General features: G+C 39.5%; 1 protein-coding gene across 2 annotated transcripts; it reads left to right on the top strand.

Moving 5' to 3' along the window:
- Nucleotides 1-3,772: 3,772 nt before the first annotated feature.
- MIB1 (MIB E3 ubiquitin protein ligase 1) lies at nucleotides 3,773-91,864 on the top strand. Of its 2 annotated transcripts, none has more exons than XM_050915733.1 (21): nucleotides 3,773-4,001; nucleotides 14,338-14,509; nucleotides 17,297-17,426; nucleotides 19,234-19,338; nucleotides 27,122-27,188; nucleotides 31,040-31,244; nucleotides 32,849-33,032; nucleotides 33,351-33,495; nucleotides 34,675-34,808; nucleotides 35,874-35,981; nucleotides 39,897-40,094; nucleotides 44,042-44,193; nucleotides 62,485-62,617; nucleotides 63,001-63,087; nucleotides 65,927-66,088; nucleotides 71,592-71,773; nucleotides 73,079-73,271; nucleotides 75,392-75,470; nucleotides 79,664-79,777; nucleotides 80,937-81,037; nucleotides 86,250-91,864. In XM_050915733.1, exons 1-21 carry the CDS (start codon nucleotides 3,773-3,775, stop codon nucleotides 86,388-86,390), a joined length of 3,021 nt encoding a protein of 1,006 aa, XP_050771690.1. In that variant the 3' UTR covers nucleotides 86,391-91,864. The 2 variants fall into 2 exon arrangements, with proteins under 2 accessions (XP_050771690.1, XP_050771691.1); XM_050915734.1 differs by having other exon boundaries at nucleotides 3,786-4,001; nucleotides 65,927-66,055.
- Nucleotides 91,865-122,402: the final 30,538 nt, after the last annotated feature.

Raw genomic sequence — 122,402 nt, 5'->3', positions numbered from 1 at the left:
CCAGATCCTACATTGCAAGTTCAGCTTTAATCAAACAAGACAGTCCAGAAAAACTTCTATCAAAGTCTCTATTCAATCCATGCAAATACTTACATCAGGATTCTCTGCTGGAGCGTGACATTTTGCAGAACCAAAAGACAACCAGGCAGAGTTTAGGCAAGCAGGTCTCTGGAATGGCTTAGATGAAGAGGGGCATAGGCTGGATGACCTCCAAAGTCCTATTTCCTGCGACTCTATGAGGGTTGTCTTGGGGGTTGTCTTTCTTACCCTCTTGGAGGGTAGCAGCTGCTCTTACAAAAAGCCAATATTCTCTCCGACAATAACAAGGATTTTAAAGGGATGTCATTAGGTTATGCATAGCGCTGAATTCTGCATAAACCAGAGGTCTTCTCTCATGGCCCCTCGCTGGATTGCTCTAATATGGCAGGAAGTAGTGAGGAAGACCATAATCACCAGCTGGAGGATGGCGTGACTCAGCAATATACGTAATTTTGGGTAGCCAGAAGGGAACTCGTTCTGTAGTTCTTTTTGTGCATCCAGATTCCTGCACTGCACGCATGTTAATGAGTCTTTGCAATTACAGACGAGTATGCCTAAAGCACTGTGGATTCCCTTCCTCCAGCCTGTGATTTAACTGCTCTGTCATGACTACCTGAGGTTTTCAAAGCCAGCGCTGCCTCACAAGGCAGGCAGCAGTGGTTAATTACAGCAGCACTGTTCAGGTAAATAAGGCCTTTGGCAGATAAGCTTTGGTTGGTTCTGCTGCAGCAGTTTAAGGCATTACTGCTCTGCCAGTCTGCCCTGGTGATCTCCTCCCGCAAGAGGGATGGCAGAGAAGAATACAGGTCCCATGCCTCTGCTGGTGCTAGGTTTGAGGAGGCTTACGAGTGAGTGTGATTTCTAGATTGTAGACCCAAAAAGCAAAGAAATAAACCTTCTACTAACTCCAGTAGTGAGGTTTTAGATAGCATTTTTCTCCACAATTTGAGGCGTGATAGATTAAATTACCTGGAGTGTGAGCAACATGTTGGCTCTAAGGCTGTAAAATAGCCATTCTATGCGATAAAGTCAGAGGGGCAAATGCAAGTTTAGGAGATGTGATAAACTCTGAGCATTCATCAGGAGAAGAGAACAGTCCCGTTGAGGGACCAAAGACTTGTTAGAGACAACTGAAAATGCTGCTTGCATTTATTCTGTGCAAAACCAACCAGCCAACGAACTAACCCCTTCTACCTGCAAAAAGCCCTAGGCCAATGAGTTTTTTCAGTTGGAAAGCGAATACGAGTTCTTTATTTAAGGTATTACTGTGTCCAGTTTCCCACTGCAAACAAAATGCTGATACAGACCTGGTTTTTGGCAAGTAAATTGTCTGATAGAAAAAGCAAGTGAGTAGGAGAGGTAGGAGCCATTGGGATAGATGGAGCAGGAGTGGTCAGGAGAAGGATTATGAGGAGATAAGCAGCTCCAGGATAGTATCTGCCCATGTGCATTGCTGCTGAACTGCAGCAGCAGACTCTCTGAATGTCTATAATTTAGAATTTATTGGAAAAGTAAATGTAAGGGATGAACTCCTCTGATTCTTTCCAGGAGAACTAATTCTGATCTCAGGCTTTGTTGGTTTTCCTAGCACACATTTCCTGGTTGCAAAAAGCCTTTTTTATCCAATCCTATCAAGGAGAAATAGAAAAATGTGCTCTGGGTTATCCTTAGACATGCATGAACCTTATACTTGGCCATAACTATGAAAGCACGAAAAAGTAGAATGAGGCAGATGGGAACATTATGACCATAGATAAAGCCTAGCTAGATCCTTCGACAGAAGGGAAATTCTGCCATGTGTTATACATTTAATTTCAATTACATGTACCAAATATAATAAGCTAGTACAAGCTGCGGGTAGCTTTTGTATGGGGAGAAGCATCTGCAAGAAAACCCAAACTGCCTGGCAATTGCATGGTTTCTTAGGGTGGTATCTGTTAGAGTTTTGAGGTTTCCACTGCAGAAGTAGAAATCAGACACTACTTTGGAGTGCCTATTGTCAGGACACAATTTCATGTTTAACATGACATTCTTCAGCCTTAGCATGGGTTAGGAAGGAGCGAATTATGTGAGGAATGTGGTGGTAGTCTAGTGGTTACATGTTCATATTATTCTGCTCTGCTATACATATTGTGAGAAAACAACACAAAAGAAGTCAGGAAATGATCTCATAGACTCTTCTAGCCAGATTAATAACCATAAAGGTGGAAGGAAGCACAGAAACAGTAAAAATACCCAGGACACAAGGGTAGCTGGGCTGCCTTCTATCAGCCATTTCCCTGTTGACTAAGAAATGGTATTCTTTTGTCTGGTTCAGACTTGTCTGTCCTTTAAGACAGATGCTTTTAAAAAGTCGACACAGAGAGACAAAAACAGAGGACCATTTTTAAAACAAAGAATTGTATTCTATGTAAGATTACCGAGGATGCATGGAGTTAAAGGAAATCCTTGAATATTGTGAGGGTGAATATCCTTCATTCTTGCTTACGGAGAGGGTAGTTTATGAAGAATTGTATTTAGGTATGTCCTCCATGAGGGATACCCCGAAGTGGGAAGGGTGGGTGGAGGTACAGATTCCCCCACTTTGTTGACTGGAGCACCTGAATACCAGCTAAAAAAGCTCCTGGGCTTATTTTGCATCTTACATATAGACTTGCTTTCCAGGCAAGTACAGCCTCACTAGCCTCACCTCAATAGCGTGCATGACTCATGTCCCTGGTTTGGGAAGAAAAAAAAAAAAAAGGATTTCAGGGCACAGAAGTAACTAAAAATTGGGGAAAACCCATTACAGGTTTACCTAAGCTATATCGCGCAAGACTTTACTGCCACAATTTAATTTGGGAACGCTGGCTCCGCGGAGGGCGGCCGCAGGAGCGCCCTCCCTCCTTCTGCCGCCAAAATCACCTCAGCCCCGGGCGGGGCGGGGCCGCTGCCGCCGGGGGACTCAACGGCGCCCACGCCCCCAGAGGGAACCTCCAGGCTGCTGGCCTGCGGAAGCCCCGGGCAGCTCTGCCGGCAGGGGTCAATAAATCCCTGTTCCTCCTCTGCTTCCTCCCATTTCCACCGGCACAGGCCCGCGACCGGTTTGGGGAAGCGGGGGCACCGGCACCGGCGCCGGAGCTCCGGCGGCACCGGTCAGTGCCTACCCCAGCTCCGCAGGTGGCGCTCGAGCGCCGCACCGCCTTGTCCCGGCCCCGCCGCGCTGCGGCTGCGCAGAGGCGCCGGCCCCGGGCGCATGCGCAGCGAGGCGGGCGCTGACGGCCGCTGCCGGTTTCCCTGGTCCTGCCGCCGTCGCGGCCGCAGTTCCCGGATGTAGCGGCGGGCGCGCGGGGCCGGCGGTGGCTTGCCGCTGTGGGGTGCGGGCGGGCGCCGCGGGCCGGGAGGGGACCGCTGCGGCCCTGGGGATGGGTGCGTAGGTAGGTAGGAAGGAAGGAAGGAAGGAAGGAAGGAAGCGAGAAGAGTCGGCCGGAGACTCTCGCCGCCCCGGTCGCGTTCCCCGGCCCGTCGGAAGGGTCCCTCCTCCCCCCCCCTTTCCTCCCCCGCTCACCATCGCGTCAGGATTGCCCCCCTTCCCCCCGTCCCCCTCCCTCCCTCGCCGCACCGGCACCCGCGGCCCGTGTCCTCCCTCCCCGCGCCCGAGGCAGCCGTCCCCATCGAGGTCCCCCTTCGCCGCCTGCGGGCTGCGCGCCCCCTCCAGCCGCCCCGGGGCCCGGGCCCGCGGGGCGTCGCCGGGATGAGCAGCTCGCGGAACAACCGGGTGATGGTGGAGGGAGTCGGGGCCCGGGTGGTCCGGGGCCCGGACTGGAAGTGGGGGAAGCAGGATGGCGGCGAGGGCCATGTGGGCACCGTCCGCAGCTTCGAGAGCCCCGAGGAGGTGGTCGTGGTGTGGGACAACGGCACCGCCGCCAACTACCGCTGCTCCGGGGCCTACGACCTCCGCATCCTCGACAGCGCGCCCACCGGTGAGCGGCGGCCGGGGGCGGGGTGGGAGGGAAGGGGCGAGCCCGCACGACCCCCTCGCGGCTGTGGGGGGTGCAGGGGGCAGCACCCGAGGGCCCCCGTAATGGGGTGAGGGTCGCGGGCCTGTCCCTGGGGGCGGATTGCTCCCCTCCTTTCCCTTTTCGGGGTGCGCCTTTCCCTCTCGGTTTTGTGGGGGGAAAGGCAGCTACCCTCCCCCCTCCCTTCGCATGGCTGCGCGTGGGTGTCTATATGTGTGCGTGCATATGTATATATACAAGCTAACTTAGAATAAATACATAGTGTGTGGCCGTGGGGAGAGGAGAAGTTGTCCTGGGACTTCTAAATTGGGGTAGACAAAGCAAAAGCGATCTGCCATAGAGAGCAGGCTCCCGGTATGCTGGGGGGTGGGGGGGCAGTGAAGGGAGGGAACCGAGAGGATGGTACCTCAAGGTTCTGTTTTGTTTTTGTTGCCCCCCCCCCCCCCCCGCCCCCTTCTTGCATTTATGTTCCAGAGCTGTTTTGTAAAATGGGGACAGTCATTCTGAGTCAAGTATAGGGAGGATTGCAGAAAAGAGGTGTAGCACCTTTTTGCTAAAAATTACATCAAGTGGTTGAAATAGTGTTTTGTCTTGTAATCTGCATGTTGCCTTTTATGTGTATTGCCAGACCTGCTGTAAAATAGTGAAGGTACTGGGAAAAAAAATGCATTTGTTCATTCTTTTAATTACTTGGCTGCTTGATATTTATACTTTAAATTCAGTCAGTTTGGACAATGGATTTAGATCTGCACTGACATTATGCGGCAGTGTTAGTGTTGCAAACACTGCAGGGAAATGTTCATTTTAGCACCTGTTTTTACAGTGAAAACTCACAAAGAAAAATATATTGTTTAGTTTCATCAGAAATATAGTGAGGTAGTTTTGGGCCAGGCAGGATTCCCTTAATAATGAGGCGATTGGACCGATTTGTTGGGATACTTAGATGTACTGGTTTTGTAACGTGTCTTTCATTTAGAATACGATGGAGAGGAGAGACCATCTTTGAGCCAGCTACGTGTAGTGTTACAGAAAGGAAAATTATAGCAGTGGGTTGAAACTAACAGGCTTTTGAAGAGACAGCATCATGGAAGTCATTCTAATTAATTACAAAAATGTTGCTAAGAAAAAAAAAAAAAACCCACACATTGCATGGTGAGCCTTTGAGATGGATTTAATTTTTCTGTGTCTGGGTACCTTCGTCTCCCCTGGCTTCATGATTGGTTTTTTGTTGTTGTTTTGGAGGGTAGACGCTATTAAAATGAGCTGAAAATCTTTTTGAAATGGACCTTGGAACAAGAAGTTAAGAGTAGTCTTTCAAGTTGTCGATCCTTGTCTTGCAGATGTTTATGCTTTGAAACTTTACCTGCATTTGATGTCCTGTAGAAACCAGTGGGACTACTTCTGCTTAAAACTGAAGTGTATGCATAAATGTTGAATATGAGCCTTGAATGCTCATTATTCTAGCTCTGCTTGACGTATTTGCAAGCTGACAGTATCCTGTTAACTGCATCTGGAAGCCTACACTTAATACTCAGTTTTAAGTCCTTGGTTTTTGTTTTGCTTGTTTTTTTGCTGCTTTATTCTTTCTGATTTTCAGTTATGTTTATACTTTTGTATTAGAATTTTAATTTCTGCTTCAGGTAGGACTATACATATTGCTGTAGGAAAAATTCATAAACATTGCTGTTTGCAAGCTTTGCAAAATGGTATTTCTCTTCCTGAGGTTTTTGGCCAACGTGTGCATCATGCTCATGGAATTGCTGCATGGAGCTACCCAGGGCTGCTTTTTGCTAGAGGGAGTTACTTTTGAGGTCATGATTCCCTGGAGATAGAGTAAAAATCTGTAAAGTAGTAGCAGCAAAAGAGCAAACTTAGTGGAATTAGGATGCTGTCAATTTGGACTGAAATCCTGATTTTACTAGTGATTCACTTTGTATTCTTGGACAAATCACTTCCCTTCTTCGTTTTTCCACCTTTTTGTAATTACTTATTTTTCTCCATGGTAGTGACTATCCATTGTTTAGAATAAAAGAGACTGACTTTGGATCATAGTTTGATACTATCTCTAGGGGCATTTAGATAATTCTGATATAAATAGTTACAGGAAAAGTAGGATTAGGTGACAGGAATTTCTAATGGTAGTATTAATAATGATGCTGTTGAGCAAGGAAATGTTATATGTAGTGGTTTTTGGTTTGATGATACTTAGCACAGTGTTAAAACATGGCTCAGTTTAAAATGAAAAATATTTTCTCTGGTTCATAAACTTACAGTCACAACATGACTGTAAGTGTATAGTGAGAATAAATAGAAAAATACAGCAGTAAAAAGCAAAATTAAATTATTTATTGCTGGAAGTTCTTTTTATTAGGTATTCAAAACCAGACTTGATTATAAGTTCTTAAAAGTGATGCTTGCAGCCAGAGTTGCTGCTTTGATGAGTTTGAGGCCTGTGCAGCCAGAAACAGTAGTGATGCATCAGGAACCCATTATGTTATAGAAATAATGTTTGAAGCTCATTCTATTAAAAAAAAAAAAAAACAACAAACCTGAGTTTGATACATGTGTGTGCATATATATGTATATGCCTTTCCTTTGATGCCAGAACAATGCTTCATAGACTTAATGATGTACTGTTTTTGTATTTTAATGGTTGTAGGCTATTACTAGCATTGCGAGACTGTTAACTTTTTATAAAACTTAAATAGCCTTAGTACTAAGATTTTAGGACAGTCTTTTTTAAAATAAAAACTCATCGATGATTTACATTAAGTATCTTTTGTAAACTGTTTGCTCCAGATGTAGTCATCTGGGTAATGAATGACTTGTGATACGAAGTTTTGTTTTGTGTTTCAGTTATATCTACCAAGCTAGCTGTATTAGCTGCCCATTGGTGATAATATTTACGTTGGCCAATGTTTCTTTAAGCAAGACAGAGTGATAGAGAGGGACTGGTAAACTAAGAATCTGAAAAGAAATGAAATTTCAGTTAGAAGAAAGGAAACTTCAGTTCGGTCCTGTGTAGTGGGCTCGTAAATGGAGTAAGTGGTGGGATGCGATATGTTAGCAGTGCCGTGTGGTTGCCCAATTACTTGCGAATAAATCCTGGTCTTTCTGTAAAGTAGCCTTTTTCCAAGACCTAGGAGTCTTGAGAGTCCTCTTTTTCTGGTAGTGTTGTGGAAAAGAAACAGAAGGGAGTAGTCTTCTGAGTTGCTGAACAGAAGCTAAAAGTATATAAACCCAAGCTTTATATTTAGAAGGGAAGGCAGCCTTTTGCCAAAGGTAAAGGCTATACAGTAGCATGTTTGTAGAGAGCACTCCTGACTATGTTCACATAATACTCATGATCATTACAGAACCTTTCTGTGTTTATTCTCTTTCTGAAGATTTGCTTTCTACACAGCTTAGGCGAAAATTTGTTTGTCATCCATTTCCGCTTTTGTATGGTTGGTTCAAAGTAACAATGTTATTTTCCTGCTTAAAATATTTACTCAATTGTGTTTGAATAAGGGGAGGTGGTGGAGGGACTGGGGTCAGGAAACAGAATCTTGATGCGGAATTATTCCGCAGCTAGAGTGAGCATCTGTGCAGTGTGGAAAGCTCTATGTGCTGTATTCTGCTAATACTGAAAATTTAGGTGTTACCTGTTGAAGATCTGAGTGGCTTTCTGTAGTGGTATTAATAGTTTTCTGTAACCTGAAGAGTTGCATGAATCATCATTAAGTCATACATGTTGGAACATTTTAAAAGGTAGACCACCTTGGATGATTTATCCTACTATTTGTTTATTTGTTCTTGCTTTTAGCACATGAAGTGTAATTTAAGGCAAATTGTTTTAGTCAAGATTTTTTTTAGTGGCTATTACTTACAGAACCCCTCACAAGTAAAAAAAAATCTAATAGCTTCATGAGCAGTGGTACTTGGGAAGCCTGTTGTTTGTTTGTTTGTTTGTTTATTTGTTTTTATAAACACATCCTTTGTTCTTCCTGCCCTTCCCCTATGTCTCCTACACAATAATCCCCTCCCTCCTCATGTATCTTGTGATACCCTTACCAGATAGGACACATGCTTTGGCAAGTCTGGCATCTCTTGTATATAGTAATTGGTCAGCTGGCTGCTGCCAAACAGAGTTATTTAATAGGTGAGTTATGTTTGTGGGGACACTGATTTGAGTTTTCAGACAATTTGTCGGAATCTGGTTAATCTCTAAGAATTTTTTGTTTTCAGTTTGCCTGGAGTCTGGCCATAGCGTAAAAATTATCTGGAGTGGAAGAATGGGAAGAATAAAACATTACTATTGCTTTTTAAATTGGGGTGTAAATGAATCAGTTTTCTAAGTAGCCTATGGTATCCCTTGGCTGATGGTAGTATTGTCATTATGATATTAAAGGATTTTGGCTTATTAGAGTTCTGTAGAGAATGACGAGTCCGTTGGAAACCAGATTTTGTTGATTCTGAGAAGTAATTGAAATCACTGTTGACTTCTGCTGTGCGTAACAGTGAGTAGTATGAATACCCCTTGTACTTCTTATTTTACTGTTAAAACGTTCTTTTATTGGACAGCTGTATATTGCCTCCTAATTGTCTTTAGTACAAAAGAGAGTTTCGTAACAAATTCAAATAGCAATTTGAGCAACACCGCTTCTATTTCCTTTCACAGCTTTAAGAGTGAGCATGGGTTTTAAAAACTTGTAGGCAAAGGCTGTAAAATTGATGTATAAATGAGTGGTGACAGAGGAATGGTGGTCTAGGTAATCCAGGGAAGATCTGAGAATAGATGACAAAAGTGAAAATAACCGTGGCAGGGACATAAAGGTAGGAGACTAATGTTTTTACTATTTGCATTTCATATTAATGACAAGTGGAGATCTGGATTTTATGGTGTACTAAGGTTGGAGGGACATTAGGAAATGGCAGCTATTTAAAAGTAATTAGGCATGGTGAAAGTACCCTTCTCGTTACATGGTTTCTTTTGTTTTTTCAGTGCAGTATGGAGGATGATACAAAACCTGTTTCGTTTTGAAATTACCTGCTCCTAGGAAATTTTGAAGAATATTTAGAGGTTTAGTTTTTGCATTATCGCATTTTAGAGAGCTGAAGTGCTCTTCTGGTTCACAGCTGGCTGGCTGCAGGGCTGATGTTTGAATCCTGAAGTTTTTACGGCACTTTAATGTATTCCAGTAGTTTAATTAAGGCATTCTTTCCTAATATAAACTTTGTCAAGTTTGTGTTTCTCAGCCTTTCTTAAACAGCCTTCCTTTTGAAGAGTGGAAGCAGTTTATGTGACAGATACAGGTTGCATTTGGGTCAGGATTTCAGTTTGGCTCCAGAGCCTATACACTTGACCCAGTCTCCTGGTTGTTCCTGTGTACTGTGCTTTGATTTACATCATGGGGTGGTTTTGGAGCACACAAACTGGTTTACTTTTTGGTGAAAGTAAATTGAAAGATACGATCTCAATGCCGATGAGCATTCAGTCCACTGGGCTAGAGCAGAGATAGTCTGAAATATTAGAAATAATGTCTCCTTCCCTCCCCCCAAATGTGTGTAGTGCCAACATCAGGTCCTCAGTACTGAATTTTGGTGAGTACATGATGATGAGTAGATGGAGACCACGGCGATGCAGGTTGTCCCCTTGCAGCCCATGGAGGGCCACAGTGGAGCAGGTATCCACACTGCAGCCTGTGGGGGACCCCATGCTGGAGCAGGTGGACATGCCTGAAGGAAGCTGCAGCCCACGGGGAGCCCATGCTTGAGCAGTGTTTTCCTGAAGGACTGCAGCCCGTGGAGAGGACCCATGCTGGGGCAGGGGAAAAGTGTGAGGAGCTATTATGGACTGACCATAAGTCCCAATTCCCCATCTTCACTGAAATTTCTTCACCAAAAGGGTTGTCAGGCATTGGAACAGGCTGCTCAGGGAAGTGGTTGAGTCACCGTCCCTGCAGGTATTTAGAAGACATGTAGACGTGGCGCTTAGGGACATGGTTTAGTGGTGGACTTGGTAGTGTTAGGTTTACAGTTGGACTCAATGATCTTAAGGGTCTTTTCCAACCAAAATGATTCTATAATTCTATCTCCTGTGGGGAGAAGCGGGGAGATAGAGGAGTTGGGAGTGAAGGAGTAAAGTTGTGGCTGGGAAGAAGGGGGAGTGTAGGGAGAAGGTGTTTTAGTTTTTGTCTTTCTCACCATCCTCCTTTTTTTTTTTTTTTTTTAACTGGCTATATATTTAATTTTCCTCAAGTCAGGTCTGCTTTGCCTGTGACGGTAATTGGTATGTGATCTCACTTTTATCTCGACTTACAAGCTTTTTCATTTTATTTTCACTCCCTGTCCTGTTGAGGAGGGAGAATGAGGGAGTGGGTGGGCATCTGGCAGTCCCACCACACTTCTGTACCTATAATATCTAGTTCAACTTAAAAAAAAAAATTCTTTCAACCTTCTTTAAAACATACTATTGATTTAAATAGTTCATTTTGTTTGTATTATGAACATGAATAAGAGTTTAGCTATCACATTTTGTGATCCAATAGTAGCACCTTGGTTTACCATCTTTTTTTAGCAGATGAAGTTAAAACTGCCTGTGAGTCCACTGTCACCAGAGGCATACAAATCTACTTCTCCCTCCAGATCTCTAGTGCAGTGGTTAAACATTCTGTAACAGGATTACTTGCCTGCTCCTGCCCTGCAATGCTTTGTTTGTCGTGCCAGCAGTGTTGTGCAGCACCACAAAGAACGGGATTGGGAAACCAATCCAGCTGAATATTTTTCCTCCTGGCTGTTTTCCAGCTGAGTATGTTTCTTGATCCAGTTTATAGCTCAGCTTTGCAAAAACCTTTTGCTGGCATGATGGAAAGAATGGAGCAGCATGGTCAGGTGAGGCATGCACTGAAGTGGGTGTTGCTGCTAGAATCATGTGTCAGGGAATGGATGAAGAAAGGCTGTATCTATCAGGGTGGTGTTTAGGGATCTGTGGGACAGAGATGAGACTCTCGATCAGAGACTCCAAATACAGACATGCACTGTTCTCTTTTAAGTCCCAGACACTGTAGTCAGTAATATGACTTTTGAGTCAAATATCTTTCTATATTTTTTTCTTGATCTTTCCTAAGGAAGTTTTTCTGAGTTTTTCCACAGCACCTTTTGCCTCACTGGCTAGAAATGTTTAGTTTTTATTTAAGTTTACTGTGAGATGACCTAGTTCTGTATTACATGATTCCTGATTATACCTCTTTTTTGCCCTCTTTCCTGCTGCTTGGACAAATTGAAGAATCCTGCAGCACCCAATTCCTTGGTCCTTTTACATCCGGAATAAATGTGATCCTTGGCTAACTATCTTCTCTGAAGTTCAGCAACTGTTAAAAAAAATCCAAAGATGTGTAACTTCTCTTTTTCTATGTAAAATACCAATTTAGCAATCATTTTTTAAAAAAAAACCAAATACCACCCCTCAACCCCAAGCACCATAACTAGTTAGACTTATTAAGCAAGGCAACAAAACACTAACAGGTTATCTGAGTCCTTTTAATGCACCTGCTCTTGGAGACTACCAAAAAAATAGTAAAATGGTTCAGTACATTTCATAGCAGTGAGGCAGCCACTGCGAGATCATAGCTAATACTATCTTTTTGAGTGTTACAGATAATCAACAGATACCAGACATCAAAGTCTCAGTGTACATAACAAGAAAGATAGATTTCTGCTTGATATTAATCCTCCACGTTGGGAACAAGGTCATTAATGGAGTTGTGTGGGCGGAGAAAATGTATGGGTGATTTCCACGTTCTTGTTTTGTAGAAAAATAGCATTTTTAGTTGTTGTTACCAGGCAGCAAATACTTTTTAAATGTAGAAGGTTAGTTAAAAAGAACGATTATGGTATACGAGATGCGTTGTCTGGCAGTTGGAGTTGGCAAATAACATAACAGGTTATAGGACTTGTCTGTGCCAGACCTTCAAAATTTCAGCACAGACTTTGTGGTCAACATATGGATGCCGCCTTAATCATGAACCGCTCCGGGAATTACAGTGATCTTTTAGTGTAATGTCAGCAGTTTCAGGGGTTTTGTTGCCACTGAAGGCTATCTTTGACTGCCCTGAAGAGCTGCTCAGATCTCTGCAGTGCTATGTGCGGTCTTTACTCCAAATGTGTTGCCTTTTCCAGCCTTAACTAAATATTTATTCCAATGTTCAGGCAGTTTTTAAAAACTTTTAATCATGAGGCCAGAAATATTCCTAAATACGTTTATAATCAAGGCTGGAAGAGGGTGGAGTGAGAAGCCTTCTTGGTTAGGAGAAATGAACGTGGGATGATTTTGCTGGCATTCAGAGGGACCTTGACAGGCTGGACAAATGGTCCAACAGGAATCTCATGTAATTCAACAAAGGGAAAGGCAGAGTCCTGCACCTGAGGAGGAGTAACCCCTGCACCAGTACAAGCTGGGGACAACTGGCTGGAAAGCAGCTTTGCAGGAAAGGACCTCGGGGTCCCAGTGGACAACCAAGTGATCATGAGCCAGCAGTGTGCCCTTGTGGCAATGAAGGCCAGTGGTATCCTGGGCTGCATTAGGAGGAGTGTTGCCAGCAGGTCGAGGGAGGTGATCCTTCCTCTCTACTCGGTACTGGTGAGGCCACACCTGGAGTACTGGGTCCAGTTCTGGGCTCCCCAGTGCGAGAGAAACATGGACATACTGTGTCGAGCAAAGGGCTGCAAATGTGTTTTAAGGGATCTTAAGGCATCTCGTATGAGGAGAGGCTGAGGGATCTCGTGGTGTTTAGCCTGGAGAAGAGAAGGCTCAGGGGGATCTTAAGAGTGTATATAAATACCTGATGGAGGTTGTAAAGAGGATGGAGCCAGGCTCTTTTCAGTGGTGTCAAGTGACAGGACAAGAGGCAACGGGCACAAATTGAAATACAGGAATTTCCACTTCAACATAAGAAGAAACATTTTTGCTATAGGGATGATTGAACATTGGAACAGGCTGCGTTGTGGAGTCTGCGTTTTTGGAGGTGCTCAAAACCTGACTGGATATGGTCCTGGGCAGCCGTCTCTAGTTTACCCTGGTTTGAGCAGTGGTGGTTGGAGTAGACAATCTCCAGAGGTTATTTCCAACCTCAGCTGTTACATGATTCTGTGAAATGATCAGCCAAGAAGGCATTTCTGTCAGTTTTGCCTTTCCAACTGTTGATTTTTCTTCACTGCAGGTGGCTCAGCTGTTGGACACAAGTGACTAATAGGTTTATAGTGAATTTGGCAGTTGTTTCCAAAAGCATCCCTTCTGGAGGGGACAAAAATCTTTCTTTTTCCTCACTAATTTGAGTGATCTGGTTTTTTGGCTGGGTTTTTTTTTTTTTTAAGAGTGAGTGACTGGGAAAACTCTGTGTTACTCCAGCCTTATAGCGCTCATTTTTATCTTGTGCTACAGACTGAATGCCAGTGCTTCTCTCTTCCATTACACAATTTTTTCCAAACAGCAGCAGAATTTGATTTTTTTTTTCTCTAAATAAACTTGCGGCTGTTCGCTCTATTCACAATGCATAGATGGAAACTGTCTGTGACTGATCACTTTCACTCTGCTGTAGCTTGGCAAAGCTGTAGGAGTAAGTAGTCTTGAGAACTCAGTTTTTGTGGAAGGCTGGGCAGAGCACATGCTGGTGGGTTACAACTGGTCTTTGGCACATTCTTTTCGAAAAAACCCAACATATAAAGCAGTAGAACACTTCAAAAATGGTAACAGATTTTCATGAAGCTAATGGCATCTATCCAAGAGAGCTTAATTTTTTCCTATATAAAAAAGAATAGAGATAAGCACTTATCTTTTCCACTGTAGAAAATGTGTAAGTCAAACCAATGATTTTCAAACTGTCACACACAGTTGAACACAGTAGCCTTTGTGCTATAAGGTGTGTTGATAGTCTTAATCCAGAGATAAAATTCCAGATTGTCTGTATATTTTGATAAATGCCTTTCTGACCCTTTAACTTGTAGTTAAAGGATTTCTCATTTTCTTTCTCTGATTTGTATAGATGGAAAAAAACAACTATAGCTTTCTCAGCTTTTTGAGCTGAGAAAAGATAGAACACTTCAGCAACAGACTGACAACAGGAGATATGAGGCAAAGTCCATTATCTCTTCCCCTCAGTTGTATAGGCTGATAGGATATCACTAGCAGCCTTTCTTTATTGTTAACTTTTCAGTATATGGTTTCAAATTAATTATTAAAACCATCAGTTATGGTTTTCACAGAAATCTGTGTAGTGATGTAGCAAAGTTGTTAGTCTTTTTATTCTTTTTCTTCCCACAGGTATCAAGCATGATGGGACTATGTGTGATACTTGTCGACAGCAACCCATTATTGGCATCCGATGGAAATGTGCTGAATGCACAAATTATGACTTGTGCACAGTTTGCTATCACGGGGACAAACATCACTTGAGGCATCGTTTTTACAGAATTACCACACCAGGAAGTGAAAGGTAAAAAGTAATTTTTTCCCCATGAAATTAAATAGGAACAATTAATTGTGGTTAACTTTTAAACTGCAGATTTGGTTACTGAAACTTGGATTAGGTAAGATAGTGGCTTGAGGTGTAGGTTCTGTTACTGGTTCTGCCTCTTTGTGAGGGAGGGTAGCTAGGACAGATCTTTGGAGCTTGGAAAACATGGAAATTTTAGAAAGAATGGAGTAGAGAAAAAAGTTAGGATATGATTATTCAGTTTCTTTTAACCTCATTGCAGTCTTCCTAGTTCTTGTGTTATCATATAGCACCTTTAAAACAATTGTCTTTACACAATGTACAATCACAAAATGATTTGTCAATGAATTCCTGAATGTGAAAGTTTAATTAGGTTCAAAAATGGTGTAGACAGATTGAGGGAATATACCCTCCTTGTAGGCTATGAAAAACAGAATGATCTGGAGACAAAACCTTTGACTTGAACTGCTTAAAATGCTCACTACAGAAAGCAGAGGAAATATGCTGTGAAGGTTTGTCCTACCCTTGCCTTGGTTTTCATGTTCTTTTCTTAAGCATCTCTTATTGTCTCCTAGTGAAGAACTCTGAACAAAATTGGCATTTAGTGTGTTCTTGCATAGCTGTTCTTGTGTTCTTGACTTCAAATAACTTGTCTAAATCCAAAGCCCCTCTCCATCATGATTTATCTACTGGTTAAGTGAGAACAGTGGTATTTGCCTATTACTAAATATTTGGAGAGCTACGGTAAAGCATTGTGTAAAGGCTACATGCCGTGGTATCAACTCTGTGATAACTCTCCAGAATGTTCTTTCATTAAATCATTGGAAGCTTTTTTTGTTAGATATGATACTCAGTTAAATGTCATGTGTGTAAGACAACATTTATTTCCTCCTCTTGGAGAAGTAAGGTTTACAAATATGTTGTAATTCAGTGATGTGCTTTTATCAGTGCTTTTACAGTTAAGGGAAGTGGTTGGAGCACACAAACTGAGTTCTCATATTGTGTCTTGGAAGGACTGTGTTTATTTTCTCAAATGTTTGCCTTGAAGTTTAACTGTGGCTCAAATGCCCAGGTCAGTGGCTTAATCAAAAAGTAACTTCTGTGTTTTTGAGATTCATGCCAGCAGATCTAGGTACCAAATAGATATCATAACCTTAGTGTCTCAATTATAATGGTTAATGCAGAACAAGACTTGGAAGTTGGGCCCAAGAGTAGAAAGTGCTGGCTTAGTGTGATTAATAGAGAATAGGTAACAAAATACAAATCTATTTTTCTATTTATTTCTTTTTAAAAAAATCTCATTGCTTTTGAGAATGCTTGCCAGACTTTTTTTTTTCTTCTGTATTTTTTTTTTTAGCTGAAGTTTCCTTTGTAGTTTTAAGTGGTCTGTTATGGTGTGTAAAGTGTAAGTTTTAGTTTTGGAGATAGATTGTACACAATATATAGAACTGCAGGAAATCTTTTGCATCTTGTCACTTTCTCCCTACCTTTGTTTACCCCCATTGAGCTCTGTTTTGCAACTCTTATCTAGAAGGCAGCTTCATCTGCCAAGGAGCTGTTTCTGTTGGATCAAGCTTAGCTGAGAAAAAAATGAAGTTAACTGTTTGAGGGAGGAGAAAAGGGCAAAGCAGTGCTATTGAATTTGAGGGATATCTCATAGGGAGAACTGCAAGAGGCATCTAAGGACGTTTGGATGAAGGAAAGCACAAGCTCTACCGATTTTGTTCTTGAATCTGGGATATTATATGGGCAGCATACCAAAGTAATGTATGCTGGTTTTTGTCTCAGTTTTATAGATGTTGAGAACTTTCTAAAATGCCGCTATAAACAACATATCTTTGTGTTTTCTATCACACTCTTATATTATTTAGATAAAAATGGCTAATATTTTCATGTGTTCTTTGCATTGATTCTAACAGTTTAACTTTTTCCTTGTCTGCCATCTGCTGGATGTTAAAAGTTTAGCAGGAGGGTGATACCCTTCCTGAAGAGGTCAGGGAACATTCAGAATTTCAGCTGAAAAATGCTTTTGTCTGGCAACATTTTCCTGGCATGAAGTAAGAAATCTGGTTGCATGCAAACTGGTGGCTTTTGAGATGACTGAAAAGGCAGGAAAATGTTTGTCTCTTTGTTTCTATTGGTAAGTTAAATACTTATGAACTGTTCTGTTTGGGCTTATCTACTTCAGTTCTGTTGAAGTCAGAGGGAAAGAAGAGGTTTGCTTTAGAAAAATAACATAACTGAAAAAATGGATGCTGATATATTGAATTAAATTTGCCAAGATATGCTATAAGAAGTATGTAGAAAATAAACTGAGGCATGGAGGGGAAAGAGATGTAGCTCTTACTTAATAGCATCATTCTTAGTAAAAATGGCAGGGCAATTGCAGGATAGTAATATTGGCCTAGGGTGCATCTAAGAGAAACAGAAGTGTGTTGTTTATATGACTCTGTATGTTTCTTTAATGATTTTAATAATATGAGTACAGATGTATATGTAAGTGGTTACAAGATTATTGCTGGTAGTAGGAAGTTTGGAGAAGAAATCATTAGAATTAAAAACTAATTATAAACGTACAATAAATCGGATTTAGGAAAATGATGGTTTTTTATCTTGTGGGCTGCTGTTCGAGTTGAGAATCGAATGGATGTGATTAATGCACTGAAATCTGTGTTTGTGGGGTTATTTTTGTTTCAAGATGCTCTCCTTCCTTCCCATCCCCAAAGATTCATTTTGGACTTTCTTTTTTATCTTGACATTTGTGGGTTCTTCTTTTAATAACTTCAGGGTATTGTTGGAGTCTCGCCGTAAATCAAAGAAAATTACAGCAAGAGGAATCTTTGCAGGTGCCAGGGTGGTGCGAGGAGTTGATTGGCAATGGGAAGATCAAGATGGTGGCAATGGGCGTAGAGGAAAGGTAAAAATAATACTGGTTTAAATAAGAAGATGCATTTCTGCATGCTCATGTAATGGCCTCAGTGGCCTTTCTAATTGTAGAGTAAAAATATCATCATAAAAGTTACTATTTTAATTTGCTGGACATTTTTTAATCTTATTCGGTAATGCTCAACCATTTAGAAAGAGGAGGGGTTGTATACTATGACCAGTTCTTTTAAATTTAAATTTACATTTTTACAATACCAGCACAAAATTTTTAAAACTACTAAATTTTTGTCTTAGTTGTTTTGTTTAAGACTGGCTTGTAACAGCATTAAGATCTTGGGCATATTTCAGCATTACTGGAGAGCTGGTATAAAAACAGAGCTCTCAAGAATAGCCTTTTCTGGTCATCACTGCATGCTGTAGTCTTATTGCTTGTGGCTCAGCACATTTGTCTGTCTCTTGCTCTTGGTTTTTAGTGCTTGCACCCTGGATTTTTTAATTTTATCTAATAATTACAGGGACTTTTCCAGTTTAAAATTAAAAATTTTTCAAGTGTTGGATGTGGATATATTACTGGCTTCGGACATTATATGAGTGTTTTTGATATAGTTGTATTAAAAATATTTGGATTTATTGAAAATTGCACGGACTGATATGCTGCTAATCATAACCTTTGCAAATTTTCCGCTGACAACTTACATGTACCTTCAGAACTAATGAAGGTTTGTTATAGGTGTGAACATACAGCAGGGAGTGTAAAATATACTATGACTTTTATCACCAAAAATGAATTGTTCTGGAATGAGAATTGGATGCCCTTCTGTCTTGGTGAACTGGTGTTTTTTGTTGCATTTATTTTTAGTACACTTAAGCAGCATTTAAAAGAAAGTGAAAAGTTCCTGAATAAGATATTTAGCCTATTTTATATCCTAGACATTTACGGAAGCTTTAGGACTTTTGGGGATTTCATTTTGGATTTTATTGAGAGGAAATAATAAATTTAAATCTCTTAAAGCAAGGAATATTCAGATGCAGCTTTTTCAGTCTTAATTATTTACCCCTTGCTGTGAATTTGGCAAGATATTTTGAAATCTCTGAAACTTTGCAAAATAAGAGTCTTACCCTGCATTGTCTGCTTTATGTACTAAACTTGAATTAGTGGGATTATTTGCAAGCTGAAAATATGTATAAATGCATATATATGTTTTCAACGAAAAGCAGATGGTAGATAGCAGAAATAACTTTTAAATAAATATAAATAAGAATGAAGACAAATTCTGGAAGTTGATTTTTTTTGAATAATGGAAGTGTTTTTAGAATTTGGTGCATGGCCTCATGATTTCAGAAATGTCAGGGGAAGTCCTTTTCTCTCTCCTTTTGTACTGTTGTTAAACAGATTGGCTCTGGAAATAAAACTTTGTCTCCTAACATAGTGCACTGCCACCAGGCTAATGCAGGTTAAACCAGACAAATTGAAGCAATTAAAATAGTTTTTATCCTGTTTTTCTTAATTAAATGCTGCTTGTAGTAAGAACGTGTCAAAGCATCATAAAATAAATTTTTACAGTTCAGATTTTGTTCGCTACTTATGTAGTTAGATTACCTACCAAATATACAAAAGAAAAATAGGCCTACAAAGTATGTATTCAGGCTGCCATCTTATTAAGACACCTAGGGAACACTTGTATCAAACAGAAAACAGCTTCAGAATAAATTTTATTAAATTCAGTAAAACTGCTGTATCCTGAATTATTCTGAAGAGATGAATAAGGTTTTAAGTTCAAATTGTGCTTCTAAGTCTTTGTTCTAGAAACAATTTTCTTATTTTTAAAACTGAATAGGTAACTGAAATCCAAGATTGGAGTGCATCGAGTCCACATAGTGCAGCATATGTTCTTTGGGACAATGGTGCTAAAAACCTTTACAGAGTTGGCTTTGAGGGCATGGTAAGTATAAAAGAACACAAAGTGTAAAATGCATGGTGGGGGAAGGGTAGTAAGAATAACTTGTGCTTTATTATCCTGCTTTTGTAATAGCCTTTGTCAGTTTGCATGCTATTAGTCAGGTCACTGTGAATACAGCTGTATGGATCATGCATATGTATTAGTAAGAAAGTCTGATCTGGGAATTTATAAAACATGTAAATAACTTAAAGTTAAGGGCTGGTTTCTGCCAGAGTATAGTAAATGTTTACATTGCATATGTGATTATCTTACTGTGCTACTATTGTGCTTAAATTAAAATTCAGAAAAGAATAAGAAGCTTAGTTATGAACTTTTTAAAGACCCTATTTCTTTAACTCCTGAACTCTTCGGTTCACTTCAAATTTTGCTGTGATTACTGCAAGATTTGCAGTTTTTAAATTACTGACAACACACAGAGTCCTCTTGAGAGCAGTTTTTTTGTCAACTGAAAGGTGTTGAATTAAGTTACAACCTTAATTTGCTTTAGCACTAAATTTTTCTTTTTCACTTCCTAGCTTCTACAGCTACTTCTACAGCTTTAGAGAGAAAATGGGTCAGACTCTAGCCTAAGTGCTTGCTGTTGCTGGGTTTTCTTATCCTAATGTGGGTCAGGGAAAGGTTACTTTGATTATCAACTGCTTATAACATTTTCATTAGCATTTTCTTTGCATGATTTTTGTTCGGTACTGCAGAGGAAAATCATGTTAACTTAACATTGAAATGTCTTCTTGTCAGATGTGTATCAGTAATAAAATGTTAAACAAAGACTAGTCTACTTTTTTTGAAAGTAAAATATTTGCCTTATAGCCTCACTTGAAATAAAGTTTATTTTTGTAACAAAAAAAATACTAAATACCACTTTTGCAGTAAATGCATATTTTAGTGTCAGGTTTAAAAAGAGTAAACATCTTTAGTGTCGGTCAGCTTTTCTGATGCATGAAGATGCTAAAGATAAAATATAAGTCAGTATTGAATTATGTGCTTCATGGTCCCCCTCAGTTCTAAGAAAATTCCTTATATACTGGCAAAAGGGAAAGAAAGTTATATGTAGTATTTTGCAGTATAATATTATTAAACCAATGGTTGGTATCTTCCCCCTTATATTTGATTGTGATGCGTGGAAAAGGAACACAATTACAAAATCTAGATAGACTGAAATACAGATCAACTTTTTTTGTTTGTTTGTTGTGATTTCAATTACTATGTTAAAATTTGTGGACTGCATAGTAGGAGTACTGTGGAATCGTTAAAGATTCCTTCTGGCCTCAGGAAAAATACATTTAAGATAAGTTATATTTTGTTCTGAAATAGTTATTCCCTTAATAATAAAAATATATTTATTATTCATAAATCAGCTATATTCTGTTGCCAAACTATTGCCACATAAGAAAGTGTTAAATATTTCTAGAATACTTGATTAACTACTGCAACTGTAAATTTGAATGGATACGGGTGACCCTTCCCACACGATTTATACAAATAGAAATATTTGGTCAGTCATTTACTTAACAACAAAAAACTGTTAAAATGTGTGTGAAACTACATATATGTATATATTATATATAGGATAATATATAAATAATAAATGTACATATATATGTATAAAAAGGGTAATTTGAGGCTTTATATGTAGTGCTTACCTGATTGTAATCCATTCCTACAATAATTTTATCTTTGTTGGATACTTTTATCAAATGCAATTTTCACTTCAGACAGAATGGATTCTTGGATATCTGTGACAAATAGTCATTTGAATGTAATGCTGAATTTTATAACTGATTAATTGCTTGCTAAGTGTACAATTCATTATGATCATTTACTACTATTTATGTGCTGTTATGTAAAGCTGACTAATAGACTGTCAGGAAGTTCATATAAAGTTGGGGCAAACTTGTCTTGGGACTTAGAAATTGGTTAAGAATGTCCAAAGTGTGTGGAATCAACAATACTCAGAGTGTGTACGTAAATACAGCTGGGAAGAGACCCCCTGCTTGCAAATGAGTAACACTTGACTCAGATGCAAATGGAGCTGCTTAAAGAAACACAGCTTATTATTGTAAGTCAGGGTTGCTTGTTTGATAGCTGACAGGCTGCATCTAGTCCTCAAAATTAATCTGTCTGGCCTGCCAGCTTTTCCTTGGGAGAGAAGAGGATTGGCTGGTGGGGCAGCAGGTGCTGGCTGAAAACTTGCATTTGTTTGTGGTCAGATCCTTAGAGGTTTTATTTGAGTTTGCTGTTGCTGTGTTTACATATGAAGTGGTTGAGAGAGGTGCATCTTGCCTTTCTTTGTGAAGCCTGGCATTTGAATCTGGGAGTTTCTGCTTCCACAGGCCACAAATTCCCAAATTGAAATCTGTTTTTATGATGCTGTTAGGTTGAATAACATTTGCTACATCTGTAGCAGGAATAAAGTCCTGTTGGCTAATATGGTTATTGACAGTGCTTGCATTTCCTATCTCTTTGTATTCAGATTCTAGACCCAGCCCAAGCTGTTAACCACATTACCTGCTTTAGAAATGCGTGAACATAGCCTTTTGCAATAAAAAGATACCCTACGTGGAATTAGAGAGTTAATGAGAAGATTGTGATTCAGCTTTTTGGACTTGTTTCTAGTTTTTATTTCTCCATATCACACAGCTGAGGATGTAAAGCTGGTAACTTCCATTGGTTTTCAATAAGCATTCTATTCTACTACTTATTAATAGAATTATTTTGCTATAAAAACTTAAGAAAATAGTTCCATCAGCAGGAGCGCCCTAAATCAATTTCATTATTGAGGAATCGGTTTTGTGCTACCAAATTTCTTTGCTCTGTACCACTTGCCTTTTTTGCTGTGATTAACCTCTTCTTGTTTTTCATTATGGAGGATCTTGCTTTCATCTGTGTAGCCTCTGAAAGAAGTAACTGTAGTTGTCATCCATCATTGTCACAGTAATCTGTAAGCCATCTGTGTTTGTGTACTTTATTTCCATGAATTCTGAATAGTTGAATGCATAAGGGAAATTGAGAAGATTCCTTGCCCTTGTGTTTTTGATGTTACTTTAAACTTTCTTATCCTGAGTGATACCTAATGTCTGTTCATCAACATTTATTTGGGTTACCCTTAAAGATAATCCTTGAAATTACTCTAGAGGATTTTAAGAATGACTTATTAACACTTTTTTTAAATAAAACAAGGTAAATGTCTTAGCATACTAGGTGTTGCAGGTGTTATAAAATATGTAGAAATATGCTTTCTGCTGCAGTTACAACTGTCAGATCTGTAATGTAAGTGAAATCTTCAGCTCTGTAGTCCTTTATCTTGTCCCCAGTATGTTCAAAATGAGGGGTTTAGGAAGGAGCAACAAGAATTTTCATTATTTTGTTAGTTTAGTGTCCTTCTGTTGCTTCTAGGTGCTGATCAAGACTGATTTAAAACACAAAACGTGCATTTTGGCCACCTTTACACATGCAGCAGGTGTTTTTTATTACATTACTCAGTGTAGTCCAAGTTAGGTGGTTAGTTGTTTTGGAATCTAGAGAGGAAGGAGATATTTATGTATACCTTGTGCATTTATTTGCATTTGTCAGCAGACTTTGTTTTGCTTCTTGTTTACGTAGTCTTATTTCTCTACATTTCTCCTGTAGTCTCAACCAAGCCAAGTTTTTCATCTCTCTGTAACTGAGTTGCTTATAAACGTATTTCCGTTATGCGGAAATGCACTTACTGATCCTTTTCCAATTTTGTTATTTACAGTATTAACCCACAAGGAAGACTTCAAAATGATCCTCCTTAAAAAAAAAAAGTTACAAGTGGAAAGTTTTTATAAATGCCTATAATCAATAGACAGTAAGGTTGTAAACCATTCACTCAGGATTTGCCTGAGGTCTGATTTCTTCTGTAAGAAGCTGTTGCTATTGTTTTTATACCTCACACCTCTGTCATTTCAGCCACTTTCTCTACCATCTTCTACTTTCTCCTTTTATTGCTTTCACTTTTCTCAGCTTCTTGAAACTGAAAATGATTTGAGTTCATTAAATTTGAAATGCAGCATTTCTTATAAACCTTTATCTAAAACTTATGGATTTATCCAGTCCCTTGTTGTCTTAATCAGGTGACAAAGCAGCACACACTGGGCTTTCTCCATTTGCCCTGTAAGGGCTTATTTCCTTGCCAAAAGCTGTTGTGAGTTTAAAGACTTAAAATGACCTTTAAGGGGTGTATTCATTGCTACCTCAAACACCTGCAGCTGTGGCACCATTCCTGCTGGTATAGCTGTAAGATCAGTATTAATTTCTCTCCTGGTATTTGCTGCTGGTGCTAGATGCTATTTCAGTGCACCTGGATCAAACATTCTTCTTTTGCTTAGCGGCACACCTAGTTTTCTTACCAAGTCTGTAGACTCCCCTCCCTGGTTTTGGTGGATGACGTTCCACATTGATTGGAATAACTCAATAGTTACTCCAGTAGGCAGCTGCTCCTTCAGCATTGTTTTCCTCTTCAAGGTCAGGGATGATGGCACTTTTACAGCATCTGCCAACACTGCTGACATTGCTGTAATGTACCTTTTTTCATTCTCTGAAGTTTTTATGATGATGAAATTGCTGCTGTTTTTTCAATGGTATAATTGGATGGTAAGTCAAAGTAAACTTACATTTCCTGTATTTCCCATTTGGCTGAGCAGATCATGATCTTTATGTAATCCAGTCACATAGAGCTGGAATGCAGAGAGTTTTTCAGCAAGTCAGAAGGTAGATGCTAGAAGACCAAAGTTCTCCATTGTAGGCGAAAACAATTATTACCCACTGCTCGTGTGCATTAGCTGTTACTACTGATCTGAAAGTCCTGCTGTGCAATGTTTTGTGCTCATGCTGTTCCTTGAGTTTTAATTATAATGATTTCCTGCTTAACTGGAGCTTCCATCTCTTCTCTAACTATACACAAATTCCACAAAACCTATAGCTTGTTTTTTTGTTTCTTGGAAGAATCCTATTCAGTGTTCATTGAATGATTTCTCCATCAAGTTAGTGTATAAAAGCTTATGTTTTGTTTTCATCTTTGCATGTTTGTCTCCACCATGTATTTACACCCAGCCTCATGCCTGTTACTTCTTTTTCTGTGCACGGTGTCACTGTGAGTCTAAAACTTGCGTTTTAACATCCCTTGTGTTTTGGTATGGTCCCTTTTGCACTTGTATGTCTCATCTCCAAACGGTCCACTATTTCAGTCCATTTACAAGACTCGGGGAGACCCATAAAACTTGTAAAAATCCTGGTGGGTTTCTCCGAAGTGCAGTACAGCAGAGCTGGCAGCAGCCATGCGCTGGCAGCCTGGTGTGACCGGGCTTCGGGTGTGTTTGTGCTCCGTCCTCACTAGGGGGGCCTCTTGCCACACAGTCCCCAAGGGAGGATGACCAGGAGCTTAACACCACCCCTGATTTTTTACTTAAACTGCTTGGGCAGAAGAAAGCTTGTTTTCCTTTTCTGATAAATATAGTAGCTGAGTGCTAGAAGTAGAATTACAGTTGCTTACCCAGCGTTCGTGGTACTGAAGTACAACAAAGTACAACTGTCTTAAGTACAGTTGTTAAGTACAACTTAACAACTAAGTTCCTGTCTTAAAACTCCAGGATCTTTTTTGGGTTTGGTTATGCTTTTTAAGACATTTGCAGGCCTTCGTCATGTTGATGTTACTTTCCTTAGTAGTGCTGTCTGCAAAGTTGCTGAAGGAACTCTTTGCTGTATATATGAGTTAGTTTCATACTGCCTTAATCTCTGTCAGTGCCTCATCTTTCTGTGCGTTTTGAGTCCTCAATTTTTTGGTGAAGGCTCATGTAAAAAAAAAAGTTACCTTGCTTTTCTGTGATACTTAGACTCTTGTTTTACTCCTTAGTGATCTAACATTGACTTCAACATGTAAATGAAAGGAAGACAGATATGAAGCTGAGGTTCAACATCAAAGAACTATTTAGTTTTACAACCAAGTGTATCATTATACTCCAGAAATAAACTATGCGTAGGGCATGGTACAGGCAGGGTAAAAAAGAGAGCAGATTTGTAGATTTCTGGTGGGGTTTTTTTTCCCCTGTAAAATTTAAGGTATCTTAACCTGCTTCCTAATAATTTCTGCTGCGAGATCGTAATTCGCCTTTTACTGAATATTTTATTTCTTTGCTAGCTTTTAGCCAAGAGTTTGCTCTGTATGTTAACACTTGCTGTAACACAAGAGATCTTTCATCCAGATTTTGCCTGGCTGGGAGGAGAGCCGTTTAGGACCCTCCCGCGCTCTATTCTTAACGCCCTGAAGAATGTGAAAACAGCTCTTGCACGTATACCCCTTCTTGACTCCTGTGCAGACAGCTGGTTGTGGCATGGCACCAAGAGTTTGTATTCAGTGGGTGAGACCAAGTGCTGCCGGGCACATTAAATCTCTCTTGGTCTGGGGGAATGAATGAGCTTGCCATCTGGGGTGGTCAGCGCAGCCCCTTTGTCTTCGACTGAGCTAAACCCAGCACCTGCCCGCCGGGTGGCAGCATTTTGTCGCAGGCCTGCTGCTGCTGGGCTGAGCAAACTCTCTGATTTCTGATAGGATTTGAAGAGCGGCTAAATCTCATTATTTTCATCTGGCTGTTTTCATCACTTTTTCAAAAAGTGGCGGGACATTCTTCATAGATCAGGATATATGCTGAATTTTGTATTGTTTCTGGCTGCTTAGCAGTTACAGGTCACTGAGGGTAGTATTGTGTTCATCAGTGCCTTGAAGATTTGGAAGACTTGAGAGTTTTCATTGTAATCCTTTTGCAGGAGCACAGTCTGTCAATAAATCTTGGGTGTGGGAAAAATAATTGTTGAAGTATTTGTTTAGTTCTGGTTGATTATATCATAACCACCACCTGTCCTCTGTTTCGTCCCCTATCCCATAGAATATTCTGACACGTTTTGCAAACAGTTTCCTATCTCCTTCCCAACTCATCATGCACACAAAATGCCCTTTGTTTAGTGAGAATTGTTCCATAAGGAGCAATGGCAGATGGTAGCCATTTGGCTTTAAGGGTTACACAGGGAAAAAACTAGAGGAAAGGAGAATTATAGGAACTCTGCTGGCTTTATGAATAGGAGTTGGTTGTCACACTTGAAACTTCTGTTTCTCAGATAATATGAAACAGAGTCTTTCTGGAGCTTTAGAACTTTTCTCTTTAAAAAGATCATGTTTAGCTCAGCATAGTGTTGTTTTAAAAAAAAGTAATATCCTTGTGTTCTGTATATTCTTAATTGGAAATTCTTCATTTTGTAGAATTTAGGTGCCAGGTTTTCTTTTCTAAGTTAAACATGTATCTGTCAAAAAGGGTTGGGAAGAGGGGGCAGCAGTGGCAGGCATTAAGTGATCAGTACAGGAAAGGCTGTGGCCTCAAGCACTGTCTGCAGATTTTTTTTTTCTGTTTCCTTGCTTGTGTTCACAGACTTTTTTTTAAAAGGAAAGTTAACTTTATAGAACAATGCAAAGGAGCTTTGTGTTATTTTAATACCTTTCTTCGAGTTAAAAATGTCTCATCCTTTATAGCCTTTTATATTGGTAAAGGTTATTAAAATCTTGAGAATGTCAAGGCTGATAGATTGGAAAGTATTTGAGATTATATGCATCAGTAACAAATTCATGGGGCATGTTTTTTGTACACATAATTTTCAGCATTTCTTAATTGAGTGTGTTTCATTTCTAGTTTCACTGACTTATGTTAACCTGGAGACTGTCAGTGAGGACTAAAGTTTTCTCAATCTCTCTCCGTAGTCTGACCTGAAATGTGTCCAAGATGCAAAAGGAGGCTCTTTCTACAGGGACCATTGTCCTGTGTTAGGTGAGTTGAAGATAAAGTAAGTTTATCTTGATATGTGTTAATTATACTTAGTCTGGATTTCTCTTTGCTTTTTAAATGTCATCTGAAATGACTGTCCTTACTAGTGAAATGTAAATGGTAGCATTTCTATGCATTAATGGTAAATTGTAACACTTTTCTAAATGTATTTGGTATCAGTGTGCCAAGTGGATGGCAAGGGAGCTGTTAAGTGTTGACCAAGTAATAATTTGAGTCACGTCTTGTGCACTATATTTCTAAAGAGCCAAACATAGCTGTGCATTCTTATAAGACTGTCTTAAATATTCAGAATGTTCAGTGAAGTAGCATGTACATGGCCATAAACAGGAGTCATTCAAACATATAACTTAACCTTTTATGTTATGCTAATACTCGTACATGTTGTGAAATCTTGGTTGAGGTTTTCCATATTAGCTATTGCACTGACTTATTCCTCTAGTGTCTTAGCGGGGCTGTAGACATGTGCAGAGTACAAAAAATAATTGCCAGGTGTTTTGGTTTTTGAAATATGGGCAAGTTGGGATAAAGTTTATAGATTATTGGGCACAAATTTCTTAATTAGTAATGTGTATTTTCTTGGCAAAACACCTGGTCATAAAACTGGACACTACAGAAAATTTTGCTTTTCTTCTCGAGTTTCTTCTCATACTTCAATGCATAAAAAAACTTAACCGATAATACCAGCCTTTCTGAAGTGATAAGAATTCTCTGTTTACTAGTCTTAATCTAATTCCTTGCACAAGTACTTGAAGTATGACCTGCAAGCACTATTCTTCTCTTGACAGCATTGGTGAAAAGGTGAAAACAGTAAAGGTCTGTTTTGTTTAGAAAAAAACCAGTTGTCCAAGAAGTCACTTAGCTATTTACTATCCAGTAGGTGAATTGTTTGAAAGTAAAAAGCCAAGGCACTCTGATCTTTGTATCTTGCTTCTCTAATTAAAAACAATTTTGTCATTTTAGTCTGACATGAATAAAAATAGAAAAGTAGGAATAGAGTCTTACTGGTTCTTTATTACAGAGGTGAACTTAGGTTCTTATGCATGCCCTTTATTCATTTTGGTTCTTGCTTTAAAATACAGGTCTGTTTCCTGCATGTAGCTTGCTTTTAGGTAGGCTACCATATTTGATATGCATGAATATTAATCACTAAGGATAGTTGGAGACTATTCTTTGTTAAATTCTTCCCCTTCCACTATATTAAGTTGCTCTTAATGGATGTCGATGAACTCAGTTCATCATTCTTGCCACATTATGCTCCATCTTCTCAGTCTTACTCTTTGTTAGAACATCTGTCCCTTTTATTTGTCTTCTGAACGTAGTTCACAGATATGTTCATGCTGTGAATTTAAATGTATGCTTGCATTAAAAACTAGAAAGTTATTTTTGAAGCGTTGCGATATTTGAAGTTGAGTGCAAATAATACTCCAGCAGGGGCTTGCTTAATAGAGTAGTATGTAGTTGGGGCAAAATACTGGGACTGATTTTGTTCAATACTACATCAGTGACTTTGATGGTGAGACACAATACAATCCCAGACATTTTGCAGGTGACAGCAAGTTGGCAGAGGGGTGTGGTTGAAAATAGAGTTTTATTCAGAAGTGCCTTGAGGAAGTGAAGAATTTGGTGAATGGAGACCTCATGGAGTTCAGTCAGAAGTGCAGTTTTGCACTCTGGTTGAAATAAGCCTATGTACCAGGAATTCCCAGACTGCGAATTGTGAATGTCTGAGTGAGGAGCCTTACTGAGGAAGACCTGTGTGTTGCACTGAATACCAAATTGAATGAGACAGCAGTGTGCTCTCATTGCAAATAAGGCAAATTTCATAGTGGGCTATATTAGGAGGATGATGGGCAACAGAATAGGAAAAGTTATTATCCCCCGCTTCTCAGTGGTGATGAAGCTGTGTCTAGAATTCTATGTCCTGTTTGTGTCACTGTCCGTCCATCTCCTCTTCCCTCCCCTCCCAGTTTTGAGAAAATGTAGAGGGTCTGATGGTGGACTGCTGAAGTGGTTAAGAGACTGAGAGGACGTGATTTGCAAGGAGGAAGAGCTGGACTTTTTTAGTCTGGTAAGAAGGAGGTTAAGAGGTAATCAACTAGCCACCTACAACCACTTGAAGGGTGATTGAAAATGATGGCACCAAAATTTCAGTAGTGGCAAATGGCATAAAAACAAATAGTAGCGGCCTTAAGGCCACCTTAAGTGACTTGAGAGGTTCAGATCAGATATTGAAGAAATTTTCTGTTACACCTACAGCTCTATATTGCAGCACTGGAAGAACTTACGTGGAGAGGTTGTGGAACCTCAGTCCTTGAGGGCTTTCAGGACTCAGTTAAGCAAAGCCACAGCTGACCTCAGCTGGTTGTTAGTTCAGGTGTGTGGGGGGGATATCAGACCAGATGACCTCTAGAGATCCTTTCCTCCAACTAATGCTTCTGTAATTCTTTGCTGTTTTATATCTGCCTTTCTTAGACTTCCCTGTCTCATCAGGGCTGTCTCTGGGATGATTGCTGTCTAAGTTTTCTATCTAGTGAGTTCCCTATCAGTAGCTTTTCTGAAGAATAAATCTTTGACTTTGTCCTCTGCAGAAGCAGCTGTTTTCTATGTCATGTGTGTTTTGCTGTGAAGGTGAAGGGCGCAGACTGAAAATACCATTCCATCTATAGGTCCTTTAAGCTAAGACCAGGACAGAAAGAAGTCACCGGGTGGTCATAGAAGTCAAAAGTCCATTGAACATGAGCATTTATTAATGGCATGTTTTCTTTCTCAGCAGTTTCTTCTTCAGTAGTATCAGATTCTCTTCTTTGTCATTCTGTTCTCTGGAGACTTTTAGTGCTGCAACTCGTGCTGCCAACATCTGGTGTGGATTTCAGGCTCTGGAATCAGTCTCCCTCCAAATAATGTTTTTGTCTCTATGTGTCAGGCTATTTGTTTGTACTTCCTTATTGTTACAGTGGAAGGACCCTTTCTCCATTATTACCTCTTGCTTGGAAGAGGAAAAACAAACACATCCCCCCGGCCCTGAGACAGCAGTATTACTAAAGGAACTCTGCTCACCCTGTCCTTTGCCACTGGTGTTGCCATTGAACTCAATCTACATGACTTCTGCAGTTGTCGTACTCTTCACTGTTCTGTGGATGGCACCAGATACCATCCTCTGGTTCTGGCAGTGAGGAGGTCCACAAGTGTGTTCTCTCATCAGTTAACACAGCTTGACGTGTGTGAATGTATGCCATTTCCCTCCAGCTAATGATTTTTTGCTATGACACGTCTTTTGAAAGCAGGCACTGTCCAGGGAGAACGTTTTAATTTTAAACTTGCAGCGGTTTTTTTGTTTGTAGTCATCTCCCCGCTTACAAGGTTAAAGATTTTCATCTTTGGTCGTTTTGGAGGTATTCTTTTGCCAGTGCTTTCTCCACGTTCAAGGACTGACTCAATTCAAAACCACTTTCTATGGGCCTTCTGCTTATCTTTCAGCCTCTGATTGGATAGATGGTGCTTTGTGTATGACTTCCAAAATTATCAGAGCTTTTATGTATGTAGATGTCTACCACCATATGATAGCTGTTACCATCCCAGTTAGAGCTCATAGTGGAGCCTGTAACAAGGATTTAGCATTTGCCAATGTCATTGCTATTTGCCTTGAAAAATCAACAAGAAACACAAAATTCCATAGCCAGAGGTTCAGAGTTCTTTTTTACCTCTTCACTCCCTTTTACCTATTGACCACTACAGTTGCAGAGACATTGAGTCTCAGAAATTAACTTCTGTTCTTTAAATTGCGTGAAAAATTAGTGTGGTCCTGTAAACATTTTCTTCTTATTTAATTTCAGGTGAGCAAAATGGTAACAGAAACCCTGGTGGGCTGCAAATAGGTGACCTTGTAAACATTGACCTTGATTTGGAAATTGTACAGTCTTTGCAGCATGGTCACGGAGGATGGACCGATGGCATGTTTGAAACTTTAACAACAACTGGAACAGTTTGTGGCATTGATGAGGATCATGACATTGTAGTACAATATCCAAGTGGCAACAGGTTTGTTATATAGCCTTCGTCACTGATTCTCACAAACTTCCTTTGCCTTCAGCACTTGTGATCACTTGGTGCCAGAAACTTTCTGTTCTCCTTTTTGTGTCTATTAAGATTTCCTTGAGAATTTTTATATTCCTTCTACAATGTGTAATGAGGACTTACCTTTAAAGATGCTTTAGTGGGAAAAGGAAGTTTGTTGCCTCTCTCACTTGGTGAAAATTTTAGTCCAAAATAAGGAATGACATTCTGGACATCTTATTTCCAAAATGTAGTGTTTTAAGCAGTAATTTCTTTTTTGATTACCAAGTATCCCATGGTTTCAAGAGGAGTGGTAATAGCAATGCACTGCGGGTTTTCAGGAAAATGGGTTAAGAGGACAGGTGAAAGACTTTTTATGTTGGGGATCTTGTCTAATATAGAGTGACCTTGGCATGATCTATATCTAGCGTTTTATTATTCAAAGGAATGTTAGTTTATGTAAATATGGACTGAGAATGGGAAGTGTTTGGGAAGCTGTTGCCAAAACCGCTCTCTGCAAGCAGTTTAGGTTTGAAGTTCGATGAGCTGCATCCATGCTAACAGGATTCAAACCCAGCTCTACAGCTGGATCTGAGCTGGTATGTCCACGTGGTTTTGTGTTGTCTTGCTCTCAAGTATTGGGCTTATCTTTAAAAAGAAGCTGATGAATGGAATATCATTTCAGTTGTATCTGGAGGCTGACCTGTTCAGTTTGTCCAGAAAGGATTAACAGTGCATTATTCATTCAGGCTTTCCCTCAAGATATGGTTTGTTAATATTTTAAAGTAATGCAAAACAAAGCTGTTTTCCTAGCTAACAAGCTGAAGGGATGCAAGTGGCTTTTCTTCTAACAGTCATGGCTGCAGAGCCAGTGAGAGGAGCTGCTCTGTCTTGTGGTTTCCTCCCTGACTTTGCCCTTTATAGAGATTATCTGATGCTTCTCAGCTAAATCAGATAGCTGAATGAAAGTCAACCCCAGACCAAATGGCACATAAAGGAGAGATCACCTTATATATTAGACTATAACTCAGCATAAAAGCAGCTAAATGCCTCTAAACCAGTAAAATTTATAGTACAGATTAGGATAGTTTGGTTAAAAATTGAGGTGGATCTAGGACATCCATTTAATTGAAGAGTGTTTTTATACCTGAATGTTGCAGCTTTTGACCTAGGGGGCAGGGGGCAAGATTCCATGTTCTTCCCATGTTGTTTCCTAACAGTCCAATCCTTTGTGAGACAGCTTAGATCTTCCCCTTTTCAACCAGTCTCGTCTCCTTCTCTCCCTGGAAAAATAAACAAACTGTATAGCTACTTTCAGGACTATTATATTGCTGTCAGCTTGCTTCCCCTTAGGGAGGATATTTCTTCATTGCTTTTACAAATGTACATCTCTGAAGATTACCCTGGAAATATTCAACTAATGAGCCACAGACAAGTTTATGGACAAAAAATGGTTAACAACAAATACGCCATAGTATCCAATTGTAGAAAGTTTGTAGGCATACAAGCAGAATCTTGTCCAACAGATAATTTTTATATATATATATTTCACTTTGCATGTTTAAAATCTACTTTAAATGATTGTCTAGGTGGACGTTTAATCCAGCTGTTCTCACCAAAGCCAACGTTGTCCGAAGTGGAGATGCTGCTCAAGGTGCAGAAGGAGGTACCTCTCAATTTCAAGTGGGTGACCTTGTTCAAGTATGTTATGACTTAGAGCGAATCAAGCTTCTTCAGAGAGGTCATGGAGAGTGGGCTGAAGCAATGCTTCCGGTAAGTAGTTGTGTGTTTGGATTCATAGAATGGTAAAACTTGTATAATATTTCTAGTTATGATTGGTAATGATATCTGGAGGTTGTGGGAGTCAAAGTGATTTTCTTCTAAGTTAGAGAAAGTGTATTTCAACAAACATGGTGTAATACTTGCTCAGATGTAGTAATCTGCTTAGCCTGATGAAACTTAGCTAAAGGTGTTAGTGACTGTACTGTTAAAGAGTGGACTTCATAAAATTTGTGACTTATTATAAAACATTAAGATTTCTGAATATTTTATTTTTAGTATTATTTGCACTTGACGTCTTCTTTAATGCAGACTTTAGGTAAAGTAGGCCGGGTCCAGCAGATCTATTCAGACAGCGACTTAAAGGTAGAGGTTTGTGGGACATCTTGGACATATAATCCAGCAGCTGTCTCGAAGGTGGCATCAGCAGGATCTGCTATAAGTAATGCATCTGGTGGTAAGTTTGAAGAATAACCAGTAATGTATGTATGGCAAGTATTTGTGTTAAATAAAAAATTGTTAATAAGTACTAGTACATAGTTTGTATGCAAGGTTGATAATACTCAGACTTGGGGTTTGGCTAATTGATGTTACACCTTTGAGAAAGATAGAAGAAAAAGCTTGCAGTCAGTATGGAGATGGTGGTGGTTGTTATCTTGATAAGGTGCAAAAACTCCAAATCAAATTTGGGATTCTGTTTGGCCACAGTGCAGGTATGTCTTTGAAGGTCTGCTCTAAGGACTTTAAAATGTAAATGGTTGGAAGGGACATTAGATTGGAATAAGGACTAAGGCATGAAGAGAGTGTCACTGGCTGTAGCAAGCAGACTCCTTGTTTAATAGGTGATGTGGGATAGCAAGTGTAAGCGAGGGATCTGTTGCAAGTGGTTACTCAGGATAATATTCTTTCCTTAAAATTTCTGTCTTAAAGTTTAGTCAGACATCCTTTGACTAATTACAGTGGGATTTTTTTTTTGTCTATGTAATCACATTTCAGTTCTGTTGAACCTGCTCTCATTCATCTAATAATGAGGCAGAAAGACTATCCAACGTGTTTTATGTTCTGCTGGCTGTTTCACAGATCAATTGAACTAGAATGTTTTTCCTTTTTTTGGTCATAGCTAGTTGTTTTTTTCCTCTTCACATATTTGCTTTAATGCCAAGAAACCTTTCTACGTAGTTTTCTAGACTTTTTCCTAGGGAGGCATAGATACAGTGAGTTTTCTGCAATAAAGACAAAGTCACAGTGGCCATAAAACTAGCTAGAAGAGAGTATGACGCAGTGTTTCAAATCACAGAGCACGGGATATACCCTAAGTTAAGCTAGAAGACTAAAAAGCCTGTTATATCAATATGTAAATTCATGTTTTTACCTTGTCCCTACCCTTCTATATTCTGTGGTAGACAAGCTATTTGTGGTTCAATCAACTTTGAAATGTCTGATGTGACAGTCTCAACTGTCTAAAGGGTATTGCAGTGCAGCGCTTACTCAGAACTGAATAATAACTTACAGTTTTATAGTGGTTTATGTATTACTATGTATATGCCTTTAGAAACATGACAAACTTAGCTGTTATTTTTCTGTTCTTGTGTGATTAGAATTGTAATCTTAATTGTCTTTTGTTTAATAATTATAGAGAGATTGTCCCAGCTATTGAAGAAATTATTTGAAACCCAGGAATCCGGAGATCTCAATGAAGAATTGGTTAAAGCTGCTGCCAATGGAGATGTTGCTAAAGTGGAAGACTTGCTAAAGAGACCAGATGTAGATGTGAGTGTTCTGTTTTGGGAGAACCTGTTCTGGGGACCTGTAGTACTAAAGGAAGTAAAGCTGTCCTAGATACGCCTTGCCAGTCCAGTCAGTAGTGTGTCTGCATAGAAGTAGTACAGCTGGTTCCGGTGTCTCTTCTCCCATTTGTTGTCCTATGAAATGTGTTGGGGGTGTGTGAAAATAGTGCTTTACACCCTTTTTCGCCAGACAGATTTTGTGTTCTATTGTCTGCCATGAATTAAAATACCTTCCAGCCTCTGTCTGCCAGAGTTGGGGCAGAGAACCAAACACCTGCAATTAGTGAAGGGTCTTCAACTTCTTTTGTTTCGAGGGGGATAGAAGGAAGGAGGGTAGATTTGGGGGATTTTTTTGCTGTTGTCGTGGGTTTTGTTTTGGTTTTTTAACTCACAAGGTAGGTCATCTAATCTGTTCTCTGTCAGGTTCCTTTTACCAACTTGTCTAATCACCTAGTACTGAAAAGTCTAAAAGAAAATGCTTAGGAATTATAGGATTTGATTCAGGGAACATGTTTTAAAATCACAATCAGATGTTTTTGTCACTACAGCAGTAGTAATTCTTACAGATAAGAGACTAAACTCCTTCAGTTCTGAGGGTTGATTTGTAGCTCAAGATTATATAAAACATGGTATTTTGTTCAGACTGACTCCTGTTGTTGCCATAAATTAGAAAATAAAGTTAAATATACCGTAGAGCAGAGGACTGGTATCATTCTGAGACCTGTTCTCAAAATCTTGCCTTTACAGTAGCGCAAAGATGAAAGTTTTTAATCCAACTATCGTTAAAGTCTTAACATTTGAAATAAATCCATTTCTTGCTTCTTTCCTTCAATCTAGCTAATGCTATAGAAATGAAATAGAAAAGACCTAGGAGATTGTCTATATGTATGAGAAAGGCAGCTGTCTAAGAATTGTTCATTTGGTACTTTCATATGTGTGCTGTTGCTTTAAGTTTTCTAATACACTTGCATGTATACTGCTAAAGTGTCTCCTAGGTGTGTGTGTGTGTATCTTGCAACTTATTCTCAAAGTACTGATATGCTTCCAGGTGAATGGACAATGTGCTGGACACACAGCTATGCAAGCCGCTAGTCAGAATGGCCATGTCGACATTTTGAAGTTGCTTCTGAAACAGAATGTGGATGTAGAAGCAGAGGTAACCTAAATATTTCAAAATACACTTTGTGTCTCCTTGAGTTTTAAACTTTGCTACATACAGAAATAACAATTCTGTTGTAGTTGCCTTCTTTTTAAATGTCAGAGCAAGTGAAAAACTGCTTTTCTTACTGTGATTATGTTCCCAAATTATCCTCCTACTAACAATATTACAAAGGGTCAATATCTAATTCTTTAGCACCTCCATTTAAGTGAAATATAATGCTAATATAATAGAGCTATGTAAGCTAGTATATGATTGTAGTGGATGAAGCCTCTTCTTTATTTCCTTTATTTCATTTCAACAGTAGAATGCAATAGGCTAGCACACTGCCTGTGGCATTCAGAGAAAAAGATGTTGTCAGATGCTGCATCTCCAGCTTCAGATACTTGCCATGCTTCTTATATACAATGTTCGGTTAGGAGACAGTTTTCCATTCTTAACTAAAGCAAGTTTGAGCAGAAGGTAATAACAGTATTTGGGTAGGAACTGCCAACTCAGCTTCCAGTTTCTCTGTTTTGTTTTGTTTTTTTTTAACTTCGCCCAAAATGGAAGGATTTCTTTTGTTTAGGTTTTTTAGAATTATTATTTGTGAGAAAATTATCTATCAGCATACTGTGATATTTGCATTTTGAATTGATTTTTGCCTCGTTTACTTACACAGAATGCACTGATATTGCAGCCTTTGCTCATTTTGTGAAGCACAAGAGGGATCTGTCAAATTTCTCTTAATAAGAATATACGTTAAAGCCTAACAGAATGCTTAGAAGTTAATAGTGTGCCCAGTCATTGTTTGCATAACGGAAAAATAACTTTACATGCTTGGGCATTTAGCATTATATTGTATTTGATACACAAAAGTTAGAATATGTTAAAACATTAATGAAAAAATGATGTAATTCTTGGAACTAAAATTATTTTTATATTCACAGATACACTGTTACTTTGAAAGTTTTCTGCTAAATTGTAAAGATGGCTTAGATTTGATGCAGTACATACTTGCTGTGGTCTGATTTCTGTGAAGTAGCTTCATTTTAGAAGTAGTGCTTTCACTGCAGTACATAGCATATACTGCTACAAACTAGACTAAGCTGCTTTTCATCTGTGCTATGGGATCAAAGCCGCTGTATTAATCCAAGTGGTGGACTGGTACTTTCTTCTCTGGTATGAGGAAGGGTTAGAAGCATTAGAGAGGGAAGTAGAAGCACTGCTTAAACAGCTTCAAGATAATACACCTGGTAATCTGCTAGCAGTAGAATTTTTAAGAGTTCATGTTTGCTCAGGCTTCAGAAGTATTGTAACACTAGCATTAAAAAATTTTCAGGGATTTTATTTGAATTTTCAAGCCTTTTTCATGTAACTTTGAGTTGCTTAAGTGAAGATGGTATTCCTACTTAATTATATAATTGCATTTTGTAATATTAATCATATATATAATATGATTAGATTAATGACTGTATGTTTCAGGCTTTAAAAAATGTCAGCTGTCTGTGAATTAAGGATGTGAAGACTCAGCAGAGCCATCCCATTAAGCAGACAGCAAAAATTTAGTCCATTTACTTCACTGTTGTGGTCTGTGGTATGGAAGCAATGGATAAAAATCCTTACTTTGCTTGCTTTATAGCTAAGTTGGATATATTTACGCTTACATACTTAGCAGAGTATACACATTCATGATGACATTTTCTGGGGATGCCCTCATATTGTTGTCTCCTGTGTACTTATGTCTCTGACAGCTTAATGTAGAGTACAAGTAGCCTCTATTTAGTCAGAAAACAATGTTACTGACAGAGCTCAAAAAGCCTGATGTAGATATTACATAGTAAAAATACTTAACCTTCTAGCCTGCAGAAATTAATGGGTATCAGTTATTATATTGACAGTACTGACAATATTATATTGTTGGCATATATAGAAATATAGTGCTTTTGATATTTAGATTTATATCTAAATATAAGTCTTAGGACAGATGCTTAATTAGTTGCTAGCTTTTTCTAGGTATATTAATATGCTACTGTGTAGAAACTACATAGTGGGATTTAGCTCCTGAGATTATTTGTTTTGATGCAGAGCTAAAAAAGGCACGTGCTTTCTTGGACCTCTACTCATTAAAGTAGGAAGTCTATACATTAAGATTTTATAAAATCGGGGGGTTGTGTCTCAAAATTGGAATATGTTAAAACTGTAAAGTATTTAAATAAATTATATGGGGTTTCATCAGGAAGTATCTCAGTGTACTTTGCAGACTGCAAATATGAAAAGACAAATTACCACATACCTGTGAAGCAAAGTGCTCTGTAAATATAAATGTTGTAGCAGTTTAACACTACTGTCATGCTCTTGATAAGTTTCACTTCATAATGATCTTTGTAACTAGATGAGAAATACAGAGAAGTTCCCCTTTCTGATCCTTTCCCCTTCCAAATGGGCAAGCTTTGACTTCTTTTGACTGTTTGTTTTGTGTTAGATGAGCCTGAGAAGGAATCCTGCTATCTTAGAAGACAATTTCATAGCATGAGTTGATTTGGAAGGCATAAAAATATCTTGTTTTCAAAAGCTACTGAAGCTGCTGTTTACTGCACTGACAGTCTTGAAAATCGTATTCATATTTCCAAAAAGATATATATTTGATAATTAGCAGATAAGTCTCCTTGCATCATTTGTTAAAATGCTGGAAATAGTCTCATTGTTATCTTGTAATTGTGCAAATAAAATTTATTCTAAGAACTATTAATTTGCACTGATGTAAAATATATTAGAAATGTGTTACACGTAACAAAAATAACTTTCAAAAGACATTGCTGAAGGAGAAGCAAATTGATAAGAGAAACTAAGCTTACCCAAGAGAGACATCCAGTGCACCCTTGATCCGTCATGATTTTCTCCTCCTTACGATTTTCAGTATTTCTCTGTTGTCAAAATTAAATCCTACAAATACATAGTAATAGTCCACTGTGCACAAAAATTTAGTTAGAAACTAGCTTATGGAAGTTATTTCTTTGAACCCTGTTATATACCTTCCATTTTACTTCTAGCTTTTGTATGCTGTCATTAATGCTGAAATCAGTTGATTAATATTTAAAAATGTTTCATGTAGTACAGTCTACTCTTACAGATGTTAAAATAACCCAAAATGACAGATTTATGACTTTCATACCTTAATTCTCAGTTTGGATGAAACTGAAACAATCTGAATTTAATCAGAGCTTTAATGCTGTGAATCATCGTCATAGAATCAGAACTTCTGATTAACTTCAGCATGAATCCCAAATTTCCTTTGGAAAAGGTTTATTAAGTGAAAGCTAAGACACATATAATAAAACCTAATAAATATTAGCTTAATTGTATGAACAAGGCAATTCTCTTGTCTTGTACCATGATTTGGAATCTGTAACACTTCCTGGGTTACAGGAAGAGCGACCCTGGGTTACTGAATGTAATGGTGTTTTTGAGTTTTGGGGGTTGCGTTTTGTTTGTGGTTGTGTGTTATGGTTTGGGTTTTTTGGGGGTGGGTTTTTTTTTGTTTGGGGTTTTTTGGGGTTTGGGTTTTGTTTTGGTTTTGGGTTTTTTTTTTTTGACAGTGGTGGTTTTGTAGTAGAAACCTAAATGATCTATTCGAGTTTCTGATGAACACATCACACAAAGATTCAGGGCAATAGTTGTATATGGTATAGAATATCGTATGTCGTAAACATGTATGTTTGTATGTGAACAGACTCTTCATCTTCTATTGCTGTGGTCTGAGCAATTGTTTTAATTAGGTATTTGAATGGTATCATGGTTGTCTAATTTTTCTTTCTCTTTAAAGAAATCAAATATGCACAATCATTCAGTTTAATCTTTGTGTTTAAACACAAAGGAAGTGTGGAATATACTGGGTCAAATTACATATGGGTCAAAATGTTTCTGCTTTAGGACAAAGATGGAGACAGGGCCGTCCATCATGCAGCCTTCGGTGATGAGGGTGCTGTGATAGAGGTTTTGCACCGAGGCAGTGCAGATTTGAATGCTCGCAACAAACGCAGGCAGACTCCACTTCATATTGCTGTCAACAAAGGTCATCTGCAAGTTGTGAAGACTTTACTGGACTTTGGCTGCCATCCTAGTCTCCAGGTAAAGTAAATATTAATGTAGATTCACTTTTTAGCTATTGAATTTTATGATTTGCTGTGTGTAGGTGATAGAAGAATAATGGAAAATAGAATTGAAAGGAATTGACCTTGTCAAGTTATCTGTCCCAGCCTCTACCTCAGCATATGATCAGCTTTAATAAAAATGCTATTAAATCTATTTGTTTTCTTGACAGCTAGATAGGCACCTGATTTATTCTAGCCAGTTGATGTTAATTGATATTTTCACAGACTGTAGTTATCTGTAATTGTTAGCTTTCTCTCCAGATTTATTCCTCCTCTGTTGAATCCACAGCTGTTTGCTCCTTCTGCAAGGGACAGCTTTGCATCTTTTGGCTGATGATGCTGTGGAGTGTTTCATTAAAAGAAACCTTTTTTCAGGATTGACCTATCATTGATAGAACTATTTAGCCAGCTACTCTTTTAAAAATGTTCAGCCTTTTATCTAAAAAGCCCTCATGCATAGGGCCTCAAGTACCATAATTTCACAGGGAGTTTTATCTATAATGAATGTGGGGGAAGCTGTGACATATGAGTGCAACCTGCTGTTGAGAAGGTAGAGTAGAAACCTGTCAAATATCCAGGCATCCACATTCTGCATGAGCTGAATGCAGCTGTATGCAGTGCATTAGTAAAACAAATCAGAGTGGGTGAGTTTGAAGAGGTTTGGAACAGAAAGGAAAAGCTGTAATATCCTGGTCAAATCAAGATACACAGTAATTACACATCTACCTCCTTGTTTTGCCATGTCAATAATCAGTGATTTTTTTGAAGCTGTATATCCACATAAAAAAAGATGAGCAAACTTTCTTGAAATTAGTGAATATAGTGATTGTTTGTTTATCTGCTTCCACCTGGCTTTATAGGTACTGTCTTGACCTTGCTGAGGTTGAGCTGTTACTGGCGAACATCCGTCCAGACCCTATTTAGTATTTGTTGAACAGTAGCTATAATAAGGAGTCTGATGTGTTGAGCCCAATAAAGGGTGACTGTATCATATAACGATGTATGTCATCTAGAGGGACCTTGCCAGGCTTGAGAGGTGGGCCTGTGCGAAATTCATGAAGTTCAAAAAGGCCAAGTGCAAGGTCCTGCACATGGGTCGGGGCAATCCCAAGCACAGATACAGGCTGGGCGATGAGTGGATTGAGAGCAGCCCTGCGGAGAAGGACTTGGGGGTGTTGGTTGACAAGAAGCTCAACATGACCCGGAAATGTGCACTTGCAGCCCAGAAAGCCAATCGCATCCTGGGCTGCATCAAAAGAAGCGTGGCCAGCAGGTCGAGGGAGGTGATTCTGCCCCTCTATTCCGCTCTGGCGAGACCCCACCTGGAGTACTGCGTCCAGCTCTGGAGTCCCCAACGTAAGAAGGACAGGAACCTGTTGGAGCGAGTCTAGAAGAGGGCCACGAAGATGATCAGAGGGCTGGAACACCTATGAAGACAGGCTGAGAGAGTTGGGGTTGTTCAGCATGGAGAAGAGAAGGCTCTAGGGAGACTTTATTGCAGCCTTTCAGTACCTAAAGGGGGCCTACAAGAAAGCTGGAGAGGGACTTTTTACAAGGGCATGTAGTGATAGGACAAGGGGTAATGGCTTTAAACTGAAAGAGGGTGGGTTTAGATTAGATGTAAGGAAGAAGTTCTTCACTGTGAGGGTGGTGAGGCACTGGAACAGGTTGCCCAGAGAAGTTGTGGATGCCCCATCCCTGGAAGTGTTCAAGGCCAGGCTGGATGGGGCTTTGAGCAACCTCTTCTAGTGGAAGGTGTCCCTGCCCACAGCAGGGGAGTTGGAACTAGATGATCTTTAAGGTCCCTTCCAACCCACACTGTTCTATGATTCTATATATGGGTAGCCAAAATGGATGTGTCTCACTTTAAATTATAGAAGTCTGTTTGGATTGAAAAATTCAGTACAAAGATGCTGTGAAACTCCATCTGGAAAATATAATTGTCATTGAAAATAATGAACTTTCAGATCCTGCATGTGTGCTGAGGAACTCCGATGTGCAAATGTGAGTAGGCGATTGATTTGGTGGATGAGGGCACAGGGGAGTCAGACTGAGGCATGACTGGACTTTAACTGGCCATCACTGTACTACTCAAGCCAACTCACTGTGTAAACAGAAACATATGTTAGTCTGTAAACAGTAAATTCAGGAAATATGATCAATTAAACCAAATAAAAGCTACATAATTTAGTTTTCGCAAACTGGTTCAAGTGTTTCCATATTCTGGCACTTCTTGTTTGGCAGTTTTTGATTCTCACTGTAGAGATTGTACGATTTGTTTTCATGTTAGTGTATTGCTAAAATGTTCAGTTCCTGTATTAGTCAGTTTGCAGTTGAGTCAGTGTCAGTGACAGAAGACTTCCTGACTTACATGGTGGTGTGGTTTAACCCCAGCCAGCAACTAAGCACCACGCAGCTGCTCACCCCTTCCCCCTCCCAGTGGGATGGGGAGGAGGATCGGGGAAAAAAAGTAAAACTCATGGGAGGAGGATCGGGGAAAAAAAGTAAAACTCATGGGTTGAGATAAGAACAGTTTAATAACTAAAGTGAAATAAAATATAATACTAACTACTACTAAGAAAAATATAATAATAGTAATGAGAAGGAGTATAACAAAGAGAGAGAAAAATAAAACCCAAGAAAAGACAAGTGATGCACAATGCAATTGCTCACTACCCGCTGACCAATGCCCAAGCAGCGATCCGCCTCTCCCGGCCAACTCCCCCTGGTTTATATAATAAGCATGATGTTCCATGGTATGGAATATCCCTTTGGCTAGTTTGGGTCAACTGTCCTGGCTCTGCGCCCTCCGAGCTTCTTGCACACCTGCTTGCTGGCAGAGCACGGGAAACTGAAAAATCCTTAACTTTGGATAAGCGCTACTTAGCAACAACTACAACATCAGAGTGTTATCAACATTATTCTCACACTAAATCCAAAACACAGCACTGTACCAGCTACTAAGAAAACTAACTCTATCCCAGCCAAAACCAGGACATATGGTGTTAGAATTTTACTGGAAGCATAAATCTAGAGAGTTTGCCTATATAGCAGCAAATAAGCTTAAATGGATGTGTTTTTTCACTGTTAGTCTAGGGCATTCCTTTTCAGTCCAATCATTTGGGTCCTTGAATAAGTAATGTACAAAATACTTCTAGGAATAAAAAGTATCTTTCCCTTATTTGGGATATTTGAAAAATAAAATGTCAAGCTGAAAATATAGATTTCTTGCCTATTCAATTATGCACTGAAATATTTTCATGTACCTTGTGTAATGTAATCTGGTGTTAGCCATGACAAGTTTAAAAGCTTAATATTGCTTATGACATTGGCCTTTGCTTCATGGAAAATGATCTGTTTCAGTTAAAACAACAGATGGGCCCAAGTTTATTACTTGGACTGCATTTTATTTTGACTTGCTTATGCTTTGATTTCACACTGTCTTTTTGGTATTGTCTTTTACATGGTTAATTGCTGGCTCAATCTTAGCCTTCATCAGTCAAAATTCCCTGTCTTCCCTCCGCCTGGCTAGTCTCCTCTATGTTGCATTAATTTTGTTGCTGTCCTTCTATTACTCGTAAATTGTAACTTAGGCATCAACTCCATCTGGATATGTGGCATATAGAGAAGTTAATTGTCTACACCAGTGTCTTCAGTGCTATCAGATGCAAGGCACGCTTGAGTTCTAGTAGTAGTGTAATCATAGAAGACTAGAGCCCAGGGTGGGATAACTCACTGAGGGGTTTGCAAGACCCAGAGCAAGATTAGAAAGTAGCTTGCTCTGAACTCTGCAGTATAGCAACACTTTTAGGTCTGAAGAGCTGTTTTGTGTTTGTGTAGTGAGTTTTCCTAGTGATATTTAAGCATCTTTTTTCTTTAATGTGGATACATTTAAAAATTGATGTAAGCTGTCTCTGGTTTTAGGATTCTGAAGGTGACACTCCACTTCATGATGCAATAAGTAAAAAACGTGATGACATCCTTGCTGTATTGTTAGAAGCTGGAGCAGATGTTACTATCACCAACAACAATGGGTTTAATGCTCTTCACCACGCTGCACTAAGAGGAAACCCTAGGTAAAAATTTGTTTTTAAAGATTATTTTATCATTTGTAAAAGGAAAACAAGTGCATGGGAGTGTAGAATTATGGTATTCTTTCAAAAGATCCTTAAACCTGCATGCAATTATTTCTTAAATTTTGATATTGCTTAGATGTGCGTCTTTCTAATACTTGGGAAGCCATTATTAGAATGAAGCTACTAGTCTGCTCAGTTTAATGTTGTATTCAGGCAACTCTAAATCCCTGGGGAACATCATATGGTGGCTGTAAAATTTTGCCAATAAACGTTTTGATAAATAAGTTGTTAAGCAAGATCTTAAGATAGGATTTGTAAAAATGTATCCCTTCTCGGATATTGGAATTGGGAAAGGGATTTGAATTCTTAAGAAATACGTATTTGTGAATAATTATTAAAGATGCCATGCAGTTATAAAGTGATCTTAGGATTGTTGCATTAAATCGTATTTGTCAGTATAAGAAACATTTAATTTTGTTTTCTTAAAAGTATGTATAGAAGGAATTTCTTATTTTAGCTTTTATATAGCAGCTTATCTGAAAAAGTTAGTTTTAAGGCATAATTTTTTTTGTGCTGGCTGCATACTATACATCTACATTCAATCTTCAGTTAAGATAGCTTTCAAAAACTGTATTGCATAAATAGAACTTAATGGAAAACTTGCTGCGTTGCTGGTTGCTTATTACGTTGATAAATTGTATTCTTCAGAGCTGTCAGTCTAGCAAGACTTCAATATGTTAATCATGGTGGAGAATTTGGTATAGTTTACATGAAATAAGAAATGTGTGTGTTTACTTGTTTACTAAAGTCTGCTACTTTTCAGTTGAGTGAAATTGGACAAATAAGGCTGTATATTAATGTATGGGAATAAAATCTCGGTCAGTCTCTTAGAACATAGCTATCAAGACTAATAGTTAAAAAGTAAACATAAGCATTTATATATGTATGTGGAATGGAATCACACTTCACATAGTAAAAGTAGTGGTTGGAAGTGTTGATAGGAACAATAAATGTGTTTACAGTTTTCTACAGTGCTCATGTCAAGGACCTAGTGAAGGGAGCTTATTTTTGGCATTCAGGAGACAATTCTTTCAAGTCTGACTTGGTAATTTATTCACTTAATGTGAATTCTCCATATTTACATAAGAGCATTAGCCAGGAGTACTCTTTCCTGTCTCCAGTTACCTAGATGGGGTATATTTTATTAGTTTTTTGTTCTGTGATGCTTTCCTTAGGCTCTTGTGAGATGCAGGGAAAGCGTGTGGGGAAAAAAAACTCTTCATAGAGATGCTGAAGATTTTTCTGTGGGTGAATGTTTTAGGAGCTGCAGGCTTTTTCTTTGATGGAGAGATCTAAATTGTAGTTCAGACTGGGTCAGTTTGATGGTTGGCAGAATGTGAGGAGGCATAGTGCAATTTTTCCCAGAGTCCTCTCTCCTTTACAAAAGCTTTTACTGGAAGGATAGGAAAATATTTCCAGTATTAATGATTTGAACCCTGTGTAGGTCCCCCCCATACATGGGTTTTCACTTGCGTCTGAAGCTGTTAGATATCTAAAGCTGTTAGGTATCTACTTTTTTGGTTGCAGTTATATCTGAGCACTTCTGAAGCACGTAAAAAGAGAGAATTTTGTCTCCATCACAGAAGTAGTAGTTTCATTTGTTCACAGTATTAGATATTTTACACATCAGCCTGGGAAGAAATTAATGAAAATAAAACCAAAAGAAATCTATTTTGAAAAATTTCTAACTTTTTTTTTTGTCCTGGCCAAAAAATCATTATAATAATTTGATTCATTTAGGAGTTAAGTTTTATTTTCTTTAAGATTTTATTGACGGTTATTTCATTGTTGATTCTGTAGTTCTGCCACTGGCCTCTTTCTGAATGAAACCAAAGGTTTTATATTTGCCACTTTGTTTTTCTAATCTGATGTAGAACAATGGATATTACTAATCTGTTGAACGCACTAAGCACAAGCTATTTAAAACACTGTTAAAAATAACCACCTGAACTTTAGCTTGTAGCTGGTATGGGTCACAAGCAGTAGATAATATATTCTGCTTGAAACCTTACTTAAGGACCTATCTTTCCTAATCTAAGCTTTCCTGCTCCACCTAAACTGGAGTTTTTGTGGCTTCAAGTTGTGGTGCCTTATATGGAATACAGTGCACTAAATTCCCCTTAAGGTCAAATATATAAATATATAAAGAAATGTTATTTTATAGAAGTTAAACATGTATTAATATATGTATATAAGTGTGTATGTGTGGGTGTATATATCTACATTTATAAAAATAAAATACTTACTATGTATGTAAGTATTGCTAAAGTCCACATCCATTTTTCTAGTTACTGATAATAAAATAAATGCATATGTTAAGTGCGTGGATACCACAATATAGAATTCTTTATAGTTGATATCGAATAGGTATTTGGAACCAATTTCACTTTCAGCGCAAAGCCTATTCTGCTTCTTGCTTGAGTTCTGACCTTTACTAACAGTAGGGAGATAGATCTCCAAGAAAAAAACCCACACAAACTGTGCTGAGGACAATATTTGGAAGTTTTTCAATTTTCATATGAAAATTAATACTTATATTCTATTTTAAACATTTCAATATTAGAGAAATATTATAAGAAAGATAGCAATTTATGTCAAATAGCTTAGATATTTCGCAGCACTTAATCTTCCATGACAGTTTGGCAGTGTTTTCCAGAAGTCAAGGTACAGTGTGTTTTGGAGAGCATCCTATTATTAGTGGAATATTTCTCCTCCTAATAATTTGCTTCTGTTCATACCTTGTGAATTGGTATAGAAACAGAACTTTTGGTTTTCATGCTGATGTGTAATATTGAAATGTAGATTGGACGTTACTCAGTTTATGTTGTAGGTAGCTTTAAACTTGTGCATGGGGGAGAGAGCTAAAAAGAAATTTGAAATGAAGTGTGGGGAAGTTAAGATTTTGTTTAATACTTCGTTTCTTGTTCATGATTAACTGAGTTGGTCATATTAAAGTACATTTATTTTGGACTTTTTTCAAAGTACTGTGAACCTCAAAGCTTGGCAGACTTTGCCTTTTCAGTGTTAATGAGATTTTTTCAGACAGAAAAAAGGAGAGTAAAATTGAAAATACTGTACAGATTGGTTATTTTTTCCATGTTATCAACTCTTGGTTATGTTTGATCTATTTGCATACCTGTGACTTCAGATTTTTTTAGCTGAAGACATGGCTGTGAAGTGTAGGCGTATTTTATATCTGTTGCCCCAGTTAGTTTTAGATTTGCATTGTATCTTGTGAAGAGAACTTTATTCACATTGCAGCTAGCATCTTAAATAGAACCTGCTTTTAGAGCTGACCTGACTTTGCACGTGCATACAACTAGTTCTTCGGAGCAATAAATTCTGCTGGACTTTAAATAAAAAAATGAAAATATTAGGGTAAGATGCAGATTTCATATATTGCTGTCCAATGGCAAGGAGTAAGTCATCTTTATGATCACAGACTAGCGAGTAGGAGATTGTGGTTTAAAATGGAATTATACTTTTTCCCTATGGTTGTCTTATTTAGTAGATCTCTCCTTGTTTTTAGACTTGCAGATGGTTTGAACTGGTTGGCAGTGGAATTTTTAACTGTTTTTAGCGATGTATTTGAGAGTTGGGGTTTCCCACCCATCCTTAGTGTTAATGAGAGTTTCAGGGACTTTTGTGCTGTATTGTCATGGAGGTCCTCTCAGAGACAAGTTGTGAGGTAATTGAAGAGTTGTACAATTATTTTCTAAACCAATAAAAGGGATTTTTTGCTTTCATATTTGCAGTTCGGGCGGTAAGTATAGGTTGAAGCTGAGTGCAAAAAAAGCATGCTCCTAAAACCTCTTATTAAATATTATGTCAGAAAATGCTTTGAAAGACTTTTGTTCCAAGTTGATTTGGAGAAAGAATATGATCTCCATGAGCAGACCTATAATTAGATGGCAGATTAGCCTGTAGCTGTTGGAGGTCAGTGACAAATTTATTATCTTTAAATAGTAAATAATATGCCCAGCATGTGCAAGATGGCCAATACAAGTTACTACCCTGTGGAGTTTCCTCCCTTGTGCAATTAAAAAAAAAGGGGGGGGGGGCATGGGAAGGGAGGTGCCCAGAAAGCAGACTTTCCCTCCATTGCTAGTACTGTTCATAATTCTTTCCTTTTGATTAGATTTTTTTGGTGAGTTCTGTTACAAAGGGCAACATACTTGAGGAAAAATACAAGAGACAATCAATCATTGGAAAATGTGTTTATTTCACTGTTTACCTATCTTCTTTATAAATGTTGTAAGAGATCAGTTTTTGCTGAATGTGGACAGAATATTAAACTTCAATAGCTGTTTATTTACAAATAAACCCTTGAAATTTTGGAATACAGAATTTGCTACACTTTTGTTACCTTCCATCTTCAAGCTGCCTAGAATAATTGAACTCAACTGCAGAGAGGACTGCATAATTACTCTGAGCAGACTTAATGTCCAGTTTTCAAAATATGAGAAATCCTGTAGTGATCAATGCATAGCTACAGCTGGTTGAAGGGGACCAAATCCATTGAAGAGGTGATTTGGTTCCATTTTACCAGCTTTAGCAAAGCATTGGAGTGCAGGAAGGTTATAATTCAGTAACACATTTTTAAATACATGAACAGTTCACAAAGAACACATGGCTCTCTTCTATGTTACACGTTTTGTTTCTAGTCAATGCAGATTTAAATTCCTTCACTAATTTGGAGATGGCAAAATGGAAAGCTATATACCAGAAAGGCCTGTACAGTATCCAGGTTTGTTCCTTCCTCGAGTATTTCCTTGAGGCTCTTTGGATGAGTCTCAAATCAAATTATAGTTGCAGTTTTAACTTTTTTCTGTCTGCAATAATGAAATTCTAGAGTAGTGACCAGAAACTGTAGTCTTACAATTTCTACTCATGTAGAGCTCCCTTGCCTCTTTATGTTAAACTTTACTGGGGAAGAAGGTTTTGGTGTCGTGTCGTGTCCCCCCACCCCCCCATTCATTTTCTGGCAGGTTCCCTTTTGCAGCTGCTTTAATGCTGTAGTTGGTTAGCACAACTATAAATGTGAAGTGCTTTCAATTCCATTGCTATATGTCTGGTTAGTATTAACTTTTTAGGAACAATTATATGATATAGCAGGATAGATTTTTTTTTTTACCTTGATAGTATATGTAAAAACGTTTAATGCCAGAAAAATACAGCTTTTAAAGAATTATCTGGGGTTGCATCTGATTGCTTCTAAATTAAAGTCCTTAATACATTTGTGTACGCTCACGTAGCTTTTTTTATGTCGTATGCTGAATTCTTTTTGAGCTTTGACTGCAGTGGGAAGTAGGGGGCAACCTTAGTTCAAGCCATTCACTAGTAATGAGTATGTCAAGTGTAGTCTACATCTGTTTGTTGCATAGTCTGATGCTGGTGAGAAGATTTATGTAAATGTATTCCCAACACCATGTATCCTAATAGAAGCATAGCAGGTGTGTCACTTGGACTTAAGCATTAAGATGGCTATAAAATTAGTTTCTATTTTTACCAGTTATACAGGAACTGTTTTACAGATACAGCTGCTCATGTGTGCTTTTGGATGGCAATACAGTTTCATGTACTGGCCATATCGGGACAAAAAACGGCTGTGGAAAAAAAGCTGTGTAGCATTTGATAATGTCAGCATCTGTTATCCCTGTCAGTCACACAGTTGAAATGTTTGAGTTACAACTGTGTCAGCAGATGCCCAAAGTTCAACGTGTGCTCAGTTAAAATTGAACAGCTGATCTAAGTGATGGATGTGACATTTCAGAGTGACTGGATATGTATTCTTAGAGATATGCTAACATGAACTAGCAGGAAGCAATGTCAACATATAATTTTAACTTTTGTATCACTCTGAACTGTCATTTTGTTTCAGAATAGCATTGCAATGTTATACAAAGGAGACAAGCAAGAACACAACATGATGAATTGTTACCAAAAACCTTTCAAAATAAATTTAAGCTGTTAAAAAGTTGGTCTCATTATATAGTGGAAGCCAAATCAATTGGTGGTGAGGATGGGAACTCTTCAGGAAAAGAAGTAAATGCTTAGCAATTAACCCCTCTGTAAAGCTGTTGGTAATACCACATTGCTTCTGTGAGCATCATCAAGTTCAGTAGCATTGCTCCATTTAGAAAAGCTACTACAATTCGATTTGTTTCCCACTGTAAACTAGGTTTTAATTTAGATGTTAAGATACTGTAGTCTTCATGCCAAAATATCTGCTCGTAAGAGAAATAGCTTTAAAACAAATATTAATATTTTAGTTAAGAAAATGGTTCTGATAAGGTAATGTTTCTTCTTGTATATATCTTATTCTGTAGTTTCAGGTAATAAAAATAGCAGGCTATGTATAATATTAGCTATTTGAGACTTATGTGAGTATTTAAAAATAAGATTCTCCATCTAAAAATCGTGCATTGCCTTTTTTATTTTTCTTGGTTTTTTTTCTCCCAGACATTTTAGTAAGCACAGGAGTACAGTTAGAATCTTTAATCTGGGCCAAATGTGCCTACTTATCATGGACATATTCTATTTAATAACTGCTTTTAGAAGGCTGCTGTCATGAGTAGGAATGGCTGGATTGGTGAGCTGGGAGGTCTTTCCTTGTATTTGAACTTATTCCTGAGTTTGGTGTTGAGTGTCTTTACTTAGGGATGGTATGTGCTGGTATATTTTAATTAATACCCCTTTTACAACTTGAAACTGTTGCAGAACTGTTTCTCATGTAGGTCTTACAATTTTCTGGATGCTACAAAGTCATATTTTCATGGCCAATTTTCTTAAATTTGGATTTAAAATAAATTCAGCTTATTTGAAAATAGTATTTAAGATAACTTACCTTTTAGGTTGTAGTTGTCATTTGTGTTTTCATTTAGGAATCTGTCAATAGCTTTAATCTGCTGACTAGCAACTGTGGCCTAGAAATCTCTGTATTGTCACTTTCTGTGCATAAACCTGACGCTGCACTTTGTATCGAAGAGCTCAGTGAGCATAATAAGTGCTGATCTGGAGAAAATTCTAACTTAAGTCTCATATATTAAATTGCAGACATTATCACACTCAGTTATTTTGGTTATCCTTTTCTCTAAATCACAGCCTTAATTTCTTAGCTGTTTCTACTTGTCTTAGTTGCAACCTGTAGATTGAAAAGAAGCCATGTTCTACTAATCACAGCCAGTTCTGTGTACTTCAGATGGTAGTATTTAAATTTACATCTACCATGGAATATTTAAGGAGATAGGTTTTGATAATCAGGCTTTTAAGATTAGTTTAGGATCTATTAAGTGAGGAGCATTGGTAATAATAAATTTTGCAGCTATGCTGCAGTCTTAATCGGTGCATTTCAAGGGTTCATTTCCAGCTTTGTTTTGAATTCTTCGTTTACAACTAATGTTCTGCTTATCAGCTGTGAACAATTCTTCCTACCTACTTTTATAGTCACTTAATTTAATGTTTTGTGATTTGTTACTAACAAGTATGAGTTATTTTGGCAATACCAGCTGACCCTTAGCAAGCTAATTTGTCACATGAATGTCATTCAAACAAGAGGGGAAACCTGTTTCTTCCAACAGCTGTTTAGTTTCCTCTTACTGGTCGTTCTGTGCCTGCCAAAAATACATACTTCTTTACATTCCATAGCATTGTATGTTCATATGGGTACATAAAGAAGTATGTACTCTGAGCAGGTACACATAGAGTTGCTTGACTACCTGTCAGATGAACCTGAAAAGTATTTTGCTGCTTTCCGTTGCTGTCATTAGGTAAAACTCAGGCTGACAATTCTTTGGAAGAACAATGTTATGATTGACTGATGGTAGAAAAGAAACTTATTATTCTAACTGAACTTTGCAATGCAATTTACCTGCACAGTGGCTTAAAGCCGGTTATAGTTCATTGTTCTGGGATGGCATGGACATTAGAAGTGCTTTTCCAGATTTTTGCAGCCTCTTGCTGTTCATTCTGTGACCATGTTTGAGTGGAGAGTTGAATCGCTGGTAGTTTTGCAATGTGTTTTCTTGGAATTTGTAGTTGTATTCCACTGTAAAAAGTTCAGCTTTCTCCCAGGTCTTCTAGCAGATTTTCATGCTGGTGTACAGTTTGCATCTAGTGTCCTGAAGGGAAGTATAGACTCATCTAATATAGCAGTTATAAACTTATTTTCCTACCCTCCCCAATCCCACTTCCATGCTTTTTGCATCCCATCCAGTATTCTGCAAACTCTTTGCAGGTTTATACTTATTTCCACTGTAGTTCAGAGTGGTTTAAAAAAAAAACCACAACAGCACATGCCACCAGTGATCCTGCTTATCGTGAAGATGATGACATTGAATTAAGAAAACAACCTCTTAACTGCTGTGACAGGATTTGGATTGTTAGGCCAAAGGTCACATGTGAAAGCTAATACCTATTCAACACTTCTGCAAGCAGCTTTCCTCATTTTTTAAAATTGGCACTCACCTGCTTCAGTCAAAATCTTGTTGGCACTTGAAATATGACAACTAAAAAACCCAAACAAACCCTCAAAGAAACAAACCCCAAGTTTAACCCTGTTTCATCAGACTCGGTGTGCTTTGGTTTGGAATGGTAGTTAAATATTTGATGTACAGTACGGGTTTGACTTCTAAAGGGCTGTCAGATACAGCTTAATTTGTATTTCAGGAGTTGATTGGGGTTACCGTAAAGAGTAAGCTTTGTCTTTACGGCATTAGAAGGTAAATTTGAAATAAGTTTAACAATTAGTAAATGTAATAGTCGTGAGGAAAGCTGAGAGCAGAGGAAGTAAGAATGTCTGCAGCTCATGACAAAAACCTAGTGCAGCTGATAGAGAGCAAATCAGAGTGTAGCAGTAGCTAGCACAGTACTACAAGGAGAAACAGCAATGCAGCATTAGAATCACAGCAGTCACATTCTAGTTTTTAAGTAGGTTGTTTTCATGTACATCTGAGATAAAACACCTTGAAAATTTTGCTTAGACCTACTTGAGAACTCAGCATTGCACTACCACCTTGTTTATTAGATTTTCTTTTTAAAGTTGGTAATTTTTTTAGTTGTGCATAGTAAGATAATATATTTCACTGAAATGAACAATCAGTTAATGGCATTGCAATTTTTGAGTTTATCTTCTTTAAAAAGAATTCTGCCTACCAAGCAAGTTGGGGTTTTTTTGCTATGAAATTTGGACTAATGTTTTCTTTCAACCTGCTCTTTACACTACAAATGCTTGATACTTTATAACACACTCAAAATTAAGCTCTTCCCAGAGTAGAGGGATTAATATAACAATAAAAAAACATTCTAGTAAATAAGATATACATGCAGAAAGTCATAGGCATCCTTTAAACGTGCAGAATAATGCAGGTCTCCTGATGTTCTATTACCTGTAAGCTTAGTATCATGCAGCATTTGCAGTTGGAAGAGAGGTAATGACCTAGAGACACATCAGCAGCAGCCATCTCATCCTGAGTGCTCTCTCACTCTATTCGCTGAATCAGCTCTTCATTACATGGGAGGGGGAGGCAAGGGGGGGCGAATGTCGGTGCGTACAGTACCTCACCACCTTAAATAGATAAAACTTAAAAGAAAAAAAAAAGCATGAAGACGGGTGCCTAATTGGCACCTGCTGCCTTTCTTGGAATGCTAAAATATGGATGATGTTGTATAGAAATTATACCTTATGTCTGCTGGACTGAGAGTTAAGACTCCAAGGATAGATGCTAGGAAGCCAAGGGAAGGTGAACTTAGCCCACTGTCAGATGAAAATAATCACAGGCAAAAAGAAAAATAACCCAACAAAAAACCAAAACCAAGCCCCCGAAAGTTGGAGTCGCTTCCAGAAAAAAAAAAAAAGGCACCAAAAAAAAAAGCGCGATCGTCTCCCCCCTCCCCCGGCAAATATTGGTTTCTTCTAGTTCCTTAGATATTGCACTGCATCTTTTCTTGCTTGAGGTTATGTTTCCAGGCTTAACTGTAGGCAGGTCTGTGTTGAAGCTACTTTCCATCTTCAGAGGTCAAGTCTGCTAGCGAGGTCAGGGCTCCCGCACGCACACTACAGAAGACACTAACCGTATTTCCCACTTAGAGGGCACGAGCAAAACTGTTACGGCTTTATAGGCAGCTAAGCATTTGAAACATGCACTCCCAGGCAAACAGGCTCTCTTGTGCCTCTCTCTTCCCTGACCATATTTAGTCAACCATTGCAAAAAATAGTCTCTCAGCTGTCGATTGTCGATCCGGCAGCGGAGGGAGCCTCTATCCGGCTCTCTGCCTATTGATTGTGCAGCCTGCACTTCCACCGCCGCTTAGCCATTTGTCCCCAGGTTTTTTTAGCACTGCCAAATAAAGCACTCTCTCGTGTTTCCAGTTAGATTTCCCAGGTTTTCACTGAGCTTGCGCTGCTACTAGTAGACCCTGATGAGGTTGTCACTATACTTAGAAACGTTGGGGGGGGGGGGGGGGGAGGCAGCCCTGCTAGTAGCAAGGCAAGGATTTCGCGCAGATATAGAACAATAAATATCCTGCGCTGCCACAGCAGGTTGTGTAACCTGGTTTCTTGATCACTGAAAAATGCCATGAGTAACAACACGCTGTTTAACCTGAGGTCCAAGCGGCCTTGTGTACATCTAGTTGTAAGTTTTCAACTGCAAATCATACTGTTATTTTATAAATAAGAAGTTGGTGTTGATTTGTCGCCCCACATTTCCATATTCAAATCAAGTTAGAAATTATTTGAAAAACAGATACCTTTGCTTTAATTAGTAAATTCATATAATTCTATACTATTATGTTTAATAATTCCATAGTGTTTTGTTTATAATGCTTAGCTATAAAATTACTTAAAAAAAAATTGCACATGTAAATTAGATGCTACTGTTCTTTGAAAAATTTCAAATGTTTTAGAAGAAAAGAATAAAAAAAATCAAGTGAACAGCTCAGTCCATTAATCTGACTTTCACGTGCACAAAATTGGCCTATAACAAGACCAATAACTACACATTCAAAATATGAATAAGAAAATCCCCTTTTCATAGGGAGTATATGCAATGTTTTCTTCAGAAAAGCATAAAGTAACTGAAATTTAGCCATTTAAATACAACACTCAGGAACCCAAATACTTCAAGACTTTCTCTATATTTTTCAGACAAAATTCTTTATGTTGTTCAGGAGCAAGAAGAGTGAAAAAGCTGAAAATCTCTCAATCTAAAATTAAACAAACTTATTAAATGAAAATGTCATCTCTAATGAATATTGATGTAACTAGTAGTTGCTAATATAGTAAAGTTCAGTACTGTGGGGTAGAGTGTGAATTGCAAAGTCCTGAACGGACTATTATCTTGGATTTATATTTTCCTTGCTTCCTCTTTGTGTTGACTTTGTCCTGTGCTTGGTACCTGCTTACCCTGTAACTTCTGTTGCTGTGTAGCTTTCTGGTAAAATTCACATTTTTTCATTTCTTTTTCTTCAGTTTTGTAATCATACACTGAAGACAAAATTGTTGTGTAAGATCTAGGCTAATACAGAATACCTTTTTGTGAATTCCATGTAAATTTATATACCTCATTGTTTCTTTAGTTTCATGTATTGAAACTAAATTGTTTATTGTATATTGCTTGTATATGGAAATCGATTTTTCAAATACCAAGAGATACTTGAAGATCTGAGACACAAAAAGAAGGAAACAGCCTGCCTAGTTAAACTTGTGCCAACTGAGCCATCAGTTAGATATGAAATATTAAACTCTAATTTCAAGATATGGCATGCTCAGTCATACCAGTCTAAGGTATTAATCTATTCTTTGTTACTTGTTCCTGAGGGGTACTTCCTTCTTCATTCTTCCAGCATAACTCCCTGTACTGCACAGCGAGTGTGGTGTGAACCAGATCAGGGAACTGATTTGGCTTGAAGTTGTGTGCTGACGTGCACTTAAGATCATATCGTTGCCAAAAATAGCACTGTCCTGCTCCTGTGTTACTTCTTGCCCTATGTTGGTACAAATATTTCTTTGGCTTCACAGCGAGCAGGCTCAGAGTACTATTCTGTATGAGAAATAATCCAGCAAAAAGGGATGACTTTTTGCATGGTGTGTTAGGACCACTTTTGGGGGGGTTTTTTGAGCAGAGGTGGTAGTCAGTGGACAAGAATAGGATTAGTAAAAAGTAGTCTTGCTTCTATTGTGTTGTAAAACGCATGTCAGACTACATAGCCTTAAAAGAAAGCTTTGCAATGGAAACTGTCTTTAAATCTGATCTGTTCCTTCAACTGTTTGAGGATGTAACAGGAGACAGGTGGACAGGTTTAGCTGAGTCAGGGGTGGGAATAAGCAGACAAGAGGGTGTGTGTGTTGGGGGGGAATACTTCAAGCCAGGATTGCTGTAAAATATCTTCTATTATGAAACCATGTCACACTGAGACAGTGGAAAGCTGACCTGAGGGAGGAGAATGGCAGGAGAGTAGAGAAACTTGTAGTAGAAACTGCACTGAATCATTACAACCCCTAGAGATATGATTCCTGATAAGTTTATGCTGATCTAAGATTTCGCTTCTGGAAAGGGCAGTCTGCCCTCCCTGCAACTCTAGCTTCATCATTTCCTTATTCCTATCGCTTCTAGTGATCGTGAAGTCGCAGGGTAAGTTGGATTATCTCATTGATCTGTCTGAAAACAAACTTGCCGAATCATGAGTCTGGCAGGTTGCTTTACTCCCTAGGCAGTGATGTGTCTGTAGAGCCAACATAATGCAGCAATTGAAGTGCAGGGAAAAGTGGGATTGTGTCTTTCAGTAGCCATTTAAGTTAAATGTGCTTATGCTGATTGTGAAGTAGCCTCTCTGTTTTTTTATGCCTAAGTATCTGTTCTTTAAAAAAAACCCAAACAACCCCCAAAAGGCCAAACAAACAAAACTACCCCGCCACCATCCCACAAAGCCCCAACCTTCCCCATTTAAATCATTCTGCAGTCAAATTGCAGTTGGTAGCAGAGAATCTGCTCTAGTTTTTCTTTACATATATATTTTTTAAACAGGGTGGAAGATACCTTTGCAGTTAAGAATGCTAAATCTGGAATCTTTTCTATACAACGAGGTGCTAGTTTCATCTTGCTACAAGTGCTTTTATCTTGTAGATTTTTCAAATAAATCCATTATTGTATGCAGCATTCTCAGGTAATGCTGATGAGCACCTGTAAAAATTCTATGAGTAAAATACTGCATAAGGAAAGAGATTTTTGTGTAGTTTGATAATGAATAATATACAATATGTTAAAACTTTTGGTCATAACAATGACTTTGGGGGGGTATGTCTAATGTTGGTAACTGGTGTTGAAACGACTGCTCTGTGTGGCGAAAAATGAATTAGTGTGTTCAGATCTGTGATCCGTTTCATTTTGCAAATATACAATTAATGCTGTTGAATTTGCATTCTGCTATTACTTATAATTTGAATACATCATATCTATGTTAAGCCATGGTTCCAGACCCTCTAAAAACCTGAAATTAAAAAAAAAAAAAATTTCACGTGGCAAGGTCAAATTAAAGGTGCATTCATCAGCAGCATTTGCTGTTATTCTTCTACATCTCAAATTAAATGTAACACAGTATAAATGGGTGTTCCTTCTACCAAATCACTTCTAACTATTAAAGCCTGGACTGTAATTTTATGGGGATGAATTATGTGCATTATGGTGGGCTTTATAAGTCACTGTACCCCCAACAGCTGGGCCCCAACAGATACCTTGATCTCAGCCCCCTATACACACATGTGCTTTCTCGTTACCTTTTTCACTGGGCAGGTGTTTAGCTCATATGAAAGAACAACTAGTTTCCTCACTCCCTTCAAAGCTTTACAGACAACTTCCTAAAAAATTTTCATTGAAGTTTTTCTTTTGTTGTTCCATCTAGAAAATTTCAGAACTTGCAAAAGATCATTCAACTGAAAAAGGCCCAAAATCTTTATCAGCTTCCTGCTAATCTGAAAGTACTGCAGACCAACAAATGCCAAAGCTTACCTGTTACAATTTTTTTCATTAGTAATGCTTTAGTAATGATCTTTAAATAGCGATGACATAATTTCAGTGTTTTCATAAGGCTTTTAAGCATCTTATCAATAATCTTTGAAGCTACTCAATTAGCCATGTAATCTGTGCAGTTGAATACACTGAAGATGACAGTGAAGAGTTTTCTTCAGCTGATTTAATGGTCATGGTTACCATTAGATCTGCTGATTTCTTAATCTTTTCAATACAATTACAGAGAAAGTAGTCTGTGGTCTGTTTTAATGTATACAAGATGAAAGCAAGTTTTCAGGACCACATCTGTGGTGTGGTCCTGAAAATGGAGTGGTACAAATCGGCTGCTTCTTTAATACTTTGTGTGGAAAAGTGAATCAAGAATTACTGTGTAATTGGTGTGCAACATCAGTTCACTAATATGACTTTTTATGATACAATGCATGCCTGTTCCAGTGAGAACTGTTCTGAATGGTAGCTACTTAGCTGTCAAAATTTTGGCAGCAGCTCTAGAAAATCCTGCGAAATAGAATAGCTGTAGGAAGGAAGGCTGCAGTGTGAAGGAACAGGATCTTGTGCATTGAAAGAAACTGCCTCTCAGCTAATGAGAAGGAGGATGCAGCCACTGAGCATCATAAAATAATTTGCCATTTGTAGCATATTAATATCTTGCAGAATTTTAAGGTGTCATGTTCATAAAACGATCCTTCCATCCTGCTGTCCAGTAATTTAGCACAGTCTGGAAGAGAGATGTGGTCTCTACTTGCATAGGCAGAAGCAACTGAGGAGTAGTTACTGGCCCTCTGATGCTTCGCTGTGAAAAGTAAGATAAAAATCTATTACGCATAGAAGCTGTTTGTTTGTTTTGTTGGTCCTTCTGTTTTTTCAGTAGGACCAATGCATTTTAAAAGCATCCAAAAATGTAGCAGGCATCTCATTTATATGAAAGCAAGATGCCCTGAAATATTTTACAGTTGAACTTTAGACGAAAATCTTCCTGGTATTTGAGAGCAAACTAAATAGGAAAAGGTTTGAAAGCGGATCTGGTAAGGCTAGCGCTCTTGCAAATATTAGGATGAGTGAAGTTTTTCATAGCATACAAAATATTAAGTCAATTAATTTCTTACTTTTCTTTCAAAGATGAGAGGTGTTAAAGAAATGACAACAATAATGTTTCTGAAGTATATTCACTTCTCGATGCATCTGTTAAAGTGTGTGAATGTACTTTAAATTTTATTTTATTTATCTGGGGAGTTGGCAGTTTCCTTATTTCCTTACTGAAGAAAAGGATCTAAAATATCATCTGAGATGGTTAGGACAGTTCCTTGTTTAGTGACTAGAGCTACTTTGGAGACAAGCTGGCTATAATTAGAGATTTGAGTTTTGGTGCCTTCCTATAGTGTTCCTCAAGTTGTAGTTGCAGTTGTAAAAAAAAAAAAAAAAAAAAAAAAAAAAAAAAAAATTCTTGACCTTGGGTTTTTTCTTAGGTTATTGTTGCCCCACCTTTTACTGGTTGCTTACAGTGGTCATATTGCTTCTGTCAGTCATAAGAACTTTTCAGGTAATTTTTGTTGTGCTTTTTAGATGATCCATAGATAGATATTCTAGAGCTTTATGGAGTCTTTAGAAGCACCGAGCCTGGCAGGTGAAGATAAAGAGCTTACATGACATGATACCCTGTGGGAAGCCACTGTAGAAAGTAGACTGGCTTGTGCTGCTGGTATTGTGTGGTCCTGAGGCATGCTCTGTATCAGCCCAGCTTTCTGAAGAGCTGATAGTGGTGTGCCCGGGTACAGTCCAGATATGATGGGAACCACAGTGCTCCAGACTTGCTCCCTCTCTAAGGCACCTAGAAACAGTTCTGATGTTGCGAACCAGAGACACATTTATATCCTAGGTTTGAAAATACATCACTTAATTACAAAATAAATGATGTTTATCAATGCAAGTAATATTTGTTTATTTTGCCACATTTCATAAAGCTTTGGTAATTTGTGTTTTACCAAATTATATCCTTAATTTTGGAAACTCCTGCATAAGTGAATCTCTCAAAGAATTAATGTTGGTGTTTTGTTTTGTTTTTCCCCCCAATATTCTAGTCTTTTTTCCTAGCACGTGACAGAGCTGTAGAAGGCGTTACAAATAGAAGCTGAGCAATGGTTCACAATGAGCAATGTACAATCTGTTAAGTGTTGTTGTCTTACTTTGCTGTGTTATAAGTGATTTGGACTGTGAGGAAGTGAGAAGCTTAGTCCTGCCAGGAAAACAAAAAGTCCTAGGAGGTTGAGAATGGTTTCTTATTTATTTGCTTACCTCAAGAAAGCTGTGATTATGATGGGAGTCTAAAAAGACTGAGATAACCCACAGACTGCAAATGCATTTGGTTCCTGGCCAAGTGCTTGTGTCCGCTCTGCAGAGGACAAACCTCCAGAGCAGCCTGGCTGTGGATGCCCCACATAACAGTTGGTCATGGGTCTCCTATGGGCCTGTGTGATCCTGTGGCCTGAAGATACAGGTGTTTAGTTGTGGTTCCTTCAGACACTCTGAATCTGGGGAAAAAATTGACTGTTATGCTGCAACTGCCAGGATGGTGTGTTAAGTGTGAAACTGAGGATTTATGTTACGTACTCAGTGCAGTAGCAGGAGAACATGGAGATGCTTAAGAAGTCAGGGTCTGTTAGGATGGCGTCCAAGCAGCGTATAGGAAGGAGTGCACTTTCTTACTGGTACTGTAGTCTGCCTCATGGACTCTTACTTCTGCTTTTCAGGAGGGCTCATTGGAGTGGGCTATCCCCAGAACCACAGCTTTTTGTTTGTTTTTTTTAATAGGAAACTTATTGGCTTACTCTAAAAGAGAGCTTAGGAGTGAATAACACTTATGCAGTGTGGATGTTCAAGGTAACAGATTATTGGAATGAATTAGGAGCTCAATTATTACTTGACAGCGCAGTCATCTTATTGCTGTCTGTTGAGGATATTTTTAAGTAAAAGCTGAGAGGCTCATTTTATGAGGATATTTCTGAGGCTTATTGAGATCCCACGTTTTCAATATCAGGTGGCTAATGAAGAACTGTTTAATTCAATTATAGTGTCTGCCTTGCAAGGCATTCTGTGACTGAGTGGTTCCACTTGCATTAGCTAGTATTACTTGGATTTTAAACTTTGAATTTTGTGAAGAAGCTCTTCTCCTGTAAATAGCATGATGCTTCAACAATAGGGAAAGATCAGATGACAGAAGAGGTTTCCTGGCACAAGATTATAGCAGTTTCTGGTTTTCTGTTTGTCTCTGAGGAACTGTCCTAAGGCAGCTGTATGTGCTGTTTATAAAGATAAGACAATAAGGGAATTAAGTTTGGTTACTTACCTATTCCAAAAGCTAAGTGAAGACACGTGAACTTAAGAAAAGTGTATTTCTGAGAGAATACAAGATCGAGCAATTTGTTTATCTAGCGTTGTGTTATTAATACCCTTAACACTGCAGTCTTTGGACTTCATGGATTTCAGTCTGCTTTAATACTCTAGTAGTCACGTTGCTTTTCCCCACCCTTGAATTTGAGTTGTAAGATAATAAATCCCCTTCCTTTGGTAGGCATCTTGGTAAGCACATACAGAAATGGGGTGGAGAACTAGACACTGCCATGGTATGTTATGCTCAGCCACTATCTGTTATGAAAATATTCCACTAATATTCGCTTTACAGTTTCAGCATTTGTTTTGTCTGTGCCTAAGAGGTCTTACTCCAGTTTTATCTCAGAAATTGGAAGTCTTAACTGTTACAGCCCATGGCATCAGTTTATAAAGTGATGATTTTAAAGAAATCTAATGTAGTGGAACTTGCTCATTAAATAATTAAGTAAAGGATGCTATAAGGATTTTGAGGGAGAGCAATTCTGTCTATGTTTCAGAATTTGTGTGAATACTTTTTTTAAGGTAGTTTTTACTGCTAGATAACTTTCTTCTGAAAAAAATCTAATTTCCACACTCTGTTTTGGGTATTGTATGGTTTGTTTGTATGCTTTAACTAGAAAGAACTGAACATGAAATTATTGTGCTTTGGAACTGTCAGTATAGCTTTTCACCCACTTTCTCTTTTTGTGAAAATACTAATGTTATTTTAGCTGCTACTACTTTGTAGTTCTGAGAATGAATATTTTACTGTTGTCCCGTTGTCGTTCAACAAATACATTATGGGTGCATTTATGCCATCTCTGCGTGTTTATTTCAGTGCAATGCGTGTATTGTTGTCCAAGTTACCACGACCATGGATTGTTGATGAGAAAAAAGATGATGGTTACACTGCCTTGCATCTGGCAGCTCTCAATAATCATGTGGAAGTGGCTGAACTTTTAGTGCATCAGGTAGGACTCTTTTCTCAGGAGGATTTAAATGTCACACTTCAGTTAACCATCTGATATGAAAATAGTTTGCTTCTTTACGCCTGCAATCGCAATGCAGAAGCAATGGAGCAGGGAAGGACACGTGGTGAGCTCTAAAGGTCAAACTTGCCTTTGAGATCATTACAGTGGCCTAATGGTGCAGAGGGACTGAAAAATTTGATACCTAGTTTGATTCAACAGATCAACATCTGTACAGTGAATAATTAAAGTATTTAATCACTTCTGCTTTCAAATCTCCAAACTAGGAATCATATTCAGGGTCATATTCAGTGCCCTAATGGACTGCCTTGCCTGTAGATGAATTGCTGGGATGATCATGCTTTAATGCTTTGAATGTCTTTCAGGGCAATGCTAACCTGGATATCCAGAATGTTAACCAGCAAACTGCTCTGCACCTTGCTGTTGAACGACAGCATACACAAATTGTTAGGGTAAGTATCTTATTTGCAGTAAGTCATATTGTTAATGGTATTTGACTCAAGTTGACTGTAGCTGTTAAGACATGGGTACTTCATGAACGTTTAAAAAATGATTTAACAACATGTAGCCATTGAATGTTTGTATGATTCATTTTGATCAATTTAGAAACCTGCCAACTTGCACAGAAGGTCAGTCAGCAATATGAAGGACACTTCAGGAATGCTGAGTTTTTGTACATGTACATCATGGTTTCCTCTATGCAGTTGCCATTTCCATCATCCCTCCTTGTTCAGGGAGGGATGTGTTCTGTTGTTACTTGTCTGAGTCTTGTGGTCCTGTAAATGGGACCTTGAAATAGCATTTTTGATGCCTCTTGCTGTATGAGTAATTATTCTTGCTCATAGCTTTTGCAAATTGTAGCTAAGCAAAACGTCTTTTTACGAGTTTAACTACTTTTCAGTCTTCTGAGTGTGTAACTTTCTCTGTTCTTAGCTTGGGAGAGCTATAAGCAGTAACAGAAATACCTTACCGGTGAAAGTAATGCTATTTCTGTGTCTTGCTTACACGGTTGCAAAAGGTAATACTCCAATTTAACAAAACTTTCTTACTGGCACAGGAAACAGGAGTCTGGCACAGCTTGCCCATTCTGGCCTGTGCGCACTGTCCGTACGGGAGCTATGTGACTTGGTGTTTGGATTGCTAGCAATGGGCTGTTGAGGCTCAGAGAGAGCACTCACTGCTGTAGGAGATGTTCCCTATGAGTGAATACATCAACCTGGCCTTGGCCCTCTGCATAATTTTTTTTAATTTGTCTTTGTAGAGTGAGAGTCATCTTATATTAAAAACTGTCTCTTATTCAGACCTACAGAGAATGGTCCCCCCTACACAGACTTAATCTACGGTTCTGTTTAGTGTTATTTTGCTGTAAGGTTTCTCCATCTCCAAGGGCTGATGGATGTGATCCCATTACAGTGAAACATGTGATATGGCCCTATATCTGGAACTGCTTGCTACTAAAAGAATGGTTTCCTAGAGTCAGTGTCACTTGCATCCTGCAAGCCAGTCGGCAGCTATATTTGGTGAGCTCTTGTGCTCTTCTGGAACTGACACGGTACCTGGGAGTACAATACTAATGTAGCAGATGAGCAGGAAGGTAGGCATGTGGAAGAACTAGTATGTGTATTGGACTGGTGTGCTTATATCCGAGAACATTTAAGTGAATGACTCTGTAGAGTATCCGTACTTCAGAGTTGGATTAACTTTGAGAAGTCCTAAAATAACTCATGCAGCCATGCAAAGAACATGTTGGCTCCATATTTCAAAATTAAGTCCTATTGAGTACTTTCCAGGGTTGGGTTGTACCCTCAGGCATCTGTGGAATAGTGGTCAAAGGTAGCAGGGTTCTTTTAAAAGCCCTGCTGCCATTACAAAGGGCGGTGGTTTGCTTTTTTTTTTAAGGTGGTGGTTTTGTTGGTTTGTTTTTTGTTTTTTTTTTAAAAACTTCTGCAAAGGCTTTGAATTTCCATGGTAGCCAAGGATTCCAGGTTGCTCTGAAAAGAGTTCTCTTACAGATTTTCTTTCAGGATAAACTCTTAAACAGTAAATAGCTAGTGGCAGACACAAGATATCAATATGAGAGAGAAAAATTGGGCCAGAGTAAGTCCATTTAGAGAGTGTAAGAAGTTGGGGCGAGACTGTTGCAACTATTAGCTGGTTTTCTTGGTTTCACTTGTGGAAGAAAAGGTTGGGAAAAATGGTAAACTGCAGTTGATTACAGGCAGATATTTCCTTGAAAATTAAGTTCTGAATTCCTTTTAAGCTATTTTCATTTTAGCCTTTTCTAGAGTCTGAGATTCTTTGGTTCCAAGAGGCCAAGATCCTTGCAAGCATGTGGGTTCTGAAGAGGGAGATCCCCCTTCATCCATTCCTGTTTCGAGGTTATGCCTTTTGTCTCTGCTGCTAATCCGAATTTTGCAGAGTAGCAAAAGCTCAAAACTAAAGTTAAAACCTCAGCTGCTATCTACAGGTTTCTGAATAGCGACAGTGACAGGGTTTAATTTTTAGGGGCAATTGTTACTTGTCAGCATGTGTTGATTTGTTTTGTTTAACAGCATATTTAAGAAAGTTCTGGTGCATTGAATTATGGGAGGGCTGTATGCAAAGGCAATATGAATAGGAGGGCCTGTGCAGCCTTATGCTTGCTTTCATGTCATGTGACCTGGAACGTGTGTCTAAAATTAGCCTTAAAGACGAGTCTTACAGTTCATTACTTTCCAAAGTGTTCTGAGATAGTATTTAATAGTGTCATTGGGTTTTATGTCTTCTGCTGAATAAGGGTAAACCTAAGTACACGCTTAACTACTTTGCTAATGGGAGGATACTGTAAATTAAGTTGTAAAGTTTAGCATGGTGTGAAAGTGGTGATTTTTGAGGTCATTGAAACCTAATAGTAAAGAATATATACATATCTAAAGTATTGCCTACTTGTTCTGTTTCTGATATATTGCTGTAATATGTTACATTGTTTGTAGGCTATCTTGTAAGAATTAAAGGTTTTGGACAGTAGAAAGAATCCTCTAAAATAGCATCTCTTCTAGCGCTCCCTCAGAGCACAGGCAAACATTAGACTTCTGCTGAAATAAGCTTGATTTAGAGATAAATGCTTCAATTGAGGGCTGAGCTCCGAGTATGGAAAATAAATTTAAACAAACTCAGCTGTGAATTGTAGCAAGATAAAATAATAACCCTTTTGGACCACCTAGAGCATCCTAAACCATAGTTTCCTGAAATTAGTTTTAAAGGAATAAATAGCTCTTTTTGAGTTTTAAATTGGGTTCTCTCTCTTTTCAGCTCTTAGTCCGTGCAGGTGCTAAGCTGGACATTCAGGATAAAGATGGGGATACTCCCCTGCATGAAGCCCTGAGACACCACACCCTGTCACAGCTCCGCCAACTCCAAGACATGCAAGACGTGGGCAAGGTAGATACTGCTTGGGAGCCATCAAAGAACACAGTAAATAAAATGCATTTATTTATTCCTTTTTTTCTGTACATTTGTCTCTTTGTCTAGTTTGTCTAGTTCTGTACTGTTGAACTGGTTTTTGGCGGCATAAGTTTACGTAGATGTTCTGCATTAAACTGCAGTGTAGGCAGAAATCATATTGTTATATGTGGCTTTTCACATGCAGTCATTATCTTTGTTAAAGAAAAATAGGGTTTAGTTCAAAATATTTCTACAAATCTAGTGAACATGTATGGCTGCCAAAAAATCAAAAGTAGCTTTTTAGGAAAGAGAAATAAACAGTATTACAGTACAGAATAAGACTAAAATTGTTTTCTGTGATTCGACATCTTGCATGTCTTTGTAGCTTTAATTGTTTAGCTGCTTCTATAACCTTCTGAAAGTTTATTCTGTTAGAACAAGGCATTCTTAATCTTCGTATGTTTATTGTTATGTATCTTTCTGACAGACTTCATTTCAGAAGTTGTGCTGTAGTAAGGAAATAGTCAAAGAAACTCCAGATAATAAAGGTCAAAACGTTTTATGTTTTTTATTGAAAAAAGAAATGCTCACACCCAAAAAGCTGTGTGAACCCCATATGCAAAGATGAAGTTCATAGTTTTGCTGATAGGTGAAGGAGAAATAAAATTCTGGATTGGGATTGAGAAAAACAAACAATTTTTTTCTTTAAATATTAAAGATGCATGACATAACAGTGGATCAGATTTGCTGAACCATTAGTTACCCGTGTCATAATATTTTTTCTAATTTTAACTGTGGGTGGTAAGTTTTTTGCATTTCATTCAAAAAAAACCCCCACCAACTTTATTAAAAAGCCTTTGTTCAAAACAGTAATTCCACTGTACAAAAAATGTTTTTCAGACTGGTTACTTTATCTCACTGAAATACACTGGAATAAGCTTTGAAAAGAGATTTAAAATATGGCTGGCATATGTAAGAAAATGCTTGTGTCCTTTTAAGTGGGAGGAGAAAAGCAATTACAGTTCAGTTGTTTCCATGTTCTGAAATGGACTCTGTGAGAGGTGGCCAAAATACTTTGTGTGCATGTATTTAATTGTGAACCGAATGAATGGAAGATAATACTTTTTCTCCGATTCAGCATTTCATAAGTAGGTGTCTCTGTTGCCCACCTTATTAGTGGCATCCACAATGAAACTAGAGTTGTTGTGTTTTGAGTTTTTTAACACAAGTGTTTTGTTTTTTTTTCCTACCACCTTTTTAAATTTTAGTTTTGGGGGATTTTATGTTTCAAAGAATTAAGTTTTTCTTCTAGTTTCATTTGAGATGTATCCTTGTTTAAAAAAAAAAAATACACTTTTGGTTTATTTCTATTAAAATGATAATTTAAAAAAAAAGGGGCAGGGGGAAGATAGCACAACAAACAAACAAACAAAAATCCCTGCATGATTGTGTCTCTGATCACCTAAAAATGTTCTAATGTTTAAAAAAAAAAAAATCACGATCAACCAGTACCTCCTATATTAGTTTCAAACTATTGGTCATTTTTTTATACTTTGTTTAGCTGCAGAGAAAATTTTTGCCTAACTAAAAAATTTGGGAGGTTTAAGTGGTGTGGAGAAGATATGTGCCCTCAGAGAAGAGGTGAAAACTTGCTTATTTTAATGTTATGTGGCAGCAATGTAAGATGTGGCTGAAATGTAAAAGGTGGAGTAAAGCCTGGCTAAAATATACCTGAAAACTCTTTAAGATGATCAGCAGATCAAACTATCTTGAAAATGTTGTTTTGTGGAAAATAGTAAATGAGAACCATACTTGTACCTGTCTACCTTTATTTAAATAAAGGTAATGTAAAAATGCTATGAACTAGATTTTACCAGTAAATATTTTTGATAGTAAGCCACCTTTGGCCCCAAATTGTAAATCAAAAAAAGACAGGATCCAGGCTGCTAAAACATGTGCAGGCATCTGGACCTTTAAAGCTATCCAAGGACACATTTGTAATTTGTCTTGTGTAGAATTGCGAATACAGGTGATGGATAATAGAGGATAAATAAGATTAATAATTTAGTCTGGGAAACAGTAAGGCTTTCTCTTTGTGACTGACTTAAGTTAAATTGATGGAATCTGTATTTTTTTTATTAATTTTTATTAATTCCTTTAAAGATTGGGAAACATGTCAGATTTCTTTCGTCTATATGATAGCAAATCTGATACATAAATCTTTAGTATTTTAGAGCTCATTTTTGCTTGGCTAAATTTTAATTAACTTTGGACTGCTATCTTGAAGATACCGACCTACTAAGCCCTGTAGAGTGCCTCTTTGTAGTATAGTACTTCAACAAATAATGATTTCTTTTTTTAGTTGAATTAACTGAAAAAGAACAAAAATTTCACTTGCAGGAGTTTAGATGTTTTTCATATTTGATAAAGTTGGTTGGACAGCAACTTCATTGAAATTCTACCATTTGTTACTTTTTGCTTTGAGCATGGTTTAAAATATGAAAATATTTTTTACTGATATCGTGAACTTATTTTGTAAGTGGAATTATATGGGATGAATTCTTTAGCATTGATTTTTAGTAGTTCCTTCTGAATGTCAACATTAAGCTGTTGTAATACCTAAAAAAATGTTTGTTAGGTTTCTTCAGTTGTTTTTTTGATAGACTATTTAAAATGCCTGTAGTGAACAATCTTGATAGTACACAAAGCCCTACATATTTCAGGTATCGATCTGAAAAATATTTCTGTGTTCAAGTTCTATGAGTGGTGAACCCCGTTTCTTTATATAATTTTTTTTATTTTTTAAGTTTTTTATCCAGCACATTGCGAGGATTGTACAGCTGGGAGGAGGAGAAGTTTTCTGAAGTACAAAGAAATTTTCTGAGTACAGTCTCCACCACCACAAAAAAGTCATTTCTGTTGCTTTATTACAGATGCAGTGTTCCTTGGTCTAGGGTACTTTTTATCCTAAATAAATGTATTATTCCCCAGGCTCATTTAGTGTAATTTATTTTAATATAGGTATCTTTCAGACCCTTAAAATGCTTTTAAGATTCAAAAGGATGCCGCCACCCAAATCCTAAATTAAAAGAAAGAAACTCTAATGGAAGTCAGTTAGGTGTTTACAGCTTCAAAGATAGCTCAGTAGTTAGAATTACTTAGATGATATTTATACTGTGTGTGTGTATTACACCGAAACTTCTCCCTTGCAGGTGAATTGGCTGGGACTGACTTGTGTTGATGCATCTCAAGAGCTAGCACCCTCCAGAGGAGGCTTGCTGCAGCCATACTAGGCACTAAGACATAATGGGGTTTTGTGCATGGGTTGTTGGGTTGTTTTGGTTTTTTTTTTTTTTCGTTCTGTGTGCCTGAAATGTTGCATCCCATGACACTTCTCTGGTAGTCTGCAACGTTGTCCTGGTGTTTTCAAAGCAAGAACACACAGAGACGTTTTAGGACTTCGGATTTTCTTGAATAATGTTGATGACTCTTCCAGGTGGAAGATCCAGTCTTGGTGTAGTGTATATCCACACCAAGTGAAGCAAACGATCTGTGTTTGATTTTCCTCTTGGAGACACAATAGCTGTTTTGTTCAGGAGCAGCTTAGAGCCCATAAGGTGCAAGTGTGGATGGCAAGAGAACTCTTGTCCGAGCAAATAAGAAAGGACTACAGCAAATTGTTCGGTGTAGGCATGCCTTCAAAAAATGTCTACTCTGCCAGCCTCGGAGCAAATCAGCTTTCACTGGGCATTGTGCTACCTTGGCTAGGTTACTGACATGGTCCAAGGTACCCGGACTAAAGCTAGACAAAATCTCTGCCTCACTTAAGCCAATGCTGTAACTGAGGTGCAGAAAAACGGTCTGAACTTACAAAAAAAAATGTTCTGTGATCTGAACACCACAAAACAATTTCTCTCCATAACTTACTGGTTTTCCTGGTATGAAGTCTTTCAAGCTGTACTGTTCTTACCTGATCATAGGGAAGAATGCAGGACCGTGAGTATCTGTGAATTCATGAAGTGACCTTCAAGAGTCTTGTAGCACCTCAGTAATACTTATTGATATAAGAACTCCTAACTAGAAAAAAAAAAATGTATAGACTGAGGTTTAAAAAAATTGCTTCCCTAGGAAACTGGGTGGCTGTATGATGAGAAGGATAATCTTGCAGTTATCAAGGCAGGGTAAAGACTTCTAATACGTACTTCATGTGCTGCAAGACACAGACCCAAACCAAGCCTTTTTCTTCACAAGTCACCTCTGAGGGATGTGGGAAATAACTAGAGGCGTTTTGAAAACTGTTTTCTTCATAGTTCAGACTTCAAGATATGCTACCTTTAGGGCTGCAGTGGCAGCTATCTGGTATTTTAAATTTATTTCTGTATGCTGTTGTGTCTAAAATAGCACATCTAGTTCTTTAAATACTAAATGGTTGTTAATCCAGCCAAAATTACTTAATTTTTAGCAGTTATACTTGACACCCAGCTTTTAGAAGACCAGCTGCAGGGATAGATTGTACAAACTGAAAGTGGCATGGAAAGATGTAGTTCAGTCAAGTTGGACACTTAAATCAATTAATGGGAGAGAGGTGCATACAAAATCCTGCTTCTGTCCTAGTGTGGAAGCCTTTATAATTCTGGAATTCAGCACTTAAAACTCCTTGAATTGGAGCTGTCCCAGCTGTGCCAAAGCTGTTCCTTTGAATATAGTCTGATGTAGTTTGCTGAGGGATTCTTAGTGGTGCCAGCAGTTTCGTGTTATATGTAGTCTGCATTATACTTACACATTTTATCTGATCAAGCTTTAATACAAAAAGATGTTGGAAGCAGGCCCAGAATGCTCCAGAGTAGGTGAATCCTCTCCTTGCTGGGCTATGGTTGTGAGCCTTCTCTCTTCATTTTTCTAGCTGGCCCTGTGAATCATGCATAATAGGTACACTAATACAGAAATACAGTAATAGTTGTAAAAGGGCAAAGGAGCATTACATGATTAGGACAAGAGGACAGGTATGTGAGTTTAAATCCCTCCAGGCTGAGAAGGCAACTGAAATCAAGTCTTCCTTGGGCAGGTGCTTTACTCACTAGACTAAAAGTAAGTGTGCATTCATTTCTCTGCCCAGCCATGTTTTCAGTCCAAGTGTGGTGGTGGTAGCATTTTGTCTGAACTCAGCAATTTCAGTATACTTCAAGTGTATTCTGAATATACCCACTGGGACTTTGCCCTTTACAGTGCTTATATAGAAGGATAACCACTTCACAAGTGAGTATAGGTGTGCAGGAGATTGAATGCTTCAATAGCTGAACTATTCCTTGCTGAATTTTAGTTCCTAAAAGGAGAGTTGAGTATACCTGACTGAAAATTAAGCAACCATACGATTGTTTTGATTTTGGTTCTAGAGATGCTTCCTCGGGCTTACAGATTTATACATATGTGTGTGTATGTGCATGTGCGCATGTGAAGTAGTTTTCCTTTAGCCAGACTATTCCTAACTGTTTAGAGAGTCTCTCAAGTTGCTTACGTATTTGTTTTCTTTCAGTTAATAATGGGACTTGGTACTCAGGGAGCAGAGAAGAAGAGTGCAGCATCTATTGCTTGCTTCCTGGCAGCCAACGGAGCTGACCTCAGCATTCGTAATAAGAAGGGTCAGTCTCCTCTCGATCTCTGCCCTGATCCTAGTCTCTGCAAAGCATTGGCTAAATGTCACAAAGAAAAAGTCAGGTTTGTATATTCATAAAATACACAGTTTCCAAATCTCTGCTTTCTATAGACTGACTGATGTATTTAAAACATTGTGCCTTTATTAGCAATAGTGTTAAAACATACAAGGTTTTTCTTGACTTTCAGTTAATTCTTTATTTTCTATGGTACCTTAAATGCTATTTACAAATACATTAGTTGAAACTTACACAAGTCTTAGAGGACTTTCGTACATGTTAATATGGGAGGGAGGAGAATGGGAAGGTGGCAACGTGCAGGTGGAGGTTGGTAGAACTTCAAACCATCCCAGAAAAGAGGGAGGGGAAATCACTGAAAGAATAACTAAGCATTGCGACAGGTCACCCAGGGAGGTTGTGAAATCTCTGTCCATGCAAGTTTTGAAGACTGGAATGGGCAAAGCCCGGTATAACCTGGTGTGAATTCAGTATTGATGCTGCTTTGAGCAGGTGACCTCCTGAGTACCTGTCAACCTGAATGATTGTATGATTCTGTAAAAAGAGAAGGAGGGGGTAGGTCTGATGTCTCAGAAGCACTTCTCTAGGAATTATGATTTCAGTGAAATGTTATGTTATCAAGTACATGCGGTATGAGAAGTTTCAGCTCGCTGCTTGTCCTAGTTGTGTTCCCACCGTTGGCTTACATGATTCTCATCCTTAATTCCTGTATGGAAATCAGAAATGTACTTTCAAACTGTCACAAAGAGAGACTGTTTTTGTTGACACTGCCTGGGTGTGTAAGGTGCTTATTCAGAGTCTTTCTGTCTGTGTCTGTCCGTTTGTCTTAGCCTCATCCCTGTGGCTGTTCTGCTTTCTCACCACCTTTTATGGGCTTGTGAGGGCTGTAGGAGTGAGCTGGTTAGGTTCAACACGTGCTCCCTCTGCTGGGTGAGCAGCAGCATAGGACACAGATCTGAGGTGAATTCACTGCGGGAGTTTGGGGTTCTTTTACAAGCCTGTCATTTGCGAAGTATTGGAAGTATATTAAAGATTAAGATGTTAAGCTGCGCAGTTCTGAATCTACAGGGTATGTCTCTATTAATAAAGTAAACTCTTAGGATGGGAGGGAAGGGTTTTTTATGTTCACGATGTGCTATTCTAACTTGTGTGGCCTGTTTCTGCGCAATGTCTTACCTGAGTATGTGACCTTGCACTCTGGTGTCAACTGTACATTTGGGAAAATGCAATTTGGATTCCTTTATGATGCCTGAATGCATAGGAGTATATAGATAAACAGCCAATTGATGTGCATTTTAGATTAATTTTAAAAATTCTTAAAAGTAAGTTTGACTGCAAGGTTTCTTTGTAGTGGTCAGGTTGGTTCCCGAAGTCCATCTATGATTAACAATGATTCTGAAACGTTAGAAGAATGTATGGTGTGTTCAGACATGAAGAGAGATACTCTGTTTGGCCCGTGTGGACACATCGCCACGTGTTCTCTGTGCTCACCACGGGTGAAAAAATGCCTCATCTGTAAAGAACAAGTTCAGTCTAGGACAAAGGTAAAAACTTCCAAAGTTTATTGGTTCTCTTTGTTTTTAATGGAGAAGTAAAAAAAAGAGATCAAGGAAAAGTGCAGTATATTTTAAGCGGTATTTTGCCTTACAGGTGTCTCACTGGATGGAATTAATTTTGCATCATAATGATATCTTGTCCACAACGTTGTATGTTACTGTTTTCTGTTTGCCTGTACTCATGTCCTACCTGCCCCTCATTCTCTCCCCACCTTGCAATGTCTTTATTGTTCAGGTCCTCAGAGTTCCTAATACAGTCACCTGAGGATATTCCTGCTGCTCCCCCCCCCCTCGTATTTTTTTTTTCCATGTTAAGATAAATTGCTGCTTTTCCTGAAGTATAATTTCCTTCAGTAATATTCAGTTCTTCTGAGTTATTTTATTCCTTAGGGCTGCTTGGAAAGATGATTTGCCTGTAAACTGAGTTAGTTAATATGTGCTTGTTTTTGAAGTTAATAATTACTTTCAGCTTTCACCTTCTCTTTCTTTGGAGTCATGAATTTCTTTATGCTGTCTTTCTCCTTCAGAGTATCAACTGGTTGTGCCCTATTTTGGGGACCTAATCCCAGTAAGGTCCTCAGGTTTCTCAAATGGTTGCTCCCAAGTATTTGTGACTATATGGATGGGTGCATCCTCATAGCTTTTCTGTTTGAGTATTTTTTTATTTCCCATAATCACCAAGTCTTGTCCTTCTGTTGCTTTTTGGCTGTTTTTAAAAAAAAACACAACTCCTCATGTTCCACACACAGGTTTTCTGATCTGTAGAAAACCTACTCTATTCTTGTTACGTTTTTCCGAACACATTTGACTAGTCTGCTTCTGTGGTATGGTTTCTTTTCTTCTACCTCCAGACTAAATATAGGAATTGTAAATATCAATTTGTACTGGTTTTACTATTCACTCTCTTATTCTTACTTCTTATACCGTTTACTGTTCTGCAATGCATATTTTCAAAGGCCAAATGTTAACATAGTGTGAGCTCCTTTTCTCTAGACTTTCTTTATAGTCAGTGAAAAGGTTCTGTCACTGGGTGATTCAGAGCAGCAAAGTAATGCTTCTGCTTTCACTAATCCATCTAAAGAAGCTAATCTATGGAAATCAGCTTTCCCAGGTGAAAGCTAACCTTTGTCAATAACCTTCCTTTGATTTTTGCTAAATTAGATTGAGAGTGGAATACCTGTTCAAAACTTCTCTTATACACTTCTGTATAAAAACTTACGGTAATATCTGTAAGGCTAAGAAATGAATGAGCCTGGACAACAGTTCTATGAACTGGAAGAGGTGGTCCGGGCCAGTACAAATGGAGTGGTATGTGGTGTCTATGGTCACACTATATATACAGTTCATCACATTAAAGGGCTTGAGAAACCCTAACCCAGAATATTAAAACAGATTACTATAAAAGTCTCTTATAAGTGAATTTTGTAGAATCATAGAATAGTTTGGGTTGGAAGGGACCTTTGAAGTTAGTCATCTAGTCCAGCCCCTCTGCAACAAGCAGGGACGTCTTCAACTAGATCACGTTGCTCAGAGCCCCGTCCAGCCTGACCTTGAATGTTTCCAGGGATGGGGCATCTATCACCTCTCTGGGCAACCTGTTCCAGTGTTTCACCGCCTTCATTGTAAAAAAAATTCTTCCTTATATCTAGTCTAAATCTACCCTCTTTTAGTTTAAAACCATTATCCCTTGTGCTATTGCAACAGGCCCTACTAAAAAGTCTGTCCCCATCTTTCTTATAAGCACCCTTTAAGTACTGAAAGGCCGCAATAAGGTCTCCCCAGAGCCTTCTCTTTTCCAGGCTGAACAATCCCAATTTAAGTATATATGGTGGAACAAAGGAGGAGAAAAGAATAAAGAAAAAGAAACATATACTGTCATAGCTGCTTCTCTGTGCCAATCAGTGTACTGAACGTAGAAATATTGCTGGCAAATATCTATTCTTAGAAGTCAGTTTGATAACTCATTTAAGTTGCATTTTGAGGTGCTGAATTAGTTAAAATAACACTAGATGGAGCTTCTTAAAGTCCACATGCCTTGCCAAAGAGAGTGTAAAAGTAAAGAGCAGGAGATAAACTTTTCTCATATGTGTGTTTATTGTTCTTTACAGATTGAAGAATGTGTAGTATGTTCAGACAAAAAGGCAGCAGTGCTTTTCCAGCCTTGTGGTCATATGTGTGCCTGTGAGAGTAAGTAAACTTGACGGAAGTTCTTTTTGAAGTAATCTTGAAACACAACATTTTTAATCAGATTGCTAAAAGCTCATTAATAATCTGACTTCAGGTCCAATTTACTTGATAGTCTGGTGTGATAGTCAGAATTTTGGCATTATTTGGCATGCTGTTAATGAAATAATTGGAGGAAAAACTGGAGATTTTCAAAAATTCAGAATGCAAGTGCTCTTCCATCTGAATTATTTAATTTTGACTAGGCTTGCTCAGATTATAGAAGCCTGCTGTATATTGTTAAAACTTCTGAAGTAATTATAATTAACTTTATTGCTGCTTTGCAGCTTTTTTGGGGCATTCAGATGTGCAAGTGGTGTTTTAAAAGACTATTGTAAATAAATATTTAATAAGCTTTATTACTGTCGTGGTTTAACCCCAGCTGGCAACTAAGCACCACACAGTCGCTCACTCACTCTCCCCCAGTGGGATGGGGGAGAGAATTGGAAGGGTAAAAGTGAGAAAACTCGTGGGTTGAGTTAAAGACAGTTTAATAGGTAAAGCAAAAGCCGCACACACAAGCAAAGCAAAACAAGGAATTCATTCACTACTTGCCATCAGCAGGCAGGTGTTCAGCCATCTCCAGGAAAGCAGGGCTCCATCACACGTAACGGTTACTTGGGAAGACAAACGCCATCACTCCGAATGTCCCCCCCACTCCTCCTCTTTCCCCCAGCTTTATATGCTGAGCATGACGTCCTATGGTATGGAATATCCCTTTGGTCAGCTGGGGTCAGCTGTCCCGGCTGTGTCCCCTCCCAACTTCGTGTGCACCCCCAGCCTGTTCACTGGTGGAGTGGTGTGAGAAGCAGAAAAGGCCTTGACTCTGTGTAAGCACTGCTCAGCAGTAATGAAAACATCCCTGTATTATCAACACTGTTTCCAGCACAAATCCAAAACATAGCCCCATACTAGCTACTATGAAGAAAATTAACCCAGCCAAAACCAGCACATTCTCCATCCCTTATTCCATACCATTTACATCATGCTCAGGTCCCACACTATCCAATACATCCTCATTACCCATGACCACCCTTCCTATCCTTTGATATAATACACAGATATCATTCCCTTGGTCTATGGACCACACCTGTGAAATGTCTGTAAAATGTCCATTGAGTTCATTTAGTCTATGACTTTGGGCTCCATCTGTTACGGTGGTCACTCAGGACAGGAGAGGTGGTGCGTTGTGTGGAGTTACTGGGCTCCAAAGCCAGCTCAGGTTGGGTCACTGCTGCACTTGCACTGCTTCTTGTGAGGCTTCTCCTCCATTGGTTCAGGTGGTTCCTGCTACAGTAATTCCTATAACATGCAACTCAAATCCCAGCTTACAACAATTTAAAGGTATTTCTATTACAGTCTCCACTGCTGGTCCCTTTGGACCAGACCATAGGATTTAACATTACAATGAGCTCCTTCCCTTGCCCCTGCTCCGGCTCGGACTTATCCACAGACTGTAGTCCCTTAGGGATGTACCTGCTCCAAGTGGAGCCTTATCTGTGAGCCATAGTCTCTTCAGGGGCATACCTGCTGCGGCATAGAATTATCCACAGTCACTTTGGGGTGCACCTGTTCCAGCATGGCCTTCTCCATGGGCCACAATGCCTTCAGAGATATACCTGCTCGAGCGCGGCCTTACCCACAGCCACAGTCCCTTCAGAAGTAAACCTGCTCCAGCATGGCCTTACCCATGGCTGCAGTCCCTACGGGGGAGTACCTGCACTGTTGTGGGCTTATCTATGGCCACGTGCTTTGGGGTGCTCCAACATGACTTCATGTATAGCCACTGATGCTTCAAGGTGTACCTGCTGTGGCATGAACTTATCCACAGCCACAAATGCTTTGAGGTGTACCTTCCCCAGCATGGACTTGGGCCACAATCCTTTCAAAGGTATACCTGCTGCGGCACAGTACATGGCCACAGACGTTTCGAGATGTACCTGCTCTGGTGTGGACTTATCCATGGCCACAGATGCTTTGGGGCGTCCTGCTCTCACAGGGACTCATCCACAGGTCACGGTCCCTTTGACTGGAGTTCACACAGGAGTTCCAGCCTGTCCAGTACAGCAGCACAGAAACAGCAGCGATGCCCTGGCCATCTGCCAGCCCAGGCGCATTGCCATTGCTGTTATCAAAATGTTCCCAGGCACAGCAGAGTAAGATGATAAGCAGTACAGCAACCAGCAAAAGCAAACAGCAAAACAGCAGCCACTAATGAGCACTAGACTTTAACATACACTGAGGCAAGTAAGCCCATGGCAAGCACATGAGCCTGCCGATTAATAGCTAAACAGCAATAACAGCTATAAATTCAATCTAGCAGATTCCAATCAAATCTGTCCTTATCTCGAACCCTTTGAGCCCCATGTTGGGTGCCAAAAAGGACTGTTGTGTGTTAACTCCAGCTGGCAACTAAGCACCGCACAGTCACTCACTCACTCTCCCCCAGTGGGATGGGGGAGAGAATCGGAAGGGTAAAAGTGAGAAAACTCATGGTTGAGTTAAAGACAGTTTAACAGGTAAAGCAAAAGCCGCACACACAAGCAAAGCAAAACAAGGAATTCATTCACTACTTGCCATCGGCAGGCAGGTGTTCAGCCACCTCCAGGAAAGCAGGGCTCCATCATGCGTAACAGTTACTCAGGAAGACAAATGCCATCACTCCGAATTTCCCCCCGCTCTTCCTCCTTCCCCCAGCTTTATATGCTGAGCATGACGTCCTATGGTATGGAATATCCCTTTGGTCAGTTGGGGTCAGCTGTCCCGGCTGTGTCCCCTCCCAACTTCGTGTGCACCCCCAGCCTGTTCACTGGTGGAGTGGTGTGAGAAGCAGAAAAGGCCTTGACTCTGTGTAAGCACTGCTCAGCAGTAGTGAAAACATCCCTGTATTATCAACACTGTTTCCAGCACAAATCCAAAACATAGCCCCATACTAGCTACTGTGAGGAAAATCAACTCTACCCCAGCCAAAACCAGCACAATTACTAATCTACAGATTTGCACAAGGGCTATATTTTGCCCTAAAAGACACATCATAAATCTTTGCAAAGAGCACGGGTTATGACTCACTCTGATTTATGTTGTGTATCAAAAAAAGGCATAGGAGATCTCCAGAATTTTTTTGGTTTTGAGAATACATGGATGACAATGCAGCCATCACCTTGTCACCAGGCATTTCAGGGCTTTGTTGAAGGATCATTTGCCTAGAGAAGAGCAGTCTTTGTTGCTGACAATCTACATAAGAGGGAAGGTAATCATTCCCCTAAGTAACTGCTTACTTGGTTTTGCTAAAGAAGTCTGGTTTCTTCCTCTGTTCTGGCTGAGAGACCTGACATTGAATCACTGACTTTATAGTTATCCTGATCTGGCCTCTTTCACTGTCTGCAGTTGAAAGATGATGAGAGAAGTTTTTTTCATTAGTTTCCCGGGAAGAGGACAGCAAAGAGATTGATTGCTGTGGTGCAGGATTTCAGTAGTGCAATACACGTCACCAAGTCTAAGCTGTAACAAGGACAGCAAAAGGTTTAACAGATGTAGATGATTTCTTTCCAGATTATTTTCTGGACATCTTGTTCAAGCAGGATGAGAGAGGGTCTTCAAATTTGTGTACTTTATAGGACCCACTCTATTGATTCACAGTAACCTTCGGTATTTATAAGACATAATCATTTGCCTTTTGTAGAAGAATTACAGCCTCCTTTCTAGGATTATATCAAAAGATACATGTTTACTCTTTTAAGGGTAAGGAGCCGCACCTGTTTGCCCCTCGAGCATTAGGACAGTAAGTGAGATCCTTTGTTCTAAAGGAAAAAGCAGGTAGTCAAGACATTCTTGGAAGTTCTGGTCTCAAGTGTGTGTGATTTTACTTTTTTTAACTTCTGTAATTCTTGTGGAATAGACATCCATTGGGAGAAAGACGAATCTGCTCACTTGAAACATGTAAACAGAATAGGTTTACTTTGAATCCCAAACAAGACATTATTTAAAGGTGTGATTTGCAGAAAATGATGTGAAGATGAATACAAGTAGTTATTTGTATGATAAGCATCTGTTATGGCATTGCTATATAGTTACTCTGAATAAACAAGCCCATGGACAGGAAAGAAGAAAAATGAAATAGCAGGATTCAGAGTTGATTTATTTCTCTGTCCTCTCAGATTGTGCAAGCTTGATGAAGAAATGTGTACAGTGTCGGGCAGTGGTTGAGCGAAGAGTGCCTTTCATAATGTGCTGCGGAGGGAAAGGTACAGAAGATACCACTGATGATATTTGTGAGTGACTCCAAAACCCATACTCTTTGACATTCCCCCACCAACTTACTATTCTGATTCTTTTAAATGACCTAAATCTTTCCTCTCCTTTTTAAAGAAAAGTTTAATAAAAACAGTGTTAAGCCACGTATCTATTTGCTGTTTGCACTACCTTCTACATTGGTAGCAGTAGATGCGATTATAACACTAGTCATTACACTAAAGGATTGCTTCCAGCATCCAGAGTAGAAGCTGAAACACATATGATTTCTTGGCCACTTATTAATGTCCTGTGAAGCAGAAGCAAAAGATTGTCTGTAATTGTGTAAATGAGCAAATAAATGTATATTTTTTTTTTTACTTCTGGAACTCTCTGACTGATGAAGCAATGGTAAATAATTTGCTTCTAGGTACAAGCAACTTTCATGACAGATTGTTCAGTTTTACATCTCCTGCTATGACTAGTTTTTAAACTTTTAATGACTTCTCTGAATAATTTCTATGAATTACCTGTATTTACTCTGTGTGTTTATGTGTGGTATGCAGTGTTTGAATTGAGTTTATGAGAATGGGAATATTAGGTCATTCTTGTCATACTGTTCCTAAATAGATAAATATAAAAGTAATCCTTAAAATCAGGTTTTTAATGCTCACACTGGAAATTTAAAATTTGTCATTTGAAATACTTCTCAATTTTTCTGTTTCTTATAATAACATTGTTTCCTGGATCAGTCAAATACAGGAATATTAACCTGCGCTTGTTCAAATTTTGAACAAACTACTTCCAAGATGCTTGTGCAGTTTTGAACACCAGGTAGAATCGGCTGTGTAGATAAAGTCTTTTCAGTGTGAAAGGATTTGGCTTTCTCTTTTATATGTGCAAAAAAATTTACTGCAGGAACTTCACTGGCAAATAAGAACTCACATTAAGGGGCTACAGGCATTTTGAGCGTCATTATTGAGGAAATATTTGTCAAAGAAGTGTTGCCATTAAACTCAGAGAAGTTCTTTATGATTTGAGCTGCAGTGATGTCATAGTGAATTTAATTAGATTATCAAATATGTTTGACTAACATTATTTCAGATAATTGAAAAATGGTAGTTAGTACACTGGAAATAATTATTCCTGTTTCATTAGATTGATGCATAATGACATACCTTTATTTTTTCTAAATTACAGCAAGTGGAAACATTCCAGTTTTGCAGAAAGACAAAGACAACACCAATGTCAATGCGGATGTACAGAAGCTGCAGCAACAGTTACAAGACATCAAGGAACAGGTAAAAGTGCTGGATAAAAATTTTGTGGACCAGTAAAATAATTGAAAATGCCAATGCATCTTCTGTTATTTAAAACAAAATGAAGCAGTGAAGTACTTCAGTTCTTAAACTTTAGTTAAATAGCCAATATTTTTTGTGTGTGATGTGGCTTGTATGTCTTCTATGTACAGATTTAAAAAAAAAAAAAAAAAATCAAGTGCCCATGTTTGATAATCCATCTATTAGAGTGTCTGTGTTAGTGTGACTAAAAAAGGATGCTCTGCCCAGTCAGTATGTTCTCTGCCTGTTTAGCTGACCTGAGTGTGTAGGTACAGCAGAAGCTGTTTTCACAGAACAGTAATAAAAGTAGATATTCTTCACTATTCTGTATCTACCTGAACCTTTACTTGTCTGTTCATGAACTGCCTTTGAACAATGGCTGGCAGTTACCTGTCGTATGAAGGCTATAGTTTATGTACTCTTCAAAAAATTGTGTGGTTGCAAAATTAAAACCTTTGAAAGTACTGTACATGTAATTTGAATATTTGGAATGTAAACGATAAGGTTTGTCTTTTGTAATTATGCATAGTGCTTGCAGGAGGAAATTTATACAAATTCACTATAGATTGTATTGATTATTCATTAAGGTACATGCAATTTAGAAACTTAATGAAAACCAAAAATTAATGTTTCCGATAACTGACAGTTACGTATTTAAATTTGTTCTGTCTGTAAGTCTAGTTCTATTAGAAGTGCTTAAGTAGTTGTATACACGCAGAACTTTCCTGTGTTAAATTACTAAATTGTTTCCTTGCTTTTCTATCTGAACAAAGAAAAACTTGATTTTGAGATTTTTCAGCAGTAAGGGACCTGGGGTACCTGACTATTGTATGAACTTACTCTCTTAGAACCCTGATAATGTGATTTTTGGCTTCCCTGTGTATAACACAATTGGAAGAAACTTTTGATGGATACAGGAAACAGAGAAGCGTTCTTACTGTATTACTTGCCTTTTCCTCTTGTAGTCTTACAGCAGTCAGTAATACTTCAGTGATGGCAGCATCATATCTAGTCCTGGTAGTTGTTGCTGTCAGCTGTTCATGTGCGTGAAAGCTAAGACTAAAGCGTTCAGATCGCTGGTTTTAGGGCCCATATCTCTAAATGCCTTAAATTTGGGAGCTGATATGCTGTCAAGTTTTAACCTCAGTGACATGTCTGTGAAGAGCCGTTCCTGTTGTATGGAGACTTGACCAACACCCCAGTAATAGAAATTCAAATATCCAATTCAAAACAGATTCCTTTGTCGTTTTTTTCTGTAAAAGAACATGCAGATTAAAAATTGCCATTTGAAAAATGCATGTCTGCCTTGACGATAACATCTAGAGTTTCTAGATATCTCTGACATCTTACATATACTATTTAGCTTCTGTTTTACTTTTTAACATTGGATGAAAAGAATAAGGTTACTGCGTTGGCATTTAAAATTATATATGCAAAACATGCAGATGAATGCTTAAATACGAGTAATCTGTTTTCTTCAGATGTATTCTTTTCTGGTTACTTTATTTTAGGAGTTTATAAAGGATTGGAGTTCCATTTGGGTATGCTAATACTCTTACGTATAGGGATGTGAAAGGAAAACTACTTTATGTTACAGTTTTTCTTCTTGATTAGATGTGATCTCAGTTTTTTCAGTTTTCCTTAGGTGCTCTTTTATTCTTAACAATTTTGTCTTACCTTTGGGATTTGCTAGTCAGAAGCTTTCTAATATCAGAAAGTTATGCTGTAGTAGGGAGAAGAGAATAATTACTTCATACATGTCATTTTCTACTTGTATTTTCGGGTTTTTATATTTGCAGTAGTAAGAAAGGTCTAATACCGGAATGCTTTGAGAATTTAAGTGCGCTCTTTTGCTTTGAAACGCCCTTTTGTCCAATAATTTATTTTAAAATGAGTATAAAACTGAAGATTGTTTAGTGCCTCTGTTTAGAAAGAGGTGGTTCTGGTCGTTCTTGTGTGTGTCTTGGCTTGAGACACTTTCATGTTTTCCTTAGTGTCTTTTCTGCTTAGTCTTGTGACAGGGCAACTTGTGTATCATACTTGTGAGTAGCAAGTTGGATTTGGTTAAAATTAGTCATCTCATTTTTTAAATTTGTGCTTGAAATGATGCACAGCATTCCATTATAATTGTGTGTTCTTTTGATTTGCGCTTTAACAGTTCAGTCTTCATGTTACCTTGATATTTTCGTGCTTAAAATTAATTTGTTCTCTTTCAGCAGGTATAATCCTATGTTTCAACTCATACCTTCAGTGATAATCTAATATGTTAGTGCAGCAAGCTTTTAAAACCATTTCTGGTGCCAAGCAGAAGTGATGCTGATGTCAACAGAATCTCCCACATCTGATGACCACACCATTCTTCAGGGATTCCCTGAATGTGAACCCTTTTGACTGTAATTGCAATACCTTCACTCCATTTCATACATAATCACCATCATCTGTCTAATATCTTATGTATGTTCCTTCACCATACTTACATCACTTTCTTTCTCCTTAAAAATAAATTTATTTTGTCACTGTGCACCTGTATATTGTTGAAAAAACTGTTTCTAGTAACGAGGAATTGATATTTCAAGCAGTTTAAAACACCTTGTTAGTGGTAAAAATTGATTTGAATTGCACACCCAGTTATACTTAAAGGTATGATGAGCACTTTTTCAGACTACTTTTACTTATCCAAAGAAGTAATTCTCACATAGAACAGGTATAGTGCCTTTTTGTACCGTTTGTTTTCATTCAAAAGATGGGAGTCAAATGTTTCATGCAGAGAACATTCTAACAAACTAATAGGACAATAGAAACAGGTAACCGCTTATTTCCAGCTGCTGTGGCACAAATTGGGTATAAGGCATGCAGTGAACTTTCTTCCACTGTAAAAGTGCATATAAGCTGATGGTTAAGTAATGAATGCTCCTTGAAAGTTGGATAAAACTCAGTTATTTGGGCTTGTATCCCACTGGGAAACTGCTGAACTAATCGAGAAAATCCTTGTCAGAATAGAATTGCATAGCGAACAGGAAGTTTGGTTGTTCCTGCCAGCTGAATTCTCCTACTGTACGAAATAACTTAAAATAGTATCATAATAAGAAATTAAACAGCTAATGTGTTTTATATACTCTGCATTTGTACTAAGCAGGAGAAATTGGGCAATTTGCTAATACTGCATGCAATTGCAGAAAAGATCTATAACAAGAAAATGTTAGGGTTTCTGTGCTTCACTGAATGAAATAATCAAAACTAATGGTGTTTGAACAAATTCCATTTTTTTTATTATTTCTGAGTCCCTTGATGGATGTTTTCATTTTCAAATGATGGTGTGGCATTTGGAGAGAAACAGACCCTTGTAACTTCAGTTATTCTGACATTATATTTGGGCACAAAAGCAAATAGTTAAGCTAAAATCATAGAATAAAGGCTACAAGTTTTTTCTCCAAAGATAAGATTTGGACTTGCTTTGTCAGTCCTTTGTCAAAGGACATCATGTCAATACTATCAGGTTATAGATGCTTGTCACAGGACAGCTATATATTCATTGGAAATGGCTGTTTCATTGACATTTGAAGACTGTAGATTACTGGAGGAAGAATGCTCTAATTGTCCCATTGAGATGTGAAGGTGATGACTTGGTGTGAATGGCAAAATGAGCAGGACTGACTGACAGTTGGTCTTTTGCAAATTTTTAGTTTGAGTGTGTTTTGTTATAGTACTGTGGAAATTCTAACGAAGCTGGAGCACAGCATTATTGGGAAGAGTGAAGGGGTTTTTTTAAACATAAATTGACATAAGGTTTTATCTGAAAGTTTTACATTCCTGCTGGCCCATTATACTGGTATCCTGGAGATTAAAACAGGCATTTAGCCATATTCCATGCCAATTTAAACTGTGTATAAGCAGACTGATGGTGAATTCTTTTGGTCTTCAACTAAGCTGTCGGCCCTAGGAAGTCATACCTGTTGATTCCATAGAAAGTATGCTTTAAAGTTATACTGAATAGAGTTCCTGCTATGGATTCTGTCTCTCATGAGATGAACAAACTGAAGTAAACCCCCAATGATGAGTATGGAAACACGTCACAGGTGCAAGGTGGTGATAAAATGAATTTGCATTTGAAATATGAGTCCTGTCAGTATTTCATATTATATATGAGATGAACATTTATAAGTGTTAGATATGAGTAGTGTGCCTCAGATCTGAGGACATCTTAGATTTGATTTGTTGGACTATAGAACGGCCTTAACAATTATCATCTGTTATAACATCTATTCATTTACTAACCTTTGATAAACTGTTATAAGTGAAATCCTAATATGGCTGCAGTATGTTTATGGTGAAGGAACATGCCTTACCAAAACTTCAGTTTCTGCATGTGACAAAAGGTGAAGGACATTGTTCCTTAGTGGCTTGGTACAAAATGAACTTTGCTGTTGAAGAACTTTAGGAGATCTTTTTTGGGCATTGGCTGTCACTTTAATGTTCAGCAATTAAAACTGATTTTAAAAGTTTGCTGTGCTACTGTTGTGACTGAAGGTCACACATTTATTAAATTGTTCTTCATTTGAAACTTGAGGTGTTCTTTTGGTTGAAAATCTAGATAACTTCCATGAGCAAAGGCTGGAATTACCAACATTGAATCTTTATGTATAATATTGATTATGCAGCATTTTTATTACTTCTGCATGTGTTCAGTGCTTGGTGTTCAAAGGTAAGTATATGGATGGCTAGGTAGCCTGAGAAGAAGTTGGTAAATTACCCAAGCGTTGCACACATAAAGCTGTTTGTGTTGTTTGTTCCCTGGAAGATTACACGACATAAAGGGGAATGTTGCTGAAGAATGTCTTAAGGTTGCAAACTTGGGTAATGATACTGAAAATCTGATGTCAACCTACTCCTGGATTGTCTTACTTAAAGGGATCGTATTTGGAAAAAAGCTACATAGGTTTTTTTGTCATGATGGGGTAGGAAAAGCCCAAATATTTTAAGTCAATGTGAAGTAAAAATGTGATTTTAAAAAAAATATTTAGTTTTCAGGTTACTGGCTGGGTTATGCTATGGCAGTGATCGGCTGTGCTTAAGATGGCGTATTTATTGTTAAATTTCAATAATTGATGTATTGCATATTCAGTACTGTTTCACTGCTGCCATTGACTATGTAACCTGTCAAAATCTTTTACAGACTATGTGTCCTGTCTGTTTGGACCGTCTGAAGAATATGATCTTTCTCTGTGGCCATGGAACATGTCAACTTTGTGGAGACCGAATGAGCGAATGCCCTATATGCCGCAAGGCAATTGAACGAAGGATCCTTTTGTATTAAGTAGTGGAACCAGTGTCTTTTATTAGCTTATGAAATAGTAAGGACATTTTGATGATTTAAATCTCCCTAAGTTTGAAAGGCAGTAAGGGGTTCTAGTGAAAACATATCTAATACTGTAGCACAGGTTCATTACATGGTAATTGTTTAAAGACTGTAAACACACCAAACAAGAGAACAGTATTTGAACAGTCAGCTTTTAGCTTTACTCTTAAAAAACATCTAAGCCTGAAGCTAATTTAAAGCAGTCTTTTTTTTCATTTTTTTCCTGTCTTTTTCTTCCCCTTAAAGTTTAAAGGGACAATCTTATTTTGGTTTCATTCATGTTTTTTAATGTATGTATCAGGTGTCAAGTGATGTAAGGGGTTTTTTTGTATTGTCAGTTAATATCAAATACAAATATTTAGGATTTTTTTGTTTTATGCTTTTTTGGAGAACGTTGAAATTTCCTGTGACAGTTATGATTCACAAAAATTTCTATCTTGAAATATACAATAATGCAAAATCAATATAAAGTGTATACACAGTAGTAATAAATATACTATTCCCATAAGATCAGGCCTCAGAATACAATGTTAAAGTAATTCTAACTTTATCATGCCCTTTGTTGCTGAGGATGGGTTGGGAAGGAAACAATAAAAAGAAGAATCTACTTTAGAAATATGTTCCCAAAACTGCACTTCAGTCTAAGGTTCAAGCTAACTTAAGTAGTGAACTTCTTAATTCTGCTAGCTGCATAATTTTGTATGGAGTTGCTTTTAACTTGACTGGAAAGGAAAACATTTGAGCAATGGGTCAGTTACCCATTTCAGATGAGTGAATTGTAGAGGAACATATGTATATGCGGGGCCATTTAAAAATTCTGGGTCTACGATTAGGAAAAACTAGAGATTTTGCAAGGTTTCCTCTCTTAAATTAGTTCTGTTGTCTCCAGGCAAACTGTCAACAGCAAAAGAGAAGATTTAGTATTGCTTATTCATCTAAGTTGGCTGTTAACCCCAGAACTTATCTGTGAACATTACTGGGTAATACTGCAAATGAAGATATTGCTGGCAGAGCAGTGAATTTTGTGAGCCATGCCTAGGTGAGTTGAAGTTGGCTGAAGGAGTTAGCTGTCACTGATGTGACAAAGAGGTGTTCCTGACCCCAAAAATGCTACTGTCAGGAACTGCAAACTATTAACATTTGGATAACAAGTACATCCTTCCGTCTTTTTGGATGGAAGAAAGTATGCTGATTTAAGGACCTCTTGTAGCTAAAAGGAATGTGTGCTTACTCCTAAGCGATTTGGCAGTTTTCTGAGTGCATAGTTTATGTAGCCCTTTGCCATTGTGCAGACTTCATTTGAATGTGCTCTTGCAGAACAATAAAGAAATCCATGCTGGAGTCACTTAGGTGCCTTACTTGCAGCTGAGATTAATTTCTCATTTAATTCTCATTGTGTATGTCAAAAATGTGGAAAAAGAGATAGTTCAGGGGAAGATCCAAGTAAGGATAAAAGCAATCTCTTCAGATAAATTGGTCTCAGTCTTTTGAAGCTTATGTTGATATGCCTGAATTGTGAAAACATTGTCAAAAGTCTCAGAAGAATGTTACTAGTAAACTGTAAAGATAGGTGAACTTTTAACCAGTAAGGTTTAAACACTGAATAGAGTTTTCCAGGAAACAGTAATATATTGGAAAAATGTATGTAGAGTGGCTTTTAACGTAGCAAAGTGATGTAATACACAGCCGTTCTATAGCCATCTTTAATCCTGATCCAGATTTGCAAATGTTCATCATTCTTTTCAGTAATTTTTTATTGGACACAATCTCAATCTGGAGTCAATATAGTAGTCCGTTTTATTTTGTATACTAGTCATCATCTGTTCTCAGATAATCTGTGTACCCATCTTCTTGGCCAAATGAAATAGCCCTCCCTTTTCTTGCTTCTTAGGTCCCTATTCTAAAATACCAAAATTTCAAGGAGCTTTCGAAAGTTTTTGATATAAGGCTTTTTTTCAGTTCAGCATTTCACTATCTCCACTTAAGCTCTGAGTGCACCTGAGTGTTCACTGCAGTTTTCATTTGGCCAACATGCATGTCACCAAGTCTGATTCTTTTGTAGCGTGTTTGACAGCTGAACTTTCTATAGTAGGCTTCAGTTTCCTGTCAGTCTCTTCCTCTAAAAATAATTTTATAATAGGATGTGCAATTTGACAATCCATTCTGAGTTTTAGCCTGTAATACATCAGATCTGTACCTCAGTTTCCTCTGGCTCTGGTAGACATTTTGAATATTGTGTCCTATTTATTCTTCAAGGGGACCTCTATAAACTGTTGTCAGCAGAAAGGCAGGGTGGATTTCTTCTTGATACTGCAGCTCAAAACTGAAACTGCAGTATAGCAGTTGGCATTTTCCTAATTCTTTTTCACTGGAAAAAGTCAGAATTACTTGAAAGTATTCCAGCTTAGCATCAGTTGAATAATTCAGCTGAGTAAGAACTGATCTAAAGCATCCTGGGTGGGAAACTGGAGTTGAATGTTAAATACTCCTTGTCTGCAGGAGGCACATACTGTAGCATAGGTAGGTAAGGGCTCTGTTAGGCTTGCACTTTTCGAGAGAGGAGCTGTAAGTTACTTTGTAACGCTCTTAGTACTTGGAAGCCATCGCAGTCCTGTGGAAACAGAGACAATGACTGAAGGTATCGCCATAGGAGCAGCTGTAGTCTTCTATACTGTAGTCACACCAGATATATGTGACTGCATACAAGTTTGTGATTGGACTCATTTGGCAATGTTGTGTGCCAGTTGAAATTGAAGTATGTCAACTTGATGCTATTATGGTGCCACAAGAAACAGCGAAATTAGAAAAACTAGGTAAGCTAACCAGCATGCTTGAATTATTAATATAGGCCTCTTATTAACAGGTGAAAGAGCTATATCTTGTATTGAGAAGGCTACACAGTGCTTGTCTTTCAAAAAACTTCATGAGGAAAAATGTTTGCTCCAGTATCATTTATGGAAATAGATATTTAGATTCACACACTGTCTTTGGATTCTGATGTAGAAGGTGAACTAGTGTTGTTGAGGAAGCTAGTAAGTTCATTCACTCAATTTAATCTGTGCCATGTGGAGAGTACAAATGTTTAACTGGATAACACTTAAATAGTTGAAGGATGAAAAACAGAAGCTCAGTTGGAAGCCAAAGGGGATCATAGCAAGTAGGACAGTTGAGAATATGTCATTGTGCCTCTGTCTTCAGCAAAAGATGAAAGTGTAAATCTCATTATTGTCACTATTTTTAGGGAGCAAAGTGAAAATGAGAGAAAAATCAGTAAGGCATTTATCTCTAATATACTGTAAAATCATAAAATGTAAGAGTTGCAAGCTTTGTTTATTATTATTATCCCCCAGTATTTAATAGCAGTTTTGAAATTAAATTGAATGAAATATCTCAGTTTGTTTCTTGAAACAACCAAGAAGGCACCTAATAATACATATTGTTCAGGTGTGAGGTATGCTCAGATGTTTAAGTAAAATACTTTTCATTTTTTTCCATTTAGTAAAATACATAAACGGTCACATCAGTACACAGTGATTTAAAGTATAAAGACAACCTAAGAGGCTAACAGAATATGCTAAATAGTTGTAGCTTGTTAACTTCTGTATAACTATGTTTGACTTTTTTTCCCCAAACCTACTGTCTGTCACTTACTATACCCCAAGCTCATATGGCACTTCTCAAAATTTGGGCTATTACTACCTACTTTCCATTTGTTGAAATACTGTGTACTTTTATGTTGGGGTTTGGAGGAATCCCTTTTTGCTGAAGTGGATACTGAAAATTACACTGGCAAGAGAATAAACAAGTTACTTTGTAAATGTGAAAGTTTGATTAGGAGATGTTGTTCTTAACTTGGACTGGGTGAGGATATAGCAGATTTGCACAAGTATTTGTGCCTTGTTAGCATAGTCTTACAATCGGTATTTTAGCTTCTTTTAAAAAGATGTGAAATGGTCTCTTAAAAATAATCTGATTTAAGTACTTATTGTTTAGATATTTTCTAGAGATGAAGTTTTATGTATGCCTAAATATTTTTAGCAGTATTAATTGCAGTTTGTGTAAACACTACATTGTTTGAAGAAGCTGCTTTGAGCTAGTGATCTAAGCTTCCTCTACAAAATTAAATGTCAGAAACTTAATTTTACTCTTCCAGTAGCAGCTGGTGAACCGAAGAGCCTATCCTGTTCTTTGTGCTGCATGGGTCAAGTTTTCACTTAAAAAAAACCAACAACACTACAGCCTAACTTTTAGCAGCGCTACCTCCTTTCTGTCAAAGTACTGAATTCTTCTCTAGTTGTTTTTTGTCTTTGGGAAGGGATGGGGAACACATCCGTTTTGTTTTGCTTCCTCAGTTTTGATGTCTAAATACGTTGTGAAGGTTTTTTACTGACTGTATAAATTACGTACAATAGAAGTGTGTGATTTGCCACAATGTACATTGTATATCATTCTTGCCTAAGTTGCTGGAATTCGTACTATTGTCTTTTTATGCATTTCATAACTTGTTTGTGTTGACAAAGCAAAACTGTTATCTGCAGAAGTTCTACTATGTGCCATTTTTATAGCTAAGCCTGTGGTAAATACGAAAGTTCTGACTCAGGGCTTTTTAACAACTTAAACACGTTCACAATATTCTTCAGCACATCTTGGAGAACATTAGAGATTTAATGACTGTACAGTGCCTTGATAGAACTATTGAATGGGCAGCAGCCATAGAGTCCTTACAGAATGCAAGTGTCTTTTGAATACAGTTAATGAGTTGATGTTAATATAATTGTAATACCCCGCCCTGGATTTATAAACTTGTATATACTGTCTGTAAAGGAAAATCGGCAAATTTAGGTGTTGTTAAGCTTTCTGAAAGTTGTTTGATTGTTACACCAGTCATGGGGGTCTGAAGGGCATAGTATCCCAATTTACAGAAGCAGCATTTGCGGCAAAGACAGCTGATAAAATGTTCTGTATGTGATATTTTTAGTGTGAGGGGAGAGGTCATTGTATAAACAAACATGTAAAAATACTTGCTTTACTCTGGCCCAGTAGGTCTTTTATAAGAGAGAGAGAGATAATCAGCAACAAATCTGTATGTGCGCATGCCATTTCATAGTTACAAAAATTTAAGTCTCATTTTGAGCTTCTAGGAAATACTTTCTTTGTCCCAAGCTTAGTGTTGTTATGAATGCAAACTATTCATATTAGAAAACAGGAACATTTTTGCTTTTGTTAAAACTAACTTTGTATTTTCAGGAAATAGATTTTGACTTGACTGTTTATTGGAGAAATTTAAGGTTGTCTGTGTGAATGTAGTGGATTTCTGTATGCAGGTAGCATTATGTAATTGCTTTCATTAAAACTGCTTAGCAAGGTCTAAGCTTTTCAAAGGAAATGCTAATGTACTGTATGGTTAATAAAACTTTATTATGTAAGATGTATACTGACTTTTTCAAAAGCTTTGACTTAAAAGTGTAATTGGACCGAATTAATACTGATTTTTGTGCACACACCATTGGGAAGGGGGTGGTGGCTCATTTGACTTCCTCCTTCTTAGTTGTAATGATGTTAGATGTCACCACGGAATTAGAAAGTAGTATACCTGAACAAATGTTTGGTAACTCTGTTAGGTGTTGACATACAATATTTAAAAGTGCACCAGACTTTATTTATTTATTGAGAAAGTTTGCAAGCCAAACTTCAAAAAATATTGGTTCTTTATAATGCATCCCTGAAGAGTGGGTTTGTAGCAACATCAGAAATGCTATGTGCCTTTGAATCTCCCAGATACTCAAATATTGTTTAAGCAGCACAGTAGAAGTATGAAGGGTGGATTAAGTTGTAATAACAAAAAGGTTGATTTAAAATTTTTTTCTATGGCATATGTGCAAATTTTTCTGTAAATATGCAGTTTGTAGTGCTGATCAGAGCTGCTGTTAAGTTTATGTTAGACTCCGGGTTTACTTACAATTGAAGGGCCTTTACAGATCTGGCTATGTGAATGTGATCATTTAAAAATCTCCTGCCAGATACAGTAACTCGCATATTCTGAGGCAACAGTTGCTGCTGCATAGTTTATACTTTTAGGATTCAATTTAACAGATGCATTCAAAAACATATATATGTAATGAAAGGCAACAAAAACAAGCAGACTTTAATGGCTTAGTGTTTTAATATATCATAGTGTACAGGTGAAAAATGAATTGACAGAATAAAAAGTTTGTTGCTCTCTATCTTTTCATTTTTCAAGATTTCTTCAACTTTGGTTTATATGACAGGTCTGTATGAAAACATAATATTTTCACATATCTTTTTTTAACTTTTTATTTGAACACAATTGATGCAAATAGCCACTTGTTCTTTGCTTTGGGACTTACAAGCCGTTCACATACGCCTCCATACGTGTTCATTGAAAGTGATGGGAACAGCGTTGGCATAGGTTTAAGACTTGGTCTGTGTCGTCTCTAGGGTTTCGGCCCCAAATGTTGGTCACAGTGGAAGCTGCTGGTTTTGCTGGTGTTTGGTATTGATGTTTTTAGATTTTGAGACGACTGCTTCATACTGTACAATATAATTAATATAATACTTTATAATATAAATACTGTGTAATATAATTAATCTCTGTATAATGCACTTTGCTGTTCTAACTAATTCCAGCTGTATCCAGTATGCAGCCATCTGTTTACGACAGGGATGATGAAACTCCATGGAGGTTTCCTTTGGATTTGACATTTAATTAAATGCAGAGGGTGGTTCTTCATGGGTGTACTCTATTTTATTTAGGGAAGAAAAATTAGCAGCAGTATTTGAATAAAAAGTGATAGCCTTCCTTTTCAGACTTGGTTTCCCACAATATGGAAAGGTAATTTCAGTTGGTCAGAAACAGTATCGTTGGAGATCTTGTTCTTGTGCTTTGTGCAGCCATGTTCAGGTCAACAAAGTAGTATGCATTGGAAAGCTTTTACTTCAAAGAATGAAGCCTAGCAACTGTTCTTGATACTTACAAAAAGGTTTTGGCTGAAAAATACTTTAGGGATTTAAATACTTTGTTCCTTTTGCAGTAATGACAGTAGTATGTCCAGGCTCTCCAGGAAGATAGTAAGTTTTTTTTAAAAAAGCATCACTTTAGAGGGTGATGCTATGATAGATTGAAATAGTTTAAATTACATGAGAAATCAGGAACTGTGCCAGCTGGTAACATGTAAGTTTTATTCTGTAACAGTGCAAGACTAAGTTATAGGAAATTTAGTGCAAAATCTATTTCTTAAAGTTAGGATTTATTGAAGCTTACTTGACTGCCCTAAAGAAGTTAATAAAAAACTTAATTTCTAGAAAATTGCCTAAAATCAGGAAAATACACTTGTGAGACTGTACTGACCACTTGCAACACTGTAACACCGTTTCACTGAATTTTCCTTAAAAATAAATCTGAGGGAAGTAAGTAGACAAATCTGAGCTGATTTCCCCAGTGACACTTGTGGATCCTAAAATGTATGAGTATTTCTTCCACAAGAGGTCAGTAGCACCCTCCGTTTGTGACAAGTTTTTTGAAATGTAAGCACAAAGCAAACAAGGGATAAGGATAATGATGATTGCATTAATATGTGGGTGGACCAGACCTCACTTGTCCCCTTCTTCAAGCAGGCTAAGTATAATTAGCTTATTTGCTGACTTCAGTAAGCACCATATTCTATCCTCTGACTCTCATGTGACATGAACATTGCCACTATTGATTAGGGCAAAGTTCCAGTGGAGTGTTTACCTTTAGCTCTAGTTGAAAGTATTCATTTAGTCTAGCTTTTTTTCAAAAGCATGCAGTTGGAGCAGATAAACTATATGAGAGAGCTTGTCCAGTGGGCAGGGGAAAAGAATTCTTGTATGAGTGTCCCACATATTCTTAATGATAACCACAGTCTCCCTAGATGGCTAGAGCTGATTAATATTTTCCACCCTATAGTAACACAGCTTATAGTTAAATATGCTTTGAAGCCTATCAGTCTGCTCAGTGGAAGGAATGTCCAGCTTCTCAAGGCTTCCCTGAGTATGCAAGTTACTTGGAGACAGAAGTTTGAAGTAACTCATTATCTTTCTACCAAGAGGCTGAACAGACCAGACAGCTATTCCCTAGACAAAAATTTCCAACCCAGGTACCAGTCATATTTCACGAATAGGAATCTAAGGCAGTTAATGCTGTTCAGGTTGGCACAGGTTCTTGCGCTTGCTGAATTAACAAGGGACCTTCCTTACTTTCATGTTTGCAACTCTGTTTCAACTCATGTTATTCTCTGTTTTGCATCTGTTACAGTTTTTGTGTTTCATGTCTTTAGTGCTCTGTCCCCCCCCTACTGAAGTTCTCCATTTCAATTCTTTCCATGTTTTTTTTTTTTGATAGCAGAGCTGTGTCCCTTTTTCATATGTCCCTTCTCAATGTAGTGCTTTCCTCCATTACACTGAGGTTGGCACAGTGCTTTGGCATAAGCACAGTGGGCCCCTATCCTGGTGTCTGACTCCACTCTTAATTGCATATACTGACAGGAGGAATTCCTGAATTCAGTCTTAGCAAAATTTCACATTAATTTATCAACTTCCCTTATTTCTCTGTATTGGCAGTATAAGAAAGAGGTTTTGGCTACCACCTGAGGTAAAGATAGGGGTGCTTCTTTTGGTCTAGTTACAACTGTTCTCAACCATATGAGGAAAATCAGGAACAAGTAAATGTTTCAGGGTTGTTTGCTTTTGTTTGGTTTTTTGTTTTGTTTTTTTTCTCCCATAGACTGCCTGAAATTTTCATTGTTACTGTATCTCAGGTTCAGGTTTTGGTGACAGCTTAAGGTACTTCTCAGAGAAGTTCACTCTGGATGGATGTTACTGTCTCCTAGTCGTGTGTATCTTGCCCATTTAAGTTGCCCGGAGGAAGTCTGTTCAGTTCAGTAGGATTGCTTGCAAGAGCATGGGTTGTTTGCAAAGAGAAAGGTTCTGTTATTGGGCTTCCTGCTGCCTACATGGAGAAGTATGAAAAAGTTCTGCCTCTTTGAATAAAGTAAAGCTGAAACTACATTCCAAGTAATACTCTCTTAGTAAGATTTCGTAATCCCTACTGTGTATATGATCATAAGGTATCTTGTGATATTCTGTATGAAAGCTATATAAAATAAATAGCAATTACACTGCCTTTATTTCCCAATGGGCATGTTATATAGTTTGTTGGCTTTGAAATACAATGCTATCATTCTTCCTCTCTTCTTCCTTCTTTGTGCTGAGACCTGTAAAATAAAGACTAATTCAGTTCTATCTAGACAAGGCTGCTTTTCCTAACACAAAGGCCTTAGTTAAGCTGTTTCTAGTATAGCCTTACAATTCAAAGCATCATGCCCAAGGTTTTTGACCGTATTTGTCTGATCTATAGCACATGGCACTTAAAGCACCTAATTCATATTATTCTTGGGTTTCAGTCAGGTAATTCTGATTCTGTGTAAGGCTGAGGGATTCTTCATGTAACTGTTGTCCTCTGAAACTGTATTCTCCCACCACTTCATGTGGAGGGCGTAGAGTCTGGAAGCACTTCACACCTTCTTGTTGGGATAGAAAAGTGTGTTAGAATAAGGGCATGAGGAAACCTAAAACTAAACTGCAGTCATAGCCCTAATTCTTAGGAATTTTGTGAGGGGAGAAACTCAGATGGCAAATTTGACTGAGAGCAGAGTGGTCTCTTAAAGTTGAAGAGATTTAAATTCTTCTGTTCCCTCTCCTGAGAGCTTGTGTCATGGATACATTGAGTCCTGCTGTAACCCTGTCATCTCCTTTGTCTTGCATGTCCCACCACCCTGGATAGGTCCCTCCACACCAAATCTCCCTGGAGTAGTATGTCCTGTAGTTAAACTGGAACTATTCCATATGTGGAGAAGGAGGGTGTGGGAGTTACAAGCCAGTCCCTGATGCAGAAGTTATGGATCTGCTGTTCTACCTAGTACAACTCTGTTCCCATGACACACACAGAGGATGTAAAGGGGTAAGTGATCTTAACTTGGATTTACTGTGAACTGTGGCTGTCTGCAAACAGGCAGTGGTGTAAAAAAGCTACTGCAAATGAACTGCTCAGTAATTAGCTGTGTGAGGTGCTTGCCCTGCAGCAGGCAGTAGTTGGAGGCTGCTTACACTTTTAAAGTGTTGCAGCCAAGTAGGGTTGAGTGGGCCAAGCCCTCTGGGCATCTACTTGTCCTGAGCTGACATTGCTTTATTGGTAAGTAGCATGGAAATGAATTAGAGCATATCTTCATTAACAAGATTGGGATACCAGACATTCAATTTTAGGCTTTATCTGCTACGCTGAATCAAATGGTGACACCAAGATTTGGCAAGCTGTTGTTGAGCTCTCCAGGAAAAGTTAGTCATTGGCTGATTTCATAGTTTTGCCTTTGCAGGAGTTTCTCAACTTTGAGGAGGTAGTCAAATAGTCTTCAGAAAAGGAAAAAAAAAAAAAAGGCATCTAGACAGGAGGATTTAACAAGGGAAGTATTTTTTTCTTTTTTTTTTTTTTTTTTTTCCCTTCTCTCCCTCTTCTGGATGGGAACTGTGCCTAGTTTTCATTTCCTTTGCCAGTTTTCATTTAGCCAAAAATGCTGCCATAATTGCTACTTGCTGTCTGGATTGGCTGAAATCAAACATATATCCCATGTGTCTGTCCAGTCTGTTCCCAACCACCACCCTACCTCTCCCCAGAACGTCCTTCCACAGGGTGTGAGGATGCACTTGTGGGGTTATAGAAGAGCTAGTGTTATCCTCTGTAACTTTCCAGGACAAGGAAAGGACTTTATTCTCTGATGTTGATTTGGTCTGGTCTTTTCTGTCCATCTTCAGTTACCAAATGTAGGGCTGCCTGCCTTCTTTCAGATGGCATGTAATTTTGAGAGGAGATCAGTGGGGGCATCACTGCTGTGCCTGGAATTCTTGGATTTGGCCCGTCCTTCCCTACAAAATTAGGCCCGATTGTTTTACCAGGTACAGGTGTTTAGCCATTAAGCTAGCCAGCTCGAATGCTCATAGGAATATTAACAGAGGTGACCTGGGGCTGGCAGGTTTTTCTAGGGAAGATAGGTAAGGGCTTAGCACATCCTAGGTTAAGCTCTTCCCTGTCATGGCCAAATGCTAGCTTGGGTAATGCTATGTAACTGTAGTGTTACACCTTTGCTTGAAGTGTAGGTATAGCTTAAGACATCTTTGTGGCACAATACCGTGTCAGTAGTAGCTAGCAGTGAGAGTAGAAGTGCAGTGCATCCATGATAATATAATATTCTTCATGAGTTAGTACATCTGGCTTTTCTTGAAGGGTAGCTAGCATGAGAGGAGGTCAGTAGTACTGCAGGGAACCTGGACATAGACTGCCACATGGCGCTCAATTACACTTATCCCAAAACTCTAGAACAAGGTTGCTAAGCAGCTGTATGTGTCCTTGGATTGGTTGTCAGCGGATTAGAAGCAAGGGTATCTAAAAGGCACCAACTTCCAATGTTCAAGTGAAAGTGTCCCTCCCCACACTTTATTAATTTATTTCCTCCTGGTACGGAAAGAACATCTGAGGGAAGAAGGGAAGCTGACAAGCCTAGCTTATTTTGCTGTGAACTGTGTATATGCAGCATTGAAGACCTCTGTAGATAGCTGTGAGTCTGGACAGGCAAAAAAAAAGGGGGAGAGGGGGGAGGAGAGAGAGGTCTTTAATGACGTGTTAGGTTATTGATGGAATTTCTAACCCAGAGGAGAACTGCCTGCCTCAGAGCTGAGGTGGGTAGTGTTACCCACAGTAACTGCTTGCTTGGGCATAGTTCATTTTCATTTTATTGTTCAGGTCAAAGATAAGCTGGTGGCTCTGTTAAGTGTGGTGACTAGCTGGGAAGAGCCGCGTGGTTCTGCCGAGCACAGCTGCCAAAACTGGAGCAAGCCAAGGGAGAACGGTTCTTTTGTCAGGGACAGAAATGTAGTCTGACACAGCTTTCTTATCAAAGGGAATGATTTTTCACTTCAGCAGGAAGTTTGGCTGGGAAGGCATTGGATAACTTTTTTTTCAGCTCTGCGGGAAGTCCTGTATAAATGTGTTTTCCATGAATATAGTAGTTCTGCTTCTGACCCTCCTCGGAGAGAATGTTAGTGGCCGTAGATGCGGGAAATAACGTAAAGTTGACTAAAATGCTTTTAATCTAAGTAAGTCAGCAAACACACCTTGTGTGCTCACAGCCAGGAGCCATTTGCTCTTGGCTCATGCCATAGAGCAGGCAAAAAGTAGTTCTCTTTTTTTCTGATTTTTTTATTCCAAGTATTTCTGAAGTTTCCCTTGATCCTTTCCAAGCCATGAGGTTGTGGTTAAATTAAAACCTAGCCTTTTCTTTTGGTGAACGCTTTGTCTAACAGGAGCTATTTGTTTGTGTTCCAGCTTAAACTTGGATAATTTTGTTTAAACATTAAGAACCTACATGTGTTATAGAGAAATTGCTCTAATAGAGTTGAAGAAACAAGTTGTCTTCTAATTGAGGCCGTTAGACTGGGATTTGTTAGATTTTATTTCCATGGGTTTCCTTTACTCAAGTCACTTAGTTCTGTGTTTCCCCTCTTTCCTATGTGTGAAATGAGAAAAATACTGCTTGGGGGTACTAAAAGAAATCTGCTGGTGTATGCAAAGAAGCCTACAAAAGCATAAATGTGTTCCTGAGTAGCTAAAATGCCTCCCTTGCCAGCCGGGCACGTGGTGGTGTACCAGCTCAGTTCAGTGTTTTCCTGATGAAACACTAAAACCTAGTACTAGTGTTACTTCACAGTCTTGCCAAAGACCAAATAGGCATAAAAACTAGTATCTTCCACCACCCAAGCAGTGGGAATTAACTAGTAATTATATACAAATGTATATTTTATTATACTTAACAAGTAACAGTTGATCATTATTTACTTATTAAAGCTATTAATGGAAGAAAGCTGTATTGAATACAGATACTGAGTTATAATATTAAGCGAGCTGACAAAATGCCAGCTTTTTGCTGGCAATGTTTTTCTGAGTTTCTGTCTCGCAGTGATCTAGTCAGTGTGCTGAAGCATTTTAGTAATGACACTCTGAAACTCGACCTGCCACAGCCAGTGGGTGTCACTGCAAGCATTGGAGTGAGGGAAGAACAATTTTGGGGAGAAAGAATAAAAGTTCAAGTGTAAATTTTATTTTTTTTAAGCTAGAAATGAATACAGAAAAATAGATAAATTAAATCCTTGCTTACTGACTGTGCAGTTGCCAAGATGTTTCTTGGAGATGCTTAAACGGGTTTGAAATGCTTAAAAAAGAATTTTTAAATAAGCATCCCAGATGGCCAAGGCCAGATCCTCTGATAGAAGTCATGTCACTGCCAACTTCCATAGTCATGCTGGCCCCAAATGCCCACTTGCTTCCTAGTGCTGAATGTTATGCACCTCAGGGATGATGTTGGTTTAAAAAAACAAAAAACAAAAAAACCCCAAAAAACAAACAAACAAAAAAAACCAGAGCAGGCTTTCCTTAAATCCTTTAAAACCACTTACATGAAATTCTTGGTGTTTGCAGATGTAAGTGCTAAAGGTCACTCTGACTCAAAGCACCCATCTTCCCCAGTCAGCTCGCCATCCCCAAAACCAGACTAGCTCTGAAGCAAATGCCCTTTCAAGCCGGTGCTGCGAGAAGATATGCATATACCCTCTTGGCCAGCCCTCCACCTCCCACCGTCGCACAAACAAACCAGCCGCGCATGCTTTGAACTGTTTACATGATATACATTACCTAACGGTGCCTGCACTTTTGGAAGGGCCTTTCTTATACAGGTCGTTGCTAAGGCCCACGTTGTCTCTGCCTATGTTATCATGAGGATGACAGTTTAAACAGGCCTTATCACTGTGTATTCAATCAAGGTTTATGAGGGCTGATAAAGATGTCACCTAGTTGCTTTGTGTGTTCATTAAAACCCTATTCCCCAGTAGAACTTTGCTGTATTATGTTCTTTTTTTTTTCTTTCTTCACTGATTTTTAGCTATCTTCTGAAGAGAGGTACGTGTAGGAAGGGAAGGCATCATGCTTACGTTAGTATTTCTAATATTTCTGTGGGGAAGAATTAAAAAAAAAAATTAGTAGCGTGGTTGACACAACCCTATCTGTATTTAATATGTTATCATAATTACTTATTTAATAATTCAGTAAACTTTCCTAAGTTTAGCTTATGCATGGCAGTAAAGTGACTTGTGTGCGCTTTATCTGCTGTGTTGTGTTGCTGCTGAAGGTAGCTCAGGAGGGGCTTGGTGCTACTCAGTTATGATATAGGATGTTGTAGATTGAGCTCCTGTTGCCGTTTTTCGTGATAGATGGAGACTGCATATTGCAACACAGGCATGTAAGCCTCGTTGACTTATTGTTTTGGTTGTATGTCAAAGCTGAAGAAATGATTGCAATAAATAAATAGGTAGTTGTATAAAATGCATCAATAATTCTCAGGTTATCTGGCTGTGATGAACAGTAATAGAAAGTAGGCAAAGATTAAGTCTTTCTTTGTCTTGTCCTGTAAGCTCCTTCATTTCAAAGTGTTTTTTTTCTCAACCCATGTCCTTTTCCTAGCTATAGTTTAAAATAAACACATTGTCCTAATTGTATCTGATACCATGTCCAACTTTGCCGATCTTCAGAAAAATCTCATTTCTACAGTGAGCAGAATTTGCTCAGTTGCATTTTTGTTGTTTAAGTAGAATTTGTTGTAAAACAAAACAGATACACAGAACCATAATGAAAAATGATTAGTTGCAGCTGTTTGCTGTATTATAAAAGAGGGAAATGTCAAAGGAATCTATTGGCTAAAAAGAATTGAAAATATCTAACAGACTCAAGACCCTAGTTCAGGCACAAATCAATTCAGATTAAGCATGTATGTTTAGGCTTTTTTGAAAAATGGGAAGAAACTGAATATTCAATTGATTCCATGGATCCTCAGGTCATGGTAAATTCCTGTTATTTATGCTGCCGCGTATTGGCCCTCTCTGCATCCTATAAACTTTGTGAATACTAATGGCTGTTGGCATTTCAGAAATTATTCTTTCACTTTGTTTACAATTTTGCTGCTGCTGGCAAGCATTGGACTATCAAAGGCTTTAATGCTGTGCATGTGCATTTAATAATAAAATGTTATTCTATGAGGATAATAACACTTACCAGAGATCAGTAATAAAATGAAAAACAGAGCCTCTCCACCATCACTTGTTAACACTTCTAATGATTGTTTGCTTATTAACACTAATTTGTTATATGCTTCCATTTTAGCTCTATGCTGGCTGGCCTAAGCATGAGGCACTTGTGTATATATAATACTTATAAATAGCTGTGCTGGCCTACTGATCTCTGCAATAAAAGTTACTATAGCATGATCTGGTCTGCTTTTTGTGAAATGTTTTATATCAGAACCAATTGTTGACCCCTGCCTTATCAATTCACTGTTTGCCTTTAAACAGTAGTCACGGTACTCTTTAGAATATTTGCCTGGGATGAAGCTATTTTACCTGGTGCACTGGTGTCCATTTAGCCTTGACCATTAAATACTCTCTGGTCATCCAGTAGCACAGTATTTTTTGAAGCAGAATTGCTATTTTGTGCTGGTAGGATCCCTGGAATATAGCAGATTAGAGTCCAGTGTGACCCTTAGGTCTTGCACCTTAGTGCTTCATGAACACAACACTGTGCTTTCTATGTTCCGTTCTTTATTATCACTGCAGAGCATCTGTGGGCTCCAGAAGGCGACTAAGAGTCCACTTTACTAATGTATTGGGCAGACAAATAACAAAAATATAGGTTTTGCTGAAGACTACACAGCAATGCCATCTACCTGCCTGCTTTTCTGAAGGAGACGTATTTGGACAACTTCTTCTGATTTGGATATCTCTAAGAAACCTTTATTAATATTTAAGATTTTCTATCACTTTTCCTGTGATTTTTTTTTTTTTTTTCTTCTAACAATATCTCTTCCCTCTGCTTGCCTTAAAACTAAACAACCAGGAAGTGGTTCTCAACCTCTTGTTTTGCTTAAAGCAGTCGACTGTGGGCATTCTAAAACCATAATTGAGTTGCCTTTTGGTATTTTTGGAGTTAAAATAGAAAGTGTCTTGATTCCAGCCAGTTGCTGAGTTCAGGAAGCCTCATTCACTCAGTGAGCAATTTGGGCAGGATGTGGAAGGGGAATCTGAAGTATGGCAACAAAAGATACCTTTGGAAGGGTTTCCAGTTTCTGTGCCGAAGTCCCACCCCAGACACACGTGCCTACACAAATTGCCAGAACGTGGTTGCCATCCAAAAGCTTATCTGGCTTTGAATGTATATTGATTTCTATTTCCTCATTTAAATCCAGAAGGTTTATGAGAGTAGAGTATTAGGCTGAAAATCTGGTGATAATCCAGTATAGAAAAATAAACTGGCTTAAATATTAACAATACCAAGAGTCTGGTCTGTTTCTAGCTAGCCAAATGGGAAGGCATTCTCAGTGCTGAGTAATTGACTTTTTCCTTCTATTCTTCTTTGGATCAGGCAATATATTCAGTTGTGTTCACACAGCTCTCATTTCAGCCATGCCTGGTAGTCGTTCCACCTACAGTATCAAACCTTGAACGTTGAGCTGGACAGAAACTACACTTCAGTACAGTTCTTGGCATTGGCAGTTGTCTTCACAGAAGGATCTTAGGCTGCTATCGCCCTCCTTTGGAGGAGTGTCAAGAGGTATCGGAGGGTTGCAATCACTTCTCCCCTTCCATATTGAGAGGGGAACCTTGGCAAACCAGAAGGAAGAGGGGCCCTGTTCGGGGAAGAGCTGTGAATAATTGCATGTGCCAACACCACCACCTTCCTAGAGCATGCTGCTGTCTCGTGAAGGAAGGTGCGTACAACACCAATAAAAGCATGGTGGTGGTGCCAGTGGTGCCATTGCTTTGCTGCGGTGTGTTGTGTTGTAGCCATGGCACCTGGTGATAGATGAATGTGTGGGGGCTCTTGCTATGTTGAGGTATGATTAGGTATTTATTGGTAACAGCCATGGTAGTCCAGTCTAAAAGATGACTGAGACCTCTGCAGATCTGTTGAGAAGACTTGCTCGCAAGTTTGCGGCATCCATATGTAGGTCGGTGTTTACAGGCACTTGAAGGCTCACAAATGGCCAGCCTTGTTAGTCCAGCTCGTATAGAGAGGTTAATAGCTCCACGCACTGGGAGATTGGCAGCCCTTGACCATGAGGATGTGGTAATCGATCTTCTCAGTTGAGAAAGAAGGGGAAGAAATCTTCTCCTCATCTGTCATTCTAGAGCAATTGCTTACAATATTACATGATTTGTTCTTTCCTGCTCACCAGAAATATTCAGGGATATACAGGGGATGTAAGTTTAGGGAATAGGCTTGTTTCTTCTTAAGATACCTTTCATATATCTTTAAAGCAGACCTCAAAGACTGTTGATTGAAAAGCATTACTCTTGAGAATGGCTAAATCCAATCAAAGAGTTTATCCCACATGTGTTTGTGTACCTCCCTCAAATTTATGGAAATGTCAATAGCACTGATTTATTAACTTTAAACATTTCATTTTTTCTAATTAGTGAAATTACAACACAGGCCAGCCACAAAGTTTTGTTGTTGTAACCCTTATCCACCTTCCCTGCAATGTTACTGCTACTTGTGCTAATCTAAATGTAAACTGTAAGCTCTGTGGGACAGAGTCTGTCCCTTGCATTTGAAACACCACTCTCCCTTCCTTTTGTGTGGGTTTGTTTTTTTTTTTTGTTAAATGTTTGCACACGATCCTCAGAGCAGAACGCCTATTGCTTGCCTTATGTGCTCCTTGATGATTCCTAAATTCATGTCCTTAATCGAGACCACTCGTGGCCTCCCTTTTCGACCGTGAATCAGAGTATCTGCAATAAGCCAGCAGCGCAGAACGTATTTTAAGATCTTTACAGTGTGTCCCACCAGAGCCTCCTCGTTTCCCCCATGACCAGGAAAAATGAATTGCCTGTGCGAGATGCCTGATGATCAACAAACTAGAATTGTTTGGGAAAAAGAAAAAGAAATGGGTGGGTGGAGGGAGTTTCAAAAAGCCGGAGAACACCCTGCAGTTGCTTCTCCCCCTCTCACGAACAGAGGTCCTGCTCCGGCACAGCTGTGGAGGTGGAGCCCGGGCTGGGAGAAGGCTTTTGGATATGTAGGCCCCCGGCCGTAGAGGGGTTTTACGGGTCAAAACCAATACCTGTATGTTACTCCATGTAAATAAATCATACGCCTGTAAAATACATGCTATAGTTTGCTGCTGGCTCCTGGGGGAGTAGGAAAGTAATTTAGCACAGCTGGATGCTTGTTCGTCTTCTAAACTGTTTTTATGGTTTAAAAGAATAGCTTCCTAAATCGCCGTCTTATGAAAAAACAGGGTGTGGGGCTGCACCAGAGTGCAAATGCCCTGGTGTTACTTTAATTAAAAAAGCTGCGCTCTCACTTACCTTCCAAAACATCCCCATTCCCTCTAACGAAGGAATTTTTACCTAATCCAAGCGAGCAGCTGTTGTCTGCCAAATGGCCAGTCTGCGCTCCTGGCGGAGTTCGCTGGGGCGAGCGGTGCTCCCCTTCTCCCATGCTGCGAACGGCTCTGTGTGAAACCTCTTCCCTCAACTTGAACTCCAGTGAGGAGTCCCTGCAGCGTGTGGAGACTGAACTAGTTATCGCAGCAATAAATGCTTGTTTACAAGGCGCCCACAAACCGTGCAAGTGCCCAACACAACCTAAGCTGAGGACCTATGGGAGATGGTGGGATGCCAAGAACTGCTGCGTTGGTGCTAACCTCTGTGCTTAATGGGCCAAGTAATTTCTTCACCGCCACCCTCCTCAGTGAAAAAAACCAGGCTTTTGTGAGCCCAGTGAAAGCTGTGTGAATTGTTTGAGGGGCTTTGAAGACTGCAAGTGTGGAATCAGTGCTAATTACAGAGATGCTTCATCCTAAGGCTTCATTGGTTTGGTGCCTGTGATCCATGTAAGGGAGCGACCTGCCACAGACTGGGTGCTGCAGCCCATGTGCTTAGAAACTACGGTGAATGGGCTGTAACTGTCTGTGCATTCAGCTCAGCTACCTGAGGAATAGTGGGAAACCAGTTCTGGTGTTTGATCTACGTGGCTAGCAGCAACCCAGCAGTTGTTCTCAGCCAAAAGACTCACGAATGCCAGCCAGCCCAACAAAATGTTGTTGTGTGAGCAGTAGCAGTGCCAAAGATTTGGTTTCTCCTCGATTTCTGGTCTATAAAATGCTCTGGTAGGTTCTGGCAATGGGGAGTTAGAAGAAAATGGTGTGGCCCAGGGTACATGGGCCCTTGTCAGATATATGCCCCCTTTTAAAAATGCAAATTGATAAATAAACACTGAAACAATAGGGCTTTGCTAATCCTTTTACAAAGGGTAAATTGCTAATCTAAGTCCCCAGCCAGGATGGCTGCTTCACCTTAACAATAGCTGCATTTATACCTTATGTTTTGCTTGTAAACTGACATGTAGTGAATTGGAAAGGGTTTCGGCTCACCTGCTTGGTGGGGGAGGGCGGCTAATCCTTTCATGCCCTGCACACTTGGTGAGCAATGCTGCCATTTGATCATGCTGAAGCAAAAAGGCCAGCGCGGCGCTGCCAAATTTTCAGCCACGTTAGACTCGGTTGTGCTTGTGCTTTAACAATGCTGCCAGTGTCTCCGGTAAGGGCAGAGAGAAGGGTCTATTCATGTCTTCACGTAGCGAGTACCTGAGGGCCTGATCGTCAGAGGTGCTGGGCACCCCCAAGAAAGGGTGCTGAACTCGCTGACTTTCAGCGACCCCGGTTTTCCTCGCTTTGCGAGCGTGTTGAGTCCTTGCTAATGAATATTGGCAGCGGAGCGTGTACATGCCCGTCTTTAACGGCGTGCTCCTGGGTGATGAGGCCATTGTGGAAAACCAGCAGGAATGGAGAAGGGTCCGAGCGCCCTTGTCCACCACGTTGCCCTGCTAGTCGACCGGGAGCTTGAAACAGAGGCTGTGTGGTGGGTTACCAGAAAGGTGGATTGGTGCCACCGAGTTGATTGATAGGTTGTGCGAGTCTTTGCCTCGCCTAGCATTCATAGCTAGATTTTATTAGTTTAACAGAATTGCTTGTGGTCATACTGGATAAGTCCTGGCTTGAAGTTTTGTCCTCAGCTGCTGCAGCTTCTCTTTCTGTCCTACCTGCTTTTTTTTCCTTTTAATATACTCTTCAGCATTAGATCTGATCCAAAGAGATGGAAATAAGATTTTTCTTGCTGTGTTTAGTCAGTAAGATATCTCCAAACTCATGAGCCTGTTTGGGAAGGAAGGAAACATGGACAATCCATTACTGTAGAGTCACAAATTTGGGGCAATTTGATGCAGGAGGATTGAACATATCTCAGTAGGCAGCAGACCTATGGGGTTCTCTCTTCTATGTAACCGGCTTTATATGAGGATAGAAGAGGAAAATCAGGATGTTTTCTATTTTTTTCATCCCCAGAGGGATTATATTTGTAATCTCCCAATGTCATGGGAGATTAACATCAACCTGTGTGTTTCCCAGGAGCAATTGCAACTGGCATCTGGCAAAGCAATTCATTCAGCTTGTATTTAAGGGATTCTTTAGAGAGGGAGGCAGGAGCAGTCATGGGCCAAACGTGCCAGAAGGACTCTGCAAAAGACTTGGAGGGTCTTGGTTAGACATTGCTGGTCTGAGGTCTTCTCACTACGAGGAGAGGCATGTTAATGCAGCATCAGCTCAAAGTAAAGCCTAGCCAAGTAAAGGATGCTGTAGTTTTTGTATCTGTTAGAAGATTGAATTAAAGACTGTGGGAAATGGGTTATTAGAACTTAAAACCTACTAGCTCATAAAGACCTACAGGTCTGATTATTTTTTAAGCACAGATTTTTACCTCAGCTAGCTCAAATTAAGAGTGCCCGTTCCTTTTGCTTTGGTTAATGAAGGCAGAGCTGGCACATGCAACACCAATAGAAGAGTTATAGAAAGAAGCTGTTTCATCTCTATTTCTGTCTCACAAAACTAAGAAAGGTCATGATTTTTATTAGAACTTTGATTCAAAGTATTGAATTTGGGAATTCGGTGTGAGGTTAATGAACAGCAAATGTAAGTACCTGTATTTAAGAAGGCAGTGTTATGGGATTTTAATACCTACTCCCTTGTCAATCCAGCCTCAAATGCTAAAAAATATTCAGTACAGATTTTGAGGGAAATAATTATTAAATACATGCAGGGAAGTGACCAAGAGGAAAAAAAAAAACCTACTCGTGACAGACTAGCAGGGTTGTTTTCTTTTGTAATGTAACTGTGTTTATAGGTAGAAAATACACAGTTTTTTTCATCTTCCACAACTTTATTAAGCATTTATAATATTTTAATTTCTATTCTCATAATGTCTGAATTCTGCTAAAATTATTATTTAACGTGGGTAAGGAACTGGCTAATAAGGCAACAGCAGTGACTTATGTGGGAAAAAGAAATAATAGATTTGAGGGAGTTTTCTTGGCAGAGTTTCATAAAAATAGATCTGGCGACCAAGTTGCCTTAATATTTTCACCAAGCGTCAATGTAGGAGTATGCTGATGACCTGGAGTTGGGAAACATTACCCATAAGGAGCGGGATTTGGATCTCCACAAGGAGAATGAAATAATCACAGTAGCAGAAGTGACGTGAAATGTAATACTGTAGAAGATAAGATCTCGCAGCATTTAGGGAGAAATAATAAACATTTTGGCAATCAACTGAAGCCGAAGGGTTCAGAGGAGGTGAAAGCTGGGGTGCCGTAGTGAGTCACAGGAAGTTTGAGTTGGATGTGGTATCCGTGCGACCCTTTCCAGGGGAGAGGGGAGCATTGTAATCGTACTGCCGAGCCAGGTGCTGGTGAGAGAGACCTCGTGTGAAATGCTGCGTACGACTCTGCGCAGCTGCCCTCATAGGAAGAATTAAAAAAAAGAAACTGTCCGCGCTGACAGTAGGTGCAGCATAGGGCTAGCAGAATAACCAGGAGGCTGGAAAACCTGTCTTGTGAGAGGCTAAACCAGCTTCGCTTACACTCAGTAACTACAGAATGGGAAAGGTGCGAAGAAGAGTAACTGGAAGTAAAGGACAGTGAGTATAAGAAAAAATTAGTATAAGTGAGTATAAGGAGTATACATGGGTATAAATTAGTATAGAGAGCCATGAACTGTAGATTTAAGAGTATAGGCTGTAGATTTAAAAGGAAATTCCCACTATTTGAGCAGTGAGGTTCTGGATGAGCCTTCCAAGGTGAGCAGCTTAGACAACCTGATGAATGTTTAAAGTGTTTAGTACATGCATTGTCAAATCGGCAAGACAGCAGGCAATCAAGCTGGCAGCAGGCAGGGCAATACTCATTGTAACGTTGGCCTGTGTTTGAGGGATCCTTAGGAAAGAAGGGCAGGAGCAGTTATGAGCCAAATGAACTGTGCTGGAAGGACAGAAAAGATGTGGAGGCTTCAGGTCAGATAACACTTGTCTGAGGTCTTGTCTTCTCTGCCAGGAGAGTGGTATTAGGCAGCTCAGAATAAATGTAGTCAAGTTTGCTATATGGTAAGTATACTTATATAAAGTATAAGTATACTTTTATAAGTATACTTATAAAAACTTAAGTTTATATATATAAAAAAAGCAAACTCTACCAATACGTCTCAAAAAGTGGTACAAAAATACAGTATAAAAACACAGACTCCAGTATAAGACTCACAGTTACAGCAGCAGTTTCTAGAACATGAAATCCAAGACAAGCTAGTGCGTGAAGTGGTAAGAAAGTGAGGTACGGTCCAGCCGAGCAAGGGGATCGCCCACAGGGTGCTGTTAACCCTGGTGAGAGAGGGTTACTCCCACTTACCTGGTGGTGGATAAGAGGCGCTTGTGGGAAGTGATGGAGGAAGACGGCAGATTTTATTTCTGTACTATTTTTAAATTATTTTATGCACACACAGATATATAGAGAGAGGTTTCATGAAAAGCCTTGATATGTCTGGGCAAGGAAGGTATTCCTGCTTCAATAGGGGACTTCAGTTCCTAGAAACGCTGCCTTAAATTTTGCAATGCAAAGGCATGACGCCTTGCCTTTCTTGTAGCCATCCTTGCTTGCAGTAGGCAGGGGCAGGAATGAACTCTTGAGCTGATGAGAGCAGCAGCCCTTGTGTAGTCTGTTGGGAGGTATAAATCTCCATGTGGAGTAAGGTGAGAACCAAGCACTGGTTGAGCCCATGCTTGAAACTCTGAGACTTGTAATCTGCCCAGCTAAGTCCTCCTTTGGACTGGGAGCACAACCATGTTGAAACCTTCTGTGAGACCCACAAGACTCTTGCTAAAAGAGCAACTGAACAAAGGTCAAACCCAGAAAGGGAGAAAAAAAACCCCAACAACAAGAAACTCTAAAACCTGTGGGAACAATCACGGAAGGAGAGGAAGGAAGAGTGTTTCCTGGAAAATAAAGAACCTCATTGAACTTTAAATCTAGCCCAGACACCCAGAGTCAGCCCTGTTATGTTAGAAAAGCTTAATCCAGCAAAAACGGGGAAGAAAAAGAAAAGAAGTTAAAATGCTGGAGGAGTGAATGATAACAATTTGCCCTTGTGTCAGGCTCCTTCACATCCCGACTGTGCTGCACACCACAGAGGGATGCTGTGTGCATCCCTGTGAGCAGGCTGCTTTGTTTCTAATAGAGAGGCGAAATGGGTGCAGGGAGCTGGAATGTCTTACTCCGGATCATCCAGGAGAGGAGGAATGTAACTCTGGACACGCAGCTGAAGCTGGCCTACAGAATGCAGTTTTTTGACTGCACAGGAGAACCCCCACTCTGCAATCCTAAGCACACACTGTGCAAAAGTTAAAAGCAATCGCAAGAGAATTTTAATGCCATATTAAATGTTGATTCACGTATGGCTGGAGCCGCAGTGACCTGGAGGGCTGGTGTTTGATCCAGCTTTGAAGTGATAAATTGATCTGTAACTTATGCTGGTTCCTGTGCATGGCAAAAGTCATCTGATAGAGACCAGTGGTGAAGGGTGTGACTTGGAGCCGGAGCCATGTTCTCCTGGGGTGGGTGTGCGCGTGGCACCGTGAGTCACTAATTGCCTTTGGGAATAGCCCTCTGCACAGGAATGTTATCAGCACCTCCCCTGCCGAATTGTTCCCCTGAAGACCCCGGTAGCATCGCTGGTCGCTAACTGCCTGGAGTTACATGCACGGGTTCAGTTTCTTCTGCTTGAGAAAGGAGCAGCTGAAGGGCTTTAGCAAAGAATTGCTCCCAGTCTGGTCCACACCAATGGTAAACAGCTTTTGCCTCTGATCACAAATGGCATTGAAAAAGACTATCCTGTTACCTTTTTCACTGTTGTCGTTTGGTTTTGATCACTCAAAAAATAAGGAATGTTTTTTAGGAAATAGATGGAATTTTAAATATGTATCAGATGTTTAGGCCAGATGCTTACTGAGTCAATGAATCATTTGCAATTGAGAAATATTTGCTCTCTCCACATGTTACTGCCATCAGGAGTGCTTTTGTTGTGGAGCATATGGAGGAGCAAGTCACTCTCTGAGCAATGGAGTGAACTGAGTCAGATTTTCATCAGCTTTTGCCGGAGTGGATTCTCTGAGCTTCGGCTGTTCCATGAGTGAACCACACTGGTCTCTCCTGCTCTCTTGCTCTCTCTCTCCTTCCCCCCTCCTTATTATTATTCCCTTTTATGCAGCTGTATATTTTTCTCAGACTTCATTGAACTTGGTAACTTTGAGTTCAGTTTGTCAAATTTGGTTTGCCCAAGTGTCAGTTCCATAGGATGCTGAGCTAAATACAAAATGGTGTAAATCTTGCAGCCGATTTGTGATCATTAACATAAATAAGGGGTATTGTCTTGAAGTCTGTGAACATTGATGAGAATTGGGAGACCTGTGTCATCTCCTAACCCGCAACAGTTCTCGTGAGTACTGATAATCACTATCTGCCTTGTTTTCCCATACCTCTGGATCAAGGACAGTATCTACAGAACTTCAGAGGTGCTCAAGTTATAGTCCATTCATATTTATAAAATATTTACAGGTAGACAGTTGTACTTCATAAGTATATTATTATTGTCCTAGCCAGGGCTGCAGAGAAAAAGAACAGTTTTTGAAAGATTCAAATAGCAGTCTTTATCCCAAATTAATAATGTTGGATATCGAGAAGGTAAAAAAATCTTAAAATAAGCTGTGTGTGGAGTTTAATGGGTTATCCACGTAGATTCAAAGTGCCATAATTCCTGTGAGAAGCAAATATACTCATATACTGTGTCCTAGATGAAATACCATTATATTTTTTTATTTCTGACGTACCTGTTGATTTCTGTTGGTGGGCTTTGGGAGTCAGTAGGGCCACTGTTCTTTTGTGCCACCTATTTAATTGAAACTAGCTGTAAAGTTTTGGCCGAAATTTGTGTTTGGGTTATAAAGAACCCAACAGCCTTAAGGACTCTGGCAACGAGGAGAGTACCAGGTGTTGCATTTATCTAGCTTGCTTATTTAGTTCTGTGTATAGTTCCTTGATGCTATTTGGGCAGTAGGTCATATAAGCGTTTCCCCAAAGCTATCGGCCCAACAGGAAATCATGAAAAGGTTAGACATGTGCCAGCTGAAAATCCCCCACTGCAATGCTGTGGGGTTTTGCTGTATTTCTGCAGTAGGTGCTTTTCTCTGAGCTCATGCGTGAAGAAACCTCCCAGACTGGAGCTGGACCAGAAAGGAGAAGCTAGACAATGTGGCAAAGTTGACGTTTTGAAACTATTTCCACTTATTTAAACAAATCTATTACCTGTTTGAATACCTGGAAGTACTCCAGAACTTCAACAGTTTATAATTTTCTCTTGTCTAATTCCCCTGGTTTATTTTCCCAGGCCTAGTAGCTGCTGTCTTGAAATGTTCTCACTAAGAAGGCAGAGAGGTCCCTGTTTTCACACTGTCTTCATCCCTGCAATAACAGGACTGGTATTATGGTGTCACTGCATTACACCTCCATCCTAAAAGTCTAATAATATTCAAGATTCAGGTCTGCAGGATGGGAACAAAGGCTCCGGGCTGGCGGTGAGCAGTGGTAAGGGTCCTCGCCTTGAGGAAAGGCTATAACATCTGACACGGTGAATGGCTATCAGCACAGGGGACTGCAAGAGCTGGGTTGCCTTCCTGGGACAGGGGAATAAGGAGCTGTTCGAGGGGTGTCGCTCCGGACTTTTAGAAAGGATAAAACCCCATGCTTTCTTAAGCAGTGGCCAGGCATGTTATTGCTTTGGTCGCAAGGGGAAATCACCGAGGTGTGCGCTGTTTAGAAGGATTTAAAAGTAGCTTGATATATACACACAAGTGCTCTGTGGCATAAGCAGCTGTATTCATCTAACACGTTAAGGAAAAAAAACGCTGCGAGGGTTGACAACTCTCCTTCCTTGGGCTATAAACCAATTTCTTGTTGTACATTTAATTCCCCTCCTCTCTCAGTAAAAAAAAAGATCCTGTTGGCCAGGTGCAATGTCAGAAAGTAGTCCCTGTCAAGCAAAGGCATTGGCCAGTGTCCACGGGACTTTATTAAATAATAGAGTACCACAGCAAAATATGACAGAAGTCCAACATTATTGACCTCAAATAAATAAAACACCAGTCTTTGACCACAGGGAAAAACTCAAGCTATTTTGCACACAAATCTCTGGCCCTTGAAGAGGCTGGGGGAAGGGAAATTTAGTTCTTTTCATAATGTTAACCAGACCTGCCTCCTAGTCAGTGCTGAGCTTGCCATTTTGTCTTTTTGGAGCGTTTTTCCTGAATGTGGGAAGTGGGAATCCAGCTGCAGGGGTCTAGTCTGCAACTGAGCACGGCGGGCAACGCTTTCCTTCCAGCCTTCAGTATTTAGGCTTTCTTCTGTTTTCCTTTTTGCTCAGTTGCAGCCTATACTTCCCATACCTTTAGGGCAAAGCTTAGCATCAGAACCCTGCACCCTGTCTTCTCCCATCTGTCTGGATTAATAAAATAACTTTTGACATGCTTTCCTCCTCAAGTCACTTTACTAGTGATGTCTCTCACATCTTCTACCAGGTGGGAATGGCTTTGCCATTTTTTGTTTTCCTGGGTTTTTGGCATTTTTGTTTGTGAAGAAGGAATAAAATGTGGGTGGGGACAAATGTTTCCAAAGAAGCCAGTGGTTTGGAGTAGCTCTTTGCTGAGATACCAGGGCAGGCATTTTGCGACAGATTATTCAGCTGCGTAGATGGTGGGGACAGAGGTGCCTCAATGGACTCTGATGCAATTAAGAACCTAAATCACCACCCGCCTTTGAACATTTGAACCAAGACCATAGGGAATGGCTGAATTATACCATTGGAAGTCCTAATTCCCACTCTGCCTTCCACCTCCATGACAGACTGATTTCCAGTTGGTTTTGCACCTCCGTATATTCTATAATTTGTGTTCTTGAGTTTACACTTTGCAGTGGCAGAGGAAGTCTCATATGTGCCTTAGGGGCACTTTCCTATTGCATTTTAGCTTGGTGTTCCTCATCTCAGCATGTTCCTTCATTTAGTTTCTGTGAATGAAGAGGCACTTTCCCGCAGAGAAGCATCTTCCCCCGCAGCATGAGCCATGCCTGGGAGAAGGACACCTATCTCTCAGTTTGAAGACAGGTCCATCCAGGTGATATCAGCAGACCGATATAGCTATTTTCTTTCCATTTCTGTTGATTATAGTTGGGTCCCACAATATGGTGATATAAACCTGATCTTGTTCATGCTTCTGATGTGTTTGCCTGCCCCACTTTTCTTGTCCCTGCTTTCACAGTCCTTGAAGAATGACAATCACTATTTGTCAGTATAAAGTAGCCTCTGTGGATCCATGTTGCTTGATGTCCATCTGTATGCTTGCTCTTTATTTAGGATGAAATGTCCATAGCACTTAAAAGAGTTGAGCACTTTTGGAAAATACAGTCTTTATCACATGCCTTTGCCCACATCAGAGGCCAAGGGAAGTTGCCTGATGCATGAGGTGTGTGGAAGGAGTTAACTGGTTGTGAAATAGATGGAGACCTTACAGCATAACCAGAAAACAGTTCCTGGCAATATCAGAGTTTGCTTTTCCTGCTTAAAACTCCATTCCCTTTCCTTTCTAAGCCACTCGACTATGGCTCTTGATCCTCTCTTCCTGACCAGTCACTGTAGAACTCGTAAACGTTTGTAGAGGCCATGCTGGAGAAGAAATGCTGTTCTGTTTGAAAACCGCTTTTATTTGCCTTTTCTTTTAAATGGTATGTAGAAAATTAGTCAGTCATGTGTGAGGAGAAAAGCTAACATCCCTTGTAACCAAGCAGTTGAATGCTCTATATACATGGGCAAACAGGTTGTAGAAGCTGCAATTAACCACCTTTGACTGTATAGTAACTTCAAGTTTTCAACTTTCATGGCCACTCGTTGGTGTTTGCAGAGCATTCCTACAGCATATGGTAACCTTTAGCCCAGCACAGACCTTCAGGAATAAGTGCAAAATCTCTGTCAATCCCGTATGGGGCATATGGTTAATATTACACTATGGCTTAGCTCTTGTTTGTTTGTTTGTTTGTTTGTTTGTTTGTTTTTGCTTTAAGTACATCTGAGTCAATCAGCTCCCATTCAATATCAGCTTTAGGGCTGCCTGAAAGACTATGCCGATACTAAAATACAAACCATCTCGTTTGCAAGACAGTCACACATAGGGTTCTCATTATTTTGGGCGCTGCGCAAACATTTGAAAAGAAACAGTTCCTGCCCCACGACGTGCTCACCATCTAAAGAAATGCAGCAGAAAAAGGGGCAGGAGGCAGAGGCACGAAGTAATCCTGCGGTGACTCGGGTGAGATGACACAGCCGACGACTGATGGGGCCAAGAATAGGACGCAGAAGTCCTCGGCTGTGTTGCCTCTCTCACCCGCTACATTCCCAGGGTGGATTGTTATTTTAAATGTTTGTGAAACATCTGCATGTATAAAAGAACAAATCATAAACCAATTGCAGTCTTCTGCCTTTCTGTTCTGTCAGAAGCATTGTTTTAGGACCAAGGAAGAGGGACAGAAAGATCTGTTAAGCAACATCCCATGAGCAATATAAATCTCCTGAGAAAATAATGTGGCTTCTTCATCCTATCTGATTCCTGAAAGGCCTTCGTCCCTCATAGGATGGTATACGCTTGGTGTCCCAACATGTTCCTGAGAAGTGCTGTGCTGGGCAGGCAGTGGAGCCCAGCTGGGATCCTGGCAGGGCACGAGGTGGGGGATGAAAGACAGTGGGTGTCCTAGCTGGCTTGCTAGCGTTTGGACACTGTCACTTCTTTTCCTGCAGCATAAAGGAGACAAGGGCAGCTGTATGGGAAGTTAAATCTCTCTCTCATTTCCTCAGCCTTGAAGGGGAAGGTGTTGCCATACCTGCACCGCCTTATTTAAATTTTTGACTTCGCGTGATGTTTTGCCTTAGTGTCTGACAACTGTTTATTTTGCTCTACTGTCCCCCTTGAATAGAGCATGTGGGTGCTCAGATAGGCAGTGCTATAAAAGACCCAGACTAGGCACAGTCTTTCATCCAGGCTTATAGCACAGGACAGACCCAGGAAGGCTGGGGACAAAGTGACCACAACGGCAGGGGAGCGCCAAGGGCTCCGGCTTGTGCCTCCGGAGGGAAAGAGCTCAGGTGGCCAAAGCGGTTGATGGCATCTGCTCTACCCATTTGCTTGAGGTGCCTCCTCGTGCAGGGGCAGTGGCAGAGGTGGAGGTGTATCTCAGTCGAAGCGGTTCACGGCTTGCGGTATTGGAGCAGCCCCCCTTTTATCAGCAGCCGGAGCCGACAGGGATGTTGCTGAGATGGGAGAGCTTGTGTCCTCTGGCTGCTGCCCTGATGCAGGGACCCAGCGACCTCCAGGGCAGGGGAGGTGGCAGTGGCAGATGATCATGCTCTGAATTACCGTCTGTCTGCTCAAACACTTTAATAGGACCTTCTGCCTGCGGGTCTCTCAGCTCCCTGTGAGCACAAGTGACCTAGCCCCCACCGCGTTCCCACTGACCTGGTGCGTTTTGTTCCTGCCTAACACAAGTGGGAGCTCTGGGCACCTCAGAAAGTCAAGCCACAGACTTTCAAAATTATGCACCCAAACACTGAATGACCCAAATTTAAAAGACTCTTTTGAAAATCCGAATTCTAACAACCTTCCCCACAGCTACAGTGAACTGGTGGGAAAGTCACCCTGCTCCATGGTGCTTGGAGACAGGTGGTTACATGCGCAGAGGAAAAGTCAATGCCCGCCCCCTGATAATTTTAGCATTGAAAAATTGATGGTCCTTGAAAATACATGTCCAAAAATGTTTCCTGCATCATTCAGGGGTGTTGGCTCTTCAAGTGCAGATTGAAGCACTGTTGGGAGAGGAACTGAAAAAATCAGGCCGGCTTCTTTCCCTCTTCTCCCCCCCAGTGACCATTTAGGTTAGGATAGAAGCTGAGTCCAGGTTACCTTTTCTGGGACTTTTTTCTGTGAAGACATTTTCTGTGAAGATTGCTGAAGAGGCTGAGGTGTGGGGAAGTGAAGGAAAACAAACTGTCAGTGACTGATGATTTTTTCTTCATTTCTGAGTCATGGGGAACACAAAAGTCTGCCTGATTGTGACTGTGAACTAATTTAAAACATTAAGATGAGCGGTTAAAAAATGGGTGCCTAAATCTAAACCCCTTAAATCTATAGTTAAGCATTTAAGCAGAGAGGCTGCTGAAGTCTGTGGCAGGAGACCCCTTTGCTGCAGTGGGTTTGCTGGACTTTTGCAAAAGCCCTGAGCATCCGGCAGCTCCCGCTGAAGTCCCAGTTAAAATATTTTTCCATTTCCCTGAAGTGCTGAATTATGGACTTAAGAACTCAACTCTAGGCAGCGTTTTTGTCTGTGTGAAAGATCTTGTTACAAGTATAATATAATAAATTGTACTAAAAAGAGTTATGGCTTTTTTGCCTTTTTTGCTAGTGAATAGATGGAAAAAATCAGATTTTCTTTTTTTTTTTTTTTTTGATGTTTCTCGGTCAGTAGGGATTGCACTGGGAATTGTGCTAGGAGCTCTCGCCTCTCAAGCTATTCTCCAAACAAGGCTGTTTTCCCTGAGCCGGCTGAGCTGGCGGGCCTGCTCGAGCATGGGTCCTTCTGGCTCCGAGCACACACCAAGGATGTGCGGGGGTCCGTAGCTGGTGCTTTGTGCCAGTAGGAAGCGGTGACGAGCTGTCCTGGCCCTCCGGGATGAAGGACGTGTTTGAAATCTCCCTCCTTATGTCCTCATCTTTTCAATTTTCAATCTTTCCCGTCCAAACTGTGCCTGGAGCACCCCAGCTCTGCCCGCAATGAATGCCGTTTGAGAAAAAAAAAAGACAAAACGCAGAAAAAAGCCCGTGGCCATGGCAGATCTGTGAAATCTTAAGGCAACTTTGCTGACAGTAAAACTTCTGCAACTTCAGCGAGCAGCTCTGGTCCCTCTGGCCGGAGACCCATGTTTCGTTATTCCTAATTAATAGCAAGTGGAGGGGGGGACGAGTGGCACAATAGGTACAGTACCAAAGTGCTGCTTCTCCTGACACCCCCCCCCCCCGTCCCCGCTTTCTCCTGCCTACCACTTTGTCCCACCTTTTGTCACCATCTGTACATGGTTAGCCGGAGAATGTTTATTATATAATTTAGTTAACTTTAGACCTGCGAGCCTGCCCGTTTGATGTGTCCTCCTGTTAATGCAAAGCACACCATTACTAGTTAATGATCATGAACTGTCATCACAGTCACTTTGAAAAGGTGACAGTGATGAATGGAGCCGGCGGCTCCCAGGGAGGTTGATCACTGAATGGACAGTAAAGTTTATTTAAGCCCTGGCCTGATAATGGCTCTGCATATTTCAGATGGGTTGTTTCCACTCACTTCTGGGATAGCAGACATTCCCGAAATGATGCGTCCTGCTGCCGCCCCCCACCCCCCGTGTCCTGCTCTCTTACGGTAAGAAAAAGTCTCCCCCCATTTCTGCATCTGCTGCCCTAACTGCTTCCCCGTCCGCGCTGCAGTTCTCCGGCCAAAAGAGGGGAAACCCCTGGGCAAAATTTCCTCTGAGCTTTGAAGAAAGGAAAAGGCCCTCTCGGAGCCGTTTCCGGAGTGCATGCCCACAGCTGCTCCGCAGGCTGGGGAAGGGGCTCACGCTCCCATTTAACTTACCGGAGCTTTTCTGTCAGGACCGCGGCCACTTGCCTAGCGTGAGGTCTTGGAGACGGGACTAAAAATAAAACCTGCATCTTGTCGGGCATTCCTAACAGGGGCTTGCAGCCAGCACCGGCAGGCCTTGGAGCTGGGAGACAACCCGGTGCTTTCGGGTTGGGAGGCTCGAGGTCCCAAGATAAACAAATCTGCTGGTGAGAGTGACCAGTGTTAGGTCAGGCTAAGGGTCGCTCGAAGGTCAAGCCACCCCGCAGCTTGGATATTTTGGTTGTGTATTTACCTTCCCAAAATGCACGATGCGTTGGAAGGCTCGCCGCTCCGGGTCGCGGAGCCGGGATCAATCTGCCGGCCGGTCCCGGGGGGGACATCCCCAGGGAAAGACGCCTGGGGGAGCAGGGTCTTGGTGGCAGGACTGGGGAGAGGGAGGGAGAGGGACTCTGAAAGGCAATAGCTCTTGGGGTAGGCAAGGTCTCTGTGCATCTGTGAGCAGGCAGAAGATGCACAGGGTGATTTATGTTGGTATAGCCTCTTAGCTTTCATTTTAATGTATGCCGTGTGGGAAACGCCGGTGGTAAAAAACAGACGTGGTTTTCTCAAGCTATGTAAAACCTGGAGCTTCATCACCTGACAGGAGCACAGACTGCCAGATTGCGCTGCCAGAGCCTCACACATGCAGCAATCAGGTCTGGCTTAAAGAGCTGGGGACTCCTGAAAATCTGAAGAAACAGAGAAAAGTCCAAGACACTTCTCATTTTTCTCTTTCTGACTTTTGAATCTTTGGAAGATCTGTCTGTCAAGCTTTGCTGTGCAACTAGGAAGGCTAGAAATGCCCTTTTCTTTTTCCTAAGATGTGAAAATAGAGATATTTGATGAAAAGACTCCAATAAAAGCTTTAGGGAAGACATAGTGTCCACTAAGAGGTGACAACTGGTAACACTGCAGAAGCTCAGCTGCACCAACCCTCACCCCAATACTCCAGGGACAGTTCTTTTTGGGACTCTGGTCAGGGCATGCTGGCTACAAACAAGCCTGTACTTTCTCCAGTTATTATCATGATTTTAGTGGACAGTACAGCAAAGATACGTATGTGGTGGATGTCCCGTGACATATATGGTAAATGTCCTGTGAATGCCTAGATGTCCACCTTGTTCTCTTGGCTCACCCACTTGTCGGGGATGGTCCTCCTCTATCCCATGGGGCTCCCTGGACATATTTGGAGGAAGGCTGGCAAGGTGAGATGAAAAAGAAAGGACCCTCACATCCATCTAGAGAGAACAAGTAGTCCTCAAAGCTTTAATATGGGTGCCCAGATGAGAGGACGGAGGGAACTGAGGGACACAAAAAGCTGCGTTGGGGATAGGAATGACTGTTGCAGCTTGGGTAGAGTCATGGCCCGGAGGGGAGGGGTTGGGGAATTTCTACAGACACACACACATAAATGTCTGAAACAGTTACACCGAAAGCATTTATTGCTACATAATTTTTGATCTGTTCTCCATCGTGGTCACAGGATGCCTGACAATATTTCGGGGCCTTATCCTCATTAGAAGGATGAGAAGGAGCCTGTCATCCAACAGTAGCTCCTGGATGATCTGCTGGTATATAGTACTTGTATGGCATGATCAAAACCAGGAGGTGTTAGGTCTCAGCTACATGAGAAAATCATATCAATTTAAGTAAGTAATGATTTGTCTAAAGTTTAAACAATATCAGGCTTTACTGTCAAAGCAAAATAAGGACACTGCCACAAGGGAGCCACATTAACCAGCCCATTTATAAACTGACATGTCTTTTTCTGGTAGACAAGTCTATAAACCACTTGCTGGTGTCTCAAATGGCAAGTTATCATGCACATTTAAGGGGTAACAACGGGCTTTTAAGAAAAATAAATCAATGGGTGGAATTAATGATCGCTTTCATTGTCAAAATAAATGTTTTAAGTGAGCCGCAGAGAGGGAGGCCAATTATTCTCATGAAGTTCTGAGGTTTGGGGGCGATGCCAGGGAGCTGCCGGTGGCAGGGGGCTGTCGAGCCCGGGCAGCGCTGGTGTTCACAGCAGTATTTCAAAGCAGAGCCGTGTCCCCCGGAGAGAAAGCTCCCCGCCGGCGGCGCGCAGGGAGGGTGGGAGGCCGCCCATCAGCAGTGGCACCGGGCTCCACCGCCCGGAGAAGCCTTCCTCCGACCTTCCCGGCACAGGGACAGGGATGAAGCAAAGCCACCCTCATCTCCCTGCTGCCTCTCCAGCCCCACGTCTGCAAACATTTAGACACAAAACTGCTGCTGTTAACTGCCAGCCCATTGTCTTCCAGTGACAGTTTTCTCTGAAAGTCACTTACCAGGGGGTGAATGTTGATTGAGCAAATGAACACAAAGCGGCCGAAGCCGCTGGCTGTGGGTTGTGCTGCTGTTAGTTTAAACAACTTGAATAGAAATGCCGTTATCCAGGGTGAGTTGGGGGAGCCGGGAGGAATATTCAGAGAGAGCAAAATTTGCCGGCAGTGACTAGCACAGCGAGATGGATGGAGCGTTTGGCCTTGATTGAGGTGTCACCCTGGGCATGCTTATTGTACCCACACTCCCTCCCTTCCAATGTGATTCAATCCGAGGCTTCTCTCTCCCTACCAGTCTTCATCACTCTGCAGCGTTGAACCTGTGCTCCCTCTTACCGGCACAGCCTAGCCAAACCACACACAGCCAGTGGATCTGCTCCAGTCTCAGCCCGTGCATTCCCAGCCCTGCGTGTTCCGCCTGTTTATTTCCCCCTCCTTTCTACAGGTTGGTTTATACCTTCTGCGGTTGGTGTGCAGGCCAGCACGGCCGGCTGGTCAGAGGAGCTTGCTGGGCTCTAGCAAAGCTGGGGCAGAAGCTCCAACTCAAATGTGGCTGGAGGGCATCCCCTCACTGGTGTGATAACACTCAAAAAACTGCCTTGAAGGTGGGGATCAAAGGGTCTCTGCTGCATACAAAACGCTCACTGAACCCTCCCTGGCTGATGGAAGGGCCATGGGGATTGGGGAAGAGAAACCTCTGCCTGTGCCATGGCGTGGCCGCTGGCACGGTACGGAGAATGGTCGCACAGGTAAGAGGAGTCTCCAAGGTCTGACTCACAATGCCGTTAGTGTTACAGACTTCATACAAGAGCGGCTTCACCTTAGCTGTGTTTGCCACATCCTTTTCCCGAGGCCTTTTCCAGCCTCTGCCGCCATGCTCGCTGCCACGTGTGAAGCAGCACCCTTGGGCAGAGGGCTCTGTCCCAACGAGGGGTAAGGAGATGGCTCGGAGAGGATGGTGGTGCCAGGATCGGGTGAACTCTTTGGCTGACAAAGTGGAAGGAGAGGAATGAGAGCCTTGAGCATTCAAGGGGGTGAGGAAACACTGACCCAAATGGAAGAGGTGGATGTTGCCTGATCAAACGGCAGTGAAATGAACGTTTAAAGAGATGAAACACCTGATAAATTAACATTTGCTTTAAATGGGATCTGGTTTGATTCCCATGGCTAGGTAATTTGTGAGTGTGAGGTGTTGCGGCTGCAGATAGAGGCAAGCAGGATGCGTTATTCAGATTATTTTCTCACTTGAATTTGCTCAGAAGATGGGGGATCTTCCTGCCTTGCAGCCCCATGGGAGTAGCAATGTCGGTGCCCAGCGTCTGAGTTTCACGGGGAGCAGACTATTTGATTACG

Source organism: Gymnogyps californianus, chromosome 2, assembly GCF_018139145.2.
Source record: "Gymnogyps californianus isolate 813 chromosome 2, ASM1813914v2, whole genome shotgun sequence".
Taxonomy (NCBI): Eukaryota; Metazoa; Chordata; class Aves; order Accipitriformes; family Cathartidae; genus Gymnogyps; species Gymnogyps californianus.
This window is presented reverse-complemented; position numbering and strand designations above follow the sequence as displayed.

What these genes read in the sequence shown, in the direction of transcription:
- MIB1 (XM_050915733.1), top strand. Translation starts at nt 3,773, where the DNA reads ATGAGCAGCTCGCGGAACAACCGGGTGATGGTGGAGGGAGTCGGGGCC. An exon ending in GAGTTGGCTTTGAGGGCATG is followed by an intron (nt 19,339 to 27,121) that starts GTAAGTATAAAA and finishes CTCTCTCCGTAG; the next exon opens with TCTGACCTGAAATGTGTCCA. An exon ending in GGGCTGAAGCAATGCTTCCG is followed by an intron (nt 33,033 to 33,350) that starts GTAAGTAGTTGT and finishes TCTTTAATGCAG; the next exon opens with ACTTTAGGTAAAGTAGGCCG.